This window comes from Lampris incognitus, chromosome 4, assembly GCF_029633865.1.
Source record: "Lampris incognitus isolate fLamInc1 chromosome 4, fLamInc1.hap2, whole genome shotgun sequence".
Taxonomy (NCBI): domain Eukaryota; kingdom Metazoa; phylum Chordata; class Actinopteri; order Lampriformes; family Lampridae; genus Lampris; species Lampris incognitus.
The window spans coordinates 49178673-49300568 of NC_079214.1; the positions used below are offsets into that span (position 1 = coordinate 49178673).

The 121896-nt window shown below is 45.0% G+C and overlaps 2 protein-coding genes across 2 annotated transcripts; both read left to right on the plus strand.

The window, feature by feature from the left end:
* Nucleotides 1-9178: 9178 nt before the first annotated feature.
* On the plus strand, nucleotides 9179-13289 carry LOC130111332 (chymotrypsin B-like). Its single transcript, XM_056278479.1, has 7 exons — nucleotides 9179-9233; nucleotides 9676-9779; nucleotides 10683-10762; nucleotides 10886-10970; nucleotides 11395-11575; nucleotides 12131-12264; nucleotides 12975-13289. The coding sequence occupies exons 1-7, from the start codon at nucleotides 9182-9184 to the stop codon at nucleotides 13134-13136; spliced, it is 798 nt and encodes a 265-aa protein (XP_056134454.1). The 5' UTR covers nucleotides 9179-9181; the 3' UTR covers nucleotides 13137-13289.
* A 49510-nt stretch (nucleotides 13290-62799) lies between these two features.
* galr1b (galanin receptor 1b) lies at nucleotides 62800-121455 on the plus strand. Its single transcript, XM_056278897.1, has 3 exons — nucleotides 62800-63491; nucleotides 66779-66844; nucleotides 120894-121455. Exons 1-3 carry the CDS (start codon nucleotides 62832-62834, stop codon nucleotides 121209-121211), a joined length of 1044 nt encoding a protein of 347 aa, XP_056134872.1. The 5' UTR covers nucleotides 62800-62831; the 3' UTR covers nucleotides 121212-121455.
* Nucleotides 121456-121896: the final 441 nt, after the last annotated feature.

Genomic DNA, 121896 nt, shown 5'->3' on the forward strand with positions numbered 1-121896 from the left:
CTGCACGGTGTTGGGCTGTGAGCACAGGCCCCAATTGTGGACGTCGGGCCCTCATACCATCCTCATGCATTCTGTTTCTCACTGTTTGAGCAGAAACCTGCACATTAGTGGCCTGTTGAAGGTCGTTTTGTAGGGCTCCGGCAGTGCTCCTCCTGTTCCTCCTTGCACAAAGGACCAGATAGCGGTCCTGCTGCGGGGTTGTTGTCCTCCTGCGGTCCCCTCCACGTCTCCTGGTGTACTGGCCTGTCTCCTGGTACCTCCTCCATGCTCTGGACACTGTGCTGGGAGACACATCAAATCTTCTTGCCACAGCACGCATTGATGTGCCATCCTGGATGAGCTGCACTACCTGAGCAACTTCTGTAGGTTGCAGATACCGCCTCATGCCACCTCTAGTGGTGAGGGCACTAGCAAAATGAAAAACTAACCAAAGATCGGCCAGAAAAGATGAGGACAGGCAAATGGTCTGCAAATCCATTCCTTTTATAGGGGTTGTCTTGCAAATTGTCTAATTTCCACCTGGTGGAAATTAGACAATTTACCAACAGGGGAAATTGATTCACAAGTCAGTGTTGCTCCCTAACTGGACAGGTTGATATCTCAATGTGATATCTCAGTGTGATTGACTTGGAGCTACATTGCATTGCTTATGTGTTCCCTTTATTTTTTTGAGCAGTGTAGATCAATGGCTTTAATATTATTGTTTGTTTTTTTTTTAATATACAGTTTTGCCTGCTGTGATGGGTTTAATGTGATCTGATCTGTGTTTTAGCTCAGTCTCTGTTTGACAGCTATTTATTCTCTACCTTCTTATTTTGTGCTGACATATTATTGACACGTTATTATTGAGGGATTTCCTTGTCTCATTTGCCTAGTTTCCTTTTTTTCCTCTTCATTTTTAGTATTTGTATTTGCAGAAAAATTGAAATGGAGAATGAACATGAATCAAAGGGTTACAAAATGTTTTTATGTATGCTCAATAATCCAGGTAAGGTAATCACCATCACCATGTTACAATGCTGTGATTTTAACTATTCCCAAATCCTCTGTGAATAGTACACATGGCCATTATAACTCTAGTTAATGGTCACTACAGTTTGCATATGAGACTGATCGTTGTTTTCGGTCATTATACCACTGTATTGTATATAAGGGTGGGGATACCTGCAGTCAGTTGAGACTAAAGAGGTCACTTAGATGAGTGATGAAACATTTCTGTCAATAAACGTTGTGTCCCAATGAACTGATTAAACTTTCTGTGATCGAAGGGTTACAGGTTGAAATGTCATGTACTGTAACCAGGCGTAAGTCTTCAAATCAGTAACGGGGTTAATTCCTCTGTGTGTGTGTGTGTGTGTGTGTGTGTGTGTGTGTGTGTGTGTGTGTGTGTGTGTGTGTGTGTGTGTGTGTGTGTGTGTGTGTGTGTGTGTGTGTGTGTGTGTGTGTAACTTGTAAGAGTGAGGTTTTCTAAAAAACACAAAGAAACTCTCTTTTCTTACTGAATGATTGACTGATTGCCAATATCAAACCTATCTATCTATCTATCTATCTATCTATCTATCTATCTATCTATCTATCTATCTATCTATCTATCTATCTATCTATCTATCTATCTATCTATCTATCTATCTATCTGTCTTTATATATGTATGTATTAATATATGTATACATAAAATATGTATACATATATATGTATATCAGGCGTTTTTTTTGTATGTCGACCAATAGTTTCAATACATACCTTTCACTTGAACTTTTACTACAGTCGGCCAACAAGTCAATCAGGCTATTGCTCTGAAAATATAACAGCTATGTCTCAATAATCCAGGTAAGAAAATCAAAGAAGGTTGAATCATCCATCCATCCATTATCCAAACCGCTTATCCTGCTCTCAGGGTTGCGGGGATGCTGGAGACTATCCCAGCAGTCATTGGACGGCAGGCGGGGAGACACACTGGACAGGCTGCCAGGCCATCCATCCAAGGGCCGTATTTAGGCTTTATATTGTTTAAAATTCTTATGAAACCTATTGTGCATTTTTTGTGTTTGCAGCACAAGTAAACAAATGGAGAGACAATTAATGAGCAATTTGCAATCTCATACTTCCACCCAAAATTCCCACGTGTTCCAGCCAACCCTTGCCATTTTACTTGGTAAGCTAGCTTCCACTACAGCTAACCATACCTTCAAAACGCTAACTTTCTTGAAACACCAGGTAGGGTTGATCTTGTTTCATATCATGAAGGCATTGTATGAGGACACATCAATGATATTATGGAAGATGACCAGGGGCCAGCGGGCAGTCATCCTCCTGCAGCTGTAAGTTCTAGTCACTTTGTCCAGGATGTTCTTGCCTCCTTTGTTGTGGTTGTAGTCCAGGATGATGGCTGGCTTCCTGTCGTTACAATCACTGATGCCACCTGTTTTGTGCAGTGTGCTCAGGAGGACCACATTCTTGTTCCTCTTTGGGAGGTAAGAAACTAGAGTGGTGGTGGGGGTGAAGGCAAACTTTGATGAGAAGGCCTCTCTCCCCCTTATTGCAAGGAGTGCAGAGGGGAGCTCAGGCTTGTTCTTTCTAACTGTGCCAGCCATGGTGATCTTCCTCTTCAGGAGCTGCCGGCTGAGTTTGTAAGAAGTGAAGAAATTGTCATATGTGACATTGTGCCCCCTCAGTCCAGCTGTCATATCAAGGACAACCTGCATCCCCTGGTTCTTCTCCGGGCCTCCACTGGTTGGCTTCCCTGTGTAGACTTGCATCTTCCAAGTGTAACTATAATCTCAATTTCTCATTGTGTGTGGTGTGTGTGGTTCTGGGTGTGCGTCTTTGTGGTTTTTGTGGTATGTTACTGGCTGTGACTATGATTTTAACTTCCGGGTCAAACATGACCCTAATACAATCTTAGTACCCTAGTGGTGTACAGCTTTCATGGAAATATGAACAAAAACAATGTTTCACTTTTTCTAAAGTTGGGGTCACTCTAGGAAAAGCCATCAGATTTCAGGTTGAAAAAAGATCATTTAGAGGGTTTTCTCTGCTGTTAAATACTGTTATGGGTCATGTTTGACTCGTAGAACAACAGAAGGTCTAGTTAATGGTCACACCTACACTCACCGGCCACTTTATTAGGCACACCTGTCCAACTGCTCGTTAACGCAAATTTCTAATCAGCCAATCACATGGCAGCAACTCAATGCATTTAGGCATGTAGACATGGTCAAGACGATCTGCTGCAGTTCGAACCGAGCATCAGAATGGGGAAGAAAGGTGATTTAAGTGACTTTGAACGTGGCATGGTTGTTGGTGCCAGACGGGCTGGTCTGAGTATTTCAGAAACTGCTGATCTACTGGGATTTTCACGCACAACCATCTCTAGGGTTTACAGAGAATGGTCCGAAAAAGAGAAAATATCCAGTGAGTGGCAGTTCTGTGGGCGAAAATGCCTTGTTGATGCCAGAGGTCAGAGGAGAATGGCCAGACTGGTTCGAGCTGACAGAAAGGCAACGGTAACTCAAATAACCACTCATTACAACCGAGGTATGCAGAAGAGCATCTCTGAACGCACAACACGTCGAACCTTGAGGCAGATGGGCTACAGCAGCAGAAGACCACACCGGGTGCCACTCCTGTCAGCTAAGAACAGGAAACTGAGGCTACAATTCGCACAGACTCACCAAAATTGGACAATAGAAGATTGGAAAAACGTTGCCTGGTCTGATGAGTCTCGATTTCTGCTGCGACATTCGGATGGTAGGGTCGGAATTTGGCATCAACAACATGAAAGCATGGATCCATCCTGCCTTGTATCAACGGTTCAGGCTGGTGGTGGTGGTGTATTGGTGTGGGGGATATTTTCTTGGCACACTTTGGGCCCCTTAGTACCAATTGAGCATTGTGTCAACGCCACAGCCTACCTGAGTATTGTTGCTGACCGTGTCCATCCCTTTATGACCACAGTGTTCCATCTTCTGATGGCTACTTCCAGCAGGATAACGCGCCATGTCATAAAGCTCGAATCATCTCAGACTGGTTTCTTGAACATGACAATGAGTTCACTGTACTCAAATGGCCTCCACAGTCACCAGATCTCAATCCAATAGAGCACCTTTGGGATGTGGTGGACCGGGAGATTCGCATCATGGATGTGCAGCCGACAAATCTGCAGCAACTGCGTGATGCTATCATGTCAATATGGACCAAACTCTCTGAGGAATGTTTCCAGTACCTTGTTGAATCTATGCCACGAAGGATTAAGGCAGTTCTGAAGGCAAAAGGGGGTCCAACCCGGTACTAGCAAGGTGTACCTAATAAAGTGGCCAATGAGTGTATATTTGCATATGAAAGGGGTCGTTGGTTTCAGTCGTTATGCACCTATGTTGTTTACAAGGGTGGGGATACCTGCAGTCAGCTGAGAGTGAAGAGGTCACTTGGTTGAGTGATGAAACGCACCTGTCAATAAACATTAAATTATGCAGAGTATTGGCTAGCTAAAAGAAATGTCATAGATATTTCCACTACCCCTCACATGTAACTAACTAGCTGTGACTCACTCTCACTCACACATTCTCTCTCTGCCCCCCCCCTTCTCTCTCAGTATATATAAAGTATATCAAATCAAAATCAAACATCCATCAATCCATTATCCGAACCGATTATCCTGCTCTCAGGGTTGTGGGGATGCTGGAGCCTATCCCAGCAGTCACTGGGCGGAAGGCGGGGAGACATCCTGGACAGGCTACCAGGCCATCACAGGGCTATATTCAGGCTTTATATTGTTTAAAATTCTTATAAAAACTGGTTGTGCATTTTTTGAGTTTGCAACCCAAGTAAACAAATGGAGAGACGATTAATGAGCAATTTATTTCGGTCATATATGGAATGTAATGTGTGCCTCCCTCTCGCCCCTCTGGCATGTTTGACCATCAGAATGTCACCTGATATGCAGTTCCACCCAATTCTCTCTCAATTACAGAGCATATGGAAAAAGTTATTTAAGATTCATAACCTAGACCCTCACCTCAACTCAGAATCAAACCTTTTGTCGAACCCGAAGCTGTGTGTTGGTAGAACCCCCTCTTATGGAAACTATGGGTAGATAATGGGATTTGGACACTTTGAGATTTGTTTGAAAACGGTTTACTGAAATCCTTTGAGGAGTTAGTCCAGGAGTTTGGTCTCCCTAGATCCAGTATGTGGCATTACTTACCACTGAGGCATTTACTGTCTACATTTCTAGGTTTTCCAAGAACACACCTTCAGCAATCGGAATTGCTCTTCCACAACATTAAAATATTTGGAATGGGTCATGAGACCTCTCGATATTATTGCAAAATAGTTAACCAAGTTACCAGAACTTCAACAGCATTAAGGATTGTTTTGGAGAAGGATTTAAACATTGTATTTAATTAGAAAGAATAGGATAAGATTAGCCAGAGTCAAAAGAAGCTGTCAAGGGATATAAAAATCAGACTCATTCAATGTAAAATTCTCAATCGTTTCTATTGGACATCATCTAGATTACACAGGTTAGGCCTCAAAAACACAACAAGGTTTTTGGGAACAAGTCCAAAAATGTATCAAAGAAATCACCGATGACTGAGTTTTCTCCCAGGTTATATGTGAAAGAATGTGGAAATGCAGAGTTGCTCAAGACTGCCATAATGGTGGGTAGACAGACTTTAATGAGAGGATGGAAAAAAACAAGAAGCTCCTTCTTATCGGGAGTGGTTCATGGAACTGGGAAAGGTGGCCTTGTATTAACGACTCTTCTATAGGCAGGCTGAAAGATGTGAAGATTATATTGTTGCTAATTTGGGGGGCAGTCTGGGAACCGCCGCAGCCGGGACGCGAAACCATGTCTCCCGCATCACAGGCGACTACATGGTGTGGGAGAGACTGTTTCTGGATCACATCAAAAACACTTTCCCCCCATCCCAAAAGGTGTAAAGAGGATGCCATATATATATATATATATGTGTGTGTGTGTGTGTGTGTGTGTATATATGTATATATATATATATGTATATATTTTTTTTGGAAACTGTCAATAGTGTTGATAAAAGCGCTCAACAAATGAGGAGCGGAATATCAATATAGATGTAGCACAAAAAAACTTTTAATACATAGCAGTACAAGCCTGTTTCTTGCGTTGAGCACTCATCAGCTGCTAATGTCATTAGCAACTGATGATTGCTTATTGCATGAAACAAGCGTGTACTGTCTCATAAAGAATTACTTGACTTACTGGATTTTTTTATATATATATAACTGGATTATTTTGCTCCTTATTTGTTGAGCACTTTCCCTGCCGTTGAGTGTTTCTTTTAACCAAGTTATATATATATATATGTATGTGTGTGTGTGTGTGTGTGTGTGTGTGTGTGTGTGTGTGTATATATATATAAACTTTTATTCACAGTACCATGGAGAGTGTCTTGACTCTTGACAGGCTGTATCACAGTATCACAGTGTGGTTTGGCAACCTGACAGCTCAGGACTGCAGACTGTTTCAAAGGACTGTAAAGACAGCAGCAAAAAACATTGCCATAGAACTACATGGGGGGCATTTTCTCATGATCCGCCTATGCCACAACTTCATAATATTTACACAACACACTGCAAAAGGAAAGCCCAACACATCACTAAGGACACCAGCCACCCCACTCATGTTCTGTTCTGGCTCCTTCCATCTAAAAAACATTACTGAAGCATCAAATCACACACCACTCATCTCAGTGATAGTTTCTTTCCACAGGCAGTCAGGTTGCTGAACAGCTGATGCGCCCATATGCACCTTACATTACATTGTTGTGTTATCGTGTACTTTTCTATATTGTATATATAATGTATGAATACACTGTGTACTTATTCTATATTTGCTTTTTTTGGGGGGGGGCTTATGTGCTTTGTCATTCTGTCCCTTGTGTTGAAGCAGAGAGAGCCAGAGCACAATAATTTAATTGTATTTTGAAAACATATGACAATAAAGTTTAACTTCAACGTGAAGTGTAACCTGGATGCCTCTGTAATTAGCAACTACAGACCAATTTCAAATTTGTCTTTCATAGTAAGTAAAATCATTGAAAAGGTTGTTCTTTAACAAGTCAGTAGCATTTTAACATCAAATTAATTACCCCACAGTTTCCAGTTGGGATTTTGGGCCCACCACAGCACTGAAACTGCAGCTATAAAGGTTTTAAATGACATTCATGTAGACACCAACACTGGCAAAACCTCCATCTGAATGCTAATTGATCTTAGTGCTGCCTTCGACACTGTCAACCATGCGCTACTTTTAGACCGACTGGAGAAATGGGTTGAGCTTTCTGGAAGTGTCCTAAACTGGTTCAAATCTCATTTACACAATAGGGACTGCTTTGTTTCACTTGGTTGCCATGTATCTGATCACAAAAAGATGACTTGCAGGGTCCCCCAAGGCTCAATCTTCATGCCAGTGCTATGTATTTAACCAATACATGCTTCTGTTAGGTCAATTTCCCCAACACAATAAAGTCTCTTACCACAAGTTTGCAGGCAGTACTCAGATATACATACACAATATACATATGGTCCCTTAGATGCTTGGAACAAATTAATGACCAGATGTCCCCGAAGTTTCTCCAGTTAAACAAAGATAAAACTGAGACTATTGTCTTTGGCCCTAAGAAAGAGAGGTTGAAATTTGTTGTTCACCTTGAATCCCTGTCAATCAAGACTACAAGCCAAGCCAGAAATCTGGGTATCATTATGTACTTGGAACAAAATTTTAATAGCCACATAAAGGTAATAATAAAGTCAGTTTATTACCATCTTAAAATCACAGCAGCAATAAGTGGATTTATGTATAAAGAAGACTTGGAAAAACAAATCCATGCTTTTGTTATCAGTAGATTAGACTGTTGGCATGGTCTTTTCTCTGTTCTCCCAAAAAGCCCTCTAACTGTTACAACTGATGCAGAGCCCCACTGCTAGAGTTCTGACAAGGACTAAGAAGACTGAACATATTGAACTCCAGTTCTCAGATCCCTTCACTGGCTTTCAGGGAATCACAGAGTTGATTTTAAAATACTGTTCCTTGTTTATAAATCTCTTAATGGTTCAGGGCCAAAATCCATTACTGACCTATTTTTAGAATATGAACTTTCCAGTCTTCTCACTTCATCTAAGGCTCTGCTGGTAGTTACCAGGGTAAAAACCGAACATGGTGAGACAGCGTCCAGCCAGTGTGCTGCTGACAATTCAAACAAACTACCTGAAGAGATTAGATTTATTAAAAACTTTCATGTTCACCACTGCATTTCAGTAAATCATCACTTTAACTCTGTTTCATTATTATATTTCTATTATCCTTTAATTTATTTTTAATTCTTCATTTTATTCTTTTAATACTCTTATTTTTAATTAATCTTTTTTATCTTGTTCTGTATTTTTATGCCTTTATGCAAAGCATTGAGGAAGCACTTGCCTTTGTGTATGAAATGTGCTGTATATATAAACTTGCCTTGCCTGGTAGTAATGGTAGTATGGTATTGGTATTAGCAGTAATGGTAGTAGCAATAAGTAGCAGTAATGGTAGTAGTAGTAATACTAATAGATTTAACTTATAACATTTTATACTTAAAGGTGAGACTTTTCACAGAAACATTCAACCATGGTTGAAGAGTGTCTTGCAACTGCTTTCCTGCCTTTTTAAAAGTTTTTCCAATATACTATTTAATATAATATGACGTGTTGGAGTTCCATTTGTTTCTTTTTTTTTCTTTTTTTTTGTGTGAGTGATGTATGCAAGTGCTAGAAGCTGCTGTGAATCGGAATCAAATCCCTCGTGTGCATAGACTAACTTGGCCAGTAAAGTTGATTCTGATTCTGATTCTGATTCTGAGATAGAACAACTTTTCTATGTATTTCTAACCATGTACTTAGATGTGTGCTTTTTGAGCTATAGGAAAGTTAACTTGTGAAGGTCAAAGTGTGCTATCTTTATCCACACTGTCCGTTAAAGCTCTGAGAACAGATAGATACCAAAGCCTGATAAACAGCTGATGCAGACCTATAACGTTGTTGTATAGTTTTCCGAAACGTTGAGCTGAGCTGGACAAAGTCTGATCTCCCATTGGTGGATGCAGAGCTGGTTTTGGGGATAAATACCGTGTCCTGGTCTCTGGAATATCATCATCCGTCACAATGGCTTTCCTCTGGATCGTGTCCTGCCTTGCCTTTGTCAGTGCCGCTTACGGTGAGGAAACAAAGCTCTGCTCTCATCCACTTATTGAATTTACTTACAATTTTTTCTACATATTTAAAAAATATTTCTTAGAACCTTTATGTTTTGTAACTTCGTACTTGCCCAAAAAGTCTTGAAACTCAAAGACTAGATGCACTTGTGCAGTTACCCTTATGGGATATTTCAATTAAGTTTAGAAACATTTGCAAGATTTGGTGACTAATTTTACCCAATCACACACAGCGAAAAACAAACATAGACTCTTTATTTTGTCCTTCCTATTCTTGTAAATCCACACATCCAAGCAGTAGCCAGCTCTGTTTTTCAGTGCTTTTAGTATTTTTTTTTCCTGAAAAGTGTGAGAATTGGAGGTTGAAATGATAAAAGAAAAATGCATGGGTTGCTAACCTGTAAGGTTATAAGATTTATTTGCTTTCTCCCCCCACATCTCTAGGCTGTGGTACCCCTGCAATCCCTCCTCAGGTGACTGGCTACGCCCGCATTGTTAATGGTGAGGAGGCTGTGCCCCACTCCTGGCCCTGGCAGGTGTCTCTGCAGGTGAGTGGTCATCTGTACCTGTTCAGCTGAGATGGCATCCACCCCACTGTCAACTGATAAAGCAGTTTCCTATCAGAATATTTATATCAATAGATAGTAAATTCATGTATGTGTGCCTTCCAGCTTCCCATAGAAGACTAAATCAATTTTTTTTATTGGAAAAAGTATAACCATAGCATAATTGAGAGTGCAATTCCTCTATAATTAGCGATTACACAAACAAATGTTGGAAAAGAAATTAGAAAGAAGGAAAGACAAGCACCATTGGCTCTCTGCAGGCCTGTAGAGATTTCACAGGGCTACATATGGGAACATTATTCCAATGACTTTTATTTTGATATAATTTTTGTGTGGGTGACATGGTGGTCCTGTGGTTAGCATGGTTGCCTCACAGCAAGAAGGTCCTGAGTTCAAGCCCCGGGGTTGTCCAACCTTGGTGGGTCATCCCGGGTTGTCCTCAGTGTGGAGTTTGCATGTTCTCCCCGTGTCTGTGTGGGTTGCCTCTGGGGGCTCCAGTTTCCTCCCACAGTCCAAAGACATGTAGGTCAGGTGAATCGGCCATACTGAATTGTCCCTAGGTATGAATGTGTGTGTGTGTGTGTGTGTGTGTGTGTGTGTGTGTGTGTGTGTATCGGCCCTGTGTGATGGCCTGGTGGCCTGTCTGGGGTGTCTCCCCACCTGCTGCCCAGTGACTGCTGGGATAGGCCCCAGCATTCCCGTGACCCTGAGAGCAGGATAAGCGGTTCGGATAATGAATGGATAATTTTTGTTCCCTGGCCACCTAATTTTGATAGCCTGCATCAAGGTGGAAATGTAAAATCTTATCAGGGTTTGGGACATTTACTATAGTTCAACAGGTTGTTTTGACGGCACGCTAACATTTAGACTTACCTTTACACTCAGCAATCCAATGGCTTCCACTTCTGCGGAGGTTCCCTGATCAACGAGAACTGGGTTATTACTGCTGCCCACTGCAACGTCAGGTTTGTGTGTCACATCTTCATTTGGTCTTTAATCCATTGTCAGTACATAATATCCATGTAAACTATCCTAGTACGTCTGTCTTGCATTGAAACTAAAAGCTTATTTGTCATGTCGTGTTAAAGGACCTACCACCGTGTGATTGTTGGAGAGCACGACAAGGGTGCTGGAGCCACCACCGAAGACATCCAGATCCTGAAGCCTGCCAAGGTATCCATTAAGCTAACCTATAGGCAGACTAAGATGATCACCAATGTCCACAGGACAATCCAGAAGCATGCCAATTACATTTTAAATGTAACTTATAAAGCTAAGTATTGAGCCGTTCAAATGATTCAGTTTATTTTACAGCTCCAGTATGTAGTCATAGAAAAAGGTTATCACAACAAAGACGTTGGAGCCTGACATACAATACAAGGGCTCAGTGCAGTGCATGCATTAGACAGAGGGCTTCAAACATATGGCTCTGAGAACACATCTATCATTTTCCAGTTCAATAACTGTGCCTTCGGGCAGCATGGCAAACTGTGTGGCTACAGTTATAGAGAAGTACAATGTGTTTATCCAGAAGCACATTATAACACCATCCTATTCTTCCTACTGAGTACTTCCTGTCTCTCTACCCCCTCCCCAGGTCTTCACCCACCCCAAGTGGAACCCCCGTACCATCAACAATGACATTACCCTCATCAAGCTGGCCACTCCTGCACGTATGGGCACCACCGTCTCCCCTGTGTGCGTAGCTGCCAGCGGGGATGTCTTCGCCCCTGGCATGACCTGTGTGACCACTGGCTGGGGTCTGACCCGCTACAACGGTAAGACTTCCATAATCTACCAAATTTAAATCTAATATTTCAAAGATAATAGTAGCTATCATCGTATAGTGGGTGGCAGTCAAGCAATAGTTTTCCTTGTATGTTTTCGAACCGTTGCACAAGGGAAACAGGCCTGACTTATTGGTAATAATGGGTTGAGAAAGGTTAGATTGAATTCATCAGTCAATTTTGACATCAGATTTATCAATCAAATCAGAAGCTATTCTATACAAAACTAAGTGCAAGCAAAAACCTAACTTGAACCCACACTGTGTAATGTAAAATAATGTATCTCTTAAAATATCCCTCTCTAAAGACGTAGATATGTTATTATGTTTGACTGACACTCTTCGCTTATTGGTATTCCAAAAATACAGATGGTCAGATATATTCCACATGATATCTGTATGCCAAGAGATAACAGGAAATAATAATAATAATAATAATAATAATAATAATAATAATAAGTGTCTCAGTAAAAATAGACAATTTGACTATGCTGAATGAAAATTTGAATTGTAATTCATTTTTCCTCACTTTGTCTACCCTCCCCAGCCCCCATGACTCCCAACAAGCTGCAGCAGGCTTCCCTGCCCCTGCTGTCCAACCAGCAGTGCAAGAGTCACTGGGGCAGCAACATCTCTGACGTCATGATCTGCGCTGGAGCCGATGGTGCTACCTCCTGCATGGTGAGATACTCTCCCTTTCTGAACCTTTTCCCCATCTACTTAGCATAATTATCATCATTTTTTATTGTTATTTATATTTATCACTGTGATGGACTGGCGGCCTGTGCAGGGTGTCTCCCCACCTTCCGCCCAATGACTGCTGGGATAGGCTCCAGCATCCCCATGACCTTGAGCAGGATAAGCGGTTTGGATAATGGATGTAAAGGACGGATATTATTATTTTATTTTTTACATATTTACCATATTTGCGATTAAAAGGTTCGACCCAGTCTGTATGGCTCCCTTACTTTGCAGGTATCTTGGAGAATCAGTAGACTAATTCACAGGCCACGTGTGACTCTTGTGACCTTTGGGTGGAGGGTTGTACTCCAAAGGTCACACAATCCTCTGGCTCCTGATCATTACTCTCTTGCTCCTCCGTTATTCAACAAATGTGTTTTTAAATAATCCTACAGGAAATTCAGAACTGTCTGATCTCGTATGGTTAAACAAAATCCATTCTCCTCCACCTCTCTTTCTAAAAACGCCGAGCACTCAAAACGTTCATTCCTCCCTCTTTATAGCTTTTTGCTGTGAAAGAGGTGCCATTATTGTTCAGAGTTGCCTGAAATGGTGGAAAGCAAAAATAAATGAACAAGTTAAAAAAAAAGAAGACATAAAGGGATATCCTAACATTAAAGTGGCTCTGTGTTTAATTCTCTCTCCCTCAGGGTGACTCTGGTGGCCCCCTGGTCTGTGAGAAGGACAACATGTGGACCCTGGTCGGTATCGTCTCCTGGGGAAGCAGCCGCTGCTCCACCTCCACCCCCGCCGTCTACGCCCGTGTCACCGAGCTCCGCAGCTGGGTGGACCAGATCCTGGCTGCTAACTAAAGAGGCCAAGGCCATATCCAACCAGGCCCAGTCCCCATCCCTGACCACTCATCCTGCCCAGGCTATCACACCAATGTCTGCACGTTGGGTAGAAATCCCCTCTTTAGCTGAGCTGGATGTTGGACTTTAATAAATGCATTTATGCACCATTTGTTTGGATGTGGTTTTTCTGTTTTTTGGTGATGCGAAGGAGGTTTGAAGTTATGTGTCATTTTTGCAAATGACAGCAGATGGAGCTCTTTTCCAATCTGTCTAAAGGGAAGAAACCACTTTCAGTCCTAAAGGCAAATTTGAGAACTAGTGATATATTATCAAACCCAGGAAGGAATATCAGTGTGAATTGCTGCTTGGATTAATTTCATATTGAGAAAAAATAAAAAAGGCCCTTGCTTAATCCTTCACTGGTTTAAACATATTGTTACAGAATAACAAGTGTGGAAACTAAATATTTTAATCCAGCTAAAAACCATACATCCGTCCACCCATCTATCCATCCACACATCCATCCATTAATGTATCCACCCACCCATCCATCCATCCATTATCTACACCATCTTATTTCAAATTAGGGTTATGGGAGGCTGCAGCCTTCCCAGCAGCCAACTAAACCCCGCTCCAAAAACTAAAAAACTAAAATCTCCATTGTTAAGTCAGGTGAACCACACATACTCTGATCACAACTAAAATCAAAGGCAAAGCACCAACATGTCCACCCTGCCACATTGCCATAATCTTGCATGTCCTGCATGTGACACTGACACCGCTTCAGAGGTCAAAGTTTTGCCTTGAAGGGTTCACTTCACAGTGTGGACAGCTGTAATGGCCTGGTTAGTAAAAGGTCTGAAATGGTTTTAAATTCAAGAAAACAAGTGGATTTTTTTACATTTACTCATTTAATTGTTGAAGTCTGACACCAAATACAAGATTTGTTAAGATTTTCAAGTTGTTTTATTGTCAAATGCACAATGATGCAGCATGGCAGGCAGTGCTGGAAATGAAATGAGGCATCAGTTCAACCCCCAAAAAATCGCATTATGACATAACAGATTAAGTTAAAACTATAAAAAAATCCAAGAATTATCAACAAAAAAAAATGAAATTATAAAACTGCAGTATTTACAGTCCAGAATGAGAAATTAAAACTAAGCTGAGATAGCTAAAACTAGAGTAAAGTAAGTTAAAATTCACAATGTATACAGGCCGGAGAAGAATAAAAAAACATTTAAATTTAAACTATATACAGTTGCACCTTAAATCTAAAATTAACGGTTGATATGGAACTATAACATATATACAGAGGTATATAGTTGTTATAAATATGTTACATGTATCTGTAAATAGTGCAGCAGTGGTATAGCCGAAAGTCAACAGTGCAGAGTAAAGTGAAGCGTGTGCATTTTCAAAGAGAGAGAGAGAGAGAGAGAGAGAGAGTGTGTGTGTGTGTTTGTGTGTACTCAAGTGTGCAGTGCCTAAGTGTTCAGAAGTCTGATGGCTTGTGGGTAAAAGCTGTCCTTAAGCCTTCCGTGCCGGATGCTCCGGTACCATTTGCCGGATGGTAATAGAGTTTAAACAGTTTGTGCTTGGGGTGGCTATGGTCCCCAGCTATCCGTGGAGGTTTCTAATCATCAAACTTTTAAAGCAGTAAAAAAATTACATGTGACATTTCAGATGTAGACATGTGAACAGGTGGATGTTGTATTTGACAAATGAGTTTGAATTGCATTTTAACGAGGAATTTCCTTTGTCAGAGTGATGTCTCTTGGGTGTAGCTTGGCTGTTGTTCAACATATTGTAGTTCAAATATCACATAATTTTTCCAAATTATTTGGCTGTATTTTCAGACTAAGACTCCGGACACCGGACCAAGTGTCTTAAAATCTGTAACGATTACGTCCCAGACTCAATCCCATTTTAAGCCTAGACAAGAATGACTATAGCTCATTCATTCATTGTCCAAAACTGCTTAATGGGATTCAGGGTTGCCGAATGAGGACTGGGGTCTCGCCCAGCAGGCATTAGTGGGAAGACAGGGAAACCGTATGGACAGGTTACCCAGTCCACATCACAAACACAATCATTTGTGCACTACTCATAACAATGGGAAGAAAAACGGAAACTCCCCACAGGGATCTGACCCTGGACCCTTTTGCATTGGTTTAATGGATTATTATTATTATTATTATTATTATTATAGTTTTAAAATGCCTGTTCCATTAACAGAAAATCTCAATGCAAAATAAAATTATATTAAAAATGTGCATCAGAAACAAGTAAAAAATGAAAACAAACAAACAAACAAACAAACAACAAGAACATGGCTAAAAAATAATTAACAGGTGCGGGGAAAAAAACACCATAAGTTTGAGGGTAAGGGCTGCTCAGATGTGACAGACATAAAAAGGTGGGGATTTACTTCCTATTTAAGAGTCCAGAGTCCGTGGTGCTCTCACACTGTTTGGGGGGAGTGTTTCACAGACGGGAGCAGAAGATAAAAAAGCTCGTCCAGCCTCAGCTCAAAGCTTATCAGCTGTTTACTGACACCGAACACCTTTAACTTTCAGAGGTACCATCCCAGGACTTCCTGTAAACTCTGAGCAGTCGAAGGAGACACTGTTATTTACCTGGAGGGAATTTGACCCAGCATCTGCTGTGGCCAACGGCCTTCCTAACATTTAGACAGCTGTATGCATTTAAAAGCGATTGCTCCCTAGCATGATCACAGTCAGCGACAGTTTCAAATTGTGTCCAATTACAGATAGAGGCTCGGCCTCTGATCATAAATTTACCCTAACCACTTCCTGTGTTCAATTACCACGCCAGAATCCATAGTATCTGACACAAAAATGTTGACAAACACGCTTTCAGACCTAATAAACAATGTTTTAAGGCACAAAAATAACAGCAAGGCGTGTCGACAGCGGTTATCAGGCTTTAATCTCATGTAATCTAATTGGTAATACCCCGAGAGCGGCAGTGGGACCACAGGAGGCTCTGGTCACTGAAAGACTCCTCGTCCGGTCACCTTGAAGGAGCTCTGGAAACACTTCCTAACACTCATCACTGTGCTAGCAGCTCCCGGCAATTTGAAAAGCAATGTGCAGCCCAGGTGGAGGCTTGGTACCAACAACCAGGGTCAGATGTCAAGTTTCGATTCAATTCACTTCAACACTTTATTGCAGACTCAGGGTCCATAACAGACAAAGACAAATAGGTAAAAAAATAAATTAAAAAAAACCCAGACAATACACAGAGTAAACACAATAAAATAACTTAAATGGAACAAATTAGTGTGAAGGCAGGTATACCAGTGGTCCCACTGCCGGGAATGATAGCGTGTGGCACTGAATCTTATATTATTTAAACTCATGATGATTGCATTATCAGAATCATTGAGCCAGCAAATAAATTTATATATGAGCTTTCTTAGAAGAGCCTGAAAGGTATGACTCCTGCAGCCTCAAACATTTCACTTGCACCACACCATCTAGGTCTTCTTAGTAGTAGTCTCATGGCATCATTATAAGCTACTCGAAGCCCCTGTAAGCTTGCTTTTTTGTAGTTTTACCACAGGTGTGCAGTATAAAGTGGTGTACAATATGCTCTGAATACAGACAACTGCACACTAACTGAACACATACTAAACTTGCGTGACAGAGTGTCTGCTTGTGCATACATCATGTGGCATTGCCTATAAATATCATCATCATCTGTCATGTCACTTGTCAGATTCAGAATTGGAATTAGAATTCTTTACTCATCCCCAAGGGGAAATTGGGTTGCGAAGTGGATAATGGATTGACAGCGGTGTTGGAAGTGTGGACGATCTCACAAGCCTGACACTTGTACCCTCAAGTGACCCTGCAACACCTGCAAAGAGCCACACCTGATGGTACTGCATGACGCAGTCCAGCAAACCCAGAAGAGTGTGCTCATGGTGACCGCTCCCACTACAAGGGTGTACTTAGACAGACCGAACAGGTCCCCAAAGGTGATGCTGAAGGTTGTGAAAGTCCTGCTTCACAATGGAGACCGAGTACTGGAGACGTATGCTGTACTCGACAACGGCTCAGAGCAAAGCGTCATCCTGCCACAAGCTGTGCCTGAACCTCACCTCAGAGCCTGAAACGCTCACCCTCTGGACTGTTCGCCAAGATATAGTACAACTCCAAGGTGCTTCAGTTACCTTTCAAGTGTGTTCCCTGCTGACACCTAGCAAGAAGTATCATCACCGGCCACTTTATTAGGCACACCTGTCCAACTGCTCGTTAACGCAAATTTCTAATCAGCCAATCACATGGCAGCAACTCAATGCATTTAGGCATATAGACATGGTCAAGACGATCTGCTGCAGTTCAAACCGAGCATAAGAAGGGGGAAGAAAGGTGATTTAAGTGACTTTGAACGTGGCATGGTTGTTGATGCCAGACGGGCTGGTCTGAGTATTTCAGAAACTGCTGATCTACTGGGATTTTCACGCACAACCATCTCTAGGGTTTACAGAGAATGGTCCGAAAAAGAGAAAATATCCAGTGAGCGGAAGTTCTGTGGGCGAAAATGCCTTGTTGATGCCAGAAGTCAGGGGAGAATGGCCAGACTGGTTCGAGCTGATAGAAAGGCAACAGTAACTCAAATAACCACTCATTACAACCGAGGTATGCAGAAGAGCATCTCTGAACGCACAACATGTCGAACCTTGAGGCAGATGGGCTACAGCAGCAGAAGACCACACCGGGTGCCACTCCTGTCAGCTAAGAACAGGAAACTGAGGCTACAGTTCGCACAGGCTCACCAAAATTGGACAATAGAAGATTGGAAAAACGTTGCCTGGTCTGATGAGTCTCGATTTCTGCTGCGACATTTGGATGGTAGGGTCAGAATTTGGCGTCAACAACATGAAAGCATGGATCCATCCTGCCTTGTATCAACGGTTCAGGCTGGTGGTGGTGGTGTAATGGTGTGGGGGATATTTTCTTGGCACACTTTGGGCCCCTTAGTACCAATTGAGCATCGTGTCAAGGCCACAGCCTACCTGAGTATTGTTGCTGACCATGTCCATCCCTTTATGACCACAGTGTTCCCATCTTCTGATGGCTACTTCCAGCAGGATAACGCGCCATGTAATAAAGCTCGAATCATCTCAGACTGGTTTCTTGAACATGACAATGAGTTCACTGTACTCAAATGGCCTCCACAGTCACCAGATCTCAATCTAATAGAGCACCTTTGGGATGTGGTGGACCGGGAGATTCGCATTATGGATGTGCAGCCGACAAATCTGCAGCAACTGCGTGATGCTATCATGTCAATATGGACCAACTCTCTGAGGAATGTTTCCAGTACCTTGTTGAATCTATGCCACGAAGGATTAAGGCAGTTCTGAAGGCAAAAGGGGGTCCAACCCGGTACTAGCAAGGTGTACCTAATAAAGTGGCCAATGAGTGTACATCAGGCATTCACATCCGATAGCCTGGGTCTCTCCGAACACTCCTATCCAGTGATGACTCTCCAACAGCGACACAAATACCTCCGTAACTTACCTTTACCTTCTGTGGACCACGCCCAACCTCTGCTGCTCATCGGGTCCAACATGCCTCATCTCCTGACACCTATAGAGCCGGTGCGTCTGGGTCCGCAAGGCGGACCCATTGCTGTCCACACCAACCTCGGCTGGTCTCTTCAAGGCCCCACCAGCATTTCACATACATTTCTGCCAGCTGTATGCTAGCGGTGAATTTGTTGTTGATAAATTTGATTAATAATTACAGTCCTTATCTGCATATGATTATGTTCTCAATTATTTTTTTTTTGCTATACTGATAGCGTTCCCTTGTTTGTATCACTGTTACAGACCACAGCCTAGATTAAAGCAGCATGACTGGGAAAGTCTGTTTCCGTGTTCTCTAATTGGGACACACATCTGTACCTTGAGCCAACTCTAACCACCAAATTCCCTGGAGACCCCATCGCCTTTTTACATACTGATTAACAATATGTCATCAGTTTGTTTGTGCATGCACATGTAGCCTCTCTCTCTCTCTCTCTCACACACACACACACACACACACACACACACACACACACACACACACACACACACACACACACACAATATATATATTTATGTAATCATATATACACACACAGAAACACACACATAGAAACACAGACACACGCATACATAGACACACACAGAATTAAAGAGATTCAAATTCAGAGACAAAACATTCACATGACAAGCCAAGATATAAATCAATCAATCAAACAAACGTAACACAAAGTGCTTCACACAATAAAACAATAAAATACACCCCCCCACACACACACACACACACACAAACAAAAACAAACCAACGGTCAGGTCAAAAAAAAGTAGACAAATATTACAAAAGTACAAACAAGTTTAAAACTGAGTTAGTAAAATAAATAAAAGTGTCATAAACACTGATTAATTAAAAGTAACAGCAATCGGAGCAGAGTATATAAAAATAGCAAAATATACAAAACACAAACACACACACACACACACACACACCAAGAATTTAGCCATAGGCTGTTTTAAAAATTAAGATTTTTAACCTGTTATTAAACGTGTCCAGAGTGGGGGCCTCTCAGGTGCTCAGGCAGGGCGTTCCATCTACCTGGGGCGCAGGCGCGGCCCGTTCGTATGGGTAGGTAGGGCAGTGCCCCACTAAAAAAAAAATCATCCACCCAAATACATAGTTCCTCCTAATAAACTATTTTTCGCGTTAATACACCATAATTTATATTGCAATACATATTACCTAGTTTTTGTGCAATAAATTAATCAAACTAGTCAACAAATTTTGATCTTTGAAAGTTAAAATTGTAATTTCAGCGATTCGGTCTCAATTTAGTGCGTTGCGCAATATTGGTGCAGGAGACCTCGGCGCCCGCTTTCGCTGGCAGATTATAGCGCCTTGTGGTCAAAGATGGGAACGGCAATAGGCGCCAACAGATGCTCATTGGGGCGAAAATGAGTCTACTCTATCGCGTACTCTGCACCCCTCTACCGTTTTCTTGAGTTAGTCCGCACGTTTATACTGCAGAAATGGCGACCAACATTGTTGCAGGGTAGAATTTATTTAAAAAAAAAGATTTGAACGACTACAATTACAAACAAGTTAGTAAATAAGCAGCTTGGCGCTGTTAGACCAGACGTTAACATTACTCGGCGGACAAAGGGAAAACCTACAACAGGACATTTTCGAAAACATGGTATGAAAAGAAAACATGGCTATGTGGTTGCTCAACATGGACTACAGTATTCTGTTTCCCGCGCCTGTTTGTTCCGGTCATGTGTAGCAGGGTCAGGACAAGCGGATATATGGACTAACACAGGGCTGAGGGATTTGAAGCACTTTTCAGAACGGGCTAAGAAACACGAGCCAAGCAAAGCACATTTACGTTGTGCTGTGAAACTAGCCATGCTTGGTCAAGCTAACATAGCAGCACAGCTTGACGAGAGCTACCGTGTGAATGTGCAGAATCATAATAAGGAGGTGGACAAAAGCCGGCACATTCTGTCAAAGCTTATAGACTGCATACAATTCTGTGGAGCATTTGAACAACTAGCCCTTAGAGGACACGACGAATCATCCGATAACCCTGGCGTCTTCCGTGGCCTTGTGGACTTATTCGTCCTTGGCTACCGCAATGCAGGAGCACCTAGAAAAGGCAACGGGTTTCAAAGGTACGTCAAAGGTAAGTCCAGAACGCGCTACTCGATTGCATGCTAGGCATAACGCAACTCTCATGTCTTTCTCATAATTACGAAAAATTGGAGTAAGCTATTTTTAGACATTGCTTTAGTTTATTGTGGGTGTTTTTTTTTGTCGCTTACACTCGGGTTACAGGATAGCCTATTGTTCATCTTTGAAATGTGTTGGCTACTGCGGCGTTATGTGGGCTCTGGCTGGTATGTTTACAGGTATGTACTGTCTGTTCTCTAATATTGTGGCGATACACAATTGACGATAGAGTCACCAGGGGCTGCTGCTCCTTTAAGGAAGACGTTCAGAGGTGCTGACGTAGGCACTGCTTAGAGTTTCCAGGAAGTGGAGCCATGTTCGCAGCAGCCTAGCGGTTAGCTGGTTGCCACGAGAGATTGTGCTGTATCGGTGTTGTTTTGTGTGGCGAGAAACGGAATTGACTCGACTCGATCTCTCCGTCTCCTCATGCCTGCACTCCCACAATATCGTAATTATTATACTTAATTAATATAAGTATGTAATATACTTAATTATGAAAATAACGATATCAGAAGTGGGCGTGGCTAGCGATTCAGGAGCTGGAGCCATGCAGCGTTCGCCCCACTAGTATTAATGGCCACGGGCCGCTACTGTTGGGGCCTAAATACAAAGTGCAGCTTGCCCTGCTCTTGTAGACCGAGCACGAGGGATGGTTAAATGACCACTGCCGTTGGACCTGAGAGTTCTTGCTGCTTTGTAAGTAATTAGCATGTCTTTTATATAGTGTGGTGCAAGGCCATTTAGCACTTTGTATACAATTAACAGAATTTTAAAATCGATTCTAGTTTTGACGGGGAACCAATGCAGGGATCTAAGAACAGGTGTTGTAATAATTGCGATGGAGGCTTTATTTGACGTTTGTCGGTTTTAATTAATCACCGTCAGGCAACACACCAACACTCATGTACCTTCCTCCGGAACTTCCCCAAGGTCACCTAGCCCCAAGTTTTCCTGTATAACGTATATCTCACAGTATATGTGCAAGAGCATTTGACTGCCGTATATGACATCTCCCCCTCTTTTGTGTTATTTCTATAACATCAAACGAACACTTTAACAGCACATATCATGAATCAAGATTAACGCAAATTGAGACATTTCAACATAAACCGGTCTCTTTCTTACTCAACCAAGGGTTACAGTTTCATAAGCACAAATAAACATTATCGACATCCATGTCAATGCGACTTTCCTTTGCCCCCCCTTTTTTTTAATACCCTTCTGTCATTCCCACCCCCCAAAGGCCATATGATCACACTTGTCTATAGCTCAAGCCTGTCGACTGGCTTGCACATCCATCCAGATCTGGTCACACTGTGACCAGGTAGAGGGGTTGTGGGTGTAGCCACACTCTGACAGGAACAGTCTCTAACATGGTGGCGCCGTTAGAGTGGGTCTCTGTCCCTGTGCTCTCACCGGGCACTGCTGGGATGGGCTGGGGAACCTGCCCTGGTTGGAGGTGATGGCACTTCTGCCTCAGCTCTGCCCCTTGCTGTGTCTTGATGGCAAAAGGTCTTGGGGTGGTGCTCTCACTTGAGATCACCGCTGTCAAAGACCACAATTTTTCATGGTCCAACTTTCAGAATACAACATCTCCTTGTCACAGGGCAGGTAATGGCCTGGCTTGATGACGGTGGTTGAAGTAGTGAGCTTGTTAAGCCTTTTCCCTCCCATCCTTTTCTTTCACAGCTGTTCTGCTGGGCCATTTTGGTAGGAGATTTTTCTCCATAGTGGAGAGTGTGGTTCTAATTTTTCTCCCCATCAACAGCTCAGCTGGGCTGTAGCCTGTGGTAGAGCAAGGAGTGGACCTATAGCTCATTAGAGCCATCACAGGATCTTCTTGCATGAGAATTTTCTTTGCCGTCTGTACGGCTCTCTCTGTGTGCCCATTGCCCTGTGGGTGGTGAGGGCTGGATGTGCAGTGCTTGAAGTCGAGCTGCCTTGCGAGCTCCTGGAACTCCACACTTGAAAACTGGGGTCCATTTTCGCTCACCACCTCATCTGGAAAGCCAAACCTGGTGAAGAGTTTCCAGGTTTTGGATAACTTGTGCACTCGTTGTTGAGGGCAGGTGCAGTAGCTCTATAAACCTGGAGTAATAATCTGAGATTACCAGGTAGCTGTGGTGTTTGTGATCACAGAGGTCCATTGCAATTCTCTACCAGGGTCGCTCTGGAAGTGGTGTAGAGATGAGAAGTTCCTTTTGTTGTGTTCTTCTCAGTTCACGGCACACCTGGCATTAGGTCACAAGCTTGTTTATTTCCATAGAGAGTCCGCGCCACCACACAGATGAACATGCCCTCTCCTTACGTTTAATTAGGCCCTGGTGCCCTTCGTGAATTTTCTGAAGGATCTCACCTCTCACTGACCTTGGCATGACGATCCTGCTTCCTCTGAGGACAAGGCCATTATATTCTGACAGCTCTGATTTCGTTTGGACGTATTCTCTCGCCTCCATAGGCATAATGCTTAAGTGTTCAGGCCATCCAGTCTTTATGAGCTTCATGACAGACAGCAGTTCGGCATTTCGTCCATTTTTCTTGCAGGTGCAGGGATCCCCCCCACTACACTAGCCACATAACATCCCACCTCACTGTGTGTGTCAGGCTCTGTGCACATGTTAGCCAGTGGACTGTGTGAAAGGATGTCTGTGATGATCAGAGTTTTCTCCAGGAGCATACTCTGCCACTGGATTAAAGCTCATGAGCCTCATGAGAAGACGCTAATATTGTCAATACACTGAATTAGGGAATTTATGGGATCTAGGTCATCAGGAGATAGGGATAAAAGAATATAGAGAGATCTCATCACTTCGATACCCTTGTTCAGATACTCTTTCCCGTCTCTGTCTGCATTTTTCTCTTTGATCTCGTCCTTACTTCTCTCTCTCTGTCTGTCTGTCTGTCTGTCTGTCTGTCTGTCTGTCTGTCTGTCTGTCTGTCTGTCTGTCTGTCTGTCTGTCTGTCTCTCTCTCTCTCTGCATGCTACCACCTGTTCCTTCTCACATTTTGAAGTGCCAGTATTATTAAACACGTTCAAGGCTACTCTCTTATCAGTAAGTGGCTACCATGTCTGTGGCCACCAATAATGATTTGCAAATAGGACGCAGACATTTTTACATAAGGGTACTGCTAAACCACCAAGATTCAATACAGCAATGCCCTTATCTCTGTCTTAGATGCAAGTCTATACAACCAAAATGAGAAAGCAAGGTGTGCGTGTGTGTGTGTTATGTGAGTGCATGGAGAGTTAAAATGAACGAGAGATGAAGTGAAAGAGGTAGAGTGACAGATGCAAAGATACTGAGAGAAAGTTTTGGGTTGAACAAATTCTTGGGGAAATTGGGTCATTTTTTTTTTTTACCTAGTTTCCCCTCGGGGATGAATAAAGTATTCTGATTCTGATTCTGAAAAAATAACCAACTAGATTAGGCTGGCAGAACCGGCAGAACAAAGTTAGGTTGGGAATTAAAGAATTTCAGCAAGCAGGACTAAAGTATGACCAGACGAGGACAAGGCAGAGAGCAAAAATGGTTGAGGGACCAATAATAAGTTGCAGATCTTTTATACTGTAGCTATAGCGAGATATACTCAATAGCTTCCATCCATCCATCCATTATCAGAGCCGCTTATCCCAATCGGGGTCGCGGGATGCTGGAGCCTATCCCAGCAGTCATTGGGCGGCAGGTGGGGAGACAACCTGGACAGGCCGCCAGGCCATCACAGCATTGACACATTCACAGCCCTGTTTAATTATGACAAGATAGATTATGACTTAGTCAACTTAATTAACTTTGCTGATAATAATGGCAGATATGTAATTGTTGCTGGTATACTTTTTAGTTCACTATATTGTTTTAGCTAATGTCTATGGTCCGAACTGGGACAAGCCACACTTTGTCTCCCAGTTTATAGCTTAAAATACCAGATCTCCACACACCATCTAGTTTTGGGAGGTGACTTCGACTGCGTGCTGCACCCAGGCCTGGATAAGTCCAGACCTAGATCCGGAAGTGCAATTTTCAAATCCGGTAACACACACACTTGTGCTTTAAAAACAAATATATAAAGGAATGATCATCATATCTTTATTAAGTCATAGTACTATCTTAATTTTAGACACTAGGTTCTCATATCTAACGCAGATCTAAATATCCTTCACCTGTTCATTCTACTATATTTATAACTCCATGCTGCCTTTGCCTTTCCATGTTTCTTAATTTCTATGACAATTTCTTCCAAACAGAAACCTTAGACATATATTGAGTAAATGAATCAGATGGTAATGAATGAGATTTTTGAGCCCTTCTGCATGCTCCAGATCATGTTTTGACAAATGAGTATTGTGCTGAGAGGATCACTGCTTTTGTCTTTCGTTCTCGTGGTGGCCTGGAGGAACATAAGGCCCAGCTGCATGGGGAGGGGCAGCTCCATGCACGTCCCACTAACAGAGGAATTACCACTGGAGTTGGTGCTGATCCCTGTAGGTGCCTCTGGAAGCCTGAAGTGCCAATAACAAGCAATGATGGTTAACCACAAACCACCATCATTATCGGCAGTCACTCGGGGTCGAGTATGACCGTCTTCCCTCTGGGTCCTCAGGTGGGCGTAGAGGCTGATCCTGGAACCACATAATGAGAGGACACCTGCACGTGACAGCTTTTTATGTGGAGTAGCTGATGTGCCTGCAGCCACCACATGGTCCTTGGCAGGGAGTGGCCAGAGTCCAATGGCATGGAGAACCGAGATGATTGGGGGCCACCTTCTGTTGCAGCCTTCATCCGCCTTAACTGCCATTGTGACCTGGAGACATTTTCCATCAGTTCTGCCATTGAGGTCTTTGTTGGATCGCTCTTCATCTGAAACGTCCCCTTTGACCTATCCGCCTTGGGTGACCCTACCCGGAGCCAAACTCTGGACGGCATAGCTCTTGGGATCATTGGCACACGCAAGCTTCTCCACCACGGCAAGGTGGCGATCCAGGAGAAGCACAAACCACCATTAACATCTGCATTGTCAATTTGGTTGTTTTATTTTGCGTTATGTTTCTTTTAACTGTTGTGTGTGTTGTAATTGTTGCACGTTGTGGTGTGAAGGGTTGAAACTGCTGTGGTAATGCTGAGATAATTTGTTTTGAATAAAGCAAGCTTGAACTTGAACAACAGAAACACATCCACCATCTGCGTCTATCCATGAATATTGGCAGAGGGCGAAGTCCATTTAATGTATCTGCATCAGTGTGGCACTGCAGACAATTATTTCTTGCATATTATGCATTGGGGAAAAAAACAAGGTGTATTTCAATACACAACTATAGTGTCCCTCATGTAAATTGATCATCATTGTACATTATGATATGAGAAAAAGGATAATCTTTTTTTTAAACTATTTCTCGCATCTCAGTTTCTGTGAAAATTGGAAGTGTTATGTGATGAGGATTGTAATTGTTCAGCGTTATTGCCTTGAGAAATATATGTATGTATGTACACTCACTGGCCACTTTATTAGGTACACCTTGCTAGTACCGGGTTGGACCCCCTTTTGCCTTCAGAACTGCCTTAATCCTTCGTGGCATAGATTCAACAAGGTACTGGAAACATTCCTCAGAGAGTTTGGTCCATATTGACATGATAGCATCACGCAGTTGCTGCAGATTTGTCGGCTGCACATCCATGATGCGAATCTCCCAGTCCACCACATCCCAAAGGTGCTCTATTGGATTGAGATCTGGTGACTGTGGAGGCCATTTGAGTACAGTTAACTCATTGTCATGTTCAAGAAACCAGTCTGAGATGATTCGAGCTTTATGACATGGCGCGTTATCCTGCTGGAAGTAGCCATCAGAAGATGGGAACACTGTGGTCATAAAGGGATGGACATGGTCAGCAACAATACTCAGGTAGGCTGTGGCGTTGACACGATGCTCAATTGGTACTAAGGGGCCCAAAGTGTGCCAAGAAAATATCCCCCACACCATTACACCACCACCAGCAGCCTGAACCGTTGATACAAGGCAGGATGGATCCATGCTTTCATGTTGTTGACGCCAAATTCTGACCCTACCATCCGAATGTAGCAGCAGAAATCGAGACTCATCAGACCAGGCAACGTTTTTCCAATCTTCTATTGTCCAATTTTGGTGAGCCTGTGCGAATTGTAGCCTCAGTTTCCTGTTCTTAGCTGACAGGAGTGGCACCCGGTGTGGTCTTCTGCTGCTGTAGCCCATCTGCCTCAAGGTTCGACGTGTTGTACGTTCAGAGATGCTCTTCTGCATACCTCGGTTGTAATGAGTGGTTATTTGAGTTACTGTTGCCTTTCTATAAGCTCGAACCAGTCTGGCCATTCTCCTCTGACCTCTGGCATCAACAAGGCATTTTCGCCCGCAGAACTGCCACTCACTGGATATTTTCTCTTTTTTTGGACCATTCTCTGTAAACCCTAGAGATGGTTGTGCGTGAAAATCCCAGTTGATCAGCAGTTTCTGAAATACTCAGACCAGCCCGTCTGGCACCAACAACCATGCCACGTTCAAAGTCACTTAAATCACCTTTCTTCCCCCTTCTGATGCTCGGTTTGAACTGCAGCAGATCGTCTTGATCATGTCTACATGCCTAAATGCATTGAGTTGCTGTCATGTGATTGGCTGATTAGAAATTTGCGTTAACGAGCAGTTGGACAGGTGTGCCTAATAAAGTGGCCGGTGAGTGTATGTATGTATGTATTGTGTGTGTGTGTGTGGGTGTGTGTGTGTGTATATATATATATATATATATGTGTATATATATGTGTATATATATATATATATATATATATATGGACAAAAGTATTGGGACACATGAACATTATACCTACAGGAGCTTTTATGACAACCCATTCTAAATCCATAGGTATTAATATGGAGTTGCCCCCCCCCCCCCCCTTTGCAGCTATAACAGCTTCTACTCTTCTGGGAAGGCTTTCCACAAGATTTTGATTTTGGAGTGTGTCTGTGGAAATTTTTGCCCATTCATCTAGAAAAACATTTGTGAGGTCAGGCACTGATGTTGGATGAGAACACCTGGCTCGCAATCTCCGTTCTAGTTCATCCCAAAGGTGTTCGATGGGGTTGAGGTCAGGGCTCTGTATGGGCCAGTCAAGTTCTTCCACACCAAACTCACTCAGCCATGTCTTAATGGACCTTGCTTTGTGGACTGGGGCACAGTCATGCTGGAACAGAAAAGGGCCCTCCCCAAACTGTTCCCACAATGTTGGAAGCATAAAATTGTCCAAAATGTCTTGATATGCTGAAGCATTAAGATTTCCCTTCACTGGAACTAAGGGGCCTAGCCCAACCCCTTAAAAACAACCCCATACCATTATCCCTCCCCCACCAAATTTTACAGTTGGCACAATGCGGTCAGGCAGGTAACGTTCTCCTGGCATCCGTCAAACTCAGACTCGTCCATCAGACTGCCAGACAGAGAAGCGTGATTTGTCACTGCACAGAACACGTTTCCACTGCTCCAGAGTCCAGTGGCAGCATGCTTTACACCATTCGACACTTGGCATTGTGCTTGGTGATGTAAGGCTTGCATTCAGCTGCTCGGCCATGGAAACCCATTCCATGAAGCTCCCGGTGCACAGTTTTTGTGCTGATGTTAATGCCAGAGGAACTTTGGAACTCTGCAGTTATTGAGTCAACGGAGCGTTGATGACTTTTACGTAATATGTGCCTCAGCACTCATTCACCCCACTGTGTGACTTTACGTGGTCTGCCACTTTTTGGCTGAGTTGCTGTTGTTCCTAAATGCTACCACTTTTCAATATTACCACTTACAGTTGACCGTGGAATATCTAGCAGGGAAGAAATTTCATGAACTGACTTATTGCAAAGGTGACATCCTATGACAGTACCACGCTTGAATTCACTGAGCTCTTCAGAACGACCCATTCTTTCACAAATGTTTGTAAATGCAAACTGCATGGCTAGCTGCTTGATTTTATACACCTGTGGCAATGGATCTGAATGAAATACTTGAATTCAATGATTAAGAGTTGTGTCCCGATACTTTTGACCACACACACACATATCTTGATAGAATGACAGCTGATGATTGCTTATGGCATGACACAGACTTGTACTGTCTCAAAGAATTTACTTGAATCACTTGATTATGTATTCCGAACTGCTTATCCTGCTTTCAGGGTCATGAGGATGCTGGAGCCAGCAGTCATTGGGCGGCAGGTGGGGGGACACCCTGGACAGGCCGCCAGGCCATCACAGGGCGGTATTATATTATATATGTAAATTCATTAAACGAAACACTCAATGGTAGGGAAAGTGCTCAACAAGCAAGGAGCAAAATAATCCAGTGATTCAAGTAATTCTTAATAGACAGTACAAGCCTGTTTCATGCCATAAGCAATCATCAGCTGTCAATGAGACAGTTTTGACAGCTGATGATTGCTTATGGCTGAAATAGGCTTGTACTGTCTATTATGAATTACTTGACTCACTGGATTTTATATATATATATATATATATATATATATATATATTTTTTTTTTTTTCATTTTATTGCTTTATTGATCCCCGTGGGGAAATTCTTCCTCTGCATTTAACCCATCCTAGCTGTGTAGCTAGGAGCAGTGGGCAGCTACCGTGCAGCGCCCGGGGACCAACTCCAGTTCGTCTTTCCATACCTCGGTCAGGGGCACAGACAGGGGTATTAATCCTAACATGCATGTCTTTTTGATGGTGGGGGAAACCGGAGCACCCGATGAAAACTCACACAGACACGGGGAGAACAGGCAAACTCCACACAGAAAGGACCTGGGATGACCCCCCCCCCCCCAAGGTTGGACAACCCCAGGGTTTGAACCTAGGACCTTCTTGCTGTGAGGCGACAGTGCTAACCACTGCGCCACCGTGCCGCCCCGAAAGTTATATATATATATATATATATACTCTATATCTATCTATCTATATATATACATTGTTAAAAGAAACTCTCAATGGTAGGGAAAGTGCTCAACAAATAAGGAGCAAAATAACCCAGTGAGTCAAGTAAATTCTTTGAGACAGTACAAGCCTGTTTCATGCCGTAAGCAATTATCAGCTGTCAATAAAGCTACTTGAGGATATATATATATATATATGGATTTTGGGCATTGAGGGTGTGAAAATGTCATCAAAAGTGTCTGTCTATGCCATATTGTTCTTTTGTGGAAATATTTTACTCTAACAAGATAATTTACGGCACAGTGTTGACGCTGTAATCTTTATAAATGTCTTATACATTTTGATGTACATGAGCAACATTGCTTTATGAAAATCATAACATTGAAACAATTGTCAAGATGCACAGAAACATGAAAATGTGCAAGCATGGTTTTAACACAATTCACACAAGGAAAATTTGCAGCTCATATGATTCTTTTAAGCACCACTTAGTGATGCATTCATTCATTTACCCACCCTGGACAATGGCAGGCTTCTTCGTTAACCACAGAGCAGATATATTGGAGCAACTGAAAGTTAAGTGTCTTGCTCAAGGGTATTCTTGAGTTTGCTGTTGAGGAGGAGGAGACCGTGGCTAGCCATATATGAAACTGGTAACCCCATAATCATGCTTTTCTAGCAGTCAGACTTCTGCCATTCTTTGTGAAAAGATCCAGCTTCCATAAAACTGAATAACATGTCATATTAAAGCCCTTTTGTGTGGAATAAAAGCTTTCGATTGAGCTTCTTTAAGGGGTTTTGCAGACTTTGTGATGTCAGTAGTATTCAATCCAGACGTGCCCATTCATTTCAATTCCACCTCACCTGTTTGGACTGGATGATTGAAAATGAGATTGCAGTGTATAAAGAGGAGTACATGGTTGAGGAGTGAGAGATGGCAGAAAAGGAGCTAGTATGTTGAAACATTTACTACCAAGCACATAACAGCTATGAACTCGGCTGGATTGTGATAAATTTCCGCAATAAATGAGACAAGAAACAACAAAAGTTTAGCCCAGCGAGCCAGACGAACTTGGCAGATTTTCACACCGAGAGAGGACCATCAAATATCCAGCTGGTTTTCCTGCAATGCAAAAGCCTGTGAGATTCGTCTGGCTCATGAGATCTAAGACAAATGAATACAAAGTGCTGAAATGCATCATCTGTAAAATCACACTCTGCTGGCTACACTAGAACTTTCCTGAATAAAGCATGCAAACCAGGTAAACGGAATCAGACATGCTTCACCAGCGTGACTCATTTATGAAAAAAATACAATGGGGCACGGGAGCAAATCTAGGTCAACCTGAAGATGAAATAAATTACGGCAGCCAAACTTGGCAGTATCTCCCTTTGAAATTATCATACAAAGAAAACCCATTGTTAAATAAATTGTCCCTTGCCTTGTACTTTTTTACACTTTCTAAGGGGCATGGGTCAAAGTCACCATTTCAAATTAAACACTCAGTCTCACTGTAGAATAACTGTGTATGTGTATGTGTGTGTTTCTTTGTTTGTTTGTATATGCAATAGCAGAATAACTGAGCAACAGACCTAACTTGCATAAAAGGACTCCATGCCCTTCTGTAAAATGTGTGTGGGTGTGCCTCTTTACCGAGCTCAGTCATTTCACTTATGCCACCGAGATAACAGAGAGGAAAAAGACTCACATAGAGAGTCTATCTAGTACACTAAGCGTCCTTAACTGTCTGTGGTGCAAGATGGATCGGTGGTAATATCAAACTGGTTCGGTGAGGAGAAATGGGAGATTAAGTAAGAGCTTTATTAAAACTGTCCACTATCTACCCACAGTCTCATCTACATCCAACCAACATGACTGCCAGTAATCATCTGTCTGAAAGACTATGACTCAAGTATAATTGCATTAACTATGTCTCTTCTGTGATGTGTGAGACTGTTCTGATGCCTGAGTGGGCAGCCCAGTAATCGAGGGTAATTTGAGGTCAGCCTTTTGTATTTGTGCAATCAAACTTCACTGTAGCTAAACGCTTGCACGCTGATGTTGTCAATATTTGCCTTTTTATTTTGCATTTTGATGTAATTCAAACCTTTTTATTTAGACATTTGAGTTTAAGTGAGTAACATATCTCATAGAAGATACAGTACAGAATATTCAGCTGGGGCGACACGGTGGTCCTGTGGTTAGCACGGTCGCCTCACAGCAAGAATTCAATTCAATTCAATTCAATTTTAAAAATTAATAGAGGGCTGTGGCTTCACCAATCAGTGCAAGACAGACACAGACAAACACAGCAAACACAATATAAGATATACACACATGAAGACCAAAGCTAAAAATAAGTTAAAAGAGAGCTGGAGTACAAAATATTTAAAAAATATCTACAGACATTCAGTGGGTAGCCAGGTTCAGGTGGGCAACAGCTTGTGGAAGGAAGCTGTTTTTGAGCCTGGTAGTGCGGGCTTTGAGGCTCCTGTAGCGCCTTCCAAAGCGCAGGGGGGAGAACAGTCCATGGTTGGGGTGGGTGGGATCTCTGCTGATGCTCAGACCCCTTCGAAGGCAGTGTTGGTGATAAATGTCTTTTATGGCTGGGAGCTGGGTACCGGTGATATGCTGGGCCGCCTTGACAATCCACTGCAGAGCTTTCTGGTCTACTGAGGTGCAGTTGCCGTACCACACTGAGATGCAGATGGTCAGGATGCTCTCTATGGTGCAGTGGTAGAAGTTGGTGAGAATTTTGGGGGGTAGACGGGCGCTCCTCAGCCTCTTCAGGAAATGCAGGCGTTGTTGGGCCTTTTTCACAAGGGCCTGGGTGTTTAATGTCCATGAAAGATCCTCGCTGATGTGGACTCCAAGGAATTTAAAGCTGGAAACACGCTCCACTTCCACCCCATTGATGTGTATGGGGGAGTGGCTGCAGCTTCTAGACCTCCTGAAGTCTACAATCAGCTCCTTTGTCTTCTGCACATTAAGGGCAAGATTGTTGGTAGTACACCATGATGTGAGGTGCTCAATCTCGTCTCTGTAGGCCATCTTGTCATTGTTGGTGATACGGCCAATGACTGTGGTGTCATCTGCAAACTTAACTATAACATTTGAAGGGTGAGTTGGCAGGTAGTCGTGAGTAAAGAGGGAGAAAAGGAGGGGGCTCAGAACACAGCCTTGAGGGGCACCTGTGCTGAGGGTCAGGGTGGAGGAGGAGTGGTCACCTAACCTAACAGACTGAGGTCTGTTTGTCAGGAAGTCCAGGATCCAGTTACAGAGGGAGGAGTTGAGGCCAAGGGAGAGGAGTTTGGTGGTTAGTTTGGCAGGGATGATAGTGTTGAAGGCAGAGCTGTAATCTATAAACAGCATCCGGATGTATGTGTTGTTAAGTTCAAGGTGGGTCAGAGCAACGTGCAGGGCAGTGGCAATGGCATCCTCAGTAGACCTTTTGGGATGGTAGGCGAACTGATGTGGGTCGAATGTGGGGGGGATAATGTTTTTGATGTGAGCCAGAACCAGTCTTTCAAAGCACTTCATGGCAATGGGGGTGAGTGCTATGGGTCGGTAGTCATTCAGACATGTGGATGTTGGTTTCTTGGAGACAGGAATGATAGAGGTGGTCTTAAAGCATGCCGGGACTTTAGATTGGGACAGTGAGAGGTTAAATACAGGTGTGAATACCTCAGCCAGCTGGTCGGCACATTCCCGGTAGACCCAACCCGGTATGTCGTCTGGTCCGGCAGCCTTCCGTGTGTTCACTCTGTGCAGTGATTCTCTGACTTCTGTGACTGATAGAGTTAGCACCTGGTTTTCTGGGTGGCTGGGATTTTTGTGGCTGGGTCAGTATTGGCCTTGTCGAAGCGGGCATAGAAATTATATAGCTTGTCTGGCAGGGAGGCATCATGGACAGTGGGACCGTGATTAGAGCTTTTGTAGTCTGTGATAGACTGAATGCCTTGCTACATTCGCCGAGGAACAGTTATTGTGAAAGTGGTCCTCTATTTGTAGGGAATATTTATGTTTGGCTGTTCTGATGCCCTTTTTGAGGTTGGATCTGGCTGCGCTGTAGGCCTCACAGTTACCTGACTTAAATGCTGCATCCCGACTTTCAGCAGCTGCCGGACCTCACTGCTCATCCAGGGTTTCTGGTTTGGAAAGGTGCGGACCGATTTTTTTGTTGTGACACTCTCAGTACAAAAGTTAATGTAGGCTAGTATGGCAGATGTCTGTTCATTAATGTCTATATGGGAGCCATGGGTAGCTGAATGTGCAAAAATACTCCAGTCTGTTTTCAAAACAGTCCTGGAGTTCAGAGACTGCTCCTTCTGGCCAGACAGTGATTGTCTTTACTGCTGGCTTGACCCGTTTTATTAGGGGTTTGTAGGCTGGGACCAGCAACAGGCAGAGGTGGTCAGAATGCCCCAGATGAGGGCATGGAGTAGCTTTGTATGAGTCCTTGATGTTTGTATAGAGATGGTCCAGGGTGTTTTGTCCCCTAGTGGGGCAGGAGACATGCTGATGGAATTTGGGCAATACAGCCCTGAGGTTAGCCTGATTAAAGTCACCCCCTATGATAAAGGCATTGTCCGGGTGTTTGGTCTGTTGTCTGCTGATGGCACATTGTAGCTGTTTAAGTGCTACCTTAGCATTAGCATGTGGGGGGATGTATACAGTGGCGATGGTAATGGCCGTTAGCTCCCTGGGCAGGTAAAAAGGCCTGCACTGAATCATAAGGAGCTCGAGATCAGCAGAGCAATGCCTTTCGACGATCTTTATATTGTTGCACCAAGAGTTATTGACATAAATACTCAAAAATCCTCCGCGGATCTAGCCGGAGTCCGCTGTCCTGTCGGCACGGAAGGCTGTGCGGCCCGCTAGCTCGACTGCCGAGTCGGCTATGTTGCTGCTGAGCCAAGTCTCCGCAAACATCAGCAGACAGCAGTTCTGCAGCCTTTTCTGAGAGGACAGCCTGAGTCTTATCTCGTCCATTTTGTTAGCTAACGACCAGATATTAGCCATGAAGATGCTGGGGAGGGAAACTTTGAAGGGAACGCTACTTAGCTTAGCATGTAGCCCGCCACGTTTACCTCTCTTTTGTTTACGTTGCCGACGGGGGCAGCGTTTCCACTGCGAGACCGGTGAGCGAATAATATCGATGGGGAAATTGTCCGTGATGGTGGAGAGAAGTGAGTAATCCGTTCTGAGGTTTAAAAGTTCCTGACGGTTGTAGAAGAGCGCATGACCTATACTTGTAAATAACCTTAAAACTAACATATAAATAACAAAGAAAACACGACACTGAACAGGGAGCCGCAGTAGCCGCTGTGTCCAGCGTGCCGCCATCTTGAAAAAGAAGGTCCTGAGTTCAAGCCCTGGGGTAGTCCAACCTTGGTGGGTCATCCCGGGTTGTCCTCAGTGTGGAGTTTGCATGTTCTCCCCGTGTCTGTGTGGGTTTCCTCTGGGGGCTCCAGTTTCCTCCCACAGTCCGAAGACATGTAGGTCAGGTGAGTTGGCCGTACTAAATTGTCCCTAGGTATGAATGTGTGTGTGTGCGTGCGTGCGCACGCGCGCGTGCGTGTGGGTGGGCCCTGTGATGGCCTGGCGGCCTGTCCAGGGTGTCTCCCCGCCTGCTGCCCAGTGACTGCTGGAATAGGCTCCAGCACCCCCGCAACCCTGAGAGCACGATAAGTGGTTCAGATAATGGATGGATGAATATTCAGCTGATGTTGTTAAATGGTCTGTAGCATCCCTCTTCATGCTAGCATGACCACTTCAAAGTATCTTGAGGTCAGCCCACACAGTGTCTGCAGGATCTGTCATGTCGAGGTAGTGGGCTAGCTGCAAGCTAGCATTCTTCCATCCATTTTCCAAACCGCTTATCCTGCTCTCAGGGTCACAGGGATGCTGGAGCCTATCCCGGCAATCATTGAGCGGCAGGTGGGGAGACACCCTGGACAGGCCGCCACACACACACACACTTAGGGACAATTTAGTACAGAAATTTAGTATTGCTAGCATTCTTGATGGTGTTTATTGATTTCTTGCCAATATTTTGATCCTTAACAACTCCTGCACATTTAAGCTTGGAAATTCATTTGAGATTTAAAATGTAAAGTTATAGTAGGATATTGGTTGATCTATGCAACTTTTATTTACATATAAACAGACGGGTGACAAATGAAAGGAAAAACCAACATAGAGTGTCATAGTAAGGTGTTGGGCCTCCAGAACAGCGTCATTGCTCCTTGTCATAGATTCTACAAGTCTCTGAACTCTACTGAAGGGATGGACACCATTCTTCCAAAAGATATTCCCTCATATTTGGTGTTTTGATGATGGTGGTGGAGAGCGTCGTCTGACATGTTGGTCCAGAATCTCCCAAAGGTGGTCAATTGGGTTGAGGTCTAGTGGCTGCAAAGGCCATAGCATAGGATTTACATTATTTCTATACTCATCAAACCATTCAGTGACTGTCTTTGTGCATGCTCAATAATCCAGGTAATGAAATCCCAGAAAGGTGAATCGGTTCATCTGGGCTAAATGTTGTGTCTAGATGAACTGATTCACCTTTCCATGATCATTCAGTGACCCCTCGTGCCCTGTGGATGGGGCATTGTCATCCTGGAAGAGACCACTCGCATCAGGATAGAAATGTCTCATCATAGGACAAAGGGGATCACTAAGAATAACGTATTAATTTGAAGTGACCCTTCCCTCTAAGGGGACAAATGGATCCAAACCATTCCAGGAAAATGTCCCCCACATTTTAACAGAGTCCCCTGACCCCCTCAATGTAGGGGTCAAACATTCAGCTTTTTCCTTTAATTTGTTACCTGTGTGTATTTAAAGTGTAACTTTTATCATTATATTTTTCTTTTTCTTTGCCATAGAAATGAATGGTGGAATGCTACATCTTACAAGATAAGATAAGATAATTTATTGTCATTGTGTACACACAACGGAATTTCGTTTGGTGACTCTCGGACCAGCAACACTGGACAAGGTAAATGATTAAAAAAAAGAAAAGGAAAAAAAAGAAGATAAAAACAAGAACAAACACCATTTAGTATAAATTAGTGAGGTAGTAAAAATAAGTGAGGTAGCAAAAATAATGATGAGGCAATAAAAGATAGCAGCGGCTTTTACAGTTCAAAATAGTGCCTGGAATTTTTGCACATAGTTGTCCATATTGCAGCGGCTTTAGTCCTCAGCAGCTATAGCTAGGTGTGTGTGTGTGTGTGGGGGGGGGGTGATGGAGGCTACAGCTCTGGGGGAAAAGCTGTTCCTCAGCCTGTTAGTCTGGGTTTTGACGGTGCGGTATCTTTTCCCCGATGGCAAGGAAACAAACAAACAGTGACCTGGGAGTGTTGCGTCTTTGCTGATGTTGCTGGCTTTCCTCTGTAGGCGGCCAGCATACACAGCATCCAGGTCCGGGAGCACAGCTCCCACAATCTTCTGTGCTGTCTTTACCACCCGGGCTAAGGGTTGTTGCATCATAGGGTGCTTATGATATACTTTTCACACATTTCTTGTGACAGCCTACCAACCACCCTGGCAACACCTGCAGTGAACCAATTTATTTTCTGCAGGAGATGTACTTTCTAGATTGTATTCACGCTGTTTAGCAAAGTACGCTGTTGTCATCTTTCATACATCTTCTTCCAAACACTTTTTCCCACTGCACCGCCTCCTAAAAATTTTACACTACGTTACAGATCCACACACTCAGCTTGTTATGGTTAATTTTTATTTTTAAAAGATTCTTTATACTTAAAATATTCAGGTTTTACATGAAAAACTCTCCATACAATTGGTTGGGGAATGTTACAGAATTGTAACATCATCAAATTTCTTTCCACACTTTTCTAAATATAAAATTTTTGGAAGATGGACGATGAGCTCACGCTAGGAAAAGCGGTGCAAATGGCCTGTCAGTTCGAACTGGTTAAACAGCAAAATGCGGAAGGAATTACAGCTGAACTGAATGCAGTTAGCAAAGCACAGGGCGCCAATACCAACCGTGACCGCAGTAACGCTAGCAACCACTACAATAAGGGCAACAGAAACGCACAGCGGCCCAAAACAGAGAAAAAGTGGCAAGTGGAGTTACCGATCTGCGGCAAGTTGGTTAATTTTAAAATCGATACGGGGGCGGACATCACTACCACGTCACAGACTGCATTTAGGTCACTGCCTGAATGGCCACAGCTGGTTAAAACATCAATCGACCTGAGAAGCCCAGGGGGAGCACTGCAGTGTGCGGGGAAATTTGTGGCGTGCACGGAGAGACGGGGGAAGATGCACAAAATTGGGATTTTTGTGATAAAAGGGCCAAATGCCAACAATCTGTTGAGTTGCAGAGCTGCATGTGAAATGGGCCTAGTTTTTAGAACAGATCAGGTTAGCGAAGATGTTTTCGGGGATTGGATTGCTTAATTGTGAACCTGTCATGATTGAGCTTAAGCCCAATATACAACCTTATGCCCTCAGCACGCCACGCAGGGTCCCTTTCCCTCTCATGCCAAAGGTGGACGACGAGCTGCAACGCATGCAGTCCTTGGGGATCATCACAGAAGTGACCGAGCCCACAGAGTGGTGCGCACACATGGTGCCCGTAGTTAAAAAGAATGGCAAGATACGGATCTGTGTGGACCTAAAGCGGTTAAACCAGGCTGTTAAGCGCGAGCGGTTTATGCTTCCCATGCTGGAGGACATTATGCCCAAGTTAGCAGGGGCAGGGGTTTTTACAACGCTAGACGCATCGTCTGGCTTCTGGCAAATTCCGCTAGGTCCCAGATGTGTAAAACTAACCACTTTCATTACTCCCAGAGGCCGGTTCTGTTTCCAGCGGCTCCCGTTCGGCATCACATCGGCACCGGAGATCTTCCAGAGGGAAATGTGCATTCTGCTGAGAGGCCACGAGGGCACGGTCGTCGTCATGGATGACATACTCGTGTACAGCAAGGACCAGGACGAGCACGATAGAAACTTGGAGGCGGTACTGCAGACAATCAAAACATCGGGGCTGAAGCTCAACCGGGAGAAATGCCGCTTCAGCAGGAGTGAGTTGCAATATTTCGGGCACATCATCAGCAAAGACGGCATCAAACCAGATCCAGGCAAGGTGAAGGCCATCTCAGACATGCAGAGCCCCGAGAATGTCCCTCAGGTGAGACAGTGGCTGGGTATGGTAAATTATCTGGGGAGGTTTCTACCCGAACTGTCATCAGTGCTACACCCGGTGAGTGAGCTGCTGAAGAAAGACGCAGAGTGGCAGTGGGGGGAGCCCCAACAGCAAGCCTTCACCAAGGTAAAAGCAATGTTGTCTTCCACTCCTGCCCTGGCATACTATGATGTAGCAAGGCCCACCATTGTGAGCACGGACGCTAGTAGTTACGGGCTGGGGGCAGCACTGTTGCAGGTTCAGGGGGACAAAGTTCAGCCTGTTGCCTTCTGCTCCAGAACTCTCACAGGTGCAGAGAAGAGATACTCTCAGTTAGAGAAGGAATGCCTTAAAGGGGTGTGGGCCTGTGAGCGGTTTTCCCGTTATCTGTTAGGCTTAGCTGAGTTTAGCTTACAGACAGACCACAAGCCCCTGGCCCCCCTCATTAATGCATATGATCTGGACAAAGTGCTGCCGAGATGCCAGCGGCTTCTAATTCGTCTAATGCATTTTAACCCCAGAGCAGTGTATGTTCCGGGTTCACAGCTGGTGGTGGCCGACGCCCTTTCCAGGAACCCACTCCAGGACGGCCGCGGGGCAGACACAGATGGGGATATGCGTGCGCATGTTGAAGCTGTGATCGAAACCAAACCAGTGTCGAGCATGAAGCTGGACATGTTAAAGCAGGCCACGCGTCAGGACGACACAATGCAGAGGGTGATCGGGTACACCAGAGAGGGATGGCCGAGGCACGTGCCCTTTTATCTGCATGGCTACCACGCTGCGAGGGCATCGCTGTCCGAGGCAGATGGGCTGCTCCTGTACCAAGACAGGATTGTAATTCCCCCCGCGTATCAGGAAGACATCCTACACAGGATTCACGAAGGGCACCAAGGCCTTACAAAATGTCGTGAAAGAGCCAGGATGTCTGTCTGGTGGCCCAGCATCGGATCAGACATTTACCGGAAAGTCACACAGTGCACATTCTGCCAAATCAATAAGCCCTCACAGTACAAAGAGCCCCTACGCACAACACCACTGCCGCCCGGCCCATGGCACAAGATTGGGGCAGACCTTTGCGAGCAGGATGGAAAAAACTACCTGGTAGTGGTTGATTATTATTCCAGGGACATTGAGATCGCCCAGCTACGGACCACCTCCAGTCTACAGGTGATTGAGCAGCTGAAAAGTATGTTCGCAAGATGGGGCGTCCCTGGGGAACTCATTAGTGACAATGCCACACAGTTTACGTCAGCCGAATTTAGGCAGTTTTGTAGGAACTATGATTTCCGCCACACAACCTGCAGGCAAATGGAGCTGTCGAAAGGGCCGTCGGGACGGCCAAAAGAATTTTTGGCAGCCTGACCCTCACCTAGCGCTGATGTGCTACCGCGCCACACCAATTGCTGCCACAGGTGCGAGCCCCGCGCAGCTCATGACCGGCCGCCAGATCCGGACCAACATGCCTGTGCTGAAGAGGAAACTCCAGCCACAGCTCTTCAACCACAAGGAGGTGGAGAAGAATGACAGAAGGGCAAAAGAGGCTTATAAGTTTTTCTTCGACAGGAGACACTCTGCACGTGCCCTAACCGAACTGCACTCAGGTGAGAGGGTACGAGTCAAACTAGACGGGCAAAAGGGGTGGAACATGCCCGCAGTCATGGTGAATCCCTCAGGGGAACCACACTTCTACACGGTGTGTACGGAAGACAGGGCTGTCTTCAGACGGAACCGCAGGCACCTGCAATCTGTGCCTACCCCTGCAACTGTTGCAACCCAACCAGCCAGAGACAGCAATGACTTGCAGCAGGAACAACTCAGCCCACCGGTCGCCACCTCATCGGGCACTCCCACGGAGCCGGACGTGCCAGCAAGGCCCCTCTGGGTTCACCATCACCTCCAGTGGCAGAGTTGTAAAACCCCCAAAGCGGTATGATGTTTAGATACTGAGTGAGCAATGGGGCAGAATAATCCCCACACTCAGTCGAAGGGCTGGGCAGTCTACCCCACCCTTCAGGTTAATTTTTGAATTTTGAAGTGCATGTCTTCATTGTTAGCTGGTTATGCTGTTAATTAGCAAATTGCTAATATGGTATTGCTGTTGCTATGTTTTATAATCTAGCAATGTTATTGTTTCCATTGGAACATACATGTTCTTTAAAAGGAGGGAGATGTGATGAGAACTACAGTGCCCAGCATGCTGTGTACGTAAGAGGAGGAGCACACAACGATATGTTTTAGCGCGGTTCTGTACTGTGGCATTCTGGGGATTGTCCGGGTGGGGGACTGGAAGCAGATGGCTGAATAAAGCACGTTATTAATCGCGACTCCCTTGCCTGTCGTTCATGCGCATGACAGGGAGTAAACCGGAGCACCCAGAGGAAACCCACGCAGACACGGGGGGAACATGCAAACTCCACGAAGAGGACGACCTGGGATGACCCACCAAGGTTGGACTACCCCAGGGTTCAAACCCAGGACCTTCTTGCTGTGAGGCGACTGTAACAGAACTTTAAATCTAAGCAGGGGGGAAACGTCTACAGCACACACACACACACACACACACACACACACACACACACACACACACACACACTTCCAAACAAGATTTATTGCCAAGGTAATGGTAAGTTAATTGAGAATTGGACCATTGCCACTTACATACACACCATAAACAAATGAAATGTGACGTAAATCAACATGCATTGTAATTTTTCATAAACAAAACAAAAAAGCAAAGTTTACTTGTGAATAACAGCAATAGCGATAGCAATAATGTTGGTTAATGATAGCTAGACTTTTCTGTTAGTCATCACACAGCTTTAAACATTAGTATGCCTGTGCAACAGCGATGGTGTGATGAAAAAAAGTCAGTTTTATGAAAGGAATATGGAATATCTATTTATTAATGTATGTCTGGTAATACACTAGCAACCAACTATTAACTACCTTGCAAAGACCACCTGCGTCCAACAGTGCCATTCTTTTTTGTCATGCTTATTATAACAGTTACGGCAGACAAACCTAGCCTGAACTCAGGAAGACTTCCTCTTTTCAGAAATGAAGTCCTTTTAAATGTATTTGTATGTATTACATTGTAGAGGAGCTCAAGCAGGAGTCGTGACAACTTTCTCTTTCGGCTACACAACGTGCACCATTTATTCCTTCCACCATTACAACAACAACAAAAAACCCACGCAGCGGAAGTGTGTCACTGTAAACCCGAACCGAGGAAACAGCAACTGTAAACTAACGTTCCTACTAGCTCAATAAGGGGAATTATGTAGCCCCATAACCACTACAACATACATTATTATGTATTATTATACGTATGTAAACGTAATGTACTTTGCACAAGACATGGCTCAATAACATCTAAAATGTGACCATCTTGAACACATTCTTGCAACATTTTGTGGGCTACTTGGTGGGTCTACTGTAATTGACTGATAGGCATGAGAAAAATGAAAGGAGCATTGGACACAAGTTGTCCTACTGAAGTTTCTTAGATTAAAAATGAGAATCACAATTTACAATACGATGCTGGATTTGCAGCACTTTTTTTGTGAAAATAAGTGAGGACTTGATTTTTCTCCTGCGAGTAGTAGCTAACAGTTTTGCTATGCTTGGCAAACTGGTGTGCATGTCAGCGAGCTTGCTGTAATGTCCCCACTTATCTGTGGTGAGGGAGCTCCACACGATGTTTCCACCCATCAATAAAAGATAATTTTGCCATTATTACAAAATACATTAGAGGCCACTGATTCCCATTATAACAGATACTGCCTTTAAAGAAATGGAAAACTGTCATGAGGGGAGGATCTGAACACTACAGTCAGCATCACAGAAAGTTGAATCTGTTCATGTGGATACAGCGTTCATTGAGAGAAACGTTTCAGTCAGCTGACTGCAGGTGAGACTGAAGAGGTCACTTAGATGAGTGATGAAATGTTTCCAGATGAACTCATTCAACTTTCTGTGATTTCCTTACCTGGATTATTGAGCATGCATAGAGACAGTACAGTCAGTAGGGAAGCAAACACTCCACATCGTGATTATGCCTTCACATTGCAAAAAACACAGAAAAGTCTATTGCATCAAGCTTTTATAGCCAATGTAAGCTCGGTTCCCCTGTACTTTCAGCCTTTTAACTCACTACTCAGTGAGCGGTTGAAAAGCATAAAGTTTTCTGGTGACAGGACCTCTGCTTGATCCTCATGAAAATCAGTATCTACTTTTTCAAACATGCAGCTGAGCTATTGATCCATCCTGATGGTATCATGGCTAGCAGAGTGCTTTTCCTTATGCTTGCATAATCATAGTTGTATGCTTATCCCTGTGCTGATACCAACAGTGTCATGAGCAAAAAAAAACCCCAACCCAACAGTCATTGATTTTTAATGAGAGAAGGAAATGAGGATGACCCCATGGCATGGCAGCAGTGAGCAGCAATTTAGTTTGGTTGATGCTAGATCCATCGGGGTGTAGGCACAGAAGTAGCCATGATTGGCTGTTGCAGCCGTGATTGGCTGTTGCGTCGGCTAATGGACAGCGCGGAACCTCGAAGCGCACTGACTTGAAACAAACGATGCACACTGAAACATTTAGCTAGCTAGCTAGCTTACAACTGACCTTAACATTGCCAGATCGTACTGTAACCCTAACCGTAACCCTACTGCTATTGCTATCGCTAGCTAACTAACGTTAACTTAATTCGCCCCAACTATTGTTCTGTCTGTCGATCTGGCAGTCAGTGCGCTTCGAGGTTCCGCGCTGTCTATTGGCCGACGCAACAACCAATTACGTCTACTTCCGTGCCTACACCCCGTTGGATCTAGCATCAACCATTTAATTTGCGCAAGTTAACCTTATGCAAATTAGAAATGATGCACTGAGGCAGCAACTGTCTCTACTACAAACTTGATAGGCTGTTGGACATGAGCAAAGTCGATGTCTGCAGCACAGGTGCTCATGGTATTTGTGGGATGAGTGCAGGGTATGAGTATAAATGGCAACCCATCAGAGCTGTTACTCTGTCAGCACTTTCGATTATTTTTTTCTTTTGATTTTCATCCATTCATCCATTATCCAATCGGGGTCGCGGGGATGCTGGAACCTATCCCAGCATTTCTTGGGCGGCAGGTGGGGAGACACCCTGGACAGGCCACCAGTCCAGCACAAGGCGCACACACACACACACACACACACACACACACACACACACACACACATTCACACCTGAGGACAATTTAGTATGGCCGATTCACCTGACTGGACTGCGGGAGGAAACCAGAGCACCCAGAGGAAACCCACACTGACACGGAGAGAACATACAAACCCCACACACAGGATGCCCCGAGACGACCCCCGAGGATGGACAACCCTGGGGTTCGAACACAGGACCTTCTTCCTGTGAGGCGACCGTGCTAACCACTGTGCCACCATGCCGCCTTTGTTCATCCTAAAAAAGGCCATTTATTTTTCACGAATGGAGACTCAGATACATGTGGGGGAATATATGCTTGGACCAAAATGTTTAAAAAAGATGCTTGTGTTCAGTGTACTGAACAGTACAATATTCTGCACAGTATAATCAGTGGTGATTGATGGATGCATGGAGGCAGGCAGCTGACTTTTTCAACAAATGCAGAGGTACATTTCCTCAGTGCATGTTTGCTTGCCATATGACTGGATGACCTGATTCTCTGGAAGATGCTGGGTGACCACAGCAGGGCAGGCCAACAGAAAAAAGTCAAAATCAGCCTGGTACAGCTATTGTGAGACCTACAACTGCTGAAAGGAACTGGGTAATAAGAGAATCTGAGGTTTTGAAGCATCCAATTTTCACAAAACACTGATGCAACAAAGATGATGTTTTGGCAATACATTTAAATGGCTTACATGCTCACATGGAGCCATGTGGTTATTTGTTAAAGGTACTATCTATAAACGATATTTTCCCCACCACATGTCACACTAGATCACCAGCTTCTCAGACCGAAAGAAATGGGGGCATCCACTAAACCTCAAATCACCCTTCGCGTTACTCCCCCCTCCTCCTCCCTTGGCTTTGAAATAAAGACACTGAAGTCATACCAGAGATGTTTTCTTGGTGTGGCTTCACAGTTCCTTGTATAATAATGATTATTTCTTTGTACATTATGGTTTGTGGCAGAGTGGGGTGTGGACCAGCATTCCTGAGTTGGTCTAATTGACTCGGGATAGATAAATTGGTTCCACACCCCAAACGAAGAAGCCAAAGCCAGGCTGTCTCTCTACTGAAAGGCCTCTTAGTGAACGTTTGTGTTTAGTCTTTTTCATATGGCTTGAACTCTGGTGTTTTTAAACATTGTTTTAATAAATGGGCTGTTGTGCCCTCATTTACGGTCTTTGTCCATGCCTCTGTGCCGGAGAACCCAGGTAGTGGAAGCATATTGCCACAGTGGTGGCTCGCACGGTGCCCCGGCATGGGAACAAGACACGGACCTGGTGACTGGAAGAAAACCTTCAGCTCAGGTCGCAGTATCGGAGGTAGAAGACTTCGCTGCGTTGCGGGTCAGCGGTAGTGAGGGTGGTGTCGACCAGTTGCCAAGGGACAACAGCCCGCCCAGTGCAGCCTTACCCGGTCAGCTCTCTCTGTCTCCAACAGGAGCATTGGCACCTCACCCAGCAGCACACCTTGTGGTCCATAGTCCAACTGCCCTGCAACGGAGGATATGACTGCCTCTCCCGGTCTGCGAGGATGGACGGTGGGGAGCCGCCACGTGGAAAAGTCCGGAGGTGTGGGCATTGTCGAGGGAGCTGGGCCCTCCCAGTGGGGAGGAGTAGAGTGTCGAAGAAGACACCTGCACTAGTGCACCACAGGGAAATTTTACGCTGGGGACATGCTGGTGGTTAGCCAAGTGAGGTATGGGAACTCTGCATCAGAGTCCGGACGGCTAGCCACCAGACCTGCCGGCACCCTGGATCCACCCTGAGGTTACCCTCAGGGTGGATCCAGAGGAGCAGCTCTCCCTACAATGTCCTTCGAAGGGGTGGGGTGGGTGGGTAGGCCTTGGCTGGGGTTTCTCCCCACCTCAGATTGAGGGGGGAGGAATGTGGCAGAGTTGGGGTTTGGACCACCAGTCTTGTAAAGGAGGAATTATGTGATACAAGATAAATAGAAAAATAAATACAAAAGGATAAATACTACAATCCACAAGATTGTCAAATGCAAATAGTCTCTCCATCTACCCATGAATAAATGAGATCATTAAATATATTTTCATGTTTTTAGCACAAATACTACAATTTGCATTGCCTAAACAGGCATTAAAATATTGAATCTGCAAGTGCCGTATGCACATGACATAACACTCCTGATGGAGACTGAAGAAGAATTAGTCAGAACATGTTGAACACAGTTCATCTCTGGTGTAGCAAGTAGAGAGTGACAATCAGTGTATTCAGTGAGACTGATTAGCAATATATTTTTAGGAATGGTTTAAGAGGAAGTGTTCAGAATACTAAATGCAAGTTGCTTCTTAACGACGAAGAAAGATGGGCCATGGACATCTTGGTTCAAACCAAAACTTAGAACCTAAAGACATCAAAAACCAGTATGGTCCAGAACCTCATGCTGCATTGCCCATGGGAAGATCTAGGTGTGTCTAGTTGAGAAATGGGACTCTCCCTTTGGCAATTGAGGAAAGTAGGTTTAGCGCTATCGCTGGGCATGTGGGATTGTGTGCAGTACGTGGCCTGGGTGTTGCTGAAGATGAACAACACTTTTCATTGTACCGTGAGTACTTATTTTTGAAAAATGAAACGTAAGAAACACGAGCTAATGGAGACAACAAGGTGGAAGGAAATAGGAAACATTTTGCATTTTGGGGGAGCAAATTTTGTCGAGAGAGAATGGATAATGAGAAAAGACAGGCTTTACATATATATACAGTGCATCCGGAAAGTATTCACACCCCTTCACTTTCCCCACATTTTGTTATGTTACAGCATTATTCCAAAATGGATTAAATCCCTTTTTTTTCTCATCAATTTATATACAATACCCCATAATGACAAAGTGAAAAAGGTTTTGTAGAAATTTTTTCAAATTTATTAAAAATAAAAAAATGAAATATTGCGTGTACTTAAGTATTCACACCCTTTGCTATGACACTCAAAATTGAGCTCAGGTTCATCCTGTTTCCACTGATCATCCTTGAGATGTTTCTACATCTTGACTGGAGTCCACCTGTAGTAAATTCAGTTGATTGGACATGATTTGGAAAGGCACACACCTGTCTATATAAGGTCCCACTGTTGACAGTGCATGTCAGAGCAGAAACCAAGCCATGAAGTCAAAGGAATTGTCTGTGGACCTCCGAGACAGGATTGTATCGAGGCACAGATCTGGGGAAAGGTACAAAAAAATTTCTACAGCTTTGAAGGTTCCGAACAGCACAGTGGTCTCTATCATTCGTAAATGGAAGAAGTTTGGATCCACCAGAACTCTTCCTAGAGCTGGCCGCCCAGCCAAACTGAGCAATCGGGGGAGAAGGGCCTTGGTCAGGGAGGTGACCAAGAACCCGATGGTTACTCTTACAGAGCTCCAGCATTACTCTGTGGAGATGGGAGAACCTTCCAGAAGGACAACCATCTCTGCAGCACTCCACCAATCAGGCCTTTATGGTAGAGTGGCCAGACAGAAGCCTCTGTTCAGTAAAAGGCACATGACAGCCCGCTTGGAGTTTGCCAGAAAGCACCTAAAGGACTCTCAGACCATGAGAAACAAGATTCTCTGGTCTGATGAAACCAAGATTAAACTCTTTGGCCTGAATGCCAAACTGTAGGGAACCAGGCACCTCTCATCACCTTGCTAATACCATCCCTACAGTGAAGCATGGTAGTGGCAGCATCATGCTGTGGGGATGTTTTTCAGCGGCAGGAACGGGGAGACTAGTCAGGATTGAGGGAAAGATGAATGGAGCAAAGTACAGAGAGATCCTTGATGAAAACCTACTCCAGAGCGCTCAGGACCTCAGACTGGGGTGAAAGTTTGCCTTTCAACACGACAACGACCCTAAGCACACAGCCAAGACAACGAAGGAGTGGCTTCGGGACAAGTCTGTGAATGTCCTTGAGTGGCCCAGCCAGAGCCCAGACTTGAACCCCATCTCTGGAAAGACCTGAAAACAGCTGTGCAGCGACGCTCCGCATCTAACCTTACAGAGCTCGAGAGGATCTGCAGAGAAGAATGGGAGAAATACCCCAAATATAAGTGTGCCAAGCTTGTAGCTTCATACCCAAGAAGACTTGAGGCTGTAATCGCTGCAAAGGGTGCCTCCACCAAGTACTGAGTAAAGGGTGTGAATACTTATGTACATTCAGTTTTTTATTTTTAATAAATTTGCAAAAATTTCTACAAAACCTTTTTCGCTTTTTCATTATGGGGTATTGTATGTAGACTGATGAGAGAAAAAAAAAGGGATTTAATCCATTTTGGAATAAGGCTGTAACATAACAAAATGTTGGGAAAGTGAAGGGGTGTGAATACTTTCCGAATTCACTGTATGTATATATATATATATATATATATATATATATATATATATATATGTGTGTGTGTGTATATATATATATATATATATATATATATATATACACAGATACAGGAAAAAAGATTTTAATACATTGCAGTACAGGCCTATTTCGTGCGTCTCACACTCATCAGCTGCTAAATGTATTAAAATGTACTGTAATGTATTAAAAACTTTTTTCCTGTATCTGTGTTGATAAAATGTACTGCAATGTATTAAAATCTTTTTTCCTCTATCCGTGTTGATATTCCGCTCCTCATTAGTCGAGCACTCACAACTTCATTGACGGTTTCGGAAAAAAACGCTGTATATACATATATGTATACGTGTGTGCAGCTGGTGAATGCGCGGGGCACGAAACAGTCCTGTACTGCAATGTAATAAAAAAAATGTTTCCTTTATCTGTGTTGATATTCCGCTCCTCATTAGTTGAGCACTTATAACACCATTGATGGTTTTGGAAAAAAAATATAAATGTATTTTTTTTGTTATTATTCTCCCCAATTATATCCGGCCAATTACCCCACTCTTCCAAGCACGTCCTGGTTGCTGTTCCACCACCTCTGCCGATCCGGGGAGGGCTGCAGACTACCACATGCTTCCTCCGATACATGTGGAGTCGCCAGCTGCTTCTTTTCACCTGACAGTGAGGAGTTTCGCCATGGGGACATTGTGCGTGGGAGGATCACGCTATTACCCCAGTCCCCCCCCCAAACAGGCGCCCTGACCGACCAGAGGAGGCGCTAGTGCAGTGACCAGGACACATACCCACATCCGGCTTCCCACCTGCAGACACTGACAACTGTGCCTGTAGGGACGCCCAACTAAGCCACAGGGATTCGCACCGGCGATCCCCGTGTTCGTAGGCAATGGAATAGACCGTTATGCTTCCCTGACACCCCATATTTATGTTTTGAACAGCAATGTCTATTTTGGTGTTTGGTGTTCTCATTTTATTTGTTCATTTTGTCATCTGATTTTTTTGTTTATTAACATGTTTGTGTACAGTTGGTTGGATTAAAAAATGTTTTTGGATTGTTTTCATTTGCTTACTGTGCATGCTGATTCTTAAGTCGTGTCTTGTGAGCCAATTAGGGCTGGGCACCACATTGGTGTAAGACATGTAAATAAAGCACAGTCAGTCAGTAATCAATTAATCGATTGACGTAAGAATAGTGCTGACTGAGGCCCTATAGGTTATAGTGTGAAGGCTCAACTGAAATGTGCCACAGTATACGAGTGTTACAGGCACAACAACAACCCAACGACCAAAACTCAGGGATAGCATTTAGCTCATAGTCAACAGCTACGGTATCATTACAAAGCATTCTTATGTTACATAGGTTCTTACTTACACTTTGACTCATTCTCCATAAAAACGGACCTGGTATCAACGTTCCTCTTTTTAAGAACCATTTTGTCATAATGTTACCTACCATAAATGTTAATTGATAACATTAACATCATGACATGCTTGAGCAATGAATACAGATTAGCTAACACTCTAGACCAGAGTTTCCAACTTCAAATTAATTTATTGTGCACTGGAAAATATCCACCTGAGCTTAGCCTACTTGTTTATCACTGTGGACATAAAAATATTTCATTTAAAAGAAAAAAAAAGGGGGGGGGGAAAGCCTCTATGGGGAAGAACATGTTTGATGATCTTCCTACAAGTTTCAGAATGTGATGCATATAGAATCACCCCCAAAGCGACCACTCTTTCCAACTCATTTTTGAGGCCATCACGTAGGGGAACAGGAATCCGTCTTGGGGCATGAACCACAGGTTGTGCATTATCAGTGAATGTAAGTGAGTGAAAAACAGCAAGGTACAAAATGCCAGTACTGAACCACAGGCTTGGACTCAAAACGCAGACTCAGTTCACAAAAATCCGTCCTTTTAATCGGAAAGAGGTCGGTACACAGGTGGTCAGATAAGGCAACAGTGTCCAAATCGGCAGGCGAAAGGCGAGGTCGAAAAGGCAAAAAACAGGTCAGGAAACTATAGGGCTCAAGAAAGTTACACTAGGGAAAAATGCTGGAACGCTGTCACAAGGAACAAGACGAACTGGCACAGAAGGAAGAGAACACAGACTATATACTCTGGAGGAGGGGAGACAATGAGACACAGATGCAACACATTAGGGCGGGGCTGGTAATCACACAGGAGGGAGACACGTGAGGGCAGGAAGTAAAGGACCTGAAACGAGACAAGAGGTGAGTAACAAAATAAAACAGGAAGTACAAGACAAAGAACACTGGGAGAAACAAAAGATAATTTAACCATCCAGGCGGAGCGTGACAGTACCCCCCCCCCCCCACAGCCGTCTCCAGGCGGCCCAGGGTCGCCCCGATGGAAGTCCCGCATGAGGGAGGGGTCCAGGATGTTGCTGGCCGAGACCCAGGAACGGTCCTCTGGGCCGTATCCCTCCTAGTCGACCAGGTATTGGTAGCCCCGACGCCAGAAGCTTATGGACAGTGTAAACAGGGCCACCATCGACGAACTGGGGGGGGGGGGGGGTTGGAGGCAGGGACCAGAGGGCTTTCTATGGCCGGTTTGATCTGACTAATGTGGAAGGATGGATGGACTCTCATGGCTCTGGGGATTTTGAGCTTGACAGCAACTGGGTTAATGACTTTGGAAATAGGGAATGGCCCCACAAACCTGGGAGCGAGTTTCCGGGACTCCAATCTGAGAGGCAGGTCTTTAGTGGATACCCATACCCTCTCGCCATTCCTGTGCTGTAAGTGGGGGCAGGGATCCGCCGTCGGTCAGCTGCCTTCTTGTAATGCTCGGAATTGCAGAGCAGGGTGCGTCGGGCCCGGGCCTAGGTGTGGCGACAGCGGCGACCCAGAGCCAGCGCAGAGGGCACACTGACCTCCCTCTCCAGGGCAGGGAAGGTTGATATATATAGGCACACTGAAAGGGGGAGAGACCAGATGAACATAGGAGGGAATTGTGTGCATACTCAACCCGGGTGAGCTGACTGCTCCATGTGTTGGGGCTCCGGGAGGCGAGGCAACGCAGGCTGGTCTCCAGCTCCTGACCGTTGGTTTGGGGATGGTGGCCAGATGAGAGGCTGACAGATGCTCCCAGGAGTGAACAGAAAGCCCGCCAGAACTGTGCCACAAACTGCGGGCCCCGGTCAGACAATGTCCCTGGGGAAGCCATGGAGGCGAAAAACATGATGCAGCATCACGTCGGCTGTGTCCTTGGCCAAGGGCAATTTGTGCAAGGGAACAAAATGCACCATTTTTGAAAATCTATCCACCACCGTGAGGATGGTGGTGTTACCTTTGGAAGGGGGGGAGACCTGTCACAAAGTCCACGGAGATGTCTGACCAGGGTCGATGTGGCACAGGGAGTGGGCTAAGCTGACCAGAAGCTGGGCATCAGGAGAACCACTGGCGTAAATATAGGTGGTGCAGCGGCACCAGGGCCTGTCGCTAGGGGGGGCCCGTCAATATTTCTGCATGCATTGTCCTAGTCCAATGTTACGTGTCTGTTTTGAGCATGTGAGGATAGCTTGTTTAGCGCGCGCAATATCATTTACCTATCTAGCCTACCTAAGTAACGTTAGAAAAATAAAGTCAAGCAAGCATGAGTTACACACATAAAAGTGGATGTAAAAAGAGGAAGGAGAGCAAGGAAAAAAAGGAAAGTTGCAACGTGTGCGTGCCAAACCATGCAATCTACCAGGTTTTGAGTCTGATGTGTGCTCCCCTGTTACTGTCAAATGACAAGGCTATTAGCTATAGTACAGCCTAGTTGCGTTGTTTCATTGCCTTGTCGACTGATTTGATTTAGAGATCGTCTGTTTAGGTTTCCGAACTCTGTCCGTGGTGCGTCCGCTCTCCGTGGTTCTGAAGTGTAGCCAATCTTTGACATACTGACCTTTACAATAACTAATCTGTGTCTGTTACTTTGATATTTCTGTTTTATTTGATGCTGTGAAGCACTTTGTGCTTGTATATCTGTGAAAGGTGCTATACAAATAAATTACTAAAATTACTTACTAAACCCGCCTACGGTGGTGGTGGTGTGTGAGCGAGTGAGAGAGAGACGGGGGGGGGGGGTCTACGAGGGTTACTTGCACCAGGGCCCATAATAAATATGTTACGCCAGTGAGGAGAACGTGGGATGAGGAAGTACAGCAAATTATACAGAGGAAAAGGTTGGCAAAGAAGAAGTGGGATAGTCAGAGAGATGAAGAAAGTAGACAGGAGTACAAGGAGATGCAGCGTAAAGCAAAGAGAGAGGTGGCAAAGGCAAAGGAAAAGGCGTATGGTGAGTTGTATGACAGATTAGACACTAAGGAAGGAGAAAAGGACTTGTACCGATTGGCTAGACAGAGGGACCAAGCTGCAAAGGATGTGCAGCAAGTTAGGGCGATCAAGGATAGAGATGGAAATGTGTTGACAAGCGAGGAGAGTGTGCTAAGAAGGTGGAAGGAATACTTTGAGGGGCTGATGAATGAAGAAAATGAGAGAGAGAGAAGGTTGGATGATGTAGGGATAGTGAATCAGGAAGTTCAGCGGATTAGCAAGGAGGAAGTGAGGGCAGCTATGAAGAGGATGAAGAATGGAAAGGCAGTTGGTCCTGATGACATACCTGTGGAGGCATGGAGATGTTTAGGAGAGATGGCAGTGGAGTTTCTAACTAGATTGTTTAACACAATCCTGGAAAGTGAGAGGATGCCTGAGGAGTGGAGAAGAAGCATACTGGTACCGATTTTCAAGAACAAGGGCGATGTGCAGAACTGTAACAACTACAGAGGTATAAAGTTGATCAGCCACAGCATGAAGATTTGGGAAAGAGTAATAGAAGCTAGGTTAAGAGGAGAGGTGACGATCAGCGAGCAGCAGTATGGTTTCATGCCACGAAAGAGCACCACAGATGCGATGTTTGCTTTGAGAATGTTGATTGAGAAGTATAGAGAAGGCCAGAAAGAGTTGCATTGTGTCTTTGTAGATTTAGAGAAAGCTTATGACAGAGTACCGAGAGAGGAGGTGTGGTATTGTATGAGGAAGTCAGGAGTTGCAGAGAAGTATGTAGGAGTGGTGCAGGATACGTATGAGGGAAGTGTGACAATGGTGAGGTGTGCGGTTGGAATGACGGATGGGTTCAAGGTGGAGGTGGGATTACATCAAGGATCGGCTCTTAGCCCTTTCTTGTTTGCAATGGTGATGGACAGGTTGACGGACAAGATCAGGCAGGAGTCTCCATGGACGATGATGTTCGCGGATGACATTGTGATCTGTAGTGAGAGTAGGGTGCAGGTTGAGGAGAGCCTGGAGAGGTGGAGGTATGCACTAGAGAGAAGAGGAATGAAAGTCAGTAGGAGCAAGACGGAATACCTATGCGTGAATGAGAGAGAGGACAGTGGAATGGTCAGGATGCAAGGAGTGGAGGTGACAAAGACATCTGAGTTTAAATACTTGGGGTCAACTGTCCAAAGTAACGGGGAGTGCAGTAGAGAGGTGAAAAAGAGAGTGCAGGCAGGTTGGAGTGGGTGGAGAAGTGTGTCAGGAGTGATTTGCGACAGAAGGGTACCAGCAAGAGTTAAAGGGAAAGTTTACAAGATGGTTGTGAGACCAGCTATGTTATATGGTTTGGAGACAGTGGCACTGACGAAAAGACAGGAGGCGGAGCTGGAGGTGGCAGAGTTGAAGATGCTAAGATTTTCACTGGGAGTAACGAAGAAGGACAGGATTAGGAACGATTATATTAGAGGGACCGCTCAGGTTGGACGGTTTGGAGACAAAGCAAGAGAGGCAAGATTGAGATGGCTTGGACATGTGTGGAGGAGAGATGCTGAGTATATTGGGAGAAGGATGCTGAATATGGAGCTGCCAGGGAAGAGGAGAAGAGGAAGGCCAAAGAGGAGGTTTATGGATGTGGTGAGGGAAGACCTGCAGGTGGCTGGTGTGACAGAGGAAGACGCAGAAGACAGGAAGAAATGGAAACGGATGATCCGCTGTGGCGACCCCTAACGGGAGCAGCCGAAAGTAGTAGTAGTGAGGAGAACGTACTGCGAGCACACAGGACAGGCTGCCATGTACTCTGTCACCTTCTCCATGACCGGCAACCAGAACCACTGTCCTATGACGAACAAGGTCCTGCGTACTCCAGGGTGACAGGATAACCGGGAAGAGTGGGCCCAGTGGATGACCTGTGAACGCAAGACAGGAGGCACAAACAGCTGGTTCAGTGGGCAGCCAGCCGGAGGCTGACAGTTCACATTGGCCTCGTTGACCCTTCTCTCAATGTCCCAAGTGACAGAACCCACAACACACGAGGGAGGAAAAACGAGAGTAGGATCTTTGAAAGAGTTCTCAGAGGGAAACAAACGGGAGAGAGCATTAGGCTTTAAGTTCTTGGAGCCAGGGCGATTAGATAGGGTGAAATGGAACCAGTTGAAAAAGAGAGCCCACCTTGCCTGCTGAGAGTTGAGCCTCTTTGCCGTCCTCAAGGTTTTTATGATCCATCCAGATGAGAAAAGGCTGTTCGGCCCCCTCCAACAAGTGCCTCCACTACTCCAATGCCACTTTGAGGGCAAGCAGCTCACGGTTGCCAACATCATCGTTTCTCTCAGAGGCCGACAGCTTGCGGGAAAGAAAGGTACAGGGGTGTAGCTTAATGTCCTTAGCCGACTTCTAAGAGAGAACAGCTCCCACCCCCACCACAAACTGCAGGTTGGGGTCAGGCAACGTGAGGACAGGAGCTGAGGTGAAGCTTGTCTTCAGTCTCTAGAAAGCGAACTCAGCCCGGGGGTTCCACTGGAAGCTAGCCTTAGAAGAGGTCAGTGCATGAAAGGGGCAGCAACAGAACTAAAATTTCTGACAAACTCCCTGTAAGAATTAGCAAACCCCAGAATCGTTGGACCTCTTTACGGCTAGTTAGAGTGGGCCAATCAACAACAGCGCTAACCTTTTCTGGGTCCATCCTCACCTCTCCCTCAGACACAATTAACCCCAGGAAGGACACGGAAGGCACAGGAAACTCACACTTCTCAGCTTTGACAAAGAGTTGGTGGTGGAGGAGGCGCTGGAGGACCTGCTGAATGTGAGTTTGCTCATCAGGGGAGAAGATTAAGATGTCGTCCAGGTAAACAAACTCATTGAGCATATCCCGGAGCACATCGTTCACCAGGGCCTGAAAGACAGCGGGGGCATTGGTAAGTCCAAACGGCATCAACAGGTACTTGTAATGACCAATGGGAGTGTTAAATGCTGTCTTCCATTCATCCCCCTCCCTTATTCTAACTATAGGTGATAAACATTCCTTAAATCCAGTTTAGTGAAAACCTTAGCACCATTTAGTAGTTCAAAAGTAGTGGAAATTAAAGGGAGGGGGTACCTGTTGTGAACGGTGATCTCGTTGAGTCCTCTGTAGTCAATGCAAGGCCGCAGGGCTTTATCCTTCTTGTCAGCGAAGAAAAACCCAACGCCAGCAGGAGAGGAGGAAGGCCGAATAATCCCTGCAGCCAGGGATTCCTCAACGTACTTTCTCATGGCCTGGGTTTCAGGAGCTGACAGGGAATACAGGCGACCCTTGGGTGGTGAAGTTCCGGGGAGCAGGTCAATGGCGCAGTCATAGGCCCGGTGCGGAGGCAAGGACATGGCACAGGCCTTACTAAAAACCTCCTTAAGGTCGTGGTAGCAGACGGGAACCCGGGAAAGGTCGGGAAACTCTGGATCCAGGCTGGGGGAGTTCTGTGAGGTGTTAGGAGGTTGAAGCTCAGGCAGGAAAGGTTGAGAAACAGTTCTTCACACAAGTCTTAACCCCATGAAGTTACCTGCCCTGTTTTCCAGTCTATATGGGGGCTGTGGAATGTGAGCCAGGGGTATCCCAGGATAAGTGGGTGCTGAGGAGCTCGAATGACATGAAAGCTGATTCTTTCAGTGTGAGAGTTGGGAAAAGACAGATGCAGTGACTGAGTGCGATGGGTGACCTTACATAATAGCCTGCTATCCAGGGCACTGGCATCCAGGGGCTGGTTGAGGCGGAAGGTTTTGAGGCCCAGCTTCCTGGCTAGATCAGAGTCCATTAGGTTAGCATCTGAGCCGGAATCAACTAGGACTGGATGCTTAAGAGAAAACGCAGGGGAGATGAGAGACACTAGAGGTTGAAAACGAGAGGGATTAGAAACGGTCAAAGTACGGCTCACCAGTGCCCTCACCTTCACTGGCGAGCCCAGTCTTTTAACGGGCAGAAGGCGATGAAGTGGCCCAGTTGGCCACAGTAGATGCAGCGACCCTCTGAAACTCGTCGCTGGCATTCCTCTGGGGTCAGGTGGGTTTGGCCAAGCTGCATAGGTTCCCCCGTGTCAGGGGGAGGCACTGTTTTAGAGTCAGCAGGAGGAGTGCGTCGCCAGGAAGAAGAAGAAGAGGAGCTGCTGACCTGTCACCTCCGCTGGCTCGGCGGGGAGCTGCAGGGTCTGGTTCTGCCCCTCTCGCTCTCATACAGACGCTTGTCAATCTTTATAGCCAGGGCAATAAGGGAATCCAGCTCTGCAGGTAGGTCCAGGGGGGCTAATTGGTCTTTGAGAGTGTCAGAAAGTCCATCAAGAAATGCATCAAACAAAGCTGGCTGGTTTCAATCACTCTCTGCTGCTAGAGTGCGGAACTCTATGGCGTAATCAGAGACCCTCTTCTTACCCTGTCGCAGTCTCACCAGGGCTCGGGCTGCCTCCCGTCCAGGAGCTGTCTGCTGGAGGATCTGTGTGAAGGTCTTGGAGAACAGCGACAGTGAATTGCAGACAGGTGATTTCCGACTCCACTCTGCCATCGCCCAGGCCTCCGCTCTCCTCGTCAGGTGAGAAATAATGTATGCAATCTTTGAGCGGTCAGAGGGGAAGGCAGCAGCCTGAAGCTCAAAATGCAAATCACACTGGGTTAGAAAAGCTCTGCAGTCACCAGTGTCTCCGGAGAAACGCCCTGGTCTGGAAAGGTGGAGAGGAAGGGACGGAGTGGCGGGCGCAGGAGAAGCAGCATCGGACCCAGAACCCGGAGGTGCTATTGGTGTTGATAAGCCAGAGCCCGGCGGGTTCTGCATCTTCCGCATTTGGTCAAAGAGATGGTTGAGATGGGTTTCGAAAGCTGCCAAGAGGGACTCCTGACGGTCTGTCAGCTCCTTCACTTCATGATGAAGAAGACTGATCTGTTCATCTCGACTCTGGATTTTGAAAACCTGTGCTCGGAGCACAGAGCATACTGTATCTGAGTCCGCTGAGTCCATGTTATGGCCAATTCGTACTGTCAGTACTGAACCACAGGCTTGGACTCAAAACGCAGACTCAGTCTCAGTTCACAAAAATCAGTCCTTTTAAACGGAAAGAGGTCAGTTCACAGGTGGTCAGATAGCAAGGCAACAGTGTCCAAATCGGCAGGCGAAAGGCAAGGTCGAAAAGGCAAAAAACAGGTCAGGAAACTATAGGGCTCAAGAAACTTACACTAGGGAAAAATGCTGGAACGCTGTCACTCACAAGGAACAAGACGAACTGGCACAGAAGGAAGAGAACACTAAGACTATATACTCTGGAGGAGGGGAGACAACGAGACACAGGTGCAACACATTAGGGCAGGCCAGGTAATCACACAGGAGGAGACATGTGAGGGCAGGAAGTAAAGGACCTGAAACGAGACAAGAGGTTAATAACAAAATAAAACAGGAAGTACAAGACAAAGAACACTGGGAGAAACAAAAGATAATTTAACTATCCAGACGGGGCGTGACAGTAAAGACATCATAATATTGGCTAACAATCTCCTCGCAAATACTGCTTGGGTCTGTTCGAGCATACACACGCTTAACCAGGCCCAGGTCCTCGTATGCGTTGTCTCCGAGCAATGAATCATGATCCTCTGGAACAATAATAAATGGGAGTGATTTGCATTTCTCTTTCACCTTGACAGTGAGTTTGCAGGTGCCATGTGTTTGAATGGCCTGTCCATTGTATGCTTTCAAAGCAATTTCAGTCTTTGCTACAGTGGGTCTCAAGCCCAAACTATTAAAGTCCACAATGTTAATCAAATTGGCTTTAGCACCGATGTACAGTTTGAAGAAGAGAGGAGCACCATTTACTTCCAAAGATGCCACCCAGTTATCAACTGTCACTGCTTTAACTGTTGCTGTGTTCAACTCAGTTGTCACTGTGCCAACAAAAAACTCAGAACAATCAGCTTCTTCCACAACATTAATGTTGCACCGCACTGTCTTTCCTTTTGCAACACACATCCTTGCAAAATGACTTTTCCCATTACATTTCAGACATATTTTACCATAAGCTGGACGCTGTCGAGCCTGATGACGTGTGTCACATCTACTGCAATCAGAGCTTTTCACTGCGCTCCGCTGACATTTTTTTCTCCTGACGCTCTCGTGTATTTATTAATCATATCGACAGATGCATTTTCCATATTCAAGGAAGATTGAAGAGTGTTTGTGTTAAAAGTTTTCGTGTGAACCCGGGCTAATTCACTTGCCCGATATATCCGAATTACACCGCCCAAAGTGAGCTCAACCTCCTTCAACAAGCGCTCTGACTTTTTTTTGGTCGTTTATCCCAAAAACAATTTGATCCCTTATCATACATAGATGAAGTCAGACCAGCAAAATTGCACATTTGCGCTTTCAATTTGAAATACATTAGGAACACGCCAAACTTCTCCCCTTGCTGTACACGGCGACGGAACACATAGCGTTCATAGAAGCCGTTTAACATGCTTCATTTGTGCTTTGCTAGGCACTGCCGTAAATCAGTTTATGGTAACTCCTCTGGGGGAGGGGGGTCACTGTCGTAATAATGTAAACTAACCAACGACACATCAGTATACAATATATCCGAACTAAACACATATATTCAAACTAAACACGTGTATCCAAACTAAAAAAAAATCACTGTCTAAGAGAATAAGCGCCAGCCAGAATGACTGTCGGAATTGTCGGTCTGCATGGGCTAGCAGTTAGCTTAGCCTGCCGCGCTTCCACGTCCTGTCAGACCACCCTCGGTGTTTCCTCTTTTGCCGCAGCTCTGGGCAGGGCCCACCGGACGCAGACGCAGCAGACCAGACTCCCCCAGCCGATCGAACGCTAGCTCTCCCAGCCAGACACCCTCGACACACCCCACCGCACTCCACACTACGACACCAAAAACACAGTCAAGGCTAGGCGAGGCTGCTGCCAGACCACCCTCAGTGTTATTGGAACTGCCGGTCTGCATGGGCTAGCAGTTAGCTTAGCCTGCCACGCTTCCGCATCCTGTCAGATTGCCCTCGGTATTTTCTCTTTGGGCGGAGCTCCGGGCAGGGCCATGGTCCCTGGATCCACAGGATGCAACAGACCAAGCTCTCCCAGTCGATCCAGCGCCAGCTCTCCTAGCCATCAAACGAAGACACAAACTTAGACGCAGACATGGACAAAGACACTGCATGGACGGTACTGGGTAAGTTCGCCATCACCATCTTCCCACACCAGAAGCGGAAGTCGGATCGATTTGGAGGGATTAATCAGTTTGTCATTTGAAGAGAATAAGATAGAGACATTATTGTTGATCAATTGAGACATATAGGACTTTCTGGCAGATTTCACATCATTGTTATAACAATAGAGGGCATTTTTATAGATTTCGAAATCAGTTTGTAATTTGTCTTTTCTCAATTTCCTTTCAGCTTTCCGGCAGATTCTTTTTGCCATCCTTACTTTTTCACTGTTTGTCAAAAGTGCTTTTGGTGGGCCTTGTATCTTTAAAGTTTTTGCTGGGGCAACATGATCAATGATCGGAGACATAACGGTAGAGAAATTGTCCACCATGGCATCACATGACAGCAAGGTGGGTAATGTATACTTTGAAAATTCATTAATAAATACATATATTAGTAGCATTAATGTAATGTTTGTTAATGAATCTACCAATATTCATTTGTTCACTGAAGTATAAAACATAAAAACATATGCAATAGTGATTGGAAACTCCAACATCCAGAACAGCTGTTATTACAATATCAAACCCTTTGGAAAAGACAAGTTCAAGTGTATGGGTAGACCCAGTGACATGTTGTTTGAAATCAAATGATTCTAATAAACTGATGAATTGTTTTGTGTCTGAGCTGTTGCTAATGTCCACATGAATATTTAAATCACCTGATATGATAATGCTGTCATTTTTTTATTTTTTTTATTTTGATATACTTTGTTAATCTCCGTGGGGGAAAATTCATGCTCTGCATTTAACCCATCCTAGCTGTGTAGCGAGGAGGAGTGGGCGGCCACCGTGCAGCACCCGGGGACCAACTCCAGTTCTTCTTTCCATTGCCTCGGTCAAGGGCACAGACAGGAGTATTGACTTTAATATGCATGTCTTTTTGATGGTGGGGGAATCCGGAGAAAACCCACCGCAGACACGGGGAGAACATGCAAACTCAACGCAGTAGACGACCTAGGATGACCCCCAAGGTTAGACAACCCTGGGGTTCGAACCCAGACCTTTCTGTCAATCTTCTGTCAACATCAGTTTTGATTTTAGAAAACAGCTCGCCAAATTCTTCCAAAAAAAAACTCTGGCTCAGTTTAGGAGGATGATAGAAAGCAAGAAGAAGTACAACAGGAGATATGGATATTATATCTAGACCTAAATATTCACAACTCAGATAATTACCAAAAGACACAGATTGTCAGCTAAAAGTATCATTAAATAAAACAGTATTATTATTATTATTATTATTATTATTATTATAAAGAATCATTATATAAAACAGCACCCCCGGCCCTTCCTATTATTCTGAGTGCAATGTACAAAATTGTAGTTAGCAGGTGATGTTTCAATCAGCTCCTTATTACCAGTTTGATCAAGCCAGGTTTCTATTTGTAGCATATAGAAAGCTCAGCAGGTTTGTAAATTTTGGTGGGAAACCGTGCCCAGCCCAAGTAAAAAGTGTACGAATTTTCCAGGAAACTCAACACATTTCTATAGGACTTGCACCCATGACATGGTTTGAGCTGGTACCAAACAGGGTTGTGCTTATGCATTGCGTGTGAAAATGGAAAGGAGGTTGACACACTCATCATGCACATGCTGACAGACTCGTTTGTGGTTTTGAAGGAGTTGTGTCCTTGACAGCGTCACAGTCTGATAACAGAAGTTCAAAGGATTACTTTAAAGCTTCTTATTGGAGTGGGGAAAGATGAAATCGGAGAGACCTGCTGGTAAGCCAGACAAAAAGATCACAGATGCAACAAATAAATGGAAGGATAATCTACAGGGGCCAGGGTGAAATCTTTTCTGCGTATGAGCTCATGCCCTAACTGCAGAGTCCTGGTTTGATGGATATACTGTTTCTCCGCATATTTGAGAGACTAAATATTTTTGAGTATTATCTCCTATTATAATTGAGTCCAGTCACAATGCTCAAAGGTGGAACTGAAAGTCAAGAGTATTTTGCACATTAATAGGCATACAGCACAAATCTACTGTGAAAAACTAGGGGCATGACGAAAATGACTAGGTCTCCAGGCAGATCATTTCCCGGGGGTATAGTGTGGGTAAATTTTACAAGCTCATTTCCATAACTTTACATAGCAATTTTTCTAAAATTGTGGGGGATGTTTTGGAGGACAGTCCCCCCCCCCATTTAGGTTTATTACATTTAGACACCCATTATTATAAGAGATAAAACACCAAAAAGGAATGGACAAAGAAATAGATAGGCTGCACAGAATTACCCTTGGCACCTAATAAAAACCATCTCGGCCTCATGGAAAAGGTGACCGTTAAGATGACCGCTCGTGTGAATGTAAGAGTGTAGGGGTGTATCACTTTAAGTCCTTCAGGCGAAGTCTATGGAGCAGTGGCTGCACAGAGGCAGCTGGCACAAAAAGGGGACAGTTTGTCAACCTGCCTGTGGACGTGAAGTGCACCGTAAACTTCAGACAGGACAACATCCGTAGGCGGAAGAGGAATTGGCGCCTCGGGGCACATTCAGACTTTAATGCTTTAAATGTCTTTTTTGTTTGTACAGCGGTGCGCGTGACGAATCGATTAAAACATTGATATTATAAAGAAGGTACTACACTCGGGACCATATAGGTGCCTTCAGATTTATGGGAGGGGGGGGGGAGTCCATGTTGCAAAACGAAAGCTCCCCGGAAAGTTCGTGTTCCGGGGGGGGGGTGTGTCCCGTTATAATCATCGCACCGTTTTCCGCGGGGAGAGGCGCGCCGGTCCTCCGGCCGTAGAAGACATGCTGCTGCCGAGCAATGAGACGGCGCGCTGGTCAGACATACTGGACACCAACCGGACGGAGGAGGAGGACCAGGTCGGCCCGGAGGCCGTGATAGTCCCCGTCATTTTCGGAGTCATATTCTTACTCGGCGTCGTCGGTAACACCCTGGTGATGGTGGTCATCGGGAGGATTAAGTCGGGGAAGCGCTCCAAAAGCACCACCAACATCTTCATCCTGAACCTCAGCATTGCGGACCTGTCCTTTTTGCTTTTCTGCGTCCCCTTTCACGCAACTATTTACTCGCTGCCGGAGTGGATATTCGGCGCGTTTCTGTGCAAATTCGGCCACTATTTTGTCACGGTCAGCATGCTAGTAAGCATCTTCACACTCGTGGCTATGTCGGTGGACAGATACGTAGCTGTGGTGCACTCCAAGAAGTCGCCGTGCATTCGTAACAGGAGGAATGCCCTGATCGGAGTTGGTGTGATTTGGACACTGTCCTTAATCTTTGCCGTCCCGGTGGCACAGCACCAAATAGTAACCAACCACCCTGAAGCGCCAAACAGCACATTTTGTTGGGAGAAATGGTTCGGGCCTTCAAAACACACATATAAAGTGACAATCTTGGTCATAGGTTATCTGCTGCCTTTGGCGTTGATCATATGCTGCTACGCAAAGGTAAGAGAGACCCAGCTGCGAACATGGCCCGACGGTAACGACAGTAATTTGTTTACCAGCGGTTATTGGATCTGCGTTCATTCGGCAATTGAAAGACAGAGCTAATATTTGACTTTCACTCGTAGTAAATGGATATTAATAAATGTTCAATGCGATCAAAGGGCGACAGTCGCTGCGCGTATGATAAACCCTGTGCGTAATGCTCTTTGGACCTTGCTGTTACGCACAGTGGTTCTGGTTGCAGCGACGCCTGTTTAAAGACGATTCGGCGTCTGTTTAACGAAAGGGTGTTGGGCTATTAATATCGAGTCTTATACCAAATTTGGCCCGTTTTAAGATGTGCCGTTTAAACGCACTTTCTCCACTGGTCGCGCACCCGACAAGTCCGCTAGATTTTGAGCGCTTTTTCGAGTTCAGCCCGAGTATGAAAAATAAATCTACCCGCTCCACCTACTGAACGCATGAAGTTGGTGCTATAGATCTTACATCAAGGCGGAGTTTGACATTTGCACCGGGAGGGGTAGGGCAAACATTTTTTAACTGACGTCAACACACAGTCCAACTATTGCGTGGCGTGTTACGTATATACATACAGTAACCGGGCACTAGTGGTAAGCTTGCCATAAAGTCAAAAAATCAGTTTCTGACCACTTTGTACTATATCACACATAGGCTTACGTGGGGGTATTTGTCTTTCACACATGAGCACACACGACTGAAGCGACTGTTACAGTTGGTTTGTACAATATATAAAATAACCAGTGTCCTACCTAGTGTCAAAGTAAACTTATTTTAAACAAAATGTTGTGACATATTTCAGCCACTAGGGGAGCAATGCCTCCCCGCAAGCTCTGCGTATTTACAAATTTACAATATTTTGACAGATTCCGTTTTCTAATACTGTCAGTACAACTGAGAAGTTCTAAGTGTAAGGTCCAGCTGTTGAATGTTGGGTAGCTGGGGAGAAAGGTTTCTTTAAACACATTAACATTATAGTTTGGTGGTCTCTGGCTCTGTTCGTTAATAAGGCTACTTTAAGTTTCCATTGCTTGTGTGTTCACTGAAGCAAATTTCTTTGTGTTTTTCTGAAACTTATTATGTCATAGTTAAACGAAATACATTTTCTTGAGGAGTTTAGAAGTGTCGGCAAGATACGCTCTTGAAAGACATCAACAAATGTAGTTTCAGTTATGATTACCAAGTTCTAGGCACTCAGATGTTTGAGTTTTATAACAAGTGGTTGAAGACAGTCAGTTTACCCGAGTTCATTTCTTGGGGCTTTACAGTGCAGTTGTAGTGCTTGTGCTTGAGTAGTGCTATGACCGCTGCTATCGAGTCAAGTCAAGACAATTTTATTTGTGTAGCCCATTATCACAAAGTACAGATTTTCAGGGAGAGCAACAGAGGAGGGATCTCTCTCCCTAGATGGACAGACGTGCAGTGGATGTTGTGTGTAAACCATTTACAGAATAAAACATTGAAAGAGGATAACAGAATTATAATGTAATTATAAGATCAGTTATCAATTTCTGGTGGGATGGATGCCTTTTCTTTAGATAATTCGATAAGTGAATTGGTGCTACATTCAGTTGATAGCGTTCTCGGTAGGCCATTGGACTCCATATTGCTCACTCTGAAATTGTCAGATTTACTTGGCCTTGGCTTCTCCTTGTATTTTGGCTGCTCTCACTTGCGTGTCCTGTGCTGTCATCCTCTCACAATCTCTAATATCATCTGACCTGCCTGCGTTCAGTCCATTCTGAGTGGTAGACCCAGTTTAAATGTTCATTTTTTTAAAGTAGTGCAAAATGAATGGCCGCTGGGATGTTACGTGATTTTGTGTAGCATGCTCTTGCACTGCATGTAGGTAAGAAATTGTTTATTGGTTTCATATTTGCAGTTACTATGGATGGCCATAGCACTAAGATCTCTGCACATACAGTAAAGCTAACATTATGGTCTTTAACTGAGGAATCTATAACTCAGCTAACATCATGCAGCAGTCAGGGTGGCAGGAGTGGGATTTTGAAGAGGTTTAAGTAGCTGTCATGAATAATGAGTCATTGGTGACACCTGGGCAGCAGCTTCCATTGACTGCATGGTTGACTCATGTATTAGGAGTTTTAATGCATGAACTGATGTTGCTGGTTTGTTTAGATTCTTAAATACAGTATAGCTGAGTTTCTCATTTTCATTTTTTGTTGTTGTATATTTGGTTTTCAATGACAGATCTAAAAAAGACTTTTTTTTTGTGGGCTGATAATGTTAGGTACAGATGTAGAAGCGCCACTCATATAATGCATGCTGAACTACCACTGTATTCTGACTCAGTCCCAAAATGAACCTTTTCTCTTTTCCTCAAATACTGTCCTCTTTTCAGATGCCCAGTGATTCCAAGGATGGTCTGATAATTATTAGGTTTATAGATGCTTGAGTTTTGTGTTAGCTAAAGCTAAAGCTAAAAGAATGTGTAAGGATAGGATGGAACATAAGTGCAGCAGCGGTGATCTGTAGGCAGCTTGGAGGGGGATTAAATCTATGTCTTCAAGCACTCAGAGAAACAGTGACAGGAGACCTCTTAAAATTGGGGGAATAAATGATATTGATCTCCCAAATATTTTTAATGACTTTTATACTGGTGGCACGGTAGCGCAGTGGGTAGCGCGGTCGCCTCACAGCAAGAAGGTCCTGGGTTCGAACCCCGGGGTTGTCCAACCTTGGGGGCCATCCTGGGTCGTCCTCTGTGTGGAGTTTGCTTGTTCTCCCCGTGGCTCCGTGGGTTTCCTCTGGGTGCTCCGGTTTCCTCCCACAGTCCAAAGACATGTAGGCCAAGTGACTGCCATACTAAAAGAAAAAAAAATTGTCCCAAGGTGTAAGTGTGTTGGCTCTGTGATGGACTGGCAGCCTGTCCAGGCTGTCTCCCCGCCTGCTGCCCAATGACTGCTGGGATAGGCTCCAGCATCCCGCGACCCTATGTAGGAAAAGCAGCTTGGATAATGGATGGATGGATGGGTGGTGTTTTGTGTCACTACTTGCAAGTTTAGTTCTGTCTATAACTTTTAAGGGGAAATTATATGTCATGCTAATCCAAGAAAAGTGCAACGTAAATGTATGAAATGAGACTTCTCTAATGGCTTCCACTGCACGACGACGTGTCTCTACACACCGGTGGCTGCCGCCGTCAGCAGTCAGTAGAATGAAAAACAATAAGCTAATTAAGTGTTTACACACACAAACCTGTAGTTTCATTTGTTTTCTATTTATACTATGTTTTGTTCTACTCTCAGGTGTTGTTCCATCTTCATAAAAAGATGAAGAATATGTCCAAGAAATCTGAACACTCAAAAAGAAAGGTATGTTCTCCATGTCTTAGTTTTTTTTTAAAACTTTTTCTCATGTCTAATTGCCTCCAGTGCCTCAGAATTACAGACTGTTTCATCATGTATGCGAGCATCATCCTCATTATCGCCCTCGCATTTTAACGGTGTAATTGAAGTCAGCTCAGTACAGAGTTTTGTGACAAGCCTGCAGATTGAGAGGGAATGTGAAATCGATAGGGTGTGTCGCTTGTGTGTGTGTGTGTGTGTGTGTGTGTGTGTGTGTGTGTGTGTGTGTGTGTGCGGTCATTCATTTGATTTTATATTCTGCTGGAGATGAAGGCGGACACATCTAATGACAATTCAATGACAGCAATGTTTATGTCCTTCAGGAAAATCGTTGTTAAAAAAATTAGTTGGAGTTCGTCTTCTGTGCATCTAATGTATAAAAACTCTATTATTATTCTCTGTTTTCTGAGGTTTTAACCTCTTAACCGCTGGATTTGTTCTCGTCCTTGTCCCGAATTTTGGCCTTTGACATAAAAAAGAGAAATCATTAAATGAAAAACATGCCACATGTATGCAACAAAGTTAGATAAACACAATCTATATTAGAAAACAAGTCAGATAAATCAAATCTTTCATCCTACTGTGTATTATGTATGGTATTTCTCACTCATCATATACCTGTTCCTTAAGAGTGGTGGCATCATTTCCACAATAAAAAAGAAAAGAAACGTGTCAACAAAGCTTTTTTTCAGTAAAAAGTGTACTTGATTTACATGGAAACATGTAGTGACAGACCAGCATCTGACTCTGTGAAAAGCTGCAGATGAACTTATATCAGGGTACATTTCACTTGGGTAGCATTTTGATTACCAAGCCTGCACAAATTACTTTAGACTGTTTCAACTTTGTTTTATGTTTTGTATTATACGTGGGGGATTTGTGGTTGGGATAAAACAGACAGTTCAGATTTCAGTTCTCCAGGACAAGGCTGTTCAGGACTAGCTTTGATCCCAGTAGTATACCGATAAGGCCGCGGGCACATTTATAGACCGACCAGCAGTGCTGTTACCAGTGGATACAGAGTTACCTAGTTTGTGGATTAGGAGGGAGAGAACATGAGGGTGAAATAATGAGACCTTTCAATGTGTGACTGAAACACTGCTGTGGTGAGAGAGGGAGTCCGGCACCACAGACACAGCGAGGATCATAATTGTAATGATGGTGTGCAATTAGTCTCTAATGTGAAGTGGATGGTTTACTTTTGTGGGTAAATGGCTATATCTATAGCAACGCAACTTTGAGCCTTCCCCCTGTGTCAGCCTTTCACAGGAGGGATCCTAGCTGATGGGGGTTATATGGTCCAAAACACTTGACAAGGTAAATAAATATACCTCAGAGACATAAAAAGTAGGTCTGTTGAATGAGTGACAGTAAAACAGGCTCATTAAGTAGATGTTTGGAGTCAAATAAGAATATTTCAATGACTTCTCAGCCCGCACATCTCCACAAGGTCGCAAGCATTCCACTAACAATATTGGCACTATTGAATACATAATGTAGATATCATATTGGCCACATACAGTATACAGTGACAGCCATAATAATCCACTTGTATAAGCTTACTCTGCATTTGCACAGCACTAGATATGCAGATAGTTGTTGCCAGAATTCACTATAACTAACAAGGTATTTTAATGACAAAAATCCTACTCACCTGACCATTTGCCAGCAGCCATAACAACATGTACCCTGATTCTGCTGAATGACAGAAGCTAAGCAGGTATGGGCTTGGCTAGTACTTGGATGGGAGACCTGGGAAAACTGAGTTGTTGCTGGAAGTGATGTTGGTGTGCCAGTAGGAGGTAGTCTTCCCTCTGGCCCTAATTAAAAAAATAAAAAAATCCCAGTGTATTGAGGGGGACACTGAAATGCCATCCTTTGGATGTGATGCCAAAACTGAGGTTCTGACTCACTGTGGTCATTAAAGATCTCATGGCAGTTATCACAAAGAGTAGGGGTTCCCCGGTGTCCTGGCAAAATTCCAAACCTGACTCTCTCCATCTGACCACCTAATCATCCCCCCATGCAAATGACTCAATGATTCCTCCCTCTCCACCCTCAAGCTGATGTGTGGTGAGCGCTCTGGTGCAAAATGGCTGCCATGTATCACCCAGGTGGGTGCTACACATTGGTGGTGGTTGAGGTGAGTTTCACCCTTCAATGTGAGGCACTTTGAGTATCTAGATTAAGTGCTATATAAATGCAATCCACTTTTATTATTATTATTATTATTATTCATCCATCCATTATCCAATCCACTTCTCCTGCTCTCAGGGTTGCGGGCTGGAGCCTATCCCAGCAGTCATTGGGTGGCAGGTGGGGAGACACCCTGGACAGGCCACCAGGCCATCACACAGGGCCCACACACACACACACAAACATTCATACCTAGGGGCAATTTAGTACTGCCGATTCACCTGACCTACTTGTCTTTGGACTGTAATATTATTATTATTATTATTTCTTTCGTGTTTCCTGTTTTACATCCTGTAGAGCCAGGTCCAAACTATGGACCTGAGGAACTACAGAGCAGATGTCACTGGATTGACAGTACTCGTCGTAATATGTGGGCTGTTTAAAGTAGGGCGATCTTCTGGACTGCATGGATGTTGATGTTGCCTGGGATACTGTTGGTGAACTTTTCCATTCCCTTCTTCGTGAGTCCTAGAGCTCCGATGACCACTGGTGTTGTTTCGGTTTCCATGCCCTACATCCTGTTGATTTTAATCTCCTGGTCTTTGTACTTGGTCAGCACCTCAGTGACTTTCACTGAGGTGGGGTTTTTTTCAGATGGTATTGCCATGTCGATGAGCATGCACCTCTTTTTATCATCATTGTTATTATTATTATTTCTTTTGACTTCTAGCCCAGCGGCAACCACTGGGGCTGAAAGTTGAAGCCAATGCAGAAGTGCATTGTGTTGCACTTCCACTATGGCCACTAGGTGGCTGGCTCAAAAAACCTTCTGGTCCAGTCTAACTCGATTGGGGAATTCCCAACTTCTACCTACAAATACAAAATCAATATATATATACATTTTTTTTTTGTGGCGGGGGGGTGGGTGGGGGTTCAATTGCTATTTCAGAGTCTGACAAACTATGTGAGGGTGGCAATTTTTTGAAAAATATTGTTCCATTAAGAGGATATTAATGGTTAAAAAAATGGCATGTTGGAGGTGTATCTGCCTTGATTGACAGGTCTGTCAATATGTTTGCCACCCAGATCCCACCCCTACTGCACTCATGGTCCACCCTGTTGTCCAAATTTGGATTTTCGTGCTCCAACAATTGACAAAATGGCACCAAGCTTAAAGCCAAACTCTAGGCTTCAAAATGCCCCTACAGAAACCATCTGGTGATGTCACAGGTGCTACATCCACTTTTTTTTAATAGTCTCTGCCTCTAACTGTTGATCTACAAAAAAAAAAAAAGGAAAATTATTTCAAACAATCTCTTCATGTAGTAAAATGTGGAACTCTTCAGTGGTGGCAGGTGCATGACCTTCAGTGCTGTGGTTCCAGATGAGAGAGCAATGATGAAAAGAACCGCCGGTGTAAACAAAGCAGTTTCCTTCAAAGAGCTTGTTTTTCATAGACTTCCAGTCAATCAATTACTCAATTAAAAGGTTAGAAAGACAGATAAAAACAAGAAATATTGAAAAAAAGACAATAAAACAAGTACACACTAATTGCAAAAAACAGAGCCAAAATTCCCATGTTTGTGTATGTGTTTTAAGTGTATGTGTATTTGTACATGTGCGTGTGCATGTGTGTGAGAAGCAGGGCCGCTGCTAGCCATTTGGGTGCCCTAGGTGTAATTGCTTTGTGGTGCCCCCCCCCCCACCGTGTGGTGGTGCACAAACTACCAGCCACACCCCACTGCGCCGCCAAACCTACATAAAAAGACAAAATTTCAAACATACCTGCAAGTGATGCACGAGCATCATCCCACTGTTTCTTCTTTTTTTGCTCCTCTGGTCCCGACCCCTGCTGCCTATTTGAAGCCGTAGTGTGTAGCTAACCTTTAAGTTAGTGCCAGGCTTGAGTTTTTTGGGTGCAATCGCACAGACTATAGGAAGAAGGAGGAGGGGGGGCACCATAATTAATTTTATTATTTCGAGGAAATATGTACACTACCGTTCAAAAGTTTGGGATCACCCAAACAATTTTGTGTTTTCCATGAAAAGTCACACTTATTCACCACCATATGTTGTGAAATGAATAGAAAATAGAGTCAAGACATTGACAAGGTTAGAAATAATGATTTGTATTTGAAATAAGATTTTTTTTACATCAAACTTTGCTTTCGTCAAAGAGTCCTCCATTTGCAGCAATTACAGCATTGCAGACCTTTGGCATTCTAGCTGTTAATTTGTTGAGGTAATCTGGAGAAATTGCACCCCACGCTTCCAGAAGCAGCTCCCACAAGTTGGATTGGTTGGATGGGCACTTCTTGCGTACCATACGGTCAAGCTGCTCCCACAACAGCTCAATGGGGTTCAGATCTGGTGACTGCGCTGGCCACTCCATTACCGATAGAATACCAGCTGCCTGCTTCTGCTCTAAATAGTTCTTGCACAATTTGGAGGTGTGTTTAGGGTCATTGTCCTGTTGTAGGATGAAATTGGCTCCAATCAAGCGCTGTCCACTGGGTATGGCATGGCGTTGCAAAATGGAGTGATAGCCTTCCTTATTCAGAATCCCTTTTACCCTGTACAAATCTCCCACCTTACCAGCACCAAAGCAACCTCAGACCATCACATTACCTCCACCATGCTTAACAGATGGCGTCAGGCATTCTTCCAGCATCTTTTCATTTGTTCTGCGTCTCACAAACGTTCTTCTTTGTGATCCAAACACCTCAAACTTGGATTCATCCGTCCACAACACTTTTTTCCAGTCTTCCTCTGTCCAATGTCTGTGTTCTTTTGCCCATCTTAATCTTTTTCTTTTATTGGTCAGTCTCAGATATGGCTTTTTCTTTGCCACTCTGCCCTGAAGCCCAGAATCCCGCAGCCGCCTCTTCACTGTAGATGTTGACACTGGTGTTTTGCGGGTACTATTTAATGAAGATGCCAGTTGGGGACCTGTGAGGCGTCTGTTTCTCAAACTAGAGACTCTAATGTACTTATCTTCTTGCTCAGTTGTGCAACGCGGCCTCCCACTTCTTTTTCTACTCTGGTTAGAGCCTGTTTGTGCTGTCCTCTGAAGGGAGTAGTACACACCGGTGTAGGAAATCTTCAATTTCTTAGCAATTTCTCGCATGGAATAGCCTTCATTTCTAAGAACAAGAATAGACTGTCGAGTTTCAGATGAAAGTTCTCTTTTTCTGGCCATTTTGAGCGTTTAATTGACCCCACAAATGTGATGCTCCAGAAACTCAATCTGCTCAAAGGAAGGTCAGTTTTGTAGCTTCTGTAACGAGCTAAACTGTTTTCAGATGTGTGAACATGATTGCACAAGGGTTTTCTAATCATCAATTAGCCTTCTGAGCCAATGAGCAAACACATTGTACCATTAGAACACTGGAGTGATAGTTGCTTGAAATGGGCCTCTATACACCTATGTAGATATTGCACCAAAAACCAGACATTTGCAGCTAGAATAGTCATTTACCACATTAGCAATGTATAGAGTGTATTTCTTTAAAGTTAAGACTAGTTTAAAGTTATCTTCATTGAAAAGTACAGTGCTTTTCCTTCAAAAATATGGACATTTCAATGTGATCCCAAACTTTTGAACGGTAGTGTATATTGTAGAGGAGCTCAAGCAGGAGTCGTGACAACTTTCTCTTTCGGCTACACAACGTGCACCATTTATTCCTTCCACCATTACAACAACAACAAAAACCCGCGCAGCAGAAATGCACCACTGTAAACCCGAACCGAGAAAACAGCAGCTGTAAACTAACGTTCCTACTAGCTCAGTAAGGGGAATTATGTATCCCCATAACCACTACACACATCCCCCCAGAATTCGCCTTAATACGAAAAGTCAGTGTGGCGAGGGGGGCGGATCTCTCTGCCCCAGCGGCTCCGCTGAACAGGAGCTGGGGGCTGGTTAACTGCAGGTAAAGCAGCAGAGTCCTCACAGCTGGACCAGGGAAAGGGAGGGGCTGGGGAAGCAGGGGGCGGCTCGCCGGGGGAGGGGGGCAGGGCCGGGGGGCGCCCCCACCGTGGGGGCAGGGCAAGACCAACAGGGCGGTCTAAGTCTAGGTGAGCAGGCTTGAGGCGGTCCACAGAAACCCGCTCCAGCCTCCTGCCAACCTCCACCACAAAGTGCTTATCTCCAGTGTCCCGTACCCAAAATGGGCCGTCGTAGGGTGGCTGCAGGGGACCACGATGCGCGTCGTGACGGATGAAAACATATTCTGCCGACTGCAGCTCTGTGGGGACATAGGACTGAGAGCCGCCATGCTGAGAAGTGGGGGCCGGTGCAAAAGCCCTGGCTTCCTCCTGCAGCGCAGTCCATTGGCAGCTGGCGGACCAGGGAGCTGTGGCGGTGGGAAGGAAATCCCCCGGGACCCGAATTGGCTGTCCGTAGACCAGTTCGGCGGATGAGGACTGGAGGTCCTCCTTGGGGGCCGTCCTGAGCCCAAGCATGACCCAAGGCAGTTTGTCGACCCAGCGGTCATCCTTGAGGGTAGCCCGCAACGCGGCCTTCATCGAGCGATGGAACCTCTCGACCAAACCATTCGCTTGAGGGTGATACGCTGTGGTGCGATGGAGCCTCACCCCTAAACCCGCGGCGATCTCCTCCCAGAGTGCTGACGTGAATTGCGGCCCTCTGTCCGAGGAGAGGTCAGATGGGGTGCCAAAGCGGGCAACCCAGGTTCCGATGAACGCTCGGGCAACTTCAGGCGCTGTCATGGACGAAAGCGGGACAGCCTCTGGCCATCGCGTGGTCCTGTCTACCAAGGTAAGCAAGTATGTGAAACCACGGGAAGGGGTTAGGGGGCCTACCAGGTCCACATTCAGGTGGTCGAACCTCCTCTCAGGTACCGTGAAAGGTAGCAGGGGCGCTTTGACTTGCCGGAGCACTTTGGAGCGTTGGCACTCCACACAGGTGTCAGCCCAGTCCCTCACATCCTTTTTGAGTCCATGCTAGACAAACTTTGCCGCCACCAACCTCTGTGAAGGCTTTCTGCCAAGGTGAGACAGCCCATGGACTGCGTCGAAGACCCGCCGCCTCCAAGCAGTCAGAACGACGGGTCGGGGCTGACCCGTAGAGACGTCGCACAGGAGCGTGGCGCCGGCATCGTCGAAAGCCACATCCTACAACTGCAGCCCTGTGAGGGCGGTCCTGCATGCCTGCACTCCTGGGTCGGCGGCCTGGTCAGCCGCCATCTGGCTGTAGTCGAGTCCCAAATGGGCGGCACCAGTGATGGCCCGGGAGAGACAGTCGGCGACCGGGTTGGACTTCCCAGCGAATGCCTCACGTCGGTGGTAAACTGAGATGTAGGCCAACAGTCGCTGCTGGCGGGCTGACCACGGCTCTGCCACCTTGGCCATCGCGAACACCAGCGGTTTGTGATCGACGAAAGCCGTGAACTGACGGCCCTCCAGTAGGAAATGAAAGTGCCTAACAGCGAGGAAAAGGCCAAGCAGCTCACGATCAAAGGTGCTGTATTTGCGCTCTCTCAGGTTCAACTGCTGGCTGAAGAAGGCAAGCGGCTGCCACACGCCGCTCACCCACTGCTCGTAAACCGCGCCTACAGCGTAGTCTGAAGCATCCGTCGTGATGGCGATGGGCACTCCAGACACAGGGTGTGCCAGCATTGCCGCGTCAGCCAGGGCCGCCTTCACATCCTTAAAAGCCTTGTCCCTCTCTGCAGACCAGTCCATGGCATGTTTGGGGGCTGTGCCCTTCAGAGCCTCATATAGGGGGCGGAGGAGATTGGCAGCCCGGGGGATGAACCGGTGGTAGAAGGACACCATGCCAGTGAACTCACGGAGGGACTGGGCCGTGTGTGGGCGTGGAAAGTCTGCGACGGCCTCCACCTTAGATGGAAGGGGGGCCGCCCCGTCCTTGGTGACCCGGTGGCCCAGGAAGTCGATGGTGCTCAGACCAAACTGGCATTTGGCCAGGTTAACTATCAACCCGTGCAGGCTGAGCCTCTCGAAAAGGGCTCTGAGGTGGGACAAGTGCTCGGACACGGAGGTGCTAGCGACCAGGATGTCATCCAGGTACACAAAGAGGAAAGGCAGGTCCCGCAACACTGAGTCCATGAGGCGTTGGAAGGACTGCGCAGCGTTCTTGAGCCCAAACGGCATGCGCAGGAACACGAACGGTCCGAACGGAGTTGTCACAGCCGTTTTGGGGACATCAGCGGGTTTTATAAATTGTATTTTTCACTTGCTCTTTTCATGTTGTGTACTATTATGCATTTTATTATTGACTGTGAAGCACTTTGTAACTGCTGTTTTGAAAAGTGCTATATAAACAAAGTTTACACTGGGCGTCTGGATGGCGTGGTGGTCTATTCTGTTGCCTGCCAACGCGGGGATCGCCTGTTCGAATCCTCGTGTTACCTTTGGCTTGGTCTGGCATCCCTACAGACACAATTGGCCATGTCTGCGTGTGGGAAGCCGGATGTTGGTATGTGTCCTGGTCGGGGCATGTCTGTATGCCAGAGGTAGAATGCCGGCCGATTCTCAAAAGCCGAACATTGGGGTGTTAAGACAATTCTTACTGTGTTCTTACTCTTCCCTGATTCATTCCCCTGAGAGTGCTTTTTTGAGATGGACCATTTTCTGAAAAGTCATTGAATGTAAATGAGGTGCTAAGCCCCCGAGAGAAGGTATTTAATGATCCCGCAGTGTGTCAATGTGAAGGTTCATAAATTGTGTCTTTTCAAGGCTTCAGAAACATTTTTATGGATTAAAGAGATGCCATGAGGCATAATTGAATTTTAATTAACTATTATGTAAGTAAGATTATAAAAACGTTATATAAAAGTTAATGGTACAAATCGGGTCAAAAACTTTTGAAAAAAATCATTAAACATAATTGCAGCGCCTGAATATAATCCTAGCTTCCTGTATTGATTTACAAGTCACAGTCTTTTGGTAATTAAAAAAATCTGACAAAACGTGTTAATGAGGTTAACCCAACAAAGTTGCTATCAGCAAGGTTCTACCTGTAAAACATTAATTGTCTACTTTTTGCTCTTTTTACTGGGCCTGACAAATGAAGTGAACTTGGAGATTCCACACTGTAGTCACAAAGAGATTACAGACACAGTGAGAGGAACAATGATTTGGCTATTTCCACGTACATGAACATCAGTACTGTTGTATTCTTATGGACAAAGTACCCGGAGATGACTTTATGTAAAGGAGCTTTTATTCATATCTCTCGGCTGTACATGTCCACCTGACTGTCAAGGCATTGGAGAGCGCAGTTCTGGGTTTTGGCGCTTTTGCACCTAATATTTATATCCTTTCTGGGCGGGGTTACATCCGGTCAACAACATGTAAACAATAAGTAGTTCCGTATCCACAGTGAACGATAGAACATTTATCAATACACCACATTCCTCCCCAGAAACTTTAAACCTCTCATATTTTTATCTGAACAACAACAAAAAAAATAAAACCCGTTTTCCACCCACAGCAGTTACATTCTTTTTCCTATTACAGTCAACACTCAATGAACAGTTGTTTACAATCAATGTTTCTCCTAAGCAGATTATAAAGTTAACCTATCAGGTGCTCGCCTGTTTCGCTGTGGTCTGGTGCGTGGTGCTTCCGTAGCGGCAGATGCTTCATCTCTTTCCAGTTCACCACTGGGTACCACCTCTGTTTCTGGAGCCCTGACAAACACATGTTCTGCAATGTCAAATTCTGGGTCTTCTGTGTTGTCTGTGGTCTTATCTGTGATCAACTGGTCAATGTGTTTCTTGAGGGTTTGCCCCTCTACCTTGATTAAGTAAGTCACTGGCCCTAGAGCTCGCTCTATCACCCCTGGTTTCCATTTCTTCCCATCCCCTCCCCGAAAATCCCTAACCTTCACCTTCTGATTGGGCTGGAGGGTTCTAGGACTGCCTGTAACCTTTGTGTGTTTCTCTTGCATCTGTGCTGAGAATTTTGGCTTTATCAGCGACAACCTGGTTCGAACCTGTCTTTTCAGAAAGAGCTCAGCTGGGGTTTTCCCTGTGGTTGTTGATGGAGTGTTCCTATAACTAAACAAAAAACTATCAATGCACTGTTGCACTGGATACCCGTATTCCTTCTGCTTCTCTAAAGACTGTTTAAAAGTCTGGACCAACCTTTCTGCCTGTCCATTGGAAGCTGGATTGTAAGGAGCGGACTTGATGTGTTTGACACCATTTTGTTCTAAGAAGGTTTCAAACTCCCTTGACACTAGCTGTGGGCATTATCTGAAACGACCACTTGGGGGAGCCCCCACGCTGCAAAGAGGCCCCTCATTGCATCTACTAGGGCTGTAGCTGTAGTCCTGGTCATAAGCTTGATCTCTGGCCAGCGCAAGTATGCATCACTGACCAAAAGAAACTGCTGTTTCCCTTTTTCTGCAAAATCGATGTGGATTCGTTCCCATGGCTGCTCTGGCCATTTTCATGGGTGTACGGGCGCTTTGGTGGGCAGGTGTCTGTTTGCTTGGCATAAAATACAATTGTTTACCATATTTTCTATTTCCTGATCTAAGCGTGGCCACCAAAAATGGCTTCTGGCTACTGCTTTTGTCTTCACAATGCCCAAATGCTCTGCATGCAATTCTTTCAAGAGTGTAGGTCTCAGTGTCATGGGTATGATTACCCGTAAACCCCATAACACACAGTCGGCTTCCACTGTGAGCTCGTCCCGTCTGTTCCAGTATGGCTTTAATTCTTCATCTGCTACATGTTTAGGCCATCCTGTCTGTATAAAATGCCTAACTTTTGTGAGCACCCTGTCTTTATCTGTTTGGATTTTAATATCTTTGGCTGAGACTGGCATTGGTTCTAACCAAGACACTCTGTACTCTGGGTTACTCGTTGGTGCTTCTCCCTGTACTGGGAGCCTGGACAGACCATCTGCATTTGCATGCTGTAAGGAGGGTTTGTAGAATATGTCATACTGATAGGCAGAGAGGAGTAATGCCCATCTCTGCAGGCGGGCAGCGGCTAACGCTGGCACCCCTGTTGTTGGCCCTAGAATCTTTACTAAAGGCTTATGATCCGTCACTAATATGAATTTCCTTCCATATAAGTAGTCCCTAAATTTTTGTATCCCAAAAATGATGCCTAGTTCTTCTTTCTCAATTTGAGAGTAGCTGATCTCAGTCTTGCTAAGCGTGCATGAGGCATATGCGATTGGACGTTCACTACCATCTGCCATTCTATGTGCTATCACTGCTCCTAACCCATAGGCACTTGCATCACACGCTAGTAATAGTGGTAGCTGGGGGTCAAAGTGAGTCAGCACTGTGTCTGATGTTAACTGGCTCTTGGTCTTCTCAAAGGCTTCCTGGCACTTAGTAGACCATACCCATGGCTTGTCTTTCTGTAACAACTCAGTCATAGGCTTTATGATAGTGGATAAGTTGTCCATAAACTTCCCATAATATCAGTTGGGCTAAGAATGCTCTCAGTCCTGTGACATTCTTTGGGGTGGGAGCATTTGCTATGGCTGTTACCTTCTCTTCTATGGGGTGTACCCCTTCCTTGTCTATTTTGTGCCCTAAATATGTAACACTTGGCTGGCAGAAGGCACACTTGTCTTTGTTCACCCTTACACCTCTGTCTTGTAACCGCTCCAGCACTCTCACCTTTTCCCAGTGTTCGGCTTTTGTTGTCCCTGTGATGAGTATATCATCTAAATAGCACACCACCCTTGGCAGCCCCTGTAATACCTGATCCATGATGTGTTGGAATATTGCTGGGGAGCTTGCTACTCCATATGGCAACCTGTTTAGACGATACAGCCCCTTAGGCGTGTTTATAGTTAGGTACTACTTGTGTAACCCCTCCCATGTGGGCGGGGCCCGAGTTCTTCTAATGAATACTGGGCGCTATTACCAGAAGTGATAAACTATGTAAATTTGACGCTTAGTGTCTCCATCCACTAGAGGAAGTGGTTAGAATAACTTCCTTATGTACCTTTAATATACCATGTGTACCTTTAATATACCATGTGTACCTTTAATGTAATTATATTTTAGGATCTTATCTATTTAATTAAGGACGCAACACTTTTGCTTTAAATACAAATACCAATGGCGAATATTTATTAACCACACAAAGGTTAATTAAGAAAGTGTATTTGTATTAATTAGTGAATGAACATAATAATAGAAAGATCACAATAATTTACAATATACAAAATCCAATTAAACAAATAGGCTACAAGCCTATTCCAATTCTAATCAATAATCAAAGTAATTCCCAAAATCAAGTCAACTCAATGTACAATCAATATGTGCATGTATCACAAATAAAAGAAAATGGCCGGCCCATTCACACACACACTCACACACTGTAACAGTCCGTCACAGTGGTTACCGTTGCAGGCCTGTTGTTGTTGAAAGTGAACGCTGGCCTAAAAACTGTCTGGGCCACTTCGCTTGTTTACTGACCGACCAAGCATAAATAAAAGCACGTGCAGACTTGGGATGGGTACCGGTACTCACAGAACCCGGGCCAGGGTGATGAATAGCCAAAGCAGGCTGGGAGAAGAGAAGAGAGCTGAAGAGAGGCAGAGATGAGGGGGGGAATGGCGACAGGCGCTCCAGCGTGAGCGCAGGTCGGAGAAGTAGAGGCGATGAATGGCGCGAAGAATCCTCACACACACAGCAACACGAACAGTCACAGGCACCAAGAAGAGAAACGGTCTCCGTTGTTGTCCACCCGAAGAGCTTTCCTTCACTGGTCCACACACGACTGTCGATCCTCTGGGATATCCTATAAGTACACACGAGTCCACAGGAGTCACAATCCGTTGATCCAACGTTGTGTACAAACAGCTAACATTACAACACAGAGAAGCTTCGGTTCATTCGTCTTCGTCGTCTAGCTTTCTGACCGCTTTACCTCAAATCACCGATGTCAAACTTCTATGTCCCGCCCCTTATCTCAGCATACATACAGGTTGGCTAGTTACAGTAAACAGGGACCAATGAAAACAAAGAAAAGGGATGAATGACATATTCATCCAGATAGAGGAAAAGATTAGCAATGGGCAGCAACCATACTGTAAACACTTGAAATAAACAAGGCCCATGAGCGAACTGGCATTAGGGCATACTGTATAACTGATACACTCAACTTGTAACCATTGTAAATAGCAGTGTATATAACCATGAAGAGAATATAGCTTATTTGTCAGATGAACTGTAACTTATTTTTTTATATCTTATTTATTGTAGCTTCATACAGTAGCTCATTTAAACACTGGGCTACACTTGGATTCATCATCCAGCTCTACTTGCTGATATGCTTGTGTGAGGTCTAACTTGGTGAAATACCTGCCACCTGCTAGTTTAGCAAACAGGTCTACCCCTAGCCATGGGTTTATTGTCACTTTATAATCCCCGCATATTCTGACTTCTCCATTTGTTTTGGGGATACATACTATGGGAGTAGCCCATTCACTATATTCTACTGGGGTCCATACTCCTTTTTCTTGCAGTCTGTCTAGCTGCTGTTCTACTGCTGTAGTCAGTGCATAAGGCACTGATCTTGCTTTGCAAAACTTGGGCGTGGCGTCGCTAACCACCTGTAACCTTGCTTTTACTCCTGAAATGACCCCCCTGTCTCTCTCAAACAACTGGAAGTATTTTTGATACATCTCAGTCAGTGGATCTACTACCACCGGTACATGGTTCACTCTAGACCGGTCTAACTTTAAGAACTGGATCCAGTTTCTACCATTCAGTGTTGGCCCATGTCCCTTACACACTAACAAAGATAGCTGTTCTGTTTGCTCCCCACACTGTACTTTCACTTGGAATTTACCCAACAATGGAATCGGCTCTGAAGAATAAGTTTTTAAACTTACATCACATGGCATTAGTTGACACTTGCTAAACCTCTGTCTGTACAGTTTCTCATTTATGATACTCATGGCTGCGCCTGTATCTACCTCCATTTTGATCTTTACACCATTACATCTCACCATGACCATAAATGGTCTGACATATTCATTATCATTTTTAGGCCTACCGGTAACAGAAAACAACCCCAAGTCTTTTTCAGTCCCTGTTACCTCGATGATGGTCAGCTTGTGGGTTTTGTTGGAGGCCCTGTAGTCCTCATAATCAGTCTCTTCCTCCGATGCACTTTGCTGCTTGTGGGGAGACTCCTCCCTGGTGATGTAGTGAGTCTGCCTCTATGCAGGAGTGGCCCTCCTGCTCGTCCTAGGTCCCCGTCTGGAGCTGCCGCCGTGGTTGGCCGTCTCCGACTCCGATGATGCAGTGGACCTGCACGCCCTCTCCAGATGGCCCTTCTGGTTGCAGGCTCTGCAATGGAACTCTTTGTACCTGCATGTCGCTGCTTGATGTCCCTCTCCGAGGCACCGGTAGCACGCCGTGTCCCTGGCGCCATTTTTCATGTCGTGTGCCGCGTTTCCGCGCGCACTGGCGCTCTAAGACTCGTGGATGTGCACTCAAAATTGTTCACCGTGTCCATCACTTTAGCCCAGTTTAGCTCTTGTCCATAAGCAGCACTCAACAGCTTAGTTCGCAGCCCTTTACTACTGATACCATATACTAGCTGATCTCTCAGTTGTTCTTCTAGCGTCACGCCAAATGCGCAAGAGGCTGCTAACCCTTTTAGCGCGGCAACATACTCGGCTAGAGACTCACCACTTTGTTGCTTGCGGGCACGGAAGCTATAACGTTTGCTCAGGACATTCTTCTTTGGCACATAAAAGTCCCTCAATGCTTTAAAAATATCAGCTAATGGCGTTTCCGATGGCTTCTTTGGCGCTACCAAGTCAGTCAGTAAAGTGAAAATGTTTGCACCCACCACGGATAGGAACACAGCCCGTTGCTTCCCCTCCTCAATGCCGTTGGCTTCGATAAACTGTGCAAAACGATCCTCGTACGTGCTGAAGCTTTCGTTAGCCTCGTTGAAGCACAAACCCGACTCACTGCTAAACACAGCCATTTCGTGACTGATGTTGCTAGTTGCTCCGGTTAGCTCTCTCTTCTCTCACACCTTTTTCTCCGTCTCAGAAGAAAAAGTTTTCGTGGAAAAACGAATCCCCCTTGTCGCCAGTGTTGTTTTCTTATGGACAAAGTACCCGGAGATGACTTTATGTAAAGGAGCTTTTATTCATATCTCTCGGCTGTACATGTCCACCTGACTGTCAAGGCATTGGAGAGTGCAGTTCTGGGTTTTGGCGCTTTTGCACCTAATATTTATATCCTTTCTGGGCGGGGTTACATCCGGCCAACAACATGTAAACAATAAGTAGTTCCGTATCCACAGTGAATGATAGAACATTTATCAATACACCACAAGTACATGAACATACATTATTTTCATTCTCCTTGGGAACCACACTGGATTTGATGTAAATAAACCCAAAAACAAAAAAACAAAAAAAAACCTTTTGGCTACCACTCTGTTTTCTTTCCTTCAATATGTAATGTCTCCCAGCTCAGCATCTTGTCTCTTCCAAAGTGCCTCCATCTACAACTGCCAGGGTCCTTGGGCATGTGCAGCACATGAGCTGGGGCTGGTTGAGCTGAGATGACTCTTGTTTCTCTCTGCCTCAGCTCCAACCCTGTCCTTGGATGCTAGTAGATGCTGGTAGGGGGCCAGGAGAGACACGTGGTGGGGTGAAAAAAACGAAGTGAAGAGAAATTGGGGTACCAGGGGTGCGTGGAGCTTGGCTGGCGTGTCTTCCCAGGAATGTTGCGGCCGGGGAAGGGGTTGGTTAAGTGTGGGTGCCTGTGTTTGGCTGGTGTTCAGATCCCAGGAGGAAGAGGGGTATGTCACCCAACTCCCCCCATTGCCGGTGCAGGTTAACTGGGGGCCGGGAGAGATGCTTGGTGGGGGGTGTAATGTTCTGTGCCCTCTGGCTATGTTAACTTATAACATTAATAAAGCAAGGACGACTTCTCTCGTGCTGGGTGTTTATTCACCGACCGGATTCCGACTGACGTTGTTACGTACATCACGTGACTTTGTTGTGGCGCTACGGAAAGCCGTAAGGGACATTAGCAAATCAAATATTACTAGCAAATATTACATCTCCCTTTTTCTGAAAAGTGCTGCTTTCTCTGCAGAGATACAGACCACGTTGAGCACGTTTATAAGCGAATACAATCTTAATAAGAAAGAATATGAAAGTGGAACTCTTATATAACTGGACTGCAACAAAGTAGTGTAAAACATTTCCTTCACTGTCTAAATGTGACACCGTAATAACATTTCATCTTTTTTTTCATTTCATTACTGGTAACTGCAAACAGCAGGTAGGTACACAAGGTAAGTGAACGCTGTAAATATTTCTTTTCAAAACATAGCAGGTATAGTACAGGTTGGTGTAAAATTCTCTTTTTTTAACATTCATAAGTCAAGGATTTGTCTTGGTTTGATCGTGCGACCTGACCTCGTGGTGTAACCAGGCTGTGTGTCTGGTTGTCGCTGATTGTTCGTGTCTGGAGGTTCAGCATGCTCTTGCTGATGGGCTTGTGTGTTGTTGTTAGCGCTGGTAACAGTCTGCTGTGAAGTGTGTGTGTGCGTAGTGTGAGTGTTCACTCTGCTTTGTCGCAGGTGTTGACGGTTGCGTTGGTAGATCTGACCTTCTTTGGTTTGGATGTGGTAGCTCCTGTCTGTGTTCGCTGGTCTTTCCACAGTTGCAGGTCTCCAGGATCCATCCTCCTGCCGGAAGCGGATTGGTGTGCCTGCGGGCAGGTGGGGCAGAGGTTTGGCTGTTCGGTTGTAGTACGCCTGCTGGCGCTGTTGACATACCTCTCTCCTTTTGTGAACATCATCCTGACTGGCGATCTGTGGTTGCAGGTGTTTTGCTGTTGATGGGAGAATGGACCGCAGCCTCCGACTCATCAGTAGCTGTGCCGGTGATTTCAGGTTGTCCACCGGTGTGTTGCGATACTCAAGTAAGCTCATGTAGGGGTCTTTGTTCTCAGCTTTGGCTTTGTCCAGGATGCGTTTGGCCGTCTGGACAGTCTTCTCGGAGAGGCCGTTGCTCTGTGGGTAGTGGGGGCTTGTGGTGGTGTGTGAGAAACCCCATGTCTGTGAGAAGTTGCGGAACTCACCAGAGCTGTAGCACGGACCGTTGTCGCTGATGATAGTCTCGGGGATTCCGTGTCGAGCCATTGCTGCTTTCAGCTTCATGATGACGGCAGATGAGGTGCAGCTGTAAAGTCTTTCTAGCTCGAAGAATCTGGAGTAGTAGTCCACAGTGACTATGAAGTCCTGTGAGTTCCATGTGAATAGGTCTGTGCCTATCACTTGCCACGGCCGCTCGGGTATGGCGTGTGACATCATTGGTTCCTTTGCATTTGCGCTGCGCCGTTCTTGGCATATGCTGCAGTCTGCTACCGCATCCTCGATCTGTTTCCCCATGCCAGGCCAGAACAGTAAGTCTCTTGCTCGGCATTTGCTTTTTTCCACGCCAAGGTGGCTGGCATGGATGCGCTGTATCATGTCCTTGCGAAGCTTTTGGGGGACAATGATTCTCTCACCTTTGAACAGGATACCGTCCATTTCTGAGATTTCTGCTCTGTGGTTCCAGTATTCCTGGATGCTGGGCGGGCACTTTTTCTTTGTGTCTGGCCAGCCAGTGAGTGTGGCTCGTCTGAGTGCGGTGAGCTGTGGATCTTGCGCTGTTTCCTGCTTGATTTCTGTGAGTCTTGTGTCGCTCACAGGGATGTTGCTGAGGACTGTGTGCACTTGGGCCTCCATCCCTTCCTGTAGGTCACTGTCGTGGTGTTCTATTGACTTGCGTGACAGTGTGTCGGCCACCGGTATGTCCTTACCGGGGCGGTGGATGATTTGGATGTCGTATTTTTGGAGCGCCAGGATCATCCGTTGCAGCCGGGGTGGTGCTGCTGCCAGTGGCTTTTTTAGTATTGCCTCCAGAGGCTTGTGGTCTGACTCCACAATCACTTTTCGTCCATACATGTACTCGTGGAACCTCTTGCAGCCGAAGACCACAGCGTAGAGCTCCTTCTCTATCTGTGCGTAGTTTTCTTCAGTGCTGTTGAGTGACTTGGACGCATAGGCAATTGGTTTGCCATCTTGGAGCATGACAGCCCCAAGGCCACTTTTGGATGCATCCACTTGGAGTCGCAGCTCTTTCTGCGGGTCGAAATATGAGAGTACTGGACCTGGGTGCTGTGTAATGAGATTCTTCATCTCTTGGAACGCCTTGTCGTGGACTGCATCCCACACAAACTCACTGTCCTGTTTCAGAAGCTGTCTGAGGGGTGAGTTTATCTGTGAGAGGTGTGGAGCAAATCTGGCGAGGTAGTTGATCATGCCGAGGACTGTCTCCAGCTCTGCTTTGTTCTGTGGGGGTTGCATGTCCTTGACCGCCTTCACCTTGTGTGGGTCTGGTTTGATGCCTTCGTGTGAGAGCGTGTGGCCGAAGTAGCTTACCTCGGACACGCATATGTGACACTTGTCGGGGTTGAGCCTCACCCCTCGCTCCCTTGTGCGCTTCAGCATCGCTCTGAGACGCTGGTCATGTTCCTCTTTAGTCTTGCCGAACACTAGTATATCGTCCACTATGGCCGTCACACCGTCCAATCCTTCATATGTTTCATCCACGCGTCTCTGGAACTCGTCTTGAGCGGACACGATTCCGAATGGCAGTCTGAGGAAACGATACCTGCCAAACACTGTGTTAAATGTCGTCAACATTGAGGATTCAGTGCTCAGTTTGATGGCCCAATAGCCTGACCGCGCGTCTAACACGCTAAAGTACTCAGCTCCAGCAAGCTTTGTGGTGGCGTCCTCCAGCGTGGGGAGGGGGTAGTGAGGTCGTTGTATCACTTTGTTAAGAGCTCTGGGGTCTAAACACACTCTAAGTTTGCCTGTCTTTGGCTTCTCAACAATAACGAGTGCGTTCACCCATTCTGTGGGTTCTGTTACCTTACAGATTATGCCGCCTTTCTCCATGCTGTCAAGCTCGTCCCTCAGTTTGCTGCGTAGGGCGATGGGGATTCTGCGTGGCGGGCAGACAACCGGCGTTGCATCTGGTGTGACGCGGAAGGTGCACTCGCCTGGGAACTCTCCTATTCCCTGGAAAACATCTGCATACTCATCCATTATGCTCTGTGATGTGACATTGTTTTCCTTGCTCACAGCCATCACTATTTTTACCAAGTTTAGGTCACGGCATGTTTTCATTGCCATGACTGGTGGGGCGTTTGTGTCAATGACGTAAAAGTCCAGCATAATTGCATTGTCTCTGTACTTACATTTGAGTTTGCATGTGCCTTTCACGCTCAGCGCGCCTCCTCCATATTCAGTGAGTCTGTGTATTGCTGGTTTCAGTGTCACATTTTTGAACAGCGCCTGGAACAGGTTGGTGGGAATAGTATTGGCCTGTGCCCCAGTGTCTAGTTTAAACTTTACCTTCTGTGGAGGTGTGCCAATTCCAACCTCTACGTAAGCCTGCTCGTTGCTTTTTCCGTTGTTCTCTATTGAGATGCAGTCTATGTACAGCTCTGTCTGTTCTCCCACAGCGGTGCTCTCCACTGTAATGTTGTCGAAGTACAGTTCTTCCTGCTCTCTGTCAGTGGTGTACTCTTCTGGGTTCTCTCCGACGGCATGTACTGTGCCGCGGTAGTACTTTGTCTGTCCCTGGGAGCTAGACTTGCATACTTTAGCAAAATGATTGAGCTTCTTGCATTTAATGCATTGTTTACCCTTAGCTGGGCAAGTGGCTTTAGCGCCGTGTAGCCCTCCACAATAGCTACACGCCCTAGCGGCGGTGCTAACGTCCCTTTGTCTGAAGTTAGCGTTAGCTGCTTTGGGTGCGTTCGGTTTGTAAGTCTTTCTGCCTATTGCGTGCACCGTTTCATGTGTGCTGCCCTGGCCCATAAACGTTAGCTGTTGCTTTGCTAGCTCGTGTGAGCGGGCTACATCTATGGCCTTTTCTAGCGTTAGCTCAGCTCCCTGGCTAAGTAGCTTTTCTCTCACTCTGGGTGAGTTGGTGGCAAACACGATGCGGTCCCTGACCATCTCGTCGGCATTTGGGTAGCCACAGTCTTTGACTAGGAGCTTTAGCTCAGTTACAAATCGTTCGAAGGATTCACTCTCTCCCTGCATCTTTTCATGAAATTTATATCTGGCATAAATCGGGTTTGCTTTGGGGGTGATGTACTCAGTGTACTTATCGTAGTACGTTTCTAGCTTCTTGGCTTGTTCTCCGCTGAGTGTCCAAGTGTTGTGCACATCGCGCCCTTTTTCCCCTATCCAGAGCAGGAGGTAGCTGCATTTCTCCTCTTCATTCTTCCCGCGCAGGGGGCCCGTGAACATTAGCTCCGTTGTTTGTCGAAATCGTCTCCATGCTTCAGGTAAGTTCGCCGATTCCCAGTCCATCCGTGGAGCTGGAACGCCGTACGAATCCATATTGGGTATTTAAACTCCGCTACTCTGACACCATGTAATGTTCTGTGCCCTCTGGCTATGTTAACTTATAACATTAATAAAGCAAGGACGACTTCTCTCGTGCTGGGTGTTTATTCACCGACCGGATTCCGACTGACGTTGTTACGTACATCACGTGACTTTGTTGTGGCGCTACGGAAAGCCGTAAGGGACATTAGCAAATCAAATATTACTAGCAAATATTACAGGGGGGGGGGGGGCAAAACAAAGTGGAGAGAGATTGGGGTACCAGTGGTGTGTGGAGTATGGCCGGCGCATCTCCCCAGGAATGTTGCAGCCACGGAGTGGGGTGCTTAAATGTGGGTGCTTGTAAGATGCAAAAGAAAATGACAAGTCTGTTACTAAGGCCTGGTCAATTACACTGATCTCCAGGACTGAAGTGTTTTAGCCTGTTGCTGTTTTATATGAAGACACCGAAACATATTTTGTTAAGATTTTTTGCCTTCATTGCAGTTGTTCCCGTTTCAAAGACGTATATGCAACTTAGCAGAGGGCAGTTGTTGAAATATTGCATGAAAGTTGTGTTGGAACTGTGTTCAAACAGGACATGAGGCTGGAGTACCACGTTATTTGTCAGGGTGTTGTTTGAATTATACCACGTACGAGTTTCATCATTATCTAACTCACAGACCTACCATTAGGTCTAAATGTATGGTGGATGCATGAACTTCTTATCTATTCATTTTGTTTGTTATTGTCCACAGTATTCAGCCCCAAGTATTTTTATTGGTTGCAAAAATAGCTCCACCTCTTGAACTTGAGCCCATCCTACCTACTGTAAATGTTTAGCTGGAACCACGCAACCTCAATGACAGATTTGTACTGCAAAATTGCAGGAAAAGGCTGCACTTTGCATAATCCAATTTTCATGCTTTACTGAGTTACAATTTCGGTTCAGCGCTCTGAGATTTTGAGAAAAAGACTGGGAGTGAAGCCTGTTTTTGTCTTTGCACTAAGATTGCAGAACAGCAGTCAGGCTCAACATGGATACACAGTGTAACTGCCTGCAGAGTTGTCATACAGGGATTGTTAATGAAAGGTACTGTAAGTTGGAAAATGCGGTGTAACTCTTTCTTTAGGGGTTTACAAAGGGAGTGGTGTTCCACAAAGATCAGTTATCTACTCTAAACAAAGAAACTTGCTGTTGACAATGTTCTTAAAAAAAGAGGGCGCTCATAGCAGCATCCCACATGGTAAATCTTCACAAATATTTTCTATGCTCTTTGGAGCAAGGTGTTTCAGTTGCATGGATAACAGTTAATCCAGAGTTGTTCACTGAGTCCAGCACAGCTAAGCATTTGTTATATTGGCTGTTGGAGAAGCCAGTGTGTTTTGACTTCCATAGCAAGGCGGAATAGTTCTGTGCTCAGAAAATAACCATTCCAATGACATTTCCCAGATCATGATTATTTCTGGATGTATAGCACTGTTTGATAATTGTGCTCAACGTGGCCACATTGTGTCAGTAGGAGATTTAAGATGAGATTTATTACCTTCAGCCACAGCTCCTACAAGGATATTAAGGTGCACTGTCAGCTGGATGGTTGCATACCAGGAGCAGGAAGAGATTTCTTATCTGGTTCAAGGACACTTCAGCTGGGTGGACTCTCAGAGATATAGTGGAATCAAACTTGGGAGCTATCTGATATAGTACAGTCTCTTTAACCTCTAGGCCACCCTGCTTCAAGTAAAACACTACGCAGAACACACATTAAAGCACATGCTGCCCATTTATACATTAGAATAATCTTGCCAGCCTGCACAATGTTTATAGCCTTTGGTGCATGTGAATTTCTTTACTCCTTTCAGATAGATATTTATAGTTCTGTCAGTTGTAGAGAGAACAAATCCTTGAGAATAAATATTTAGATAAGGTGACTGAGACTATTCTCTCTGTACCGACTCCATGATGTTAGTAGTGTGCACCTATAGCTTGCACATGCATGGGAAATCACCCTTATTTCTAAGGCCTAATCCTGCAATGGAGTGTGGGATACCTTGTCCCATACCAACTGCAATCAGCCCTGCTTTCACACACTCATTTTACTGGACTGTGGATATTTTTTCCACTCTACTTTCCAGCTTGTTAATTCGACGGCCGATAACGTGCTTGCCGTTTGATCTTTTAGTTCACTGATAAGGCTGTAGTCTGTTTCACATTTTCATGTTGCTGGAACGAATCTGTTCTGGAGCATTTGATTTAGTGGAGAGTTCTATTTATCTGATCCTGGTTTGATTTCATTGACTCTGTACCTGAAAATGCATATGTCTTATGGGCATGGTTTGTATACTCGGTATAAAAATATATTATCAACCAAAGGCTGTGAGGCAGGGTTCCCCTGACAAGTAAGCCCCCCCCCCAACAGCTCCTGATGGTTATCAGGAGTGGGGACGGAGTGGGGCTGAACATCTCCATTCACGACTGTGTGACTGTGGCAAGGTTTTTGTTGATCCACTAAAACAGAATACACCTTGTGGTTACAAAAGAGAGATTTTCTATTCATTTGTCCTGGCTAGGGGTGAAGGAGAGGCCCTCTGCAGAGAAACATTCCTGTTTGACAACCCACGGGGGGGGGGGGCGGCTTTGAATTTACCAGGGGAATAAAGCAGTGCATTGAAAACTGTGAAGAATTGGCTCTCATAAAGCCGGTTATATATAAAAGTCTTCCTTGCAATCTCAACATCAGAGCATGCTTCACATTCAGACTACCTCTACCTCATTCGCAAACATAAACATCTGGTCATTATGCTCGTCAGAAAATTAAAGCGTCTATTGAAAATATGATTATTTTTGCTTTGTACAATATTAAAAGGAAACCTTAAATTGTAGTTCTTCACTGGTTGGGGGGATTTACAACTGAAGAAAGTGGAGAAAATTTCAATCTTGTAAAATGGAGAAAAAATTGCATTTGAAGATACTATGTTTTGTTTGATGTTTTTGAAATAACTGAAGTATTCCTTCTGTACACAAGTCTCCTATTATCTAAACCAGCGTTTCTCAAACTGTATGCCGCGGCACCCTGGTATGCCGTCTGACAGCATCAGGGGTGCCGTGAAAAAATTTGCAAATCTAACATTTTTCATATCAATTATCAAAAATTAAAATGCTAATTTATTTTACAAAATGTTACTGAATAAATGAATGGATGAATAAATAAATGGATAAATAAATTCATTTCAGATAAATAAATAGCCTACATACTCATGTGAAACTGTCTCGCGTGCTCATTTCCCCTCCCACGTTACATACGGGTCAGTGCAGTGCGCGGTCACGTAAGGTCAGGGCATCGTTGTTATCATTTTACATGTCCTGACATTTTGATGCCGCTAAAACCCAAAACCAAGCCATGGATCGTTTCCTAAAAAGAAAAGTCCCACCAGAAGCTCCAACAGATGGGGATACTTCAACAGACACTGACAGTGAACCGGAACCTTCTTCTAGCAACAACCGGCTTTTATCCTCCAGTTCGGAGTCGTCTGCACCCGTCGTACCACCGGGAGATGCTAATGTTAGTAAGGGCAAGGCTAAAAAGACAAAGAGAAAGGAGTACTTTGTTCGCCTTAAACCCAGCAATCGCGGCAAGAGAAAGTCATGTGTAAAGCTGCCAAAGTATCCGAGAAGGCTCTGGAGGCCAGCTACCTCGTAGCAGAAATAGTAGCGAAAGCCAAGAAGCCCCACACAATCGCAGAGACCGTCATAGTACCTGCTTGCACGGCAATCGTTACCAAAATGCTTGGCCCACAAGCTGCCGAAGAAGTAGCCAAGGTCCCGCTGTCAGACTGCACAATAGCGAGGCGAATCAATAGCATGTCTGCCGATATTGAAGATGTCGTTTTGGATAAAATCAAGGCCAGTGGACATTTCTCCTTACAACTCGACGAGTCAACTGATGTGAGCGGGCACGCTCAGCTTTTAGCAAATGTTCGCTTTGTTGATGGGGGCCGTATTAGAGAGAACTTTTTATTTTGCAAACTGCTCCCCAACAACACTACAGGAGAAGAAATCTTCCGTGTGACAACTGAGTATCTTGACAAGGGTGGTTTGAGCTGGAAGAACTGTATCAGTATTTGCACCAACGGCGCGGCTGCAATGACGGGCAGTGCCAAAGGTTTCATTACCAGGGCCAAAGCGCAAAACCCTGATATACGAACAACCCACTGCTTCCTTCACCGAGAGGCACTTGTTGCTAAGCTAAGACGCTACCAAAAGAACTTTCCGACGTACTGAACAAAGCAGTGGACATGGTTAATTACATCAAGGCGCGCCCGTTAAAGAGCCGCCTTTTTTCCATTCTTTGCGAGGAAATGGGAGCAGAGCATCAAAGCTTGTTGTTACACACGGCTGTCCGCTGGCTTTCACGGGGTAAAGTTTTGACCCGAGTGTGCGAGTTAAGAGAAGAATTGAGGGCCTTCGTGATAGACGAGAAACCTGCATTTGCAGAGCTACTCGCAGACGAGCAGTGGTGCGCAAAACTCGCGTATATGGCTGACATATTTAAGCACATAAACGAGCTGAATATCAAAATGCAAGGTAGACAAGAAACCCTCCTCTCCTCATCTGACAAACTACGCGGCTTCAGGTCCAAGCTCACACTCTGGCGTTCCTTTGTAGACCAGGGCAGGCTGGATATGTTTCCTATTGTATTTAGAAATCACGTCAGGACACAGCGCTGTCGCTTGACACAACCTCTCCGTGGCATTCTTTATTTAGACTGACCCAGCATCAAAGGCAGACCCGATCAAACAACCCAGAGCCCGCAGGCATCACCAATCGATCCCAGCACAATAGAACAGCACCAAATCAAATGCAGCACTGTCGATGTGTGCATACATAACATTCCCCCCCCCCCCCCCCCCCTGGCAGGATTTCAAACATGAAAGGTTGACACAAAGTCCTCTAGGTGGCCAGGGCGTAAACGTGTGCGAACAGATCGCGGGGCGGCCTGAGGCTGGGCAGGCCGAGGTGGGGAGGGAGATGGCAGGGGAAGCTGAGGCCCGGAAATGTCTGGGGCCCGTGTAGGAGCTGCATGAAGCCCCGGGGCGTCTCGCCATGCTGAGGGAATGGCTATGGTTGTGTCACCAGCTGTGTGTGGCGGAGCTGACACCTTCCGTAGACGACTGGAGTGCCACCGAGTGCCATCGCTGAGGAGGTAAGTGGCTGGGCCCAGCTGACGGGTGACTTGGAGAGGAGAGGACCAGTATGAAGCCATTTTATTGTCCCTGTGGGGCCTGCGGACCCTGACCCAGTCTGACACATTGATGTCTGGCACCCTGGTTCGTTTTGACTGGTCAAACCGTTGCTTCATCCGCGTCGGCTGACGAGTGACTGAGGCTCTGACCCCAGAGGGAGGTGCCTGAGGTGTGGAGGGGCGGAGCCTGTCAAGGGGCATGCACAGTTCCCGGCCTAGCATGAGAGAGGCTGGGGAGACGCCTGTGGTCGAGTGCTGTGTGGCCCGATAGTGCAGCAGAGTGTGACGGATGGCCTGCGTGAAAGAGCACCCTTGGGCCATGTGTGCTCTGAGGCTGTTCTTCAGTGACTGGTGAAAACGTTCAACGCCGCCATTGGCCTGGGGGTGGTAGTACGCAGTGCGTATATGACGGATGCCCTTGCTTTCGAGATAAGCAGTGAACTCAGCAGAGACCAGCTGAGGGCCGTTGTCAGTGGTGATGGCCTTTGGGAGGCCCCAGCGAGAGAAAAGAGAGTCCAGGAAGTCGATGATGATCTGTGAGGTCACAGTGCCGGAAGTGGTGAGTTCAGGCCATTTTGAGTGTAGATCGTAGGCGACCACTATGAAGCGTTGGTGGTGGGGAACTCCATGGATCTCACCACAAATGTCCAACTGCAGGTGTTCCCAGGGCTGAGAGGGCCAGGCGAGAGGTTGCAGGGGTGGGGGAGCCTGGTGGCCAGTCTTGCCACTCACAAGGCAGGCAGAACAGTCCTTCACCAGAGCCTCAATATCTCTGTCTATCCCCGGCCACCACACCAGGTCTCGGCAGCGCTGTTTCAGTTTCACAATGCCCAGGTGGCCTTCATGCGCCGTATTCAAAACACGTGCACGGAGAGCAGCTGGGACCACTGTGCAAAACCCACGTGCCACGCAGGTGCCGTTCCAGCAGGAGAGCTCCTGTCTGACTCGGGCGAACGCAGCCAGCTCCTCTGGGACCTTGTGAGGCCAGCCGTTCTGGATGTAGGTGCGGAGCTGGGAGAGGACAGGGTCCTGTTCGGAGGCTGCCCTCAGCTCCTGCAGAGAGACAGTGGCCTGGAGGGATGTGTGTAGCATTTGGACAATGTCCTTTTCCACACAGTCAGTGTCCGTCTGTGGAGCTGGGGTGGAGACAGAGTGAGAGAGCAGGTCGGCGACAACATTGTCTCTGCTTGGGGTGAACTGCAGGCTGAAGTTGTACTGGCGGAGGCGGTCAGACCAGCGGTGCAGCCTCAGGGGTTTGTGGCCTGTCCCAGATGTGGACAGCAGCGCTGTCAGGGCCTGGTGATCTGTCCTGAGGGTGAAGGAGCGGCCATAGAGGTAGAGGTGCCACCTTTCACAAGCCCAGATACAGGCTAACGCCTCACGCTCACCCGCGGAGTACCGCTGCTCGGTCAGCTTGAGGGCACGGGAGGCGAAGGCAATGGGCTTCTCCACACCGTTCTGGGTTTGAGACAGCACGGCCCCTATCGCTGTGGCTGATGCGTCACAGGTCACAAAGGTGGAGCTGGAGATGTCGAAGTGAGCCAACACTGGTGGTGAAGTCAGTTGAGTCTTGAGATCACGCACAGCGTCACTGCATGCCTTTGACCACACCCATGGCTCGTCCTTACGCAGCAGCTGGCGCAGGGGGGCTGTGGTCGCAGAGTACTGGGGAAGAAACCTCAGGTAGTAACTTGTCATACCCAGGAAGGAGGCGACCTGGGCGGCCGAGCTGGGCTCAGGGATGGCCTGAATGGCGTCCACGTTGGATTGTAGTGGAGTTACACCGCTCGCTGACAGCCGGAACCCCACGAAGTCGATGGCTGGCACAGAGAGGACACATTTCTCAGCATTGAGAGTTAGCTTGTGCTTGGACAGGGCTGCGAAGACCATGTTAAGGCGCTTGTCGTGGATTTCACTGGTGGGCCCGTGTACCACTATATCGTCCAGATAAATGGCCACGCCCAGTATGCCAGCCAGCACGGAGACCATGATTTTCTGGAAGCAGCTAGGGGCGGAGCTGAGACCGAAAGGCATCCTGGTGTAGCGAAACACTCCTGCATGTGTCACAAAGGCTGTGAGGTTTCGGCTGCTGGGGTGGAGGGGCACCTGTAAGTACCCCTGTCTGAGGTCGAGCTTGGAGAACACCTCAGAGCCATAGAACTGAGCAGTGAGTTCTTCTGAGGTGGGCAGTGGATACTTATCAGGGACCACTGCCTTATTTACTGCACGTAGATCGACGCAGACACGCAGGCCCCCCGACTTCTTCTTAGCCACCACGAGGTTTGAGACCCAAGGTGACGCGTCCACCGGTTCAATGATGCCAGCTTCCAGCAGTTGTTGCAGCTCGGCGGAGACCCCATCACGGAGAGCCAACGGGATGCGGCGCAGTGGTTGGATGACAGATTTCACAGCAGGGTTGAGGAGAGGTTGATGGGTGAAGGCGGAGAGGCAGCCCAGCCCCATAAACAACGATGGCCACTTCTGCTGCCAAGGTGTGGCGACAGTCAGGATTGCTGCCCCCCTTGTGTCTAAGAGGGAGAACCCCAGAGCGGAGAACAGGTCCAGGCCCATCAGGTTGGCCCCACGGCGTGCCACATGAAAAACTGCATTGGGCACCAGCTTGGTTCCATAGCGGACAGTCAGTTGGAGAGAGCCAACCAGATCGATTTTGGAGTCACCATACCCACAGAGGACAGCTGAGGGTGCGGACAGTGGCAGTGAACCGAAAAATTGACTGTAGGTATCAACATTCAGGAGAGACACACTTGCACCGGTGTCCAACAGCAGGGGGATGCACACATCATTGATGTTGACTGTGCATGATTTGAATGACACTGGCCCAGAGCTCACCTTGTGAATGACGGCGGTTGAAGACTGGGGGGTGTGGCCCTCTGACCCAGCCGGGGAAGATCGACAGACGTTGGCAAAGTGATTGTGCTTATCGCAGCTACGGCATGTCTGGCCACGGGCAGGGCAGTTCTGAGCCCTTGAAACATGAGACCGAGACACACAGTTACCACAGGACTGTTGAGGGCGGGGCCGAGAACGCCGTCGTTGCAGTTGCAAGACGTCCCCAGTGGAGTCGGCGCCCGCCTCGCTCTGGTTGGGTTGCGTCCCGAGGGGCAGCCGTGAGTAGAGGGAGGAGTCGTTGGCAGCTTGACTGGAGGTGGCCACTTGCTGTGTATTTAGCATAGCAGCACACTCAGCTGCTCCCTCAACCTGTAGTGCGATGGTAATTGCTCTGGACAGCAGCAGATCGTCTTTTTCCAGCAGGAGAGTCTCACGCACCTTTGCGTTGTTGGTGTGTTCGATTAGCTGGTCGCGAACCATCTCGTCCTGAAGCGCGCCAAACTTGCATGAGCTAGCTAGCCCTCGCAAATTAGCTATGTACTGCCGCACAGACTCACCAGGCAGTTGGTGTCGCTGACGGATTATAAATCGCCGAAGGAGGGCACTCTGTGGAGCAGCGAAATGGGTGCTCATAAGTCCCACAGCTTCGGCAAAGCTTGTGACGTTCCCCAGAGACCCGAGCACACGATGACCCTCTGCTCCCAAGCAGTGTAGCAACAGAGCCGTCTTCCTAGCCTGGCTCACGTCGTCGAGCCCTGAGGCGATGATGTAATTTTCAAAACTATGTAGCCAGCGAGTCCATGGTACCGGAGGCTCGCCAGGTAATGCCAGGAAGGGGGCAGGTGGTGGGAGGGAGATATCAGCCATCCTCGTCGCCAATATTATGTTTAGAAATCACGTCAGGACACAGCGCTGTCGCTCGACAAAACCTCTCCGTGGCATTCTTTATTTAGACTGACACAGCATCAAAGGCAGACCCGATCAAACAACCCAGAGCCCGCAGGCATCACCAATCGATCCCAGCACAATAGAACAGCACCAAATCAAATGCAGCACTGTCGATGTGTGCATACATAACATTTCCCCTTTGCAATATGCATACAAACAACACCACATTGTCAGGCGTAATAGCCCAGCATCTGACCACTCTTGACGAGCGATTCAATCACTATTTTCCCTCTGAGTCATATGCTGAGTTTGACTGGGTCCGTGATCCTTGGAGTGCGCGTGCAATGGAAAGTGCAAAGGACTGCTCACTTCCATTACAGGAACAACTGATGGAGATCAGAGAAGATCGCACTTTGAAAATGAGATTTTGTGATGTGGAACTGGACAGCTTTTGGATATCAGTGGGAAACGAGTACCCATTGGCTTCAAGATGCGCTGTTGCTATTCTACTACCCTTCTCCACAACCTATCTATGTGAACTGAGTTTTTCAAGCCTGACGTACATCAAGAACAGGTACAGGGAGCGACTAAGGACTGTGGACCAGGATCTACGTGTCTGCCTCTCATCCATCCCTGCCAGGATAGGGCAGCTTTGTGCGTCTTCCCAGGCCCATGTCTCTTATTGATGGTGAGTCACGCCCCCTCTCGGCCTCTCTCTCTCCCCTATGCACTCCTGGCTCTCAGTTGTGGCATATTTGTGCGTGAGTGTGTGTTCATGTGCACATGTAGGCCTATCTCACTTTTTAAATGCGGGTTGTGTGTGTGTGTGTGTGTGTGTGTGTGTGTGTGTGTGTGTGTGTGTGTGTGTGTGTGTGTGTGTGTGTGTGTGTGTGTACAGAGGCTGGATGGAAGAGTACAGATGGGAGTGTTCCTGCCATTTCTTTGTGTGAAGTTCCTGTCACTTCATTATGCTGGGAAGGGGGATGGCAGTTTGAAGGACTTATTTTGACACTTGATTTTTTATTCTGGAGGGATGTTATCTCTTTACCCACCTTATTATCTGTCTGCCTATCTGTTCATTGATACACGCCATCCCCTAAAAATAAAACAGGATATTTGCACTAATAGAGGGATGCAGTGTCGTTTTTAGCTATATTTTTACACTGGGGTGCCTTGAGATTTTAGGCACTTAAAAAGGGTGCCTTGGCTGAAAAAAGTTTGAGAAACACTGATCTAAACAACCCTTATTTGCCAGCCCTCAAAGAATACTTTGTCCTTGTCCTGGAGGGAAGGCTTTGCTTTGAGTTGATAGAAATACTGATGAGCAGCCTCTGCAGCCTGCATGCTTTGTAATTTCACACCATGTTTTCAGTGTGTCATACGGAAGCGTATTGCATTCACTTGAGAAAGAAAAATTTGCCCTGTTTTTCTGAATTAACAAGATTATTATATTAGAATTCCGAGAACATTTCATACAGACTTAAAAAAAATCTGCTCTGTTTTTCTGAAATAACAAGATACCTCAAAATCCTGAGAGAAGCTCTCACCAGCATGGAGTACGGTTGCTGCTGCTAATTAGCCTGGCCCTCTGACAAAAGTAAAATAAAACTGGATTAAACTAAAAGAGTCAGAACATGTTTGCGCCAAGCTCTCAAGTAAATGAAAGCTTTTCTAGGGATTTGGGGATGTCTCGTTTATTCAGAAAAATAAAGCAGATTTTTTTTTTTTACATGAAAACTTTTCTCAGAATTTTGAGATTAACCTCATTACTTCAGAAAAATGGCAAATATTTTTTTTCTCAAGTGAATAGATTAGGCTTCCGTAGGTTTTTCCTGTTTTGAAGTGAAAGTAATTTGTCATTTGACAGAAAGCTAAGTAAAGAGCATGGATAACAATATGATTGTGGAGATTAATATAATAATTAAATATAATTATAATTAATAATATAATTAAATAATTAAATAATATTAAATATTAATAATAACAGCCAGTTGAATGTCGCAGGACTGATTATAGCTAGTTCTGATCTTTCTTTCTTTGTCCAAGTAGGTCTATAATTCTAAGGCGTAATTTTTTTTGGTGCTGGAAAAGAGCTGGTAGACACGCAAATGCAGGCTGATTGGCAATTTCAAGCGCAAGGTGAAATTTTTTTCTCCTGCGTCCCTTTGGTAATGTTTTTGGCTCAAAAGGAACTCACCTGCACCATGATGAGTGAGGTGGTGCAACTGGCGGTGTGTTAATGCAGATCTGCAGGCATAGTACAATTTTGGTGTACATTTTGGCTTGTACGTTGCACTTTCGCCTCCGCTGGCTCAGACCACATCTAGCATGGGAACATCTTTCCAAATGTGTTTTAATGGATGTTAGCCTGTGCATTTCATCTCGCTGAGATAAATTGTTAAACCAATTGCAAAATCCAATAAGTTAACCAGAAACTGTCCATGTGACTGCTGACTTTGTTGTGAATCAAAGACAGTTTGTGCTCGTCATGACACATGGAAAATTCAACCTAACTTATACAAAGTGAATCTGAATCTGGTCCAGTCCTATTGTAGACCCTGACAACTGGTTGTAATCCTATTGTAGACCCTGACAACTGGTTGCAATCCTGTTGTAGACCCTGACAACTGGTTGTAATCCTATTGTAGACCCTGACAACTGGTTGTAATCCTATTGTATACCCTGACAACTAGTTGCAATCCTATTGTAGACCCTGACAACTGGTTGGGAATCCCACAGAATTCTTGTTGGATGAGTCAATTTCACTATCTATCCTGTGAGCGGTTGTAGAATTTTTTACTGAGTCACGGGATTCAGGACTAGAGTGAAAAATCCACTCCTGTGTCAAGCTCTAGACTAAACTATTGTTAATCTCTATAGGCATCTGCAAGACGTGAGAACACTAAAGGCAGTTTGTAAATTATGTCAGCTAAGCTGTTGAATAGTGATCTTGTTGCATACTGTTTCAAATTACTTATATTTTGTTTTGTCACAATTTATAGGAATGGACTGTATAATTCGAAGATGGTGACAGTGCAGAGAAAGAATTTACCGCTGCTGGATTTCATTCATTCAAGTTAACTAAGGAGGAATAATAGGCTTCCCTCTTCATCCAGCACAAAAATGTCAGTACGCTGCACCACACTGCATTTAAAGGGTAGGAGAGGAACTGATTTGATTGGCCATGTCCAAACCTGCCCCAACTCCACCTGTTTAGAATTTATTCACCCTAATCCAACCCCTTTGTCAAATGTGTCGCTCTGCCCCAGGGCTATGGTGCGTCTCTGGTCACCAAATTACCAAAATTATATTGGACACAGCCATATGCGCCTCCGTTGCACCTGATTACCACAGCGCAGCATGTTCCAAAATTAGCAAAAGGTACTGGCCACACCATAGATCACCAGTGGATTCGACTGTGCTATAACCTGGAAACTAGAGCCCTAAGTCTTTTCCCTTAGTATTGGCTTTTCCCCATGTTTAAAAAAAAATGGAAATAGATATCTTAAGATATCCAAAATAGCTGACTGGTTAATCCTCAATGGAAGCATTTGCTTGAAGTATAGATTTGTGGGGGTGCTAACAGCTGGGGGGTTGGTTGGGGGAGTATGCCTTTCTCTCCCAGTTCTGGAATGCATATGCAGTTCACACACCAAATGATAGGCCTAGGCTTTGCAGGACAGGTGAGGTGAGAGCCATTTGGATGGTGGCGAGACAGGAGATTGAGATCTTGCCTGCAGCGCTCTTACCCCTGCATGTGTAACCCACTTGGATAAGGAATAACCTGCAAGGATGATTAATAACCATCTAAGGTAAGTAGTAGTAACCATAGGGTAAGTACACCTCTTTACTAGGTTCGTAGGAGTCATGATTAACTGGACTGAGAAATGATAGGAGCCGGACAACCAGGATAAAATGGTAAGTAGAAATATTTAGTGTTGTAGTTGCAACACTCAAAGGTACACATACAATTATACAATGCAATATACAATAATCCCTCAATGACCTGGGTCCTAATACAGTAAGCGCTTTTGGTTCAATAAAGAAAATAAAAATAAAAGTGTGTGTGTGTGTTTTTCAGAGTCCTACCACACCAGGCGTGTGGGAGATTTGTGGGGTGAGATTCAGTGTCCTACCACACCAGACGTGTGGAAGATAGTGGGTGGAGAATCTTCTCTTTCTCTTGGTTCCGAGCGGTGGCTCGCCAGTTCCTCGTCAGGAACAATCAATCACTCAAAAGACCCAACCAAGACGAACGTTTCTCACGCAGCAACGATGCAGAAATTCCACTGGAGCCCCGGTGGAAAACAGTAATGCTGGTGATGTCTCTAACTTTTATCAACTCAACTTAAGACTTCTCTGATAACAAATCAACACAAAGACACGAGAAGACAGGACGATTGTCTCCCCGCTGATGGACAATGGCGAATTCTTTCGTTCACTCTTTTCTCCTCTCACTTTTAGCTCGAGAGATTGCATGTGTGTTTTCTGTGGCACGTTCTAACAATCTCGCGCACACAGCAGCTGACTGCAATGGAGGCGGGACTTCCAGATAGGCAGACACTTCTCATAGAAAGCATAGCTCTACACAAATCAATCAAAACACAATATTAACCCTTTGCTGGGATAACTGGATAACATCTAACCAGATATTATTAATAACCCATTGTGTGACTGGGTTACATCCTCCCCTTCTAAATTAACATGAGTCCCTTCATGTTCTTAAACAACTGCTATCGGCTCAAGATAAAGGTTTTCATGACTCTCAAAAACATCAACAAGCACTTTGTTGAACCCTTCTAACAGACTATGAGCAAAGGAAACAAGTGGATTCCCAAGCTTTAGATACGTTAAGCGTCCAGGTACTCTTCTAGAATGCTCGGATTTCCAAGGATCATCATCAGTTCCTTCACTGGACTGAAGATTGGTTGCTTCGATCTCTGCTGGAGGGATATCATTGGTTGTGACCCCTTCCATTGGAACTTCGTCTTCTGGACTGGACAAGTCGAGCATCGGAACATCATCATCATCTTCAACAGTTTCCGTAGGCACTTCTGCAGAGAAGTTCGGAATATTTCCATCCTCCTCAGTTGGAGACTCCTCAGGCATGGATATGTCAGAAGGCCTTTCAACGTGTTGCTCTTCTTTTCCAGCCTCCTGAGAAGACACATCAGGTAGGTTCTCTGTTTCTGGCAGGACTTGAGTAGACTGGACAACCTCAGTAGTGGAACTCATAGGTGAGTACTCCATCTCTTCAATAGGACTGGCTACGTCCGTAGTCTCTTCCATTCTCTTGGGGATATGGTACTCTGTAGTAAATCTTCTCTCCTCCACAGGATTTACAGGAGTGTGGAACCACTGAGCGTTGTCAGCTTCATCTGCTGACTCGTCGGTTTCCTCCTCTGTTTGGATAGGATCCTGCCTAGTCCTAGGCTTGCGAACTGGTTTGACTGTTTCCTCTTCTTCTGTCTCAGACAAGAAACCACAGGGAAGTAGGAGATCACGGTGCAGCGTCCGTGTGGGTGATTCTTGACCTTCTGGACACACTACATAGACGGGTAGGTCTCCTGCTCTCTTCTTCATGATATAGATCGTAGACTCCCACCGATCAGCAAGTTTGTGTTTGCTGCAGGGGCGGAGATATCGCACAAGGACTCGGTCACCTACTTCTAGAGTAGACTCTTTCACATGCTTGACAAACCGCTGTTTGATCTTGTTTGCGACTTTCTTGGCATTTTCAACAGCAAGTTGATAGCTCTCTTCTAACTGAGACCTCAGGTTTTTTACATACTGTGAGTGTGATGTTGATGAACAGTCCCCCCTGACAGGTAAACCAAAGGCAATATCAATGGGCAACCTAGGCTGGCGGCCAAACATAAGCTCGTATGGCGAAAACCCGGTAATTTCATTTCGTGTACAGTTATAGGTGTGTGTGAGGGGTTTGACATGATCACGCCACTTTGACTTCTCTTTGTCGCTTAGAGTGCCCAACATACCTATTAAGTACGATTAAAGCGCTCAACCGGATTTCCTCTAGGGTGATAAGGACTAGTTCTGACTTTACGTATACCAGCTAATGCACAAAGTTCTTTGATTGTCTTAGATTCGAAATCCCTACCCTGACCACTATGGAGACGCTCTGGGAAACCATAAAAGATAAGGAACAGGTCCCAGAGGCATTTAGCTACTGTTTTTGCCTTCTGGTCTTTCGTTGGTATAGCGACGGCATACTTTGTAAAGTGGTCTGTGATAACTAGAATATCTTTTGTGTTATGGCTATCTGGCTCGAGAGACAAGAAGTCCATACAGACCAATTCCATCGGTCTGCTGGTCTGGATGTTAACCAAAGGAGCTGCTTTCTCTGGTTGCTTCTTTTGGCGTACACATCTTCCACAGGTTTTCATCTTGTTTTCTACATCTGCGGCCATCTTTGGCCAATAGAAACTCGATCTGACCAGCTCAAGAGCCAGGTCGTCATTTTCCTGCTTCAGCCGCATGTCCGCCTCCTGCAGGCGCCGATTCTCTCGTTCGTATCGCTCAATGGGGGCCTCTTGCTGCTCCTTATGCTCCACTACTACGCGCTGAACTTCAGGCGTGCTCAACTGATCAGGAGGTAAGTGAAACGGGTTTGTTCTCCCCTTATTACTAGGAGAAGCTGTGGTTGCAAAATCCACATGAAACGGTGTTTCACCGGAGGGCAGGTTTACTTCTACAGAAGCTGGGGTGAAGCTGTGCTGAATATCACTCATCTGTTTGCTAGGCGAAATGATCGAAGATGGTTCATCAGCTGGTGCAGTGTTACCACTAACACCCTCAATACCAATGGATTCAGAAATCTTAGCCAACTCCTCTCGCAAAACCTCAACAAACGGTTTCCCACTCAGTTTGGCTACACCCTTAAGCTGTGTCAGAGACGTATCAGTCGCTGTGGTACCTATCTGGCTACTGTAAACACTAGACAGGGCTTGGATACGAAACTCAACCTTGGGATCAGCGGAACATGATCTGGTATCTGGCAAGAAAAGAGCAAGTTCCTCTTGCAGCGCCGGACACGAACTCAGCTATCACATGGTCATCAAACTCAGACTCTGCATCTTTGATCTTAACTATCCTAGGGATTGACCCTACTGTCTTAAGATAGTCAAAAACTTCCTCATCTACCACAGTGTTGGACAACCCACTGACGATGAGAGAATTAGGCACTTTGATATTTTCAGTTGCAACGATTTGCGTGTCTGCGGCTCATATATTTCACAGTACAGTACACACAACTCCTGGCTGGCTCGCCAAATTTTTACCGTGTAACCCACTTGGATAAGGAATAACCTGCAAGGATGATTAATAACCATCTAAGGTAAGTAGTAGTAACCATAGGGTAAGTACACCTCTTTACTAGGTTCGTAGGAGTCGTGATTAACTGGACTGAGAAATGATAGGAGCCGGACAACCAGGATAAAATGGTAAGTAGAAGTATTTAGTGTTGTAGTTGCAACACTCAAAGGTACACATACAATTATACAATGCAATATACAATAATCCCTCAATGACCCGGGTCCTAATACAGTAAGCGCTTTTGGTTCAATAAAGAAAATAAAAATAAAAGTGTGTGTGTGTGTTTTTCAGAGTCCTACCACACCAGGCGTGTGGGAGATTTGTGGGGTTAGATTCAGTGTCCTACCACACCAGATGTGTGGAAGATAGTAGGTGGAGAATCTTCTCTTTCTCTTGGTTCCGAGCGGTGGCTCGCCAGTTCCTCGTCAGGAACAATCAATCACTCAAAAGACCCAACCAAGACGAACGTTTCTCACGCAGCAACGATGCAGAAATTCCACCGGAGCCCCGGTGGAAAACAGAAATGCTGGTGATGTCTCCAACGTTTATCAACTCAACTTAAGACTTCTCTGATAACAAATCAACACAAAGACATGAGAAGATAGGACGATTGTCTCCCCACTGATGGACAATGGCGAATTCTTTCGTTCACTCTTTTTTCCTCTCACTTTTAGCTCGAGAGATTGCATGTGTGTTTTCTGTTGTGTTCTGATTGGTCTGATGAGCCTGGATGACTGTTACCCCTACACCCCACCATTTTTACTCCACACACAACACAAACACATATTAAGCACTGGGACTAGCAGGATGGGTGGGATGTCGGTGTGTCAGCATGGGTGGTTGGTTGGCTGACGGGCGGTTGGAAGGATCCCCTGCCTAGGTGGATTGATCTGTCCTTGGTGCCGGGTGGTGTCCTGCCTGTTGTGTACTGGCATGGAGTGGGACGGCAGCTGTCAGGCTTGCTCCTGCTGTGTGGCTTTTCTGTGACAGGTCCTGCGGATGCAGGGGGTGGTGGAGGGACACATGTCTGGCCATCCACTGGCACTGGCAGGGCCTTGTTTTTCCGGGGTGAGGTTGCTGTTGGGTGGCTTGGGTTGGGTGTATTTGGCTATATGGGTGTATGCTCGGTGCATGTGGCTAGATGTGTCTAGCCGGTGGCAGTGTGGCAGGCCTCACTCCTGTGCCAAGCTTGGATGGGCATGCCAGCTGTGCATCAGTTTGTCGGTCACGGGGCCCGGCTCCGGGCCAGTGGTCTGTGCTTGCCATCTGCATCTCGGGTCCCATGCCTACAGGTACACCTTGTGCCTGCGCTTGGGGTTTGGCACTGGGGGTGCACCTCAGGGGTGCGGGCCTAGCTTGTGCCTTTGAGGACTGGCTTGTTTGCCTCCTGGGTGTTCGGGGTGTTGCTCTGTGGGCTCCTGATCCCTCTGTTGGCTCAGTGTTCCTCTGGGGTTGCGGTGCTTTGGGCTCCAGCTGCTCTATAGGTCGTGAAGTGTCTGCACAGTTGCGGGGCCCGTGGGTGGCTGCAGAGCCTGTCTGCTGTCCGGAGGTACTACAATAAGTCGTGGATCTCAGACACTAGAATTTATTGGAACCAATCCCATGCACAAACACACTGCTGGCATCTGCCTCACACACTTCCTGGAACACTCTCTGGATTACATACTTCTTCTTGGCCCTTTCTCCTCCTTCTTTTTTCTTGTCTTCTCCTTTATCACTATAGCTGTTATCCTAAACTGATATCGATAAGCTCGATTTAATTATGTTTTGTCAAACACATGTTAGCATCTGTTTCTACGTCTGTGCCTTATCAGATACATGTTGTCATTTTTTGTTTCTGAGTTTCCTTATCTCACTTGGGGTGATTGTCCCCTCTTGGAGAAGCAATGCTGATTGGTTGTTTAGCCGATCAAACATGCAGAAGAGGGGGGCTGATGGTATAAGCGGTTCCTGATAATTAATAAAGATTACCTTTGCAGCTGGAGAATCTGAACTCCACTTGTGGATTAACTCTTTCTAGGACACATTGGTATAAAAATTCCCTGTGCTATGCGCTACGTCTCCTTGGCGAAACTCCTTGCTGTCAGGTGAAAAGACACGGCTGGCGACTCCACATGTATCGGAGGAGGCATGTGGTAGTCTGCAGCCCCCCCCCCCCCCCAGATTGGCAGAGGCGGTGGAGCAGCAACCGAGACAGCTTGGTGAGGAAATTGGCCAAGTACAATTGGGGAGAAAAAGGGAGAAAAAATACAAAAGAAAAAAAGAAACAAAAATTCCCTGTGTTGTATGCCAAGCCTACAGGTTAAAAAACAAAAAGAAGTACGGGTTCCTAAGAAGGATATCTATTATGATTGTGGTTACCTAACCTATGCACGATAATGGGAGGTTGAACTAAGCATTAAGGTCATATTTTAATTGATGGCTGCCAGAAAAGTAGAACTGGACAAGCTTTGTTTTGTAAAGGCCCTTCAAATTTGAGGAAACCTTGAGTACTAGATGAGTGAAGCCAGACACTGACCGCTTAAACGAAAATTGAGAAAGTTGTCTTCAAAGTTACAGAGACTTCAGACTGATAAACTTTAAAATACTGTTTGCATTATTTGTGATTCTGTGGTCTAGCTTCCCACATATGACTGCTGTGATCTCCTGGTGATTCCTCAGTGTCTTGGCAAGAGGCTCAAGAGCTTCTGTGAACAAAAGTGGAGACAATGAGTGACCATTGCAAGCCCCTCAACCAAAGGAGAAAGAGGCTAAACAGCAAACTCTGAACAAAACATTTGCCATTGGGGAGTTATACCGCACATTAACCCATTTAATTAATTCCCAACCCCTCCCCCCAACACCTCACTCAAACCATTCAACGACAAGTGGATAGTCCTACTCCGCCTGTTCCAGTGCTTTTTAAGCATCTAAAGAGACAGCAAAAATTCTCTTATTTGCCGTCTACGAATATTGAACTTTGTTAGTAAGCCAAGGCATGTTCGTACACATTCAACCTTAGCCAAACGTTGTCTTAATAGAGACACAGATGCATGAGTGACTTGAACTTAGCTCCGTTTTCTTGTACTCAGATCACATAGCTGACGCCAAAACAGATATCAATGCCCACACCTTTACTATTGCATTACCCTTTACGATCCATGTGCAGTTACTGTAGAAAATAGTGTAATGAGAACAAAATATAGTACAATGAAATTACATACATAAAAGTATACATTGTGTGTAAAACCTGTTTACTAAGGATTAATTGAAATGGGGTTAAGTTCCTACTGTCTTTGAGCCATGAGTTTTGGTAATAGTGTAGTATAGTATAGTCTGTTCATATCAGACTTAGCGAGTGACTTGTTGAACATCATGGTTGGGGGCCTGTGTATTAATTTGGGCTTTTTTCCCCCCATAAAGTTCTTTCCCAAAATAGCCTTTGCTAACTGGATCTTGTTTCTTTTTCCCATTAATTTGAATAAATTATATAAACAGATACTTAATACTCATACATATAATACCACAGGGGAATCAGTTCATCTGGACATATGCAAATTGTCGTGACCATTAACTAGCATTAATGAGAGTTACTCTAGTTAATTGTCACAGTAATTTGCATATGAAACCGATCATTGTTTTCAGTCGTTATGCCACTGTATTGTTTATAAGGGTGAGGATACCTGCAGTCAGTTGAGACTGAAGCGGTCACTTAGATTAGTGATGAAATGTTTCTCTCAATAAACGTTGTGTCCAGATGAACTGATTCACCTTTCTGTGATTTTTTTTCAACCTGGATTATTGAGCATGCATAAAGACATACATATAATAGTCTATAACCAGCTACTTGTAATTTTATTGATTTCAATTTATTCTAACTCTTGCGTTGATTTGAACTCATTGTTAAAAATGTAAATCCTTTATGCTGGGCTGAAATGCTGATGCTTCATTTTAGAAGAAAAATCAAAGACTTTTTTTGAGCAGCCTCTTCGCTTATCTCCTCAGGAAACAGGAAACTCGTGAATGCATATTGTATATTGTGAGCCAGTATATCAGTACTGGCTCACAATATGCATTCACAAGTTTCCTCTTTCCTGCCTTGACTGTATGTGATGAAGCATTCATGGTGCTTCCATCTATCAATTTGCTTAAACATCTGCTATTTGAAATTCTGGATTATATACAAAGACTATTACTGGAAACATCATCGTGTGTGTGTGTGTGTGTGTGTGTGTGTGTGCGTGCGCGTGCGCGCGCACACGCTTTAGTCAGTGCATGAGACAAAATATATCTTCTCACACAATGGAGGAAGCTTAACGTAATGTCAAGGGATAAAATCAGGCTAGGGCTAGAGATTGTGAGAATGGGTTTATGTTTGGAAATATACTACTCAAGTAAGGCAATTTTGTAACATGAGAAACAGTAGTGCAAATATGTGTGTACATTTTTTGTATAGTGCACATTTGTGTTCCTCTGTGTGATTGTGTGCAGGACTGAAGCAAACAACAACAGTGTTGGGAAGGTTACGTTTGAAATGTAATAGGTTACAGATGACTAGTTAGCCCATTAAAATGTATTGAGTAATGTAACTATTTTAATTACTACATCAAAGTCATTTAATTTATCATGTTTGATTACTTTTTGGTTACTTTTCTAACAAATGATTTAAATTGGGCAATACAGCTGAAAAGTCCTAAGAACATACATTTTAACCAGGCAGTGTAGACCTCACAACAGTACTCAACACTTACTACTGTCAAACTTTTATTAAACGTTCTTCAATATCTCTCTTCAATATTTTGAATTAAGGTTGGAATGTTTTGATTTTTTGAAAGCACAACCACCAAAACAAAGAAGCTGTTTACCAAAAAGAACATATTCGGATGTAACCCTTTTGTAATCGTCAACATTTTGATTAGTAACTGTAATTTAATTACATATTTTCTGAGTAACTGCAACAGATTACAATTACATTTATTTTGTAATTTAATAACGTAACGCCATTACATGTATCTAGTTACTCCCTAACACTGAACTACTACTAGTACTACTGCTACTACTACTGCTACTACTACTTTCGGCTGCTCCTGTTAGGGGCCGCCACAGTAGATCATACGTTTCAATCTCTTCCTGTCCTCTGCATCTTTCTCTGTCACACCAGCCACCTGCATATCCTCTCTCACCACATCCATAAACCTCTTCTTTGGCCTTCCTCCTGTCCTCTTCCCTGGCAGCTCCATATTCAGCATCCTTCTCCCAATATACCCAGCATCTCTCCTCCACACATGTCCAAACCATCTCAATCTTGTAATCCTGTCCATCTTCGTCACTCCCGATGAAAATCTTAATATCTTAAACTCTGCCACCTCCAGCTCCTCCTCCTGTCTTTTTGTCAGTGCCACTGTCTCCAAACCATATAACACAGCTGGTCTCACTACCATCTTGTAAACCTTCCCTTTAACTCTTGCTGGTACCGTTCTTTCGCAGCTCACTACTGACACTCTTCTCCACCCACTCATACCCTGCCTGCACTCTCCTCTTTACCTCGTTTCTGCACTCCCCATTACTTTGGACAGTTGACCCCAAGTATTTAAACTCATATGCCTTCATCCACTCCCTAACACTGAACATCTACTGTTAATCCCGTAAGCAGAATGGGAAGGGAGATTTTTTTTATCTTTTACTTAGTCACAGGACTAGGACGTTTAAAATCCTCCACCGTGTTAGACTCTAGACGATTGTGTCCATTGTCAATCTCTGTAGGCTTTTGCACAACGTGAGAACATCGAAGTCAGTTTTGTAAGTCCTGTCGGCCAATGTAGATTTTGTTTTGTCACAATCTACATGAATGAAGTGCAAAATTTGGAGATGGTGGCAATATAGGGAAAAAAATTACTGTTGCTGGATTTTATTGACCCAAATTATTTAATGTAGGGTGATTCTAGTAGATTTCTGTCTTCATCCATCAGGAAAATAACAGTACGCTGGTGCCACAATGCATTTAAAGGGTATGAGAGGAGCTCATCAAGCCCATCCCAACTCTACCTGCTTATAATATATTCATCCTTGTCCTACCTCTTCATCAACTGTACCAAGGCTGCAGTGGTCACCAAAGTACCAAAAATATAATTAACATGCCCATGTGTTGCTGCACCCAGTTTCATGAAAACAGAGCCCTTACTTTACAGCAAGCAAAACATTTCCTCGAATTGAAGTTTGACATCGTGACACATACTAAGTACCAGTACAAACAGTGGTTTTCAGTGAATGCATCTCTATCTATCTATCTATCTATCTATCTATCTATCTATCTATCTATCTATCTATCTATCTATCTATCTATCTATCTATCTATCTATCTATCTATCTATCTATCTATCTATCTATCTATCTATCTATCTATCTATCTATCTATCTATCTATCTATCTATCTATCTGTCTATCTATCTGGGACAATAAACAATAAACAAACTATCTTAAATTACGTCCTATACTTAATGTCATGTCGGACCCTTGAAGGACAGTTTCCTGTGTATTTTACAATAGTTTCAAATATGTCTCCATCATGGGGCCTGACAACAACATGACTGTATTTAGGTTACATTCTCTTAACCGTAACTGGCCAAGTTTCCCTCTCTTCTTGAGCAGTGGTAATGGCTGCAATGACTTTCGCCAAAATGTCACGGTGCCCTCTTATATCTTAGCTGACAGCATCAATAGAAACTGTATACTTTAAAAAAGTAAATGAATCCCAACAGAGTTCATTTTATAGATAACGTGAGTGACAAGATTTAAACATTCTGCAATAATTTGCACATTAACCAGACACTGCAGATGGATCTTGCCTTTTGACTCATATATTTTGATCTTTGTGAGAGGATAAAAGAAGAACAGATGGAGTAATTCGAAAATACTGGAGCCCTAAACATGACAGGAGAGGGTGTTCATGACACGATAATGGTTATTGGGAGCCAATAGCAAGCTGGCTTGGCTCGGGTTAAGCATTGCTCTCTTGCACTTCAGTTTTCATGATGGAGCATTTCACTGTGAACATTTATTGTAGGGGATATTTTATTAATTATTTTCTTTGTTTATTAAGAGTTTATTTTTGGGTTTGTTTTAAAGTGTTGCAGGCCGACTTCATGTGCCATTTGACATGGAGTCCCTTTGGTGGGCACTATTTTTTGGGCCCCCCCCCTTTTCTCCCCAGTTGTATTGGCTAATTACCCCATTCTTCCAAGCTGTCCCGGTTGCTGCGCCACCCCCTCTGCTGGGGAGGGCTGCAGTCTACCACATGTCTGCTCCGATACATGAGGAGTCACCAGCTGCTTCTTTTCACATGACAGTGAGGAGTTTCACCAGAGGGACGTAGCGCGCTGACACGGCCAATTGTGTCTGTGCTGTAGGGACGCCTGACCAAGCCGGAGGTAACACAGGGATTCAAACCGGTAATCCCCCTGTTGGTAGACACAACCGGGTTGTTTTAAGATGAGAAAATAAAAATGTCCTGAAGCAGCAGAAAGAGGTAATAGATCTCAGAAAAAGAGGAAGATTATTCCAGTCAGATGAAACTTTGTATTGGAATGACCTGCGTCCCAATTTGAAAATTCTGTGGACCAAAAAAAAAGGGATATTGCATATGTCTGAGTGGATATGAAGATCTACACGGAACCAAAAACTGTTTCAAATAGAAACGATTATTAAACACATTTGAAGGTGAACTGAACCCAGTGAAATTGGCTTCTAGATTTAAGCTGCAACTAATTAAGCGATTCATAGATGAAAAAATGGTCAGCTCTATATGGACACTTCAGCACAAATCTACATAGAAAATTATACACACCATTAAGAGGCCTAAGGTAAGTGTCAAAAGTGTGCTGGTAGACAGTGTCAGCATAATCAATAATAGGTAGTATCAACTGAGAAATTAGGGCCATTTTGACAAGGATTAAATTGTTATGGCCAGACAACTGGGTCAGAGCAACTCTGGAACAGCAAGGCTTGTGGGGTGCTCCTGGTCAGAAGTGGTGAGTACCTACTGACAGTGGTCTGAGGAGGGACAAACCACAAACCATTGACAGGGTGTTGGGCGCCCAAGGCTCATCAATGTGTGAGGGCAATGAAGGCTATCCCATCTGGTCTGAACCGACAGAAGGTCCACTGTGGCACAAGTCACAGAAAATTTTAATGATGGTTGTGGTGTCACAACACACATTGTATCACACCCTGCTGCGTATGGGGCTGCGTAGCTGCAGACCAGTCAGAGTTCCCATGATGACCTCTGTCCTTTGTCGAAAGTGCCTACAATGGGCACGTGAGAGTTGCAACTGGACCTTGGAGCAATGGAAGAAGGTAGCCTGGTTCGATGAGTTCCGTTTTCTTTTAGATCACGTGGATGGCAGTGTATGTGTGCGCCGTTTACCTGGGGAAGTGATGGCACCAGGATGCACTGTGGGATGATAACAAGCAGGTGAAGGGAGTGTGATGCTCTGGGCAATATTCTTCTGGGAATCACTGGGCCCAGCCATTTATGTTTATGTCAGTTCGACACATGCCACCTACCTAAACATTGTTGCAGACCAAGTGCCACCTACCTACACATCATTGCAGACAGGTACACCCCTTCAAGGCAATGGTATTCCCTGATGGCAGGGGCCTCTTTCAGCAGGATAATGTGTGCCACACTGCACACATTGTTCGTGAATGGTTTGAGGAACATGATGAAATGTTCAAGGTGTTGCCCTTGCCTCCAAATTCTCCAGATTTCAATCTGATTGAGCATCTGTGGGATGTGCTGGAATGACAAGTCCGATCCATGACAGATCCACCTCACAACTTACAGGACTTGAAGCATCTGCTGCTAACATCTTGGTTCCAGATACCACAGGACACCTTCAGGGGTCTTGTAGAATCCATGCCTTGGTGGGTTGGCACTGATTTGGTGGCAAACGGAGGACCAATAACATATTAGGCAAGTTGGAGCGGGCAGGCAGCTTCAGCGTGAAGTCTACCCTAAACCACCATCAACTCAGGTGGCTTGGGCATGTTATTCGCATGCCCAGCGAACGACTCCCACGTAAAGTCCTCTATGGCCAACTACGCGTTGGTCAACACACTGCTGTTGGGCAGAAGAAGCGGTTCAAAGACCAAATGAAGACCACACTGAAAAGATGCCAGATCAACCCCTCTTCTTTGGAGGAACTTGCTTCCTGCCGCACAACCTGGCACTCTCACGTCTCAGAGGGAATGAAGTATATGGAAAACCAGCGCACACAAACCCATGTAGCAAAGCGTGCGAAGAGACATGCTCGCAAAGCTCCCCCTGCCCCCTCCAGCACCACTTTTACATGCCCCGTCTGCAACTGCAACTATGCATCCAGGATCGGACTATTCAGCTACCAAAGGACTCGCAAATAGGAGAAGATGGTCATCATCGGACACGATGGACAACCAGCAAGCAAGGCAAGTGGTCATAATGTTTTGGCTCATGAGTGTATGTTCAGTAGAGATTTTCATTTAAAGGGGAGACTAGAGCCTTTATCACTGCCACAGTTAGTTCCATGCTTACTTGATAAGCCACACAGGAAGGAATACACATCCTATATCCTGGCAATGTTACGTGTTTTCTACTCAGTTATAAAACAATTTTGATGTTTTGAAAATTTTCTCCTGTTCACCTTATGGAACTTACTTCCGGGCCTTGTATATCAGCAGGAATTTGGTGATTTGTATCATGGTACAATGTTAACGATTCAGTATATGACTTATTAATAATAATGACTTATTGTGATGGTGCAAACAGTGAAATTTATTGTGATATTTTATCAAAATTTTAGAAAAATGTCAAAAAGGCAACACCTCAATATGCATAAGATCTGAGTTTACACTTATCAATAGCCTCTTAAAGTAGCATTTTTTTCTCCTTTTACTTGAGCACTTCAGCTTTGCCTTCAGTCAGGTTTATTGCTTCTGCCAAGGACACTGTGTTTTGTCCCGTCTTTTTGTTTCTCTGTCAGCAAAAACAGATGGATCAATCCTCAGAAAATGACGTGAACAGATGGGCCTCAGGCAGAGGAACAATTGATTGGATTTTTCTTGATGGGGAAATTTGATTTGTGTTGATCGAAAGATGATTTTTTTTGGGGGGGGCGGGGACAATTTTCCTATATGTCTTGATGCATGCTCAATAATCCAGGTAAGAAAATCAAAGAAGGTTGAATCAGATCATCTGGATACAATGTTTATTGACAGATACGTTTCATCACTCAACTAAGTAACATATTCAGTCTAAACTGACTGCAGGTATCCCCACCCTTATAAACAATACAGTGGCATTACCTGCAGTCAGGAAGATGTCACTTAGCTGAGTGATGAAACATATCTGTCAATAAATGTTGTATTCAGTTGAACTGATTCAACCTTCTTTAATTTTCTTATATATACCTCCATGATTGGTATAATATTTAGAATTTCCTTGAGTAGAGATGCCTTATAGTGGCATCCCTAATGATTACATTTTTGAAAGGATGACAGACAATATAAAAGCCTTTCATCAGACTGGATACATTATACTTAATAATGAACTTAAAGGGATAGTTTAGCAATTTTTGTGCTGCGGTAATGCAGTATAGATAGGGTGTTATGTTATTGATATATTTTGTTCTTATTTCTATTTCTTATTTTATTTTATTTCTATTTGTTTCTGTTTTCTTGTTTCTATTTGTTTCTATTTTCTTATCTTGTTTCTTGTTAGTTTTTAGTTATTAGAGTGTGAGTGTCTGTAATAGAACCCAATTTCCCCTCAGGGATGAATAAAGTATAAATAAAAGGCTTGATTCTGCAGACTGCAAACATTAATCATGAGTTTATCCATTGTTTTTGTATAGAGGCTCTGCTTGTGCTAGCTAGCTACAGCTCAATGCAAGCCACAGGGGATTCTCTTTCAGTTCAAAAAAGCCCTCCACAGTTCAAACAAAGCCAAAATAATGTTACGAGAGTCTGTCATGGTGAATTTGAATGTTTATTCAAAATTTCAAGGTTGTTTTACTTCCAAATATCTTTGTGTTTACTGGACTATTGGCATTTTTGGAGTGGCTCTTGCCAGCACTCACTGGCAGTAGAGAAAGAAGTGGTCAAGCTGCACATGGACGCACACTTACCACTTTCCCTCATGCACAATTCCACCGTCACTTAGTGGTTATTACCTGGAGGCTGGAGTGGGCTGTCAGCTGCATTTTCTCTAATACCCAAAAAGAAGGGAGCTGCTTATGTATAACCACAGTTGTGCTATATCCAGCATGGGAGAGAGGCAACTCTTGAGCTAGTGGTTTTAAAGTTGTTTTTTTTGTCTGTTTCTGTATGTAATGCTGAATACATTACTTATGGCATTAACATCAACTGTCCTTAATAACTTTATGGGTAGAAAACACTAACACTGCTAAAATGAAGAGTAATCGTTCCTGGAGTACGATTGCAACAAAGCACCATTAGTGTGGTAAAACTAACTTGTCTTCCTCTCAAGTCTGCTTCGCTGGTCATTAAACTGAGAAGTGCTACATTATACAGAGCTCAACATGTCAAACAAATGATCATCTTCCCAAGGTTGTGTAGAGAAGAAGCCAACACAAGTTCGAAAGTCTCTAGTAGAAGATACATTAGGCGCCTGTCTGATTAACCAAACTGCATGTAGGATTCCCTCACAAATTTCCCCTCTCCCTCTACTCCTATGCACATACACACACACACACACACACACACACACACACACACACACACACACACACACACACACACGCACCAACCCTGTATTCCCATGCTATGCTTTGTGTTGGCTTCCCTCTCACTGTGAATTTTTGATCCACGAATTAAATTCTCTCAGGGGTTTGTTTTTTAAACTACTAGGGTGCTTAATTTTTCAGTCTCTTCCCAACTTTGGAGGAGAGCTGTACTCCCATGCTTTCTCCCCTTAGTAAAAGCCAAGTTATCATTTGTCACTCTGAAAGATTTCTGTTTTTAATTGCTAAACCTAAGGGAACATTAATAATTTGTCTCTAGCACCTCGCATATAGTATATCTCCCGCTGTAATGCCTGAACACCATATGTGTAGTTTATTTTCCTAGAGAAGTCCATGAATACTGGCATGACATCTAGCGCTTTACCTGGGCCCCCGTCCACAGGGTTAGTGGTTGTGTCACGAAGGGCATCTTATGTAAAATTTTGCCAAAACAGTATGTGGAATGACAAGACCATACCAGATCGGTCGAGGCGCCATACCGGATCGGTCAAGGCCCAGGTTAACAATGGCCGCCATTGGTACTGTGCCCTCACAGGGTACAAGGGAAACTGTAAAATCTGCTGTGGTGACCCCTAGGGATGCCCCCCGAAACCCGGTTCTAAACGGGAACCGGTTCTAAATTAGTAAAAACCGGAGCATTTTTAAGATCCGACGTTTTCGGTTCTGCTATCGGTAGTCGGTAGGTACTCGAGAAATCATGGAGTGAGATTTATATTGTGGCAATTGTGTTTTTCGAGGAATTTAAACGTCGCGAACATAATCTTGTTTGCCGTTTTCTCCATCTCTCTGTCTCGCTCTCTTACTGCGCGAGGGGCGGGGCTGTGCTGTGCTCCATACACTCGCTCACACACGCACAGACAGCTCTGCTCAAGCGCTCATCATGGCGGAGAGAACTAAACGTTCAAAAGTTCGGGTATATTTTTCAAAAGTCGATGACAACAACGCTCGTTGCCACAAGTGCAACAAATCATTTGCCAGTAAGGGTGGCAATACAAGCAATCTGTCGAAACATCTTTTGTCGAAACATGGTATTAATCTGCAGAAATGCGGCGTTTTCCACTGCTTTGCTCGTAGTGTTCCATCCACGTCCACTGCAGGTAAGCCGTATGAGCCATAGATACGGAGTTAGCTAGGCTAATACCGAATTATTACAAATAGGCCAATAAATAAGATATAATTGCTTAGCTAGTTGTTTAGCTACAAATATATAAGCCATAGATACGGAGTTAGCCAGGCTAATAGCCGAGGACACTATAAGTCAGGAGAGATCACGACTCCTGCCGGAGAAGGCAGATATGTTGATTTTTCTGCAGAAGAACTGTTAGGATAATGTTCTAGGTTCTTGTTTGTTTGAACTTCCGTTAGCCTTTTGCTGTAAAAATTTATTTTTAATATATATTTTTTCTTTATCTTTATCTACTTTTATTTTTTATCTTATTTGTTGTTGTTGAATGTTGATTATAAAGTCTATAATTCAGACGCATTTAAAACATTGCTGCTGCTGTTGCTGCTGAATAAATAATATTTGTTTATATTTATATAAAGTTATACACTCACCGGCCACTTTATTAGGCACACCTGTCCAACTGCTCGTTAACGCAAATTTCTAATCAGCCAATCACATGGCAGCAACTCAATGCATTTAGGCATGTAGACATGGTCAAGACGATCTGCTGCAGTTCAAACCGAGCATCAGAATGGGGAAGAAAGGTGATTTAAGTGACTTTGAACGTGGCATGGTTGTTGGTGCCAGACGGGTTGGTCTGAGTATTTCAGAAACTGCTGATCTACTGGGATTTTCACGCACAACCATCTGTAGGGTTTACAGAGAATGGTCCGAAAAAGAGAAAATATCCAGTGAGCGGCAGTTCTGTGGGCGAAAATGCCTTGTTGATGCCAGAGGTCAGAGGAGAATGGCCAGACTGGTTCGAGCTGATAGAAAGGCAACAGTAACTCAAATAACCACTCATTACAACCGAGGTATGCAGAAGAGCATCTCTGAACACACAACACGTCGAACCTTGAGGCAGATGGGCTACAGCAGCAGAAGACCACACCGGGTGCCACTCCTGTCAGCTAAGAACAGGAAACTGAGGCTACAATTCGCACAGGCTCACCAAAATTGGACAATAGAAGATTGGAAAAACGTTGCCTGGTCTGATGAGTCTCGATTTCTGCTGCGACATTCGGATGGTAGGGTCAGAATTTGGCGTCAACAACATGAAAGCATGGATCCGTCCTGCCTTGTATCAACGGTTCAGGCTGGTGGTGGTGGTGTAATGGTGTGGGGGATATTTTCTTGGCACACTTTGGGCCCCTTAGTACCAATTGAGCATCGTGTCAACGCCACAGCCTACCATGTCCATCCCTTTATGACCACAGTGTTCCCATCTTCTGATGGCTACTTCCAGCAGGATAACGCACCATGTCATGACGCTTGAATCATCTCAGACTGGTTTCTTGAACATGACAATGAGTTCACTGTACTCAAATGGCCTCCACAGTCACCAGATCTCAATCCAATAGAGCACCTTTGGGATGTGGTGGACCGGGAGATTCGCATCATGGATGTGCAGCCGACAAATCTGCAGCAACTGCATGATGCTATCATGTCAATATGGACCAAACTCTCTGAGGAATGTTTCCAGTACCTTGTTGAATCTATGCCACGAAGGATTAAGGCAGTTCTGAAGGCAAAAGGGGGTCCAACCCGGTACTAGCAAGGTGTACCTAATAAAGTGGCCAGTGAGTGTATAATAGAATAATAACGCAATGTCGATTCTGTTCTTAATTGTCTTTTTTCTTGCATAATAATCAAAAAGAACCGATAAGAGTATCGATAAAGTACCGAACCGATAAGCAGTACCGATAAGAGTAGTAGTATCGATAAAATCCTAACGATACCCATCCCTAGTGACCCCTGAGAAATGGGGAATAAGCCGAAAGAAACTTTTTCTAGAGAAGGACAGGTTTGTTGTGTGTGGCCATCATGAGCTCATGTTTACTTAAAGGACATTTTGAAACCACTCTTCACTGGGTTTAAGGATGCACGGTGATATCGGCATGTCATCGGTATCGGCAGATAAAGGCTTTAAAAGGAAATATCGGCATCAAGCTTGAAATGCCATTATGACAGGCCGATAAGTTGACGGTTTAATTATGTGCACGCGACAACTGTTGACTAGGCATGGATGTGGCCTGTCACATAGGCGGGGCGCATAGGCACCGGTTTATGTCTTTGCCCATGGGTGCCCAAGTTAAGTGACTACCACCACGGTGATGATTGTCACAAAATAACTTTTATTGCGCTTGCTTTAGTAATTACCCTGATGTAGGCTTACTAGCCTGCTGTCGTCTGTCAGATGTAGACACAAACCGCATCGAAATGCGACACTGCTCTGCAACAAATAATAACAAGCTACACCATAATCAGCACACAAATCTTGTTTATCTAGTTATTCATTTATATTTTGATTGGCCTCCCCCATGGGTTCTCAACCTCTTCGGTGGGTGCTCGAGCACCGGAACACCCATCGAAAAGGTTGAGCACCCACGGGATCGGCACCTATGGCGGTATGGGGCGGGATTTCTTACCTGCTGTACCAACTGTGTCTGTGTTGCATGTGGTTGCGTCCCAGCCGTGTTTTCTGAGGAGATTTCAAGTAGGCTACTTTGGAAAATGGGTAGGTTAAGTGGCAAATGCTGCAGCTGGTAGTGAATCAATTAACTAGATTGTTTTAATTACAGGATCATTGATACACATTAATTTGATTGATTTATTTTAATGTGCAATAAAAAAACCCACTAGATTGCATTCCCTCTGGTACAATGAGGTATTTATTCTAATCATTTTTAAACAGATTGTACTTGTTTTTAGCACAGTTCCATGTAGTTTTTACTTGTTGGATGGCCGAGCAGCCACGCATAGGGAGAGATAGAAAAAATAAAATAGATTAGCCTCGTTAAAATAGAGGATCCGCAGCGTGATGCCCGGAGGACTGCCCATTGTTCTGATGGCCCATTATTCGAAAACCCCAATCGTCCAAAAAATATCCAGTTAGACCAAAAGCCCATTTGTCCTACAGCCCATTATTCTGGAAACAAAAGCCCGCTTCTCCGAAGGCCCATTGCTCTGAAAATACACACTCTTTTAAGTTTTTTGCCCTTAATATATTAGTGGATTTTGACGTGCAAATATGAAGCTACTGTTTACAACTAATTCGCGAGAATAGCAGGTGTACCCAGCAAAAAAAAAAAATCCCCAGCACGTCCCCTAAAGGTCCTCTCTGAACATCAGGTAAATGTCATTGTGTAGGGTTTTCGTTACGTCACGGGGGACGTTAATGCGAGACGTTCAAAGAACATTCCACAACATCCCCGGTGACGTCTAGAAAACTTTTCCCCTAACGTCCCTGTAATGTCCTCAGGACGTTACAGGTACGTGGACCCACAATAACGTCCCCGTGACGTAATTTCGGAACTTTACAGGGACGTCCCGCAATAACATCCCTGTGACGTAATGATAGCTCTACACAATGACATTTACCGGACGTTCGGAGAGGACCTTTTTATTTGTTTTATTTTTTTGCTGCCCCAGTAAACAAAACAAAAAACGTCCCCAGCACGTCCCCTAAAGGTCCTCTCTGAATATCCGGTAAATGCCATGTGTAGGGTTTTCATTATGTCACGGGGACGTTATTGTGAGACGTTCAAAGAACATTCCACAACATCCCCATGATGTCCATCTAGAAGGCTTTCCCCTAATGTCCCTGTAATGTCCTCAACGTCCGAGGGTCTATAAGACTTTTCCCCTAACATCCCTGTAATGTCCTTGGGACATTCCATGATAACGTCCCCGGGATGTCTAGAGGACTTTCCCCTAACGTCCCTATAATGTATTAGGGACGTTACAAGGACGTCTCACAATAACATCCCCATGACATAATTTCAGGACTTTACAGGGACATCTCACAATAACATCCCCGTGACATAATGACCAGCCAAAATGAGTTGGAAAATATCTGCTTATTGGATATCGCCAGAAATCCCATATCGTGCATCCCTAACTGGGTTATAGTACATCGTAACATGATTATTAAACCTAAAAATGAGACTGGTTGAGAGCATTTCCCTTAAACACTTTCAAGTCTCTGAAACAGTTAATGGCAGTGTTTGAACAACTTCATTATTCCCTTTTTAAAGCATTATGTGTGCTATCTGGCAAATCTTGTTGTTGGTTTTAAAGATTAAAATAAAAATAGCTAGGACAGACTCCCCTTTAACCCTTGATGGTACTTTTGAAGGTGGATCGCCTTGAAGTTGCACCATAACTCCAGCCTAACTAATCTACTAACCCCCCTTCTCTCTCTCTTTTTCTCCCCATCTGCCACTCCAGACAGCTCAGACGGTGCTGCTGGTAGTTACGGCCTTCCTCATCTGCTGGATGCCCTATCACATTATTGCCATGTGGGTGGAGTTTGGCACCTTCCCCCTGAATGATGCATCCTTTGCCTTCCGCATCGTCTCCCACTGCCTCTCCTACGGCAACTCCTGCATCAACCCCATCCTATACGCTTTCCTGTCAGAGAACTTCCGCAAGGCCTGTCGCCAAGTCTTCACATGTCACTTCCTGTACCCATCGCCCCCGGCGAAGAAAGTGGTACGCATGCGCATGGAGAACTTCTCTACCACACACTCCACCACCAACATATGAACGGATCCAGAGACAGAGAGGATGTGATCAGCAATGCTGGAATAGTTTTAAAATTGCAAGATCTCATTATAGATAAATGGGAGTCTCTTGGCTAATTAACTGTTGTTGCCAGCTCTATGGCTTATAGTATTGTGGTATTAGGCAGGACATGTAGTGTTGATTATGTCATTGGCTATTCAATATAGTGAAGTCCTATAGGTTTAGCTACAGACGGCTGTTTTTTCATGTCAAAAAATGAGGAAATCAGACAACCTTGATTAGCATCGGCCCAAGTTTTCTGATTTCCAGGAAAATGAACTCGCGAGAGTTCTTGATTGGCTTCGTGGAAGGTCTGCCTCATCAGGTTGCAAAATCTGAGAATCACGTTTGTGATGTTAAGTTTTTTTACTGTCTATTGAGAAATGTAGTTAGCGGATTGAGCAGTGAACTCTAAAGTGTCAGAAATCACTGTATATTGCCCTTTATTAAGGCATTTATCTAACCACCATATTTGAGCTTATTGGTTGCCCATGTAATGACAGTTTCCTGGGCCATTATTGAGTATAGTTAGATATATCTGTGGTTAGAGCCCCGTCCACTATCTACTATCCTTGGGATTTGCTGTTATTCATATTCCTCTCCATATAATATCCGCGGTTAACAGGCTTAATAAAAAAAAATTCTGAAAAAAGGTGAATGGAAGCAG

What these genes read in the sequence shown, in the direction of transcription:
- LOC130111332 (XM_056278479.1), top strand. Translation starts at nt 9,182, where the DNA reads ATGGCTTTCCTCTGGATCGTGTCCTGCCTTGCCTTTGTCAGTGCCGCT. An exon ending in GGGTCTGACCCGCTACAACG is followed by an intron (nt 11,576 to 12,130) that starts GTAAGACTTCCA and finishes TACCCTCCCCAG; the next exon opens with CCCCCATGACTCCCAACAAG. An exon ending in ATGGTGCTACCTCCTGCATG is followed by an intron (nt 12,265 to 12,974) that starts GTGAGATACTCT and finishes TCTCTCCCTCAG; the next exon opens with GGTGACTCTGGTGGCCCCCT.
- galr1b (XM_056278897.1), top strand. Translation starts at nt 62,832, where the DNA reads ATGCTGCTGCCGAGCAATGAGACGGCGCGCTGGTCAGACATACTGGAC. An exon ending in TCATATGCTGCTACGCAAAG is followed by an intron (nt 63,492 to 66,778) that starts GTAAGAGAGACC and finishes TTCTACTCTCAG; the next exon opens with GTGTTGTTCCATCTTCATAA. An exon ending in CTGAACACTCAAAAAGAAAG is followed by an intron (nt 66,845 to 120,893) that starts GTATGTTCTCCA and finishes CTGCCACTCCAG; the next exon opens with ACAGCTCAGACGGTGCTGCT.